This window comes from Mangifera indica, chromosome 20, assembly GCF_011075055.1.
Source record: "Mangifera indica cultivar Alphonso chromosome 20, CATAS_Mindica_2.1, whole genome shotgun sequence".
Classification (NCBI taxonomy): Eukaryota; Viridiplantae; Streptophyta; class Magnoliopsida; order Sapindales; family Anacardiaceae; genus Mangifera; species Mangifera indica.
The window spans coordinates 9,405,031-9,528,140 of record NC_058156.1 but is presented as its reverse complement, the minus strand read 5'-3'; the positions used below and the strand labels follow the sequence as shown (position 1 = coordinate 9,528,140).

The 123,110-nt window shown below is 32.1% G+C and overlaps 11 protein-coding genes, 2 non-coding genes and 1 pseudogene across 16 annotated transcripts; 9 read left to right on the top strand and 5 right to left on the bottom strand.

Annotated features, from left to right (window-relative positions):
* The first annotated feature begins 5,660 nt into the window (after window positions 1-5,660).
* LOC123203848 (squamosa promoter-binding-like protein 16) lies at window positions 5,661-8,955 on the top strand. The gene is made up of 3 exons (XM_044620298.1): window positions 5,661-7,034; window positions 7,263-7,399; window positions 7,876-8,955. Exons 1-3 carry the CDS (start codon window positions 6,421-6,423, stop codon window positions 8,850-8,852), a joined length of 1,728 nt encoding a protein of 575 aa, XP_044476233.1. The 5' UTR covers window positions 5,661-6,420; the 3' UTR covers window positions 8,853-8,955.
* A 472-nt stretch (window positions 8,956-9,427) lies between these two features.
* TRNAD-GUC lies at window positions 9,428-9,499 on the top strand. The gene has a single exon. It is a non-coding gene; the product is annotated as a tRNA-Asp (tRNA).
* A 6,039-nt stretch (window positions 9,500-15,538) lies between these two features.
* Window positions 15,539-17,689, bottom strand: LOC123203851 (probable UDP-arabinopyranose mutase 2). The gene is made up of 4 exons (XM_044620302.1): window positions 17,290-17,689; window positions 16,466-16,716; window positions 16,216-16,384; window positions 15,539-16,121 (listed from the first exon to the last, which is right to left on the bottom strand). Exons 1-4 carry the CDS (start codon window positions 17,608-17,610, stop codon window positions 15,816-15,818), a joined length of 1,047 nt encoding a protein of 348 aa, XP_044476237.1. The 5' UTR covers window positions 17,611-17,689; the 3' UTR covers window positions 15,539-15,815.
* Window positions 17,690-25,527: 7,838 nt separating this feature from the next.
* Window positions 25,528-28,134, top strand: LOC123203850 (COBRA-like protein 4). Its single transcript, XM_044620301.1, has 5 exons — window positions 25,528-26,065; window positions 26,143-26,599; window positions 27,082-27,229; window positions 27,305-27,576; window positions 27,674-28,134. Exons 1-5 carry the CDS (start codon window positions 25,907-25,909, stop codon window positions 27,958-27,960), a joined length of 1,323 nt encoding a protein of 440 aa, XP_044476236.1. The 5' UTR covers window positions 25,528-25,906; the 3' UTR covers window positions 27,961-28,134.
* A 1,034-nt stretch (window positions 28,135-29,168) lies between these two features.
* LOC123203849 (protein COBRA-like) lies at window positions 29,169-32,837 on the bottom strand. The gene is made up of 6 exons (XM_044620300.1): window positions 32,580-32,837; window positions 31,706-31,785; window positions 30,830-31,286; window positions 30,312-30,471; window positions 29,912-30,189; window positions 29,169-29,804 (listed from the first exon to the last, which is right to left on the bottom strand). Exons 1-6 carry the CDS (start codon window positions 32,680-32,682, stop codon window positions 29,512-29,514), a joined length of 1,371 nt encoding a protein of 456 aa, XP_044476235.1. The 5' UTR covers window positions 32,683-32,837; the 3' UTR covers window positions 29,169-29,511.
* Window positions 32,838-37,387: 4,550 nt separating this feature from the next.
* LOC123204847 (pentatricopeptide repeat-containing protein PNM1, mitochondrial-like) lies at window positions 37,388-39,299 on the bottom strand. The gene has a single exon (XM_044621651.1). It carries the CDS (start codon window positions 39,245-39,247, stop codon window positions 37,709-37,711), a length of 1,539 nt encoding a protein of 512 aa, XP_044477586.1. The 5' UTR covers window positions 39,248-39,299; the 3' UTR covers window positions 37,388-37,708.
* A 6,044-nt stretch (window positions 39,300-45,343) lies between these two features.
* On the top strand, window positions 45,344-50,438 carry LOC123204523 (ABC transporter B family member 25-like). Its single transcript, XM_044621232.1, has 17 exons — window positions 45,344-45,593; window positions 46,054-46,125; window positions 46,194-46,229; window positions 46,318-46,392; window positions 46,509-46,633; window positions 47,232-47,331; window positions 47,485-47,656; window positions 47,756-47,874; window positions 48,131-48,241; window positions 48,312-48,456; window positions 48,595-48,727; window positions 48,893-48,968; window positions 49,067-49,132; window positions 49,230-49,337; window positions 49,467-49,574; window positions 49,649-49,846; window positions 49,948-50,438. The coding sequence occupies exons 1-17, from the start codon at window positions 45,537-45,539 to the stop codon at window positions 50,149-50,151; spliced, it is 1,905 nt and encodes a 634-aa protein (XP_044477167.1). The 5' UTR covers window positions 45,344-45,536; the 3' UTR covers window positions 50,152-50,438.
* On the bottom strand, window positions 49,866-53,034 carry LOC123204310 (transcription termination factor MTERF15, mitochondrial). Its single transcript, XM_044620919.1, has 2 exons — window positions 51,471-53,034; window positions 49,866-50,124 (listed from the first exon to the last, which is right to left on the bottom strand). The coding sequence occupies exon 1, from the start codon at window positions 53,032-53,034 to the stop codon at window positions 51,661-51,663; it is 1,374 nt and encodes a 457-aa protein (XP_044476854.1). The 3' UTR covers window positions 49,866-50,124; window positions 51,471-51,660.
* A 2,613-nt stretch (window positions 53,035-55,647) lies between these two features.
* On the top strand, window positions 55,648-62,527 carry LOC123203970 (RHOMBOID-like protein 12, mitochondrial). Its single transcript, XM_044620470.1, has 8 exons — window positions 55,648-56,075; window positions 57,016-57,136; window positions 57,483-57,602; window positions 58,242-58,352; window positions 58,693-58,737; window positions 61,361-61,465; window positions 61,552-61,593; window positions 62,224-62,527. Exons 1-8 carry the CDS (start codon window positions 55,720-55,722, stop codon window positions 62,311-62,313), a joined length of 990 nt encoding a protein of 329 aa, XP_044476405.1. The 5' UTR covers window positions 55,648-55,719; the 3' UTR covers window positions 62,314-62,527.
* Window positions 62,528-68,107: 5,580 nt separating this feature from the next.
* Window positions 68,108-75,447, top strand: LOC123203836 (kelch domain-containing protein 3-like). Of its 4 annotated transcripts, XM_044620281.1 has the most exons (12): window positions 68,108-68,228; window positions 68,370-68,639; window positions 69,269-69,418; window positions 69,763-69,930; window positions 70,204-70,356; window positions 70,473-70,625; window positions 70,998-71,162; window positions 71,362-71,526; window positions 73,367-73,553; window positions 73,650-73,863; window positions 74,223-74,376; window positions 74,797-75,447. In XM_044620281.1, exons 2-12 carry the CDS (start codon window positions 68,447-68,449, stop codon window positions 74,847-74,849), a joined length of 1,755 nt encoding a protein of 584 aa, XP_044476216.1. In that variant the 5' UTR covers window positions 68,108-68,228; window positions 68,370-68,446; the 3' UTR covers window positions 74,850-75,447. The 4 variants fall into 4 exon arrangements, with proteins under 4 accessions (XP_044476216.1, XP_044476217.1, XP_044476218.1 ...); XM_044620282.1 differs by having other exon boundaries at window positions 68,135-68,639; window positions 73,653-73,863; XM_044620283.1 differs by having other exon boundaries at window positions 68,136-68,639; window positions 74,223-74,367.
* Window positions 75,448-77,818: 2,371 nt separating this feature from the next.
* Window positions 77,819-80,188, bottom strand: LOC123203835 (protein SPIRAL1-like 3). The gene is made up of 3 exons (XM_044620279.1): window positions 80,067-80,188; window positions 78,884-79,173; window positions 77,819-78,163 (listed from the first exon to the last, which is right to left on the bottom strand). Exons 2-3 carry the CDS (start codon window positions 79,139-79,141, stop codon window positions 78,083-78,085), a joined length of 339 nt encoding a protein of 112 aa, XP_044476214.1. The 5' UTR covers window positions 79,142-79,173; window positions 80,067-80,188; the 3' UTR covers window positions 77,819-78,082.
* A 7,282-nt stretch (window positions 80,189-87,470) lies between these two features.
* Window positions 87,471-92,190, top strand: LOC123203834. Its single transcript, XM_044620278.1, has 8 exons — window positions 87,471-87,720; window positions 88,041-88,419; window positions 88,574-89,700; window positions 89,814-89,895; window positions 90,050-90,116; window positions 90,850-91,035; window positions 91,146-91,206; window positions 91,532-92,190. The coding sequence occupies exons 2-8, from the start codon at window positions 88,127-88,129 to the stop codon at window positions 91,783-91,785; spliced, it is 2,070 nt and encodes a 689-aa protein (XP_044476213.1). The 5' UTR covers window positions 87,471-87,720; window positions 88,041-88,126; the 3' UTR covers window positions 91,786-92,190.
* A 12,565-nt stretch (window positions 92,191-104,755) lies between these two features.
* Window positions 104,756-109,903, top strand: LOC123203876 (annotated as a pseudogene).
* Window positions 109,904-110,490: 587 nt separating this feature from the next.
* On the top strand, window positions 110,491-110,562 carry TRNAT-CGU. Its single transcript has one exon. It is a non-coding gene; the product is annotated as a tRNA-Thr (tRNA).
* Window positions 110,563-123,110: the final 12,548 nt, after the last annotated feature.

The following is a 123,110-nucleotide window of genomic DNA, read 5'->3' as shown; positions in this document are numbered from 1 at the left end:
TAACGTGAACAAATATAAAACCATATAACCATAATTTCATAGGATTTATGTATATAACATAAAATACTGAATGAAAAACTTTAGGGTTAGAGCTCACAAAATTATATGTACAGGAGTGATTAGTCTTCTATTCTTGAAATCTCTCTGAATAACAGTTTTTAATGGATAAAATTATATTAAAGAGAGATCTAACCAATATAAAATAATTTAATAGAAAGGTTGAATAACCCTTAAAACTTATGCGAATATTATTTATCTATATTATAATATTTAAGTGTATTAAACTTATTTTTATTAATCATTTAAATTTATCTGTAAACTATCATTCGATTATTTAATTAGATGGGTTTATTAAACCAAAATCATAATGAATATTATGTCAGATCTGAAAATTTTTCAACATATATTTCCATCCATTTTAGTTGGCAATGGTCCCTCCTCCAAACCCATTTAACCCTATATAAATTTTTGTGGTTATAATGGACAATTTTTTTCTGCCTTATATCCTACTTCTACAGTCATTTCATTTCTATGAACATAGCAGCAAAAGTCAAATTAAAATTAGCAGCTAGTAGCTTGATTATGCATGCTAACTTAATTCCAATAAGTCAAACATAACCAAGGATGAGAGTATAGTCAATTCAGACGGATTCGAATGCAAGAATACAAAAAGACACAGTAGATTAAGTAGATAGTCAATTTTTAACATGATTCAATCAGAAGATTTAAAAGTTTATATCTACGGTGTTGTTATTATTTGGGTAATGATAAATTGTTAAGTTTTTATAATGTGAGAAGCTTAGGCATGACTGTCTATTAGAAGAGATTGTATCCATCCATTTCCCACCCACAAGGATTTATAGTAGTTTAATAGGTACCATCATGATTTCAATATGGTATGATAATAAATATATTCAATTTTTATTATCGAAACAGAGAGAAATGATTAATTGACAATAAGAAATAGTTATTTAATGTTTGATGGGTTTGTTCGTATTTTCTATTTCATGGCTTCTAAAAAAAATTATATCTTATTCGCAACTTCCTAATATACTAAGAGTTAGAACAATGCTTATCTGCTAATTCTTGATAACTAATAAGATTAGTATTTGTGAGTTTACTCGAGAGTTAGAATTGAATAAATAAATAAATAAAAAAAAAATATATATATATATATATATATAACTCCATTCAAAGAAAAGAAATAAGAAAGAAAAAGAGAGAAAAGTTCAAATTTTGAAATAGTATCACAAGTTATACTATATTTCTTTCCCATGATCGCAAAAAATAATATAATATTATGTGAATTTATTTTTAAAAATATAAATAAATACATATATAATATCTCATCATATGATTAAATATTATTATATTTTTAATTTAAAAATAGTTAATATCATATATAAAATAAATATTTATATATATATTTAAAATAAGTAGGTGCAATTTTATTAAAAAATAAAAAGGTTTTTGAAAAATACATTACGAAAACACAAAACTGAGAAAAGAACTTATTAGTTTAGTACTTTATTTTCCTTTTGCTTGATATATCATTCTCACAACTTTCCCGGAAAGGCCAAACGCAAAAATAATAATGGAATCGAATTGCAAAAAATTTAGAAACATAGAGTTGGGACCCTGGGTGGGTTGAGACAAGTAATTTGTGAATGGGGCAGCTTTTAATTACTTGGTGTCCACATGAATTTATTATAATGTTTCCTTCTTTACGAAGAAATTAAAACTTGCCAAGTTAATGCTGATAGGTTGCTCGACTCTCTACTCGCTTTCGAAAACCTAGTCATGCACCAAAGTAACTATGAGTTGATACATATTTGAGAGAGAGTCCAAGACAACGGTTAGGGGCGTATTGTTTATAAGAATGAAATATTATTCTAGTAATTTATTTTATTTGATTTATTAAATAAATAAAATATTTTAATAATTTTTTATTATTAACGGTGATGTGAAAAGTTACAAAAAGTAATAAGAGATTATTCTAGTCTAATGCGTAGTTAGAATTTTCAAGCATCTCATAAAGGAATATAATTATTTGAATAGATATAGAATGAAATAAGAGTTTGTTTCGTAGTTTTCATATGAGGGAAGAAACTTATATCATTCGAAACTTGACTTTTCACAAGAAGATATTTTCATTTCATCACTCAAGCTAACCCTTAGGTCTCTTGAAGTTTTTGCATTTCTGATTCATCAAAGTCTCCGAAAGGAAATGCGAATATACAGATATATAGTAATGTACTATACTTTATAAATTAAATCAAATGTGTTCGTAAATAATATGTGGGTGACAGCACAGGGCAAGGCAAAGTGCTTACACATTATCAATTTCATTATTTTTTTAATGAAAATTTATTAAAAAAAATATTCAAAACATTTTATTTGATTAAAATATTCAAAACAATTTTATATTTTTCATATTTTTTAATGAAAATTTCATTAAATATTTTCACGTACATAGATTTCATCCATGATATCATTTTCTCTCATGCCTTAACAAACAAATTGATTCACATCAATCAAACATTTAAACTCAATACTAATGTTTTTAAATCGAATCAGATATCGACACTAATATTTTTAAAATCGAATCAAATATCGATATTAATATTTTTAAAACAAGATTAGATGTCGACATCAATACTTTTAAAACCAATTCAGATATTGACCTAATTGGGGTTGGGGGGGCGGGGGACATTCTGGTTTAATCGGTGGTCACATCGATTGACCAATTATTAGATTGGTTAATTATTTGAAAATAATATTTAAAATTTTTTTATACAATTTATTATTAATTATACAATTTGACTTATCTAACATTAAAAAAAATGTGATAAATAAGGTATTGAGTTTAAGTTTTCATAATCTAAGAAAAATTGACTTTTTATATTGATAAAGTCAAACCTGATTTTATACATGGTACAACCAAAGGATTCAAATAGTTTAATTAAGTATAATTCGGTTAAATTGTAAAAAATAATTTTTAAGTGAATTAAAACTAGTTTGATCAGTAATTGATGATTCAACTGATCAAACCGATCAATCTAATCCGGTTTTTAAGCCCATGCTCAACACAACCTTCACTTCCAAACATACCTAAGCTGATTAGATTCAAACAAAAGATTGTTTTTATCATCGAAATCGGAGCATGTAATACACGCGCTGCCGTAGTGAAAAATTGTTGGTGAAGCCTGCCTTCTAGATCCCAACATTATTGTGTGTTGACAGTTCACTGAATTATTGCCCCTTTTACCCATGTTTTTCATGTTTCCAAAGAATATTCTTTCATGTTTACCAAAACCAGTATATACAATTTTATATATAAATAATAAATTATTAATTAATTAATTAATAATATTAAAGATAAAATAATATATAATTATATAATAATAAATTATTATTTATATATAAAATTATAAATATTATTTTTATCTATAATTTTATCGAATAAGAATATGCTTTCTCATGCCTCACGTGAGTTCTTTCTCTTTATTTCTTTTTCCATTATTGTCAAATAATGGAGTGCTTTTTTGACTTATGCATAAAAAAATAATAATAAAAATTTACATAATTTACACTGTTAGTTCTGTTCATTTACTCCAATGATCAATTACTTGGGCTCTCTCAATTTGTTGTTCAAATGTTTTTTCAATCATATAAAAGCAATTTGTGTTAATTTTTGTTTGGCCAAAAGACTTTTTTTCACTTAAAGTTTAGTATATTATCAAACTCTTATCCATAATTTTTTGAAAACTTGAATACCCACAAGTCATTTAATTTATGCACAAATCTTGTCAAAATTGAGCGAAAGATTTGATTTGATTTCAATCGATTTTATGCCATTGTTGACCATCGTTGACCTCTCCTTCGATGGTCAACAATGGCGTGACCATCTCTTTTCTCTAATTTATTGAATTGAAGACGAAGCCAAAACCCTAAGTCATGTATGTTGCATCAATTTAATTAATGACAATTTTGTACTCGACCTTCGTCATCTGTCCATTAATTTTGGAGTGAGAGAGTGTCGACAGAATGAAGAAGGGCATCAGAAAATAAGCAGCAAACCTAAAAAAAGTGTAAATATGAAACCCTAAAAATTGTGGGGAAATATTAGTTTTGTAAACTTGGAAAAAGTAACTTTTTAAAACTAAATTAGGGGAGAAAATATTAGTTTTCAAATTTAAGGTAAGAAAATGAGATATTTTTTTATTTTTTTAAAATAATATCACTAAATGACATTTTTACACACTAAAAACAAAATTTAATATAAATTGGATCATGGGTGTATATTTAGGTTTTTGAAAAATGTAGGTGAAAGTTTGATAATACACTAAACCTTTAGTGGGAATGAGTCTCTTGGCCATTTTAGTTTAAATTTTTTTTTAATACAAGCTAAGAAAATTGATAATAATAATAAGGAAAAATTAGAACATATTATAAATTTTCATTTTTCTAAATTTAATTTATATATAATACTAAAAATTTTCAAGCTTTGATATAATTATAGTTCTATGATGAGTCCACCTCCATATTTGATGAAATTTTTGTTTTTATTTGATAAAAAATATGTTTAAGTGGTCCAATTTGGCCTCCACTTTTTATTTTTCAATACCTTACACACTTTAGTATATACAAATATGATTATGCTTAATTTTTAAAACACATTTTTGTTTTATTTAATAATTTTAATAAAAAAATAATTTATAATTGAATTGTTAAAATATATACTGTTGAATATAAGATAATTTAAAAAAATCACATTCAAATTAATCACGTTTCTCTTATTATTATTATTATTATTATTTTGTATGGTGTGAAATTTTTATTTGAATCGAAATATTCTTTCAGAATTAAATAGATCACATTAAATAGATAAAATATTGATCTACCTATTGATCCGATAGTTATTAGAATAAGTAAGTTAAGAGTTTGATTTTAATACATCACCAATAAATTTCGAACTCATACCCTCTTGTTTGAATACATGTATCTTTGTCAATCAAACATTAAAATAAATAATAAAAAAAAAACTCTTTTTTATTTTTGATACAAAAACATATGTATTGATGGTTCAAATGGAGGTGGGTTCTTGAACATGTCTTAGTTTGAGTTCAGTTCGAATGAAAAATAGTTCGGTTTGAATTTGTTGAGTCGACATTAAGAGTGATTTAAGTTCAATTTGAATTTGGTTCAAATTTATAATTTAAACTATAACTCGAATACATAACTCATATTTATTGTTTAATTTTATGATTCATTAATAAAACGATATTATTTAATAATTACTTAATATAATTTGAATCAATCAACGTACAAACTAAGTTTTAACCAAATCAAATTATCTATCTAATTACGAGTCAATCGAAATAAACTTTTTTTAAAACTCAAATTCTGCTTAGTTTTAAAACGATTAAAATCTCTTAACTCAAATTTAATATAAATAAATTCAAATTAAAATTAAATTAAATCGAATAGGTTTTTAAATACGAACTACATCCGTTTAGGTCTAGCAGCAGCTTCAAATCAAATACAAGAGCAAACAAATGATGAAAGTCAAGCTACAATTTCCAATGCAGCACGAGATGGTAATTCCCAAGTTTCTTAAATAAGTAAAAACTGAAAAATCAAGCTCAACAATCTAAAACACTTTCTTCAATGGCTTTATTATGTCTGTCTTGTTGATTTTTTTCTATTCTCTCTGAAGTCTGAACTCTAAAAATAGCAACCACTGCAGGCTTGCCTTTTTTCTCTTTCATGGAGGTTTTGTGTTTTGTGACACAGATAATTTTAAACCCCATTAGTTTTTTCTCTGTTTCACCATTGGTTTGTACCATTTAACTTTATACTAGTAATGGTATTTCTTTTCTTTTTCTCTTTCAGGCTTTCACTCACTCACTCACACTTGAACACATAATCACTTGGGCTACAGTTTCTTCATTTGGGTACAGAAAAGCCTTATCCTTTCTCTTTTATAGTGCTTTGTGCTATTTTTGGTTACTCTTTGTACGAATAAGATCTTTCCCTTCACTTGTTTCGGTGGCTTTTTTCATTATTGAGTCCAACATTCAAGGGCGTGTGCTGTCAAAGTTTGAAGCTCTTTATTTAGTGTCTCTCTGGGGCTGCTGCTTCTTTTTAATGGGATTCTCTTGTTTTGGTGTATTTGACATCTCAGGGTCTGAGTTTCTTGACGATTTGAGCTTTCAAAGAAGGATTTTTTTTGGCTTATTTCTTTTCTGATTTCTGTACTCTTCAAGTGTTTGTAAAGTTCTTCAATGGATACTGTTGAACGAGGTGAAACTTGTTTGAGGGTTTTAATTTGATTAAGCTTGGTGTTTGTGGAAAGTATTGAAAGAAAGAGTTTAATTTTTCGCTTAAACTGAAGTGGGTTGGTTTTTATTCAATTTAATGGAGCCTTGGAGCCATGTTCCTGTGGGGAAAGTGCCAATAGCAAATGAAACAATTTCACCTTCTGATTCTTCTGCAAGAAGTAAAAATATATTGATGGGCTGGGAATTGAAAAGTTTTGGTGAATTTGGTATTCAAGAATTGGTAGGAAAAGGAGTACCTAGCAATTCAACTAGAGATGTTTTGAGTAGAAAAGAAAGTAGTGGGAGATTGAAGAGTCCATTTATGCCTACATCAAGCTCATTTGTTGTTGAAGATGAGTCCACTTCAAAGCTTTCAAGCTCTGTGGCGGACTCCGACTGTAGTAGGGACTCATCAGTTTTTGATCTGAAGCTTGGCAGGTTTGTTGATCAAAGATATGCTAAAGCTCATAACTCTAAGCCTTATAGAGGAGCCCCTCTCTTGTCTTCTTCAGAATCTTCTATGCCTCCAAAGAGAGCAAGAGTACCAGGAATTATTTTTCATACTGCCTTTTGCCAAGTTTATGGTTGTAATAAGGATCTCAGCTCCTCAAAGGACTACCACAAGAGGCATAAAGTTTGTGAGGTTCACTCAAAGACAGCTAAAGTTATTGTGAATGGCCTTGAGCAGAGATTTTGTCAACAATGTAGCAGGTTGGTTGTGTTTTATCAAGTCCTTTCTTTAGTATGCAGACCTTGTTCTCTGTTTTGGAAATCGGGGTTTCCTTACTTGAAGAACTTTATATCTTTGAAGCATTGCCTAATTTGTGTTCCTAATTAGATGTTGGTTAAAATTTAACCTTGTTTAGTTAGGAATTTGTCTCACCACTGATACATGGATCTTAGTGCTGCTATAATATGTTCTATTGTTTGATTATCCAGGTTTCATTTGCTGGCTGAATTTGATGATGGTAAGCGCAGCTGTCGTAAACGCCTTGCTGACCACAATGAGCGTCGGAGAAAGCCTCACGTTAGCATTCACTCCGGCCGGACTGGGAAGCTACTTCAATCATATAATGGTAATGAGAATTCTTTAACTGGTTTCACATATTTTGTGTGTGTGTGTGTTATTATTTGCATAAGTGTATGGAAACAGTTGATGATCGGCCTCCATTTGAACTTTAAATTGGGTATTACTTTATTCTTAATTTAAAATTACTCTATCACATAATGACATAATTGTTTATTTAAAAGTGTATATATATAGTTTTATTGGATGAGAAAATCTCCTTACTGGAGGTTAATATTCTGTCAGTAACCTTCATTTTCAGTTGTATTCTTCACAATGGTTTACGTGTAAACTTTTTTGAGAACACCAAACTCGCTTAAGTTCATGAAGTTGTGCTCAAATCTATGACTATGCCAAATCGCATTCCCTGTAGAATTTGAATAATTATCTTAACATAGCTCATGTCCATCAGTTCTTGAAATTATTTCCCTATGTAGTTTGATGTCAGATTATTGATGGTTATGAATGATTCTCAACTCTGTGCAGCCTTTGCAGATAGCAGATTTCAGGGGTCTACACTAACAACATCATCCTTTATTTGCCAAGAAATACTTCCCAGAGGAATTTTTCATCATGAAAAATATGAAACAAACGACTGGTGCAAGCGTATAAAACATGAAGATGCGACTCATTATAATCCTCTGTCATCCATGCCGATCACAAGCGCAAGTCTGTCATCTAAATCACTTTTCCCTCAGAATTTTGAGAAAGGGGTTCCCTTTTCTCATGGCAATGGAACTAATACAACAACAGAAAGATTTTTCTGTTTGAACAGTGCTCAATTTCCACATGATGTAGAAGGGCCAAATCTGTCATGCATGCCGATCACAAGGGCAACAACAGAAAGCATTTTCTGTTTGAATGGTACTCAATATCCACATGATCTAGGAGGGCTAACTTCTTACTCAGGTAATCTGTTCCAGGATACCTCATTAGGCATTGAAGATTTCAATGTTTTTGATTCAGCCTCAACCATACAAGGATTATCAGAAATTTCTGAATCCGGTTGTGCTCTCTCTCTTCTGTCAACGAAATGTCAACACTCCTCTAGCCATTTCTCAGGAATTCCCTTCACTCACCCTTGCCCTCGCCCTCTAGCCATGCCAGCGGGCAGCAATAGCCATTTCAATATGACTCAAGTCTCTGAAAAGCTCACAGGCTTCACCTCACAGGCATCAACAAGAAGTGGGGTCTCAAATAAGTTCTCTTTATCTGGAATTAGCTCTGTTGAAGGAAGTAACTTGGGTCTCATACTGAAATTTGATAATAGTGAAGCAGTCAACTTTGACACCAATGATGGGATCTACCAGGAGCCTGATTGCATGAACGCAAAGGATCGCCTTTCAGGTGAAGACGGGGCTACAATTGACTTGCTTCAGTTGTCATCACAGCTTCAAAGAGTAGGGCATCAAAGGCAATCCATGCAAGTAAAGCCTGGAAATGATGCTTTCTTCTGCCTTTAGAGCAAGATACAGACACTTTGGGTTTTTACTTCCTTTTCCCCTAACCAAAACTCATTTTGTCCAGAAATATTGAAATATAAAATTATCCATAATTTTTAAGTAATTACCCAACTTTTCTTTAAACTTCCTCGTCATTGGAGTTGAATAGTATGTCGCATCGTATATCGAAAATTAAATTCTTCATATCACATATTATGTATTATATAATATATTTTTTAAAAAATAAAATAATAAAAATTTTTAATTAACATATTATCATTTTGAAAAATATTATAAACACTGTTAAAAATTTAAAATATCTCATATGTATGTTCACAATATTTTCATTTTTTCTAAAAAGATATATCGATATTGGTAATATATATCGTATTATACAATTTGTTCACTATATAATATTAATTTAATATATCTTAAAATATATATAATTTTTTCTTGTATTGTATTGTATTATGTATTATATGATACCAATCCCTATGCACGCTCTTGGGTAAATGATAAATTCGGGTAGAGAAGAGGGTTCATTTTAAAGGACATAATAAAAAGAATCCTAGTAAAAAAAAAAACCAACACACAAAGTCGTTGTAGTATAGTGGTAAGTATTCCCGCCTGTCACGCGGGTGACCCGGGTTCGATCCCCGGCAACGGCGATATTTTCAAAATTGGTTTTGGAAAAACGACGCCGTTATTCTTCAGATCCTCCGGCTTTTAAAAACGGGTCCGGGTTTGATCACAAGGAACGACAACGTTTTGAGGGTGATCACCTCACGTGCGGCCAGATTGGGCTGGACTTTATTTTATAAAATTAAAAAAAAAAGAACTCATAAATAAATATTTTTTACCACGTGAAAAATACACAAAATATAATTCCTTATGAGCTGTACGATGTTAGGAAAATATTTTTTTACCACGTGAAAAATACACAAAATATAATTCCTTATAAGCTGTACGATGTTAGGAAAATTTGCATTTTTATGGTTCATAAAATATTAATCAAGACTTAGAAGAAAAAAACAAGAATCATATTTTAATTTTATCTAACATTAAAGGCATAGTTAAAAATTTCAAGTGGCAATCATAATTTTGAATATTTGTTATACACATTAATTTCATGTTAGTATATAAAAGCATAGTTATCAATATCCTACGATATATGATACGATATAATACATGTGAAAAATGAGACATATCATGAGGTGTATTTAATTAATATGATATAGTGAACGTATTATATGATACGATACATATCTTATGAAATGATACATAATATAAATACGGATTAATATTTTTTTTAAAGAAAATGATGAGGTAATAAGAGTGTATATGAGAAATTTTAAATTTTCAAGAGTGTTTGAATATTTTTTTAAATAATGACATATATATAAAAAATGAAATTTTCGATATATAATACGATACACAATTCAACTACTGTGTATAAAACATTAAGCTTTAAAAAAAAAGTAAAATTGACTAGTATGAATAAATTTCGCTAAAATAGGAGAATAATTATCAAAACTAATAAATAAAGTGTGAAAAAATGAGTATTTCCCAACTGTTTTGTGTCAAAACGATAAGTTGTCATCTTTAAAGTTGAGAAATAAAAAATTTTCATCGTTTATAATATTTTATTAATAAAATTTGTTACATTTAACGGCAAAAACAAGGAAAAGATGAAAATGCATTAAATTGTCTTTTTACTAAAAAAATTATCAAACGAACACTAAATTTATAGGACAACTTCTCTGATGATGATACTTAAACTCATATAAGTTGAAGTTTCTAGACAACCTCACCCCATGCTTCCATCGATAACACTACCAATACCCTTTGCCATTATTGATAACGCCATTATCACTCTTATTTTCATTGACAACACTATTACCACTCCTTACTACCATCGACATCACCACCACCATCCATTACCACCATCAATAACACTAAATTCAACCACTAAAATCTAAATAAATCACAATCTAGCTTTCAATTATATCTTGCTTTTGATTTTTAATGTCATCTTTTGTCATTCTACTCTTAATTGTTTTGAGATTATACGATTCAATAAAACTTGTACCAAAATAGTATTAATATGGTGGAGGGCAAAGAGAATTAGATCGTTTTTCAGATAGTGGGATGCAAAGAAAATTGAAGCAATTTTGAGATGGTGGGGTGCAAAAAAATATCAAATCGACTTTGGAACAATGGGGAAGATGATAGGGGTGCGAAGAAGAAATAAAAACTATTAATATGATTCTTTATTTTTATTTTTTTAAGTATAATTTAGATTAAAATTAAATAAAAAATTTAATTAATACCCTTTTGTAGTTAAAATTGATTTTAAAAAAAAAAGGATAAGAGATGAAAATTTTAATTTTCTATTTACTTTAAAGTCAATGATTTAATGTCTTCAAATACAAACCACAATCCAACTTTCAATTCTATCAACCCTTTTATTTTTTTAATTTTACTAAACTCCAGTTGAAAATTTATCCCATCTAATTCAACATTAATATTCCATGAATCTATAGAGTTAAAAAAACATTTCATAAATCTAAACAAAGAGAACATTAGGAGTTTGTGAAACTGTCATAGTATTAAAACTTTTACGAAAAAATTTGGGTTTGAGGCCTCTAACAAAGAGAACATTAGCAGTTAACAAAATTAGTGGAGCAGGGTTCGAGTCTCTAACAAAAACAACATCAGGAGTGTCTAAAATTAGTGGAGTCGTAATAGTCAAATTATGTATTAAAAATCTAATTTTATGTATTGTGTATAGAATATCGAGTATCATATCGTATAATATAATTTTTAAAAAATAAAATAATAAAATACTAATAAAATAATAAAAAATATAATAGATACGTCATCATTTTAGAAAATATCTGAAACACCTAAAAAAATTTAAAATTTCTCATATATGCCCTTACTACATAATCATTTTCTCTAAAAAGTATATCGATCTATATTGATAATACAAATGATATCATATTATACGATTAATCTATTGTATCATATTAATTACGATATATCTCATAATACATATCATTTTTCATCTGTATCGTATCATAGGATATATACAGTATATCATATGATACTGACAACTATGAGTGGAGCATTAAAACTTTCATGTTACTTGCCAACAAAAAAAAATCTAAACAAAAAAATGATATTAATAATTTGTGCTGCTGGTCCTAAAGTTTTGTTTCCATGAAAATATTGTTATATGCCTGTGTATGTTGAGTTGTTGAAGAGCCAAATGGCTGCTGCAGAGCCTTCATTTTTTTATGGAACATGATTTGAACAAGACAACTTAACTCCTCTTAAGATATTTTTATCATTTATTAAAAAATTCATAATCTAATCTGCAAACACAATTTTGGACATTTGTTCCAATGTTCTATCATGGCCTCACATGCGTTTTAATTTTAATACATGAAATATACAACAATATCCTTTTTTTTAATTAGAAAACTTATTCGAATGAGGCCATTTTATCGGGATGAATCACTACATCAGGTAAGGATAAGAGTTTAATATTGATATAACTACCCTGAAAGTGAAACCTCAAGAAGTATTTAATTTTAATATATCCTGTACTTTCAAACTTGACATCTTCCTCATTTGCCACTCGAGTTTTCGTTAGGGTAAAAATAATAATGTATTAACATGATTGCTCTCCCCATCTTCCAAATTGATTTTTCAATTAAAGAAACGCCAAAAGACTTTTGTTCCCACCCAAGGTCTAATCCATTGACGAAGTTCTATCCGTTAATTTTTAAAAATTCAAATATTCATCCATCATTCAAATCATTCAGTGAAATTTATAGTTGAATTAAAAATTACATATTTACCCTTTTTAACATATATGTATACATGAAAAACCAAGATTTGATGAAAGAGTGCATTATTTAGAAAACTAACTTTTCCCCCCTTACCCTAGGGTTTCATATTATTCATATTTTTTTCTCTTACTAACGCCACACAAAGTTTTGAAACCTTCACCCCTGTCTTCCAAGATTTTCACAACGAATTATGGCGAACTTCTTCCTTCATCTTCGAGCAACAAAGAAAACCAAGGAACATTGGCTTGATCTTGTTAACCAATGTTGGTAATGAGAAACCAAGGAATAGAGTAGACGAAAAACCGAGGAATCGAATCGACATTCCTGTGCATGAATAAGAAAAAGGATGGCTGGAATGATATACGACCAAGGGAGGGAATCAAGCAGTGTGATGAACATTGACTCTCACTAGAAAAATGAGTGAAAATATCATTTGAAAAATGACATTAATCACAAATCTTGCTAATTCACAACCACAACTTCAACAAAGGGGTCAAAAATATCATTGAGGGGGAGAGTGTCAACAAAATGGAGATTATACCATCGGACTAGGAAAAATAATCATTAAAAACAAAGAATACAATTATTGGGTGTAACTACAATTTTCTAATAATCAAGAGGGGTAGTTATACTAAGTTAACTAAGCTAAAAAATATATAAAATTTTAAAACTAATTAAAAAAAGGGATAAAATTTTATTTTTTTAAAATTATTAAATATAATATCAATTATATTTTTATTATTAACAAATTTTTTTAATAAATTTAAATAATGATAGATATTTAAATTTTAAAAAAATTAACTGATGGGTTGACTTTGTCAGGCTTGTCGGCCTGATCTTAAAACTAACTTTTTGAGGGGCAAAGTTAGCAGGCTATCTTCCAGCTTGTACGAACCGGAACCACCCATAACCCATGAGTTTTTTTTATCACATAGCTGTGCATAACGTAAAGTTTCAAACATTGTCTCCTGTGTTAATTTTTGTCTTCATCACTTTCCAACCCAAAATCTTGCTTGCTTCGTTTGACAGTTTTCTGATGAAAAATAACAAGGCCAAAGGACTTATTTCCACCCACGGTATGTTGCATTTTTTTTTTTATTTCTTAATTTTAAAAATTTTATTTACCTATTTATGAACAATTAAAGTTAATAAAACTTTAATCTCTTAAAATTTTATCTCATTTTTCTCTTCTAAATTTTAAAAATTAATATTTTTTCTTCTAAGCCAAGTTTTAAAAAATCGTATTTCTTTCCTAGAGTTTAGTTTTAATATGCAGTTGTTCTTTCCGGTGTTATCGTCAATCATCTCTCCCTTTTGATAGTTCCTCTTCCTCTAATAGTTTGCCCACCTTAAATCTCAACCCCTCTGACGTTGTATGACATCATCTAGGAAGACAAATCGTCTCGTCTTCTCAGATGATGTCACACGACATCAGAGAGATTGGAGTTTAGAATAGGTAAACCATGGAAAGAAAGAGAACCGTTGAGAGAGAGAGATGGTTGACGATAGTGTCAAAAAGAGATCAAATATTGAAACTAAACCCAAGAGGAAAAAATGTGATTTTTTTTTAAACTTAGTTTAGGAAAGAAAATATTAGTTTTTTAAAATAAGATAAAATTTTAAGTTATTTTTAATATTATATATTAAATATCAATTTTATTTTTAAAATTAATAGACTTTAACAGTTTATAAATGAGCAAATGAAATTTTTAAAACTAAGAGATAAAAACTAACATATACACCATACTTTGGGTGGGGATAAGTTCTTTGGCCAAATAACAATGGAAAAATGTTTCCCTTAGCTGGAATTGGTTTGTCCATATACGGGATTGAAGGTAAAATGGGGCATCCACATGAAAACAGCGAAACCAGCTGGTGTTTGCCGACAATGGTCGCCACTGTTTCCTTTTGTCACTATCAAAACACAACCAGAAGTTGCGGAGGCAACAGCACATGTAATTTTCTTTCACAACTCTTTCCAGTTTTCCAACAGGAAGATTTCTGCGAACCTTTTTTTTTATGCGAAAAACCCTATTTAATGTAAACCGTTCCTTCGGAGTCGAATCAACCATAAGAAGGGTTTGATGTTATATGGTTAAGGAATTGCATTATTATTCTCCATCCTCACTGCATGCTTATTCACTGTGAGACTCTTGGATCCTTGCATGTCAGTGTCACCAACAGCCTCATGACGGTGTTCAACTCTAGTTTTATATAGGGTTAGATTTGAACTGAATTATCTCTAATTTGAAAGCTAACTAGTTTAATTTGATGCGGTTTAGATTCTTTCAATTAGAATTCGAACTAAGTTTATGTAAAAAAGTTTAACTTATTTTCACAAACAAATCAAACTTTAATTAAAAAGAATCCGATTCAGTTTGACTTGTGAGTTGGATAGAAGACTTAACTGGGTTTAAAACTTGACTCATAACTCGATTCAAATTATATTAAATAATTGTTAAAATAATATCATTTTACCAATTATTAAATAAAACGATATCATTTGATCAATAAATTACAAATTCAAACCATAAATTTGAACTATAAATCTAAATAATAGATTTAAACCATAAATTAAAATCAAAATTGGGTTAAATCATTTTTTATTTGAATCAAACTCAAATCACCCTTAATTTTGGTTTGACAAATTCAAATCAAACTATTTTTCATTCAAACTAAACTTAAACCAAAGGGTATTCAGGTTCCATTAGTTTCGTATTCACCCCGTAATTGTACAGGCTATCCTTTATACATTTTCAATGTTTGTCTTTTTTTTAATTTTTTAATGTTAAAAGCCAAGATAGATGAGTAGCCAGAGAAAGGAAGACACCTAATGTATCAGTAACTAGATTCGAAGCCAAGATTTCGAAATTATATATCTCAATCGTCGTCAAAACAACCAATAATCAAATCTATCTCAGAGAGAATACATAATTTTCTTATTGTTCTAAACTCAACAGTACTATGATAAATAAATCCCCCTCTTACCCGCAAAATAAATAGTTCCAAGCCTTAGAGAAAAAGCTTGGACAAAATGCTGCCGAAAACAAGTCCAGGACAATCAAATCAGAGTACACATTAATGAAGCAATCTACTTAGATGAGCTCTTAGATAACTCGGCAGCTTTTCACCCAGATGGGTTCAGCTCATCCCAGGCTTCAATCCAAGTGACCATGGCGTCGGCCAACTTGATGAAGTACTCATCAAGCTTACCAAGTTTTTCTTTAACTTGTTTGGAGAGCTCAATGTAGCAGTTCTGCACAGAGGTGCATTCCTTTGGAAGGGTGGTGGTTTGGAAAAATGGGATGAGCTCTTCTTGCCAGAAGATGCCTTTGTATTCCTTCCTAAGATTCACAAACGGATTGCTAGCTTTGCTGTGCCAGATGTATGGCAAACCAGTCTTCACTCCAAGCCCTAAGTGGTCACAAATGACCTACACAACAATGACAAACAAGGCCCCTTATCATCACTGCTATGGCAGCAATAAAGATCTGCAAATTTAGCAATAAGAATAATGCGATGGATACCTTGGTGCACCAGCCAGCCCACATATCATCGTAGCGTCCAATTGGCTGACCATCGCCCATGAGACCAAAGTACATTGCAGGGCCAATCAATTCACGGTTGAATGCCAAGTTCATACCACACATGGGGAAAAGGGTTCCCTTTGGAATGGTCATTACAGCATCAACATACCTAAAAGATATTCAAATAGGATTAAACAAATTAAGCAGATGCAGAAACCTGGAAAATGGAAGCATTGAATAAATTTTCTACCTAGTATTTCTCTCATGAGGCTTGACAAGTTGGGTGGGAGCATCATAATCTGGGATGTTAAGCCAGAGACCATGAGAAACGGCTGTGGAGACACCCTCACGGAGACTGAATGGATAGCCACGTACAAAATCAGCCCCTGCTCTGTATGGATCATACAGGGTATTGAAGAAAAATGGGGTGGATGGAGTCAGAAGGCTCTTTATATGCTGCTCCAGGGCATTGATGTCCTTGCCCGAAGGGTCTTTTGCAACCTGCAACACAGCAAGACTCAAAAAACTTCAATCCACAAACCATGTCATTGCAAAACCTAAACAAAGCATTTGCACCTAAACATTGAGGCAATCAAATTACAATAAACAACATACTACTACTGGATCTCAATAAGAGTTCAAATTAAGCCGAAAGGCCAATGAACATGTGAAGTTAAACGAATGCCAGCACTCTAAAACAATCATGCTTGAACTAGTTTACATATGCATCTAGGGATCAAATTTCAAAGATTACAATTCATAGTACAGCATACGAAAACTCTTTCTAAAATATTTAGATAACCAATAAGAATCAAAAAAGTTCAATTATGAGGAGAACGGCATCATAACTGCAAAGACTTGAAGTCAGATCTATTCAACACTAGATTACAAAACAGCAGTTTGTACAGTAACTGACACTAGCAAAACCACATAGATGCCAAGATCCAAACTTCCACCAAAATCAAAACAACCCAGATCCAAAAAGTAAAACAATTCGACTCAAATCTAGCAAAGATCCAAACTTTCTCCACAAAAACTCCAACGGAGAAGATAAAGAAAAAGTGTTATACTTACAAAGCAATCATCATCAATGGTGTAAATATACTTCTTCTTGGAGACCATGAAACCGAAGCACCTGCAAGCAGAGTCCTTGAAGGATATGCAGGAAGCCTTGGGACCCAAAATCCTGTTGATGTCGTTTCTGTTGTAGAGTTCGTAATCAAAGCCTTCGGGGACCTTAATGATCTTGGAAGGATCACCATCTTGAACGATGATCAAATGGTAAGGCTGAAAGAACGGCCTCCACTGCTCCAAGAAGTCAAGGTTCCGAATGGTGGGGATGACGATGTCGAGCTCGTCCTTCAGCATCGGAATTGGGGAGACGGGTGTCGCCATGACGAAGCTCGAAAGGGTTCAACGGTTGAAAGAGGTCGAAAGAAGAAGGGGGACTTTTTGGGTGAAGAGAGGGACGGAGCTGCTCGGGGTTTTATAGTCGAATTTGAAGTTAACGCAGTCCCGGGTCGGGTCTATTCGGGTCGGTTGAACGCGTGGGAGTTCAGAGAGTGGTTTGGGGTCGGGCATGACACGTGTCTTCTTGAAAAAATTATTTTTTAGAAATTTAATAAAATTTAGCTAAAAAATTCTTTATTTTATGAGTAAATTTATTACCATTTTTGAAAATAACGAGATTTCTCTATAATTAGTTCAAAAAAATATAAAAATTAATGTTTACCTATATATGGTAAAGGAAATTAATTAATTTATTTATTATTAAAATTTAATAAAGGATTTAATAATTAATTTTTTAAAAAGAATCGTGCGAGTCTTTTAAGTAGAAAAGTTGAACACTTTAGGGACCCAATTTCATCATTTTTTTTGTTTTAAATTTTTTTACATTTGTGGCCTTTTTTTCCTATTCGCCACGTCATATTTTTAAACTGCGTCTCAAATTTCTATGGTTGTAGTGAGAACCCTGCGGTTATCCTTCAATTTCCAAAAATCTAAATATTTATTTATAAAATAATTTTATTAAATATTTTAATTAGAATTAAAGATAAAATTATTATTTATTAAAAAAATTTAAAAAATTAAAATTTTATTATATTTTTCTCTCTAAGTTTAGAAATCTCATAATTCTCATCTACCTATTAAAGTTTGAAAAATGACAATTTTTTTTATAAAACTTTTTTTCTCTTCTCTTATCTCCCCCTCAGATTTCTCTTTTTTTGTTTTTCGACAATAAATTGAGGAAAATCGTCTAAATACGTCGTCTAAACAAAAATTGTTTAAATTTTTAAATAATTTTCATTAATCTATCATCGAAGAGCAAAATGAGAGAGAACAAGAGGGGAAATAAGGTCGAAGAGAGGACAACCGATAACTAAAATTAACGGATTATTGCCAGAGAAAAAATAAAAAAAATCTTATAAGGGAAATTATTATTTTTTAAACTTCAAATAGAGAAAATTATAAAATTTTTAAACTTTGAGAGAAAAATATGATAATACTTTAATTTTTTTAATAAATGATAGTTTAACTTTTAATTTTAATTAAAATTTTTAATAAAAATTATTTTATAAATTGGTATTTAAACTTTAAAAAATTCGAACATTAGACGTTAGGTTTTCACGATCCCTTTGGTGGAATAAGTCTTTTGGCCAATTTCTATTTATAAAAATATTATCTGATTTTTTATGGTTATAAATTTGAGTAATAATATTCAAAGCAGCTGATGGTGGCGGCGGCGGCGGCTTTTCTATTTGCGGTTGTGACTTTGTGTAGTGTAGATTTTTAGGAATTAAAATATCAAGAAATTAAAAAATGAAAGTGACCTCATTTATAATACTCGAATTATATATTATATGTATTAAATATTATATAGTATAATTTTTTTAAAAATAAAATAATAAAAATAATTAATTGATATATCATTATTTTAAAAAATATAATAAATATTCATAAAAATTTAAAATTTTTTATATATTTTTTTATTAAATTATCTTGTTTTTAATATATTAATTTATATTAATAATATATATTGTATCTTATGATACGTTTATTGTATCATATTAATTTGACATATCTTATAATATATATTATTTATATATATATATTATAATTTATCATTTTTTATATGAATTATATCATATTATATAATATTAATAACTCACTTTATAAGTAATGGGAAATTTTTTCTAGTAGCATGCCCGTACACGTTTTGTGGGATCTACACGGTGATTGCACACGTGTCTTTAGATGATAAGAAAGACAACGTACTGCGTGGAACACACCCAAATGTTGTTGACTTTTGATTGATGACTGGGTTGGGTTAGACGACTTGTCGGTCTTGTTTGAAGAGAAAAGTTAGACCACTTCTCTCTTTTAGAAAGTTCAAATTCAAACGTCTTCGACGGTGATTGCGGTCAAAAAACAAATTTCAGGAATCTTTTGAAATTTAATTTTTAAAATTTATTAATAAAAAATCTGAATTTTCGTACCAACATAAGACATGATATATTATGTGTATTTATTTTAAGTATATAAATAAATATATATTTATAATTATTAATATATAAATTAATACAATATAATATACATATCATAAGATACAATATCTATCTTTTGATATGATACATATTACCAATATAAATCGATACATTTTTTTAGTGAAAATAATTATATAATAGAAGTGTATATAAAAAATTTTTAATTTTTGATAATATTTGTTGTATTTTTCAAATTGATTACATGTCAATTAAAATTTTTTATTATTTTGTTAATATTTTATTTTTTAAAAATGGTATCATATATTACGATAAGATATTTAATACATGACAAATAGGGTTGAATTCGAGTTGAGTCTGTTTGAGCTCAATTTGAATGAGTTTGAAATGAGATATCTCTATATAGGCTCGATCGAGCTCGAGCTACTTGTCAAATTTTTCAATTAAAAATTTTGATACAAAACGACGTCATTTTGACCAATATGTATTAAAACGGCGTCATTTTGATAATAAAATAGTTAAAAACTTGAACTTGAAACGAGCTGAACCGAATTCGAATCGAATTTGAGTTGGACTTCCACGAGCTCTGCTATATACAAACCGAACTGAGCTCGAGTTCAGCTCGACTCAAATCCAGTCCTAATGATAAAAAATTAGGTTTTAATATATGATATGATACATAATTTGACTATCATGTATATATTTATGTATATCATTATACGATTAATCGTTACTTTATCTTTAATTTAAAAATATTTAATTATATAATAATATATATCTAATATATATTTATTTGTACATTTAAAATATATATATATATATATATATATATATATATATATATAATTTTATCGGTTTTTTTTTTAATGATGGAGATATGTGTCAAATTTGTGCTTGTTACAAAGTTTATGTCGCAGTAGTCTGATGTTGAAATTTGGAAATTTTTTATTTCAAAGGAAATAATAATAATATGAATAAAAAAACATTTGATTAAATAAATTGTTGTATCAAATGGGTATTAATATGATAATTTTTAAAAGGTAGAAAGATTATTCCTCACTCAAGGTGTAGTGAAATGAGAAATTTTCGTCTATTAGTTTTTAAAAAACTAAATATTCATCATTTTATTAAAATTTATTATTAAAAAAATAAAAATATTATTTAATTAAAAATATTAAAAAAACTAAAAATTTATTATATTCTCTCTTAAGTTTAAAAATTTAATAATTTATTCTACCTAAAGTTTAAAAAGTAGTCATTTTCTTCTTAAGGTTTTTTTCTACTTCTCCGATGACCACCTTCGACTATCAAACTTCCCAGGCCCCTCTTCTCTAGCCGAATAATGTTAATCTTTAAGTGAAATCATCCGACAAAGATGATTTTGTTTTCATCCGATAAAAATGCATATTGTTCTCTGAGCTCCATCAAAGAAAGAAATTTTTCAAAATTTTGGTGAGAAAAATTATCAGGTTTTTAAAGCTAAAGAGAGAGAAATATGATAAATTTTTAATTTTTTAATTAAATAATATTTTTATTTTTAATCCTAATAGTGAATAAAAGTTTGTCTTTTTACTAGGCCGTGAGTGGAAAATACTCCTTTGGCCTTTATTTATTTGTTTTAAAAAAAATATTATTATTATTATTATAGCTGAGTCAGGAATAGATGATATTATAAAATTTTAAGTTTGAAGGCCAAAATAACAAATATATTTTTACTGTTATAATTAATAATTGAGTTTAAAATATAAGTAAGAAAATAACTTTTTCAAATTAAAAAAAATAAAAATCTGTCTATTATCAAAAGATAGTCATTTGGCCGATGTTATATCAATAAAATTACATATATTTATTTTGAGTTATAAATATATATACATTTAATATGTGTTATTAAATTATAAATAATTTTAAATTAAAAATAAAATAACAGTTAATCACATAATAATACATATCAAATATATTTTAAGCACGTATAACATTACTCAAGTTTTAATTCAAAATGGCCAAAAGACTTATCCTCACCCCAGGTTTAATCCATTCTTATATATATCAAATAATTGGTGAATTTTTTAAAACTTACCCCTTGGGGGAAGATGTTAGTTTTTCAAACTAATGGAAGAAAATAATATATGTTTTTAGAGTTTAGTAATAAAATAACAGTTTTACCTTTTATAGCTAACAATTTTGGTTAGGTTTAACAACATATAAATAAATGTTTGAATTTTTCAAACTTCACATATGTGTTTTGAGAATACGCTAAACCTTGGGTGGAAATAAGTCTTTTGGCCATTCAAAATTAGGGATAACAATAGGGAGAGGCAGGGAGGAGATTTCAATCTCTGTCCCTATCGCTATAGAGGATATCAATCTTCGTCCTTGACCCATCCCTGTTATGGAGATGAAAATGATTTTTCGTGTTCTCCTCATGAAGAAAAATCCTTTTTTCGTCTGTACAGGGAAAACTCTCCTCCTCGTACTCATAAGAAAAAATCTTCTCCTCATACCCTCTAAATATAATATAAATATATTAAATAATAAAATTAAAACCAACTCACTATTTTAAATATCACAAATATAATATATTAATAATTTTAATATGCATAACAAAAACTGAAATAAATTTGAAAAATATAAATACTCTAAAACTATAAAAATATACTAGTATTTTAAATAAATATATTAATGTAAAAGGACATGGACGGGGATGGGGACGGGGGCAAGGGCAAGGGCGAGACGATGAGAAGATTTATGTATTCCTATCTTAAATTGCAAAGATTTTTTTTTATCTTCGTTTTCATCTTTTTCTCTATTTCCATCAAAAAAATTTCTTTTTATTAGAGTTGAAAAGAATTAAAAACTCTAAAATCAGATTAAAATTGTTATCCCTATTCAAAATTAACAGTCACTTGTCATGTAACCAAATGTCCTTGTGTTTATACCAGTCGAGATTTTGTTTTCTGTAACCTGGATCAGAATAGCCGACACAAACACACCTTACACTTTACATTAAGACCATTTTCAGCCGAAAGATTATTTATAATTTTATAGTAATTTCCCGGCAAGTCTTACTGATTTTATAATATGATCGACTGTATGGAACCGTTTCTCCTCTTGACTAACTCTCAAGACGTCAAGAGATTGGATTTTGAGTTGGGCTGCCTTGGAGGACGAGATTGGACCACGTGCACTTTATGAGATCTTGGACGTAAAATAACTATCACCGACAAGTTGTCTTCTGCCGTGGTCAACTGGAGAATTCTGATTTTAAAGAAAAAGAATATTCTTATTCTCTTTTTATGGTGGAAACGACACCTAATTACTTTTTTATTTTAATTTTCAATAATAATTATAATAACAGGAATAATAATAACTTATTACCAAGATTAGTAACGCTAATAAAATATTAAAACTTTTAAATAAAATATTTGAGTTCGAATTTCTATTTTAATTTTTAATCTCTTACGGATGAATTATATGAATTTATAGATTGATTGAAACGGAGTGGTTCACAACTATCCATTAGATATGTTTATAAATGAGGAAATCATGCATAAGAGGAAGGTATGCACGTTTGTTGGATCGAGATGTATGGTTGTGCATTAAAGTAGAAAATGAATAGATGTTCATTCGTTCATAGTAATGTTCAAATAGTTGATAAAGGCACATAAGACAAGTTGTAGTACCAAGTCATGTTAAAAGAGTGCACATATGAATTAGGACATGAAAGAAAGTTATAGGTAGATCCCAAATGTTAGCAAAATTAATGAAACATTAGAACTTTCAAAGTGAAAATCTGAGTTCGAATTTTTATCATGCTTGTGAAACTTTAACTTATCCGATGTAATGATTGTGGGTCCAGTTATTGTATTTCAAGTTTATCTATCCAACAAACATGAATAAAGTCTTTGGTTATTAAAAGAAAAAAATTATAGGTGAAAGCTAAATAAGAGCCTGAGTTATGATAGTGGCTTGAGTGCATACACATTAATTAATGAAAGCATATCATAGTTCAGTTTACATGAGATGAGTTTTCTATGCATGTGGTCCCAAAGTTAGGGTGTAACAATGTTTGGAATTGATTTCATAGTAAACATGGATAACTAGCAATCCATAGAACTTGTGAGATAAGACACATGATGACCTAATATATTTATTGATATGTGTGTGACAAATTCCATAGTCACAATTTTCAGAGCACTCATGAAAACATGATTTTTATGAGTTTTTTGAATATGTTCATGAAAGTCATTATGAGAGGATACCTGTAGATTTCTCTTTATACACACTCGTATTAAATATAATCCTAACACAACAGTCTAATAGTGTGTAGGAAAAGAGCACTACATAGTGTGCAATTTACATAACTAAGATGTCAAATCTTAGTCTCAACCCAAATTGATTGACACAGAGAAAAATATTTTCTAAAAAATGTTTTAAAAATGCTTTTAGCACCAAAATTTCACGGGTTACATATAAACAATGATCATATTATAGGATTCAAAAGTGTATCATAGATGATCGAGTTAAATTATCAAATTATGAGACCAAATGTGCTTCCTGAAATGGCTGAATGAGACTGAAAGTGTTTCTAAAATAATAAAGTTAAGACATGAATTTCATGTCATCTAACTTCGAAGTTCGAATGTATACTCTTGATGACCAAGTTAAAGTGGAGTAAAATTTAAAAATAAGGGGAATAAGTTATCAAGTATAAGACTGAGTTATCTTACTTGCTGACCAAATTATCACTTACTCCCATCTCTTTATGTGTTATAAGTAATAGGTGAGAATGACAACTGCAATACAAGATCAGCGAGCATGGAGCCAATATGAAAGTAGTTTACTCATATGTTTGTTTATGTTTTTATCTATTGTACTTTTCAGACAATTCATCATGTTCTATATTTAGAGATGCTACACACATGTTATGTTTGACATATTTGTATGCTTTCATTGATACTGAGTAATTTATGTATGGGTATTTCTGTAATTTTATAATTTGAATTTTAAATTTTCTTAATTTTTAAGTTAAATCATTCTAAATAGGTCAAATGTATTAGCATTTCCTTCCCAGAGGGTAATATTTCTGGAGCAGGAGTTACAAGGATGGGATTAATAACAAAAGTGGCAAGTATGGTCCTCTCCAAATACGCTCGAGTGTATACCATGGTTAGAAGTTTATCCGTCTTTTAGTCTAGTTAATAAGCAGGTATGACCTGAAGACTGGGGTGACATGCTGTAGTACGTCTTATTGCGAAAATATGACCAATGTGTATTGGTGTTAAGTATCTGTAAACTCTACAAAAAAAGAGACGACACGGCAACCTTAGTTAAATTGTCTGTTGGGAAATCCATTCAAGTTTCAAGAAAAATTCTTCTGTTGTATTTGCTAAATGAAGCAGGTAATCAGTCATGATCATCCTAACTGGCATGCACTAGTTTTTCCATCTCTAAAAGCCCTAATTGTGCCAAGGTCAATTCCTTGTATCAAATAAAATATACAACAGAGATATTAGTATATGTAAGACAATAGCTAGAATCTGGTAATTTACTTCTGCTTACAAGATTTTGTTTTATGTGTTCTGAAAACTGATAAAAAATTTTTTAATGTAAACTAACATTATAGATAGTTTACATATGAGATCAATATAGACAATCCAATATATTTAAAAGGTATGATCTCGATAAACAATATTAACAGAAAACTTATGATGCATGGGTTTTCAGATATTCTAGGAACCCTAAACAATTTTAATTCAGTATTTTATAATTTATGCGTAGTTATTACAATATTAGGATTGAATGTTTTTATTCGGTTCATGTATAGTAAGTCTTACGTGGGTGATTTTTACTGTTTTCACAACACAATGTGTCGTATGTGTAAATATGATGCAGGGTGGTTGTTGAGAAATTGAGCAAAAGATGCCTGGGGTTCTAGGTCATATAATCACTGATATGGCTTTCTTTGACGGGGCTGAACTGACACAAACATATTGAAAACTAAAATAAAAAATGGATGAGAAAATGACAGAATGACATTGATATGAAGTTCCCAACAAACCCAGTAGGTGAGCCTTCTCCATACAAGATCTTTTTCCCCATTCAACTCTTTGACATGAAAAAATATAAACATTCTGCATTCTTTGTCCCTACTGCAGAGAGTTTCCAATACCAGAGAACTTGAATTAATCATGGTTTACAACAGATATGCATCTCCTTTTGTGTCAGTTTTTGTTGCTGTTATAATCTTTTCTCTTGCAGGTAACTTAGCGGCATATGACATTCTGGATCCTAATGGGAACATAACTATTAAATGGGATGTGATGTCTTGGACTCCAGATGGTTATGTGGTGAGTAAAATTTGCAAAAATACTGGACAGAATTGAAGTTTTTGTTTTCAGTATGACATGAAAAGATGAATTTACAGGCGGTGGTGACAATGACCAATTTTCAAATGTACCGGCACATAATGAGCCCTGGATGGACATTGGGATGGACATGGGCTAAAAAGGAAGTGATTTGGTCAATGGTGGGAGCTCAAGCTACAGAACAAGGAGATTGTTCCAAGTTCAAAGGAAACATACCTCACTGCTGTATGAGAAATCCCACAATAGTTGACTTGCTTCCTGGAGTTCCTTACAACCAACAAATTGCCAATTGCTGCAAAGGTGGCGTTGTTGCATCATGGGGACAAGACCCTGCAGCTGCAGTTTCTTCTTTCCAACTGAGTGTTGGACTCGCAGGTACTTCAAATAAAACAGTGAGGCTGCCAAAGAATTTCACCTTGCTTGCTCCAGGGAAAGGCTACACATGCAGCCCAGCAACAACTGTGCAACCATCTCTTTTCTACTCATCAGATGGGCGTCGAACGACTCAAGCTATGAGTAAGTTTATTTAGTTCACTATTTGTAATATCCTTGTTCCAATAACCCGGTCCACTATCAAGATATTATCTACTTCAAACACACTCTATTATGATTTTATTTTTGGGTTTTGCAATCCAAAACATGTCTTGACAACTTAAGAATCTCACAGGCTATTTAAACAAACCCAACATGTCTCTCATGTTTTGCCAATGTGGGACAAATCCCGCATTGGTAAACACGGAAAAGATGTTGGATTTGTGTGTGCATCCAACATCGCTTGAGATACTAAAATCAGATTGGTTAAATAATCTATAAACTCTTTAAGTTGTCAAAACATATTTTGGAAAAACTTATCATCAAAACCATGATGAATTGTATGTCTAAAATAGACAATATCTTGTCAGTGGGTCGGATTATTGGACCGAAGATATTATATTATTATCTTTCAAAGTAACAATCATGTTATCTTTAACTTTAACCGTTCAATTGGCTATTTGTAGTGACATGGAATGTGACATGCACTTACTCACAAGTTCTGGCCTCCCGAAACCCAACCTGTTGTGTCTCGATGTCATCCTTTTACAACTCTACCATCACCCCTTGTCAAAACTGTTCTTGCGGCTGCCAAAACAGAAACAATTGTGTCAAGTAAGCCTTTTTCTGATGGTGAATTCAATTTGGAACTAAATAGAAATGTAATTCATGTTTTATGATTGATTGCAGGAGTGCTTCAGAGATCAGGAGTACTGTGGAAACAAACATACCAAGTAACACACCATTGCTACAATGTACACAACATATGTGTCCTGTCAGGGTCCATTGGCATGTGAAGCTCAATTACCAGGACTACTGGCGGGTCAAGATTTCCATCACTAATTTCAACTATGCAACTAATTACACAGAATGGACACTCGTTATTCAGCATCCGAATCTCAACAATGTCACTGAAGTTTTCAGCTTTGACTACAAGCCACTCATCCCATACAACTCTATAAGTAAGTCACATAGACGGTTCTCAGAAATTTCTGAAAGTGAAACAGATTGAAATAATGAAACTGACACTAAATATTGTACATTATAATGAATATGCAGATGACACAGGAATGTTCTATGGCATAAAGTTCTTCAATGATGTTTTAATGCAAGCTGGACCAGATGGAAATGTACAGTCAGAGTTGATTCTGGAAAAGGATATAAATACTTTCACATTTAAGCAGGGTTGGGCATTTCCTCGGAAAGTCTACTTTAATGGGGATGAATGCATGATGCCGCTTCCTGAAGATTTTCCATATTTACCCAACTCTGCTTACAGAAATCCAACAGCATCATCATCAGCAGTTGCAGGTTTTTTGGTTTTGTTATTGCTAGGATTTTCGTGACTGTAATTGAATAGAGATTGACACAGCCTGGTGTAAGATCAGCTAAATCTTCAGGAATAGGTATGTTTCCACTTTGAAGCCAATCCTGAAAACAAAATGATTCAAATAGTGATGTTGCTTCATTTGAGTATAAGCCTTTGTGCAATAATAATAATAGATAAAACTTTAGTTGAAGTCATCTGATTACAAAATTGTTTATTTTTTATGGTTAATTGATGCCTTTTTTAACTAAAGAAATGCACCCATCATTATAATCATCTTGGAGACTTCAAAATTCATATCAATATTGCTAAAAATGAGACTTTCCAAATCCTAATTGAAAATTGCTACAGTCAAGAAGTCATGAAACTGCGGTTCTTGAAATTATGGAATTTTCTCATATCAGATTATGATTAAAATTTCCAAAGCCTAGTAGATTCAAAGTTTTGAGAATGATACCAGAGACAGCTTCTGCATAACTTTCACTACGGCTGAATAAGAAGTAGATATATTACAATCGGATGGCGAGAGGCCACTGGTGCTGCCACCTTCTTGATTGTAATCTGTAACAAGATCTGCTATCATCAGAACAACACAAAAACCAATAATCAGTCCACTAATACACCTTACTACCATACAAAACAATATGATAATACTTTCTACCAAGCTCAGCAAGAGCAAATCCAGTTACATTTTTGACAATGGCAGCCTCGGTGCTTTTGATGATACTTTCCATTTGCTGATTATACAACTAGGCAAGCAGAATGTTGAGAGACACTAAGTTGAACAAAGCACAGCGTTTTTGACAGATGGCCTTCCTATTACAGCAGGTGCACACCTTCATAACTTCTTTCTAAGCTACAACATATGGCCAATGTGCAGTCCTTCAGTTGCTGAAATCCATAAGTAGACATGTACTTGATTTTGAAATATCCATAAGCTTTTGGGTGTCCATTGTGCATCATTTATTTCTCAATAAAACCATGTACACACACTTTTGAGTACACAATGATGTGTTATCATGTCATCAGGTGATTTCGAATTAGGGATAAAATAACACATAATTACATGATAACAAATAATTTGTATACCCAATTGTATACTCAAAAGTGTATACACATAGCATTGCTCTTTAAGCACCATTTCTTTCTCTGCATTGAACAATCTGATGAGTATTTGGTGTTAAGAACAAAGAAATTATGACAGACATGCTAAAATGCTAACAAGTATGAAGTAAATCATATATCAACTATAATTTCTGCATCAAGTTCATTGTTACAAGCACCTTTTTTTTTTGTGTGTAGATATTCTACAAACAATTAGATCAAGTGTATATATATACACAATATAGCATAACAGATGATTCTAAAAATAAGGCAGAAACCTCTAATTCCAATACATAAATTAAACAAAGGGCAGATTTCTGTAGCGACAGGCTGTAGTGCACCTGAACCCACTCATTTCATGCTAGGAACTGGAGTACACAGCTTCAGAACAAATTAAACCAAGCGGCACATCAAGAAAGTTGTAGAACAACACTTAGCTTTTCCAACAGGCTCTAAATATAATTCATCATGCAGAAGCTACAAAGAGTACCAAAGATGCCAAGATTGTTATGGTCAGTTGAAATAAAGAAATAATTGACCGGGAACTGGCATTTGGTAACCATGGGTAGGCATCTGGAGGTGGCATCACACAATTATCACCATTGAAATAAATCCTTCGAGGGAAAGCCCAACCCTTTTCAAAAGTGAAAGTTGATAAATCCTTGCGGAATAATAGCTCTGACTGCACATTCCCATAAGGGCCAGCTTCATTTAGAAAATCATTGTAGAACTTAACTCCCCATAGCATGGCAGTATCATCTGCAAAAGGAACATTTCATCTTGTCAAATATATATGATAGAAATAAATTAGACTTTAACTCATCTTTGACAGAAAAATAATTAATATTCTGCAAGAGTTAACTTACTTAAGCCTTGGTAAGGAGTTAATGATTTGTAATTAAAGCTGAAAAGTTGGGTGAGATTATCAAAGTTGGGGTGCTGCGCAACAATATTCCACTGTGAGTAATTCATTGCATAGTTAAAATTAGTGATTGTGATCTTTACACGCCAGTACTCTTTGTAATTGAGCTTGACATGCCAATGAACTCTGACAGGACACATATGACTGGTACACTTGATCATAGGTTTAGTAACACCTTTCCCTGGAGCACTAATAACTGAAGCTAAATGTGGAGACTTTGGGCTGCAGGACATCATGAGAGAAAACATATCAGAAGACAAAAACCATGAAGATATGTTCCGAGAAAGATTTAGAAACAAAGGAGAGGGTGAGGCATGCAATAAAAGACACAGGAAAGTACTTACTCAATGCAGCTCCCAGAATCAGTTCCGTTGTTTTGACAGCCACATGCACAAGTTGGACAGCCTACTATCGTGTCATTGTAAAAGGACGAGAGAGAAACACAACAGGTGGGAGTTTTTTGAGCCAGAAATTGTGAATACGTGCAAGTAACATTCCAGGTCACTGCCATGAGATAAAGACAAGGTAAGTCAATGAAAATATCGTTCCCTAATACTGAGAGTTTTGCTATTTAGATTAAGTAGAGAATTCAATGATAATCATTACATCTAAATTTGACTTTGAGACCAATTCACAGAGAATAAGTTTCCTTATATGTCACAACATAACAGTAGCTCAATCAGTAGGCACACATAAGATGTTACACTTTTAAACCATCTAGATAAATTACTATCACATGTTATCAGGCAGACAGAACATCTAGATCAAAGGCTGAAACAGGATTATCAAGGTGCCTAATTGATTAACACATGAAGTTATCAATCTCTATGCTACTCTAAAGTATTTTTTTCAAGAAACTTACTCATAGCCTGAGTGATTCTCCTTTTATCTGCCGAAACAAATTTAGTTGGTTTCACAATTTTAGCAGGTCCACAAGTATATCCAGGCCCTGGGGCTCTTATTGTGAAATTTTTGGGCACTCTGACAGTTTTGTTAGTTGTTCCTGCAGCACCCACACTGACTTGAAATGAAGCTGCTGCATTGGCCGGATCCTGGACCCAGGACGTTAATACTCCACCCTTGCAACAATTTGCAATCTGCTGGTTGTAGGGAGTTCCTGGTAATAAATCCACTACAGTTGGATCCTTCTTACAACAATGTGGGATGTTCCCTTTATATTTTGAACAATCCCCTTGCTCTGTGGTTTGGCCTCCCACCATGCTCCAAATGACTTCCTTTTTTGCCCATGTCCACCCCAATGTCCAACCAGGTGATTGAATATGGCGATATTGTTGGAAGTTGTACATTGTAACAACAGCCTGCCAACCCAAAATAAGAATGATCATTCAAATTGCAATAAAACTATGTATACCTACTTTGAGTACACAAATGGATACACAATTTATATGTGTCATCATGCAATTGGATGTTATTTTATTCTTAATTTAAAATTATCAAATTATACGATAACACACATAAATGTGTACCCATTTATATACTCAAAGTGGGTATGCATAGTATTGCTCTTTAAATTATATGTTCAGGAAAGCCTTTGTGGAAAAAAAAAAACAGGGAAATGGAAACTGTGATTTGGAGTGCTAGATTGAGTTCTCCAATTTTGCCAAAGTTACGAGCAATTTCTTCTTTATAAGAAATTGAAATATAACATAAGGCTATCTTCATGGTGATTATAATTTTATCTTTCGAAACAAAATTCATATCATTAATTGACACTTACAACATATCCATCTGGAGTCCAGCTCATCAAATCCCATTTGATTGTGATATTCCCAGTTGGATCAAGTGGATCATAAGCTTCTGCAAAAACATTCAGTAAAGATAACTGAAAACTGCAGTTCTAAAACATTCTAAAAACATAGCAAACGTCTGAAAGTGAAAAGGAAACATATAAGGCAAAGAGCAATATATACAAAGCACAACACATGCATAACTTGGTTTTTCACTATACAAAAGTCAATTAATCTTCCACTCTCTCTTTTAAATGAGCCCCTTCAATTCTTAAATTGACTCTAACATATTGGCTCCAAAACAACAAAGTAATCACATAATGCAAAGAAAGGGTCCAAATCACGGATATAACTCACTACACGATCAACACTTCCACTAACGAACGCCATACATGGCAACAAGTTACTAAAGACAAAGTAAAATAAATTATAATAATAATAAACAAAAAATCACATTACATTAGAAACATCACTCCTCGTATCTACCATTTGATATTTTATTTTTAGATTCTAGATAATTTCGGACCCTTCAAAGATGAAAAAAAAAAATTTCTCATTGAACGAGTTGTCTCTAAAAATCTTTGCACATACTAAACATGTCTTAGACTTAATCTCAACGGCAACATCAAATCTTTGAAAAACAAAAAAGTAACTTCAGAAGAAAAAAAAATCTCTTCATTTGACAAAATTCAGCCTGAAAAAGCTACAGAAGGGCTTAAATCCGGAGTGAACACAGTAAAATTCAAACAAAATGTCACAGTTCTCTACTAACTAAGCACAAGTCAGCTGCAGAATAAAAGAAAAAACAACTAAAAACCACAAAACGAAGTGCTCAAAAACACGAAAAGGAAAGGAACCACTAACCTGTGGAAGTAAAAGTGTAGCAAGAAAACAGAAACACAAAGAGAATGGCAAAGCGACTGAGCTTTGAAATGAATCTAGAGAGAGAGGATAGTAAAGATTCCATAACTTGAGGCAGAGGTTTTGAATTGAACGAGTGAGTTGGGTGAGTTAACCCAAGATCTGCAAATCAGAGTGAAAGAGAGAGTGTTCTTCCATCTTTCACATGGCGAAGGAGCTTTCGTTTGTTGTTAGTTGATCGTGGACTTCGCAAACTCACTCTGTTATCACTTTAAGTGGTGTGCAATTACTGTTACGTCCTTTTCGCTGCTTTAAGAATTGTCTTAATTACAATAATACCCTCTTATTTGATGAAAACTTATTGGCCAAAAGATTTATTCCCACCAAGGTTTATTGCGAACAATCCGTTAAGTATGAAAAACTTAAACTTTCATTAATATGTTGTTAATATTAACTGATTTAGTTAATTTTAAAAATAAAATTATTATTTAATTATAATATATTAAAAATAATAAAAATTTTTATCATTTCTTTCATTAGTTTAGAAAACTAATAATTACTCTCTTAAATTAAACTTTGAAAAGTTATATTTTCTTCCTTAGAGTTTTATTTTTACCTAAACTTTTTTGGCATTGGAATCTGATGGTCATCTCTCTTTCTCCATTGTCGATGGCCAATCTCCCGATAAAATCTCTTTCTCTACAACAAAGATGATGTTCTCGTCTCTGATTTAGTTGTACAAAGAGAGAGATTTCGTTGGGAAGTTGGTTGTCGATAGCAAAGAAAGAGAGATGGTCATGGGATTCTAGTATTAGAAAAGTTTGGATAAAAATGAAACCTTAGGGGAAGAATATAATTTTTCAAAGTTTAATTTATGAAAGAAATTATTAATTTTTTAAAACAAAAGAAATAAAAGAAAATATTTTATTATTTTTAATATATTATAATTAAATAAGAATTTCATCTTTAAAATTAATTGAATTTAATAATTTTAGTATTTTATAGATAAAAATTTAAATTTTTTATATTTAATAGGTACCGGGTAGGCGGTTTACAATAAAGCCTTGGGCGGGAACAATCTTTTGGCTAAATTTATAACTGAATAAATAAAATCAGTTAAAAAGTCCAAAGAAAATGACCAAAAGTATCAGCATAAATAAAAATCAGACAATGTGGAAAGAGTGAGCAAAGTGGGGCAGCCGGGCCCACAATTGTAGCAACAGTCCAAAAGCCAGCGTCGGTGGAGAAATGTTGAAGGCTACGTTACGGTCTCATCCGAATCGAGTTTATTTAAATTCGATTTAAACAATTTTAAAATCAGTATAATTATGAAAATTACAAATTTTTGAATTTAAATTCACGTTTTAGAAATAATTGACTCATTAAACTCATAAATATAAAAATTTCGATACAATTATATCAAAACGATGTTACATTGATTAATACAATTTTAATCATTTTTTAAATATCAAGTTAAACTCAAAATTTAGTTTAAACTCAAATTCGAATTTGGCCCTTCTTAAATAACGTTAAGACAAACTTAAGCGCTGTTTAATTTGAATCAAACAATAGACTAAATCTTGTATTAATATGGAAAGCCAAACTAAACACAATTATCCAATAATTATTTATTTTTTCTTACCAAAAATAATGCGCGGACCGACCTTCTCCTCTGATTGAAAAGCACAAAAATAAATATAATTGATTATGATTTTTTTCTCATTAACCATGCGTCACCAATTTGGGTTGTGCCGACAAGGAACTATGAAATGGACTTGTGTCATGGAAATTGATTTGAATAATGAAAGGGTAAAAACAAATGTCAAGTATACATATGAGTATTTAAATTCAAAAAATTATATATTATATATAATCTATAATAAGATATAATATAAATAAAAATAATATATAATTAAAATATATTAAATTAATATAATATAATGAACGTATTATATGATACGATATATATTATTAATATATTTTTTAAGAAAAAATATAATATAATAAAAAAATATTAATTAAAATAGTTTCTTTTAATCTTTTATATATATATATATATAATAACTTTTTTTCTTATTTAAATATAAAAAAATTTTAATTTGATTTTATCTTTACAAAAATAGAATTTTAGATTTAGAGATGTCCGGCTGGACTCTTGTACTTATACAAATAATTTGATTTTATCTTTAAAAAATAAGATTTTCTTATACAAATATTAGATTTACCTAATAATCTTGTAATTACCACGCCAAGATTTCTTCCCTTATTTTTTTGCCTCTCAGCAATCCTCCTCGGGGTGGTTGGAATATATCTTTCATAGACACCTCGAGGCCCAAATAGCTAAATTCATCTTTTGTAACCATTTTTACGGCAATTAGATCATGTATCTAGTACAAAAAAATTAAGGCCAAATGACTATTTCCCACCCAAGGTTTGATGTTTTGTCAAGTTTTCATCCTTTAACTATAGAAACACCAAACACCCATCCATGACCGGTTAGATTTAACAAAACTCTAATGATGGTAAAGGTAAAATCGTCATTTTCTCTATAATATTAAAAATAAACTAAAATAGAATCTATTTTGCCCCCTAAACTTTAAAAACTAAAATTTTCCCCCAGCTTAAGTTTTAAATAATCGTAGTTTCACCCTAGGGTTTGGTTTTGAAATCTCCGACAACATCTCCAGCTCCATTGCCGATGGCCTCTCCCTCCCGAAGCATCCTCTCCTTTTGACAATCTCTTTCCTCCCATTTGGATACCCCATCAAAGTCGGAGAAGCCATGGAAGACGAAAAACTTCAATGGGGAAGACGTTCGTCTTCCTAGTCGTCGTCGTCTTCATCTTCCAACTGCGATCAGGCTTAATCTTCGTCTTAATCTTCCAACTACGATGAAGACAACTGCGATCGTCGTCGTCGTCTTTGTCTTCATCTTCATCTTCATCTGGGAAGACGATAGTCTTCTCAGACGACGAAGACGAGATCGATCGATCTCGTCTTCATCGTCTGGGAAGATGATTTCTCTTCCCAGATGACTTCTCTCTGCGTCGGATACGTAGTGCAAGAGTTGAGGGGGGCTGTCGGGAGGGAAAGACGACCGGTGATAGCACCGGAGAAAGTGAAAGGGTTTGGAAATGAACCCTAAGGGGGGAAATGTGATATTTTCAAACTTAGCTTAGGAAAAAAATGTTAGTTTTTAAACTTTTAGGGGGGAAAATGAGATTAAATTTACCACCATTAGGGTTTTGTTAAATCTAACCAGTCATGGGTGGGTATTTGGTGTTTTCATAATTAAAGTGCGAAAACTTGAGAAAACATCAAACCTTGGGTGGGAAATAGTCGTTTGGCCAAAATTTAATCTTTGCATTATATATGATGTGTTATATTATAAATATTAATAAAATAATAAAAAAATTTAATTATTATTTTATTATTTTAAAAAGTATCACAAATATTAAAATTCTTTTATATACTCTTCTTATAGGGATATTAATTAAAATACTTTATTTTTTTTCATAGATATATAAAACTTTTTTTTTCTTATTATTTATATATAGTCTAAAATATAAGATATCTAAAATACTTTTAAATTTTATATTCATCCAGTCAAATATAAACTCACATAGTCAAAATATAAAACTCACTCACTCATTTAACAAAGATTAAGTTATAATGTGAAATGAGATAAAAATGTAAAATTCTCTGGCAACTTTAAAGGTGGAAATGTTGGCCGGTTAGCTGACTAAGAAACCAGTCAATCAATTTATTTTTAAAAAATTGGTTGGTTGGGTGGCTGGGTCATGCGATAAAGAGACTCAAATCTCGGTCTCTTTGTACGTTTGTTGATGAGGGGAGAGAACAGTCGACGGTGGGTGGAAATGGACTACCGCTAAGAGAGAAGTCGAGAGAGAGAGAAAATGTTGTTGTCTCCAGCCATCAACAGCTACTACAAAAATTCTAAAAGGAGAATGTAAGTTTTTTAAACTTTGGGTGGGGATAGATAGGATAAATTATTAGTTTTTAAGTCTAGAAAAAGGAGAAAAATATGATAAATTTATAATACTTTTAAATATTTTTCCTATATAACAATTTTAACTCTGACAATAACAATAAAATTTAACAAAAGAATGAGTTGAGTTTACTCCAACCCTTACATGTCAAATAGTCGTTTGGCCATTTTCAATTTTAAAATCTGGTTCAAAACCGGATACCCAGAAATTTGATTCAATTATCTAATTTTATTGATTCAGGAAAACTGGATCAGACTGAACTCGGTTCAAGATTTTGTCGGAAGTAAACATTCATTGTTGTTCATAAAAATACAGATCCGGTTCCGTTGCGCAGATTTGAACATCTTTATTTGTGATTAATCTATGTTTTTTATTGCCTAATTCAGTTGGTCAAATCATGATTCAAGTTGGTTGGGTTTGGTCTGCAGCTTGCTTTGCATTCACATGTATTTCTGCCAAGGATTTTGGCAAGTTTATATGCCCTTCTCAGCAAAATTTGCGTCTGATCCTACTAAATCAAAAGTTTCATCTTAACATATTATCAGTAAATCTTAAACCTATAACTCTCCAGTATAGAGATTCTCATCCTTTACCATTCAAGTTACTGAGACCGCTTTGATTTCTTTTTCTCCTTTGACAAAATTAAAGGTACAATATGAATTCCCATTCTTCCCACAAATTAATAACTGCTTTCTTTCCACATTTTACCATAACTTATACAAAGCAGACTCCAGATTCATGTGAAGCTTTACCAGCGCAAACTGCAATCATGCGAAGTAAACTATTGGCTTTCAGAATAACATTGAAAATCAAAATTAGATTTTGTTGGCAAGATTGCATTTAACAGTCACTGTTGCCATCTATCTATGCCATCGAACAATGATAAAAACAACTAACAAGCAGCAACAAGCTTTGTTACCTTGCAGACACAGAAAATATTGAAACTCAACCAAATGGTGAGTCACAAAAGAACAAAGCTGATGCTCAAGTTGCAAAAGGCAAAATATACTTTCATAGAATCCAAATTCAACAAGAAAATTATTTCTAATGTCAAAAAGAAATGAAAATCACAGAGTTCAAAATAAGAGCTTGAATTCAATTGTCAAACCCTTAATCAGAAGTCTCATCGCATCATCGTACGCCTTGGCTTCTTCACAAAACTCAATCTGATTTGCTTGAGCCGTCTCCTCTTCCTTGCCATTTTTTCAGGCAAAGTTTCCCTCTTCTTCTCCTTCTTCACAGGTTTTGGTTTCTTCAAAAACCTTGGTTCAACCCTATACTCTTTGGGTGTCACTGGCAGCCCATTCTTCAATGCCTCCTTAAACAACACATTTGCCTTATCAACACGGTTATGTGCACACCATTTTCCCATCAATAAATCGTAAGTTTTGATCCCAGGTTTGCACCCATCTTTCTTCATCTTCGCAAACACGGTCATTGCATGCTCAACCCTTTCAATCCCAAACAAAATCTTCAAGAAGGCATAATATGCCTTCTTGTCAATCACATAACCAGCACTTTTCATTCTATCAATCATTTCATCGCCTTCTCCGACCCTTGCAGCCTGATACAAACTCTTAATCAAAACAAGATATGTGGTTTCGTTCGGATGACAGCCCCATTCTCCCATCCTATTAAACAATTTCATTGCATCCTCAGTTCTCCTAATCTTACACAAGTTAGTAATCATCACATTGAATGTCTCCACATCCCTTGGAACCCCATAATAGTCCATATCAACCAACACTTTCTCAGCCTCAGAATCAAGCCTAAATGCATCTTTTTTTCTACAAAGCTTACAAACACAATCAAGAATAGCATTAAAAGCCATTGTGCCAAGCTCAAAGCCTCCTCTATACATCTCACCGGCCAATCTTTTTGCCTCCTCAAGTTTCCCATCAACACACCAACCTTTGATCAACAAATCACATATCTTATCATCTGGGAATATTTCATTTGCAGTATTTTTCACCAATTTTTCCGCATAACTCGCATACCCATTTTCACATAATTTCTCCACAATCACTCTCAGTGAATCTTTATCACGCTTAAACCCATAATCCCTCTCCATTCTCTCAAAAAACCCTAAAACCTGCGTTGGCCGACCCGCCCGGACTAGTCTATCAATGCAAGATTCTAGAGTTTTAGGCCCCAAAACCTCTTTATTTTCAACCAGAAAATCATGGGTCGCCTTAAAATCCTTTCTACGACCGAAATAATCTGTGAAAAATGACAACGTTTCATCAGAGTGGGAAAAGTTTGCGTTTTGGGTAAGCCACTGGTTAAACCCTAGAACTGTACGGCCAGCTTCAGGGCTAAGATTGAGCGTGGAGAGAACCAAGGAAGGTGTCGGCCTGATGTGAGAGAAATTGAGGTGAAGTCTCTGAGAAACGGGTAATGGGTCTGCGTCAGAACTCGCGAGGAGTTCTCTAGAGAGAGATTGAGCGAGTTCTTGATCTGCGTCATCCAGGGTATTTTTAGGGTTTGTAGCGGATGCAGATGCAGTCTCAGATTCAGAAGAGAAGTGTTTAGAGAGGAAATTAACTAAATGGGCCGGGGCAAAACGGGAACAGAAAGCAGGTTGTGGAGAAAGGAGACGGTGCGGGAGCATCTGAGGAGAGAGATGGTGAAGGAAGAGCCTTCGGAGTTGCAAAGGCGCCATTTTTACGGCTAAAGTGTAGAGTGGAGTCGGGGGCAACAAAACCCTGGAATGACAGGGTTTGACAAGCTTGAAGGAAGAGGTTTGGGCTGTGAATTGGGCTAAAGCCCATAGAGCTTGAGGCCCAAATGGATTAGTTGGGTCTCAATGCCCATTGTAGACTAGAAACATTACAAGCAATCGATATGAGAAAAACTTTTTGGCCAAATTACTATGTCCCACCCAATGTTGGATGAAATGATGGTTCTTTTCAAGTTTAAAAAAACTAATTTTTTATTTACCTATCAAAATTAACAGTTAGTTTTAAACCATATTTATGTTATTTTATTTAAATATTATAATAAGAGTAAATAAACATAATATTTGTTGGTATATTATATATGCTTATTATAGAATTTCGAAATGGGTAAAAAGCTTATTCCCACCTAGAGGTGTTAGTGGGTCGTGTAAACTCTAACACAATCAATTGAACTTAGAGGTTTAATAGGGTTGAGTCAGATCGAGTTTTTAACAAATCAGGTCATCAATTAAAAAATATTTTTTCTATTATAATTATTATTTTATTAATTTATTGTATAATATTGTATAATACTGAGATTTGTCAAGTTAACCTATTATAGTAGATGGTCGGCCCAACCCATTTGATATATTTATTCCCACCTAAAGTTTACTTTTTTCTCAAGTTTTTACACTTTATTTTTCAAAAATCCAAATATTCACTCATGGACTGATAAAATTAACTAAATCTATTAGTTTTAAATTTTGGTATCATTTTCCCTCCTTAACCTTAAAAATTAACAATTTTCCTTAAACCAAGTTTTAAAAAGTAATATTTTCCCTCTTAGGGTTTATCTTTTAATCTCTAAATGCTCCTTTCGATGCCATTTTAAGCAATCTCTCCCTCCTAACGCTTCATTTTTCTTTGATGGTTTCTCTCATGCGTCTCTTCTCTCTCATGCTAATCATGCGATGTTCATATAAGAAGACGATCGTTTTAAGTGTATGTTCATTACTTAATCATATAATAATGCATCATCTAGGTACTTAAATATATACTCAAAAGTATATATACATAATTTTATTATTCATATAATTAATTATATTATTCTCAATAATGTTTAAATTATGCATCAGAACAAAAATGAAAATGTTAGAATTATATACAAGGATGAACAAGGATAATATTTTCAACAGCTTGGATTCTTGACTAACCCATCAAGATAATATTTAAATAAAAAAAATCATATATTATGAAGAAGAAAAAAAAAAGTGAGTTTATTATTTGGGTAGGTAATAGACACATACAACACTCAACAATGACTTGTAAATAAGAGGAAATTAACTTTAAGAGTTAACAAAATTAGTGAAATATTAGAATTTTCAAGAAAAATATTTGAGTTTGAGTCTCTATTACGTTTATAAAATTTTGATTTACCTAATACAGTAATTATAGGTCTAGTCATTTTATCCTAGATTTATTTGTCCAATCGACACAGACAAAATCCCCAATTAAAAGAAAAAAGGAGAAATTCATGATAAAAGTTGGAAATTAGTGATTAATATACCATAAAAAATTAATAAAATAATGAATTTTGAGTAATATTATGTATACCAATTTTTAAGTACACAATCAAGTGTATAAATAATATGTCATTATATGATTGAGTATTATTTTATTTTTAATTTAAAATAACATAATCACATAATAGCATATAATTTGTAATATAATTTTATACTAAAAAATATGTCTCTATAGTTTTATCGATAATTTTCAAACCTATGAAATAGCATTTAAGGTGATAATTTTCCTTTTTTGAATAAATAATTCAAATTAAAATTTCATAAACATGATATAAAAGAGCGAGTCATATGATTTGGATTTATAATGCTCACACGCCAACCTTAACAAGATTTCTGTCTTTTCTCTCAACTTTTAACTAATTTGTCATTTATTTATTGAAGTTACCTAAAGTTTTATAGAGGATTCATGTTGTTTTATCTAAATATTATAATAAAAATAAACATAGTATTTGTTCATATGTTATATATGTTAGCTAGGGGTGATAATGAGTCAAGTTGGATCTAAGACCCTCACATAATGGGGTCTTATGGGTTGAGTCGACTATGAAAAACATGAGACCCACGGCTTAGTCCTATATATGGGGTCGAATTGAGTCAGGCCCAACAGTAATAGACCACAATTAATTTTAATAAAAAATAATTTTGATATTATAATTATTATTAATTTTTATTTTGGCCAAACGACTATTTCCCACCCAAGGTATGCTGTAATGACGAGTTTCCACCCTTTAACTATGGAAACACCAAACACCCACCCATGGCCGGTTAGATTTAACCAAACCCTAACGGTGACAAGGGTAAAATTGTCATTTTCTCTAGAATATTAAAAATAAACTAAAATAGAATATATTTTGCCCCCCTAAACTTTAAAAACTAAAATTCCCCCCCCCAGCCTAAGTTTTCAAAAATCGCAGTTTCACCCTCCCGAAGCATTGCCGACGGTCTCCGGCTCCACTGCCGACGGTCTCTCCCTCCCGAAGCATCCTCACCTTCCAGAGAACTCTTTCCTCCCATTTGGACTTCCAATCGGAGTCGGAGAAGCTGTGGAAGACGAAGAACTTCGTCGGGGAAGACGAAGTTCTTCGTCTTCCCAGTCGTCGTCGTCGTCTGGGAAGACGACGTCTTCCCAGACGAAGACGAGACGACGAGACGACTCGTCGTCCTCTGGGAAGACGAGTCGTCTTCATCTGGGAAGACAATCGTCTTCCCAGACGACGAAGACGAGATCGATCGATCTCGTCTTCGTCGTCTGGGAAGACGATTTCTCTTCCCAGACGGCTTATCTCTGCGTCGGATACGTTGAGGTCGAGTTGAGAGGCGCCGTCGGTGGAAGAGAAACCGTCGGGAGGGGAAGACGGCCGGTGATGGCGCCGGAGAAAGCGACGGAAAAGGGTTTGGAAATTGGAAGGGTTTGGAAATAAACCCTAGGGGGGGAAATGCAATATTTTCAAACTTAGCTTAGGGAAAAAATGTTAGTTTTTAAACTTTTAGGGGGGGAAATGCAATTAAATTTACCACCGTTAGGGTTTGGTTAAATCTAACCGGCCATGGGTGGGTGTTTGGTGTTTCCATAGTTAAAGGGTGGAAACTCGTCATTACAGCATACCTTGGGTGGGAAATAGTCGTTTGGCCTTTTATTTTTTTAATAATTATGAAAAAAGTAGTGCCCCAAGTCGGTCCATAACCCTTATGTATAGGCTCAAAGTCTTGCCTAGAAAGCTCATAGGTCTAACCAACTTGTTACCATAGTGAGTTGAGTCTTTCTATGTTAGACTATTTTCCTGTGCTTTAGGTCAAATCACAGGTCAATTTGACTCATTTGATACCTCTAATACTAGTTATAGAATTTTGAAAATAAGAAAACATATTACGAAACATTTGTAGGGCATGATGGAGCTTATTAAATTGTAATTTTACCAATTAATAAGCTCTTCATTTTTTTTTTTTTGGTTAATTTTTGGGGTTATAATCAAATTATGAACACATTCTTAATCATGGTTTGGGGTTTGAGCTTACATTGATTGTTGATAAGTTGTCTATCTCCAATAAATTATTTTGACAGAAAAATATTATATACTTTTAAATATACAATTGAATACATAAATAATATGTTATCATATGAATAGATGTTAATTTATTATTAATTTAAAAAATTATATAATCACATAATAATACATTATTAGATACTTCAGTATATAGGTCTGGATATGATCAAAACTGACTCAGTCTCGAGAGTCAGTTTTGCTCAATTTAATTTGATTTAAATTTGTTTGATTTTAATTCAAATTGAATCTTTGTTAGAAGATTTGGTTTATTTTTTAAACCAAGTTAAACTTGCGCTAAAAGGTGTTTAGCTCAAATTTAGATTAAATTCATAATTTAAATCAATAGCTCAAAATCGTGGTTTGATTCGACTCAAATTCGTAATTCAAATTGATGGTTTGAATTTATGACTCAATTCAATTCGAATTTATCATTAAATCAGTAATTTTGATTAGTATTTGACTAAAATGACGTTGTTTTCGTCAATGAACCATAAACTCAAATCACGACTCCGAGTTATAAATTCAAATAAGCAATTCTAATCGAATTGAGTTACAAATCTAAACTATTGACTTAAGCTATAAAATTGAGTTAAACTCAAACTGAACTGAATTATTTTTCATTCAAGTCAAACTCAAATCGAACTTAATTTTGGCACGACAAGCTTAAGTCAAACTTGAACTAAACCATTTTTTATTCAAACTAAATTCGAATTAAGAAATATTTATATCTGACCCAATTTATATCTACCCTTATAAATATGTATATATAATCTTATTGTTTATATAATTAATTATATTATTCTCATATCAATGTTTAAATCACACATAAAAACAAAAATGAATTAAATGTTAGAATTATATATAAGGATGAACAAGGATAACATTTTCAAAAGTTTGGATTCCTGACTAACCCATAAAGATAATATTTAAATTTAAAAAAATTATTATAATATAAAGAAGTAAAAAAAAAAAAGTGAGCTTATATTTTGGGTAGGTAGTAAACATATACAACACTGAACAATGACTTGTAAATAAAAAAAAATTATTTTTAGACATTAATAAAATATTAAAATTAAAAAAAATTAGATTTAAATCTTTATTACACTTATGAAACTTTAACTTATTTAATGTAATAGTTATGAGTTCGATTATTATATCTTAGGTTTATCCATTTAGTTAATACGAATAAAATTCTTGATTACAAAAAAAATATATATGATAAATATTGGAAATTTATGATTAATATATCATAAAAAATAATAAAATAATAATTTTTTAGTTATATTATGTATATATATTTTTTAATACACGATCAAATATATAAATAATGTGTTATTATATAATTAAATATTATTTTATTTTTAATTTAAAATAATATAATTACATCATAATATATAATTTATATATTTAATTTTATATTAAAAATATATATATCTATAATTTTATCGATAATTTTCAAACCTTTGATCTAGCATTTAAGGTGATAATTTTTTTTTTTATTAATAATTCAAATTAAAATTTCGGAAATAAGATTAAGTCAAACTCAAATGGGGTGGTTGAAGATGATGTAAGAGAGAGAGTCACATAATTTGGACTTATAATGCTCGCATGCCGACCTCAACGGGATTTCTGTCTTTTGTTCCAATTTCGATTTGGAGGGATCAAAGAAAACAGAGGACAGTACCATTCCTAGTCGGAGATCAACTATCTATGCACTACCATGTGGAATTCCTTGCTTATTACAATGTAATACAACCTCCCTCAGCTTCAGTTGACTCTAATAAGCCTCCTTGAGGTTTAGCTAAACAACTCCTACCCACTCAACAATGGAAAATTATCAATTTGAGAAGCCTCATCCACTTCTCCAGCAGTATCTCAGTAGTTTGGAGTTTGATTCATTAAAAATTGTTTGGTTTCATTCTTTTTTAGATCTATTTTGAATTTGTTATTGTAACTTTAAAAACTATGCAAAAACACGTTTACAATCCTTTACAGGTTTGCAAACTTGAGAAATACATCAATGTCTATAATGAATTTTCAAACCCTATTAGGGTTTCGATTTGAATAATATTCGATCATGTACGAGCTCGATAACTTAAGAATAATAGTATATATACAAACAAATTATATAAACTTATTTATATAACTTGATATGGTAGTCTCTGATTGAGTAAATTTGAAATGGGAGAATAAATAAATAATTACATTACCTAATCGTAAACTGCTATTTTAGTTTATATAAATAAGTTAATAAATTTTGTTTGTGTTTATAGTTTTATTTATAACTTAATAGATAATTTTTTTGTCTAAATCCGCTCGAGACCCAAATTTAGTTCAACTTAAAACTAAATTTTCAAAGCTAATAATCAGACATCAGACCTGCTCGACCCAATTGACAAACCTTAAGCTAGTGTGAAAACATGGCATCATCTGATAACCTTTGGACTTTTAGGTTATTGTTCTAAAACTCTACCGCAGTGGTGTTATCGTACCTCAGGACTTCAACAACATTAAAAAACAACTCATATTCACGTCATAACATTTTCCTCCACACTTTCTTCGAACTTGAAACCGAAGACTTAATCTAGTTCAAATTACACTCCAGTCTTCATTCTTTGTGTTTTTCTTTTCTTGATTACTAAGAAAGACAGGCAGGTTTTTTGAGGATGAGTGGACATGGACATGTTCTTGGGGGTGACAGAGCTCCTCTGTTGGATCGTGGTGTAAGTTTCCTAATTGCCCTTTTGTTTTAACGTGTTACTTCTTAGTTTGATGTTGTTTTAGAGAGCTGTCCATGTTGCATTTGCTGATTTCTGGTTCATAATTTTGTTTTTCTTGGATTTTGGTTGGTGGGTCGCTTTGGTTTTGACTCTCTGTGTAATTTGTATATCCTTGTTTCATGCACATGCTCACACTTTATGCCATAACAAGTTTTTGATGGATTGCAGTAACATTTCTGTGGAATTTTTGGAAAGATGATTTCTAAGCTCCGCTAAGGGTTGCAAAGTGTTGATTTTCTGTCAATTACTATGATAGGGCTTTCACTGTGCTTGTTTGTTTGATTTTATGCTAATTTTTACTTGGAATAAGAAACTTTCAGGGAAATGATTATGGACTTCAATTCTCTCTAGTCTCAATTATGTTTCTCAGATTTTCTTACTTTCGACTTTCATTCTTCCACAGGGAAGGAGAAAGAGAAATGATGCTTCAGCAAATGATGAATCAACAGACCTTGAGCACGGGGATGCAGTACCGGTAAATGTGATTTTTGTTTAATCAGGTCAACTTTGATATGTATTGATAACTCATTCTTGAACTTTCAGGCCGCAAACGTGGGGTTCTGTAGAGTACTTGCACTTGTAAGTGGCTGATTCCTGGTGTTCATTGTTGTGATTAGAATTTAGTCATTGAGAATGTTGAAGTTGTTGACATAGTATCACATTTCAGGCAAAGCCTGACGCGGGGAAACTGATTATTGCTACGGTAGCTCTATTGATTGCATCCTTATCTAATATCTTGATTGTATGTATTCTTTGTATTGGTACTCTCTCTTCTCTCAAGTCAAATTTTGAACGATTAACTTAGTTCTGGAATAAGTTATGGTTAGATTATCTCTGAACATCAAATCAATCATGCAGCCAAAGTTTGGTGGGAAGATTATAGACATTGTCTCTGGAGATATTAGAACTCCTGAACAGCAAGCCACAGCTTTAAATGCAGTCAAGGACACCATCCTTGAGATGTTTCTGATTGTTGTAGTTGGGTAATGATAATATCTTGCTTCTTCTCAATATATTTGCTTCATATTGGTAAAAGATGTACTTGTCTATGTGCTTCCTGATATGTTATTCGTATATAGGGCTTTCCTCTTATTTAGAGATTTGCATAATCAGACACTTGATGAAAGAACACTCACTGATCACCTGTGTCCAACGCTTGTTTGGGCAGTCATAGGAGACATTACCTTTGTTTGCATGATTGTGTGTAAGATTTTGAGATTTTGAATTGTGAAACTTACACTGGCAAACAAACACAAGATCCATGCCCAACCTGAACATCTAACATTGTAATTTGCAAACATATGCTTGCATGATGTGTGTCTAGATTTTTGAGAGCTACTGTGTCTGGCACCTTATAGCTGGAAGTAATCTAACTACTTCATGGCTACAGTTACTTTAAATTTTCTATGAGATGTGCTCCAAATATTCAAGTTCTTATAACAAAAATTTCAGATTATATGGAAGAAACAGATTAGCAATAGTGCATAGATCTCTTGAAACTCTAAATATGTAATCAAGTAACCATTTTTTATCCTATTCATATTTATGGCATCTTATAAGTATTGCTTTTTTGTTTTCCAGGTCAGTTTGCTCTGCACTTCGAGCATGGCTGTTTTCTTCTGCAAGTGAAAGGGTTGTTGCTAGGCTGAGGAAGAGATTATTTAACCACCTTGTTAGCCAGGTAAAAAGAAATCTACCTTTGTCAGCTTTGTGACAATTTCTCTAACCACTTATGTTCCATACTGATGCTGAGATAGCATATATATTTCTCTTCCGCTTCCTCTAGATAATACAATCAGTCATTAATGTTTAGAAGGGTTGACTTTTTATGCAGGAAATAGCCTTCTATGATGTTACTAGGACAGGGGAACTTCTAAGCAGGCTGTCCGAAGACACACAGATCATAAAAAATGCTGCAACCAACAATCTGTCTGAGGCACTTAGAAATCTATCAACTGCATTTGTTGGCCTTGCCTTCATGTTTGCAACATCATGGAAGTTAACATGTAAGAATATGATCAGTAATATCTATAAGCTTATTGAATTTCATTAATAGTCCAGGTTGATTGTTGTGGCATGTATGATGCACTAATCTTTGTTCACAGTGTTGGCTCTGGCTGTTGTGCCTGCTATCTCCATTGCTGTTCGTAAGTTGGGTCGGTTCCTTCGTGATCTTTCTCACAAAACTCAAGCTGCAGCTGCAGCAGCTGCTTCAATTGCTGAGGTTTGTATGTGCCACTAAAAACCGTGATTTTTAACTTATAGACCGTACAACACATACCTGGGGAAATTGTATGTCCCTGATTTTAAACCATCTCACTGATATCATGGAATTGTTGGTTGGGAGTTGTCCGAAGAGGAATTCAATGCTCATAATATCTTTTAATTTAGGAGTTGTGGAAGACCATAATTCGTGACTATTTTCTAGTATCATCGCATATGACTGACAGTCACACCCATGACATGCTATTGTTCTTTAGGAATCTTTTGGTGCTATTCGCACAGTAAGATCTTTCGCGCAAGAGGCTCATGAGATATCACGCTACTCAGAGAAAGTTGATGAGACGCTGAAGCTTGGAATTAAACAAGCTGTGAGTTTCCTTTTTTTTTTTCTACCTCTTTCTTGTTACCTTGTATAATCATAGTTGTTTATTGCTACAGAGAGTGGTTGGACTATTCTTTGGAGGTCTGAATGCTGCATCTACAATATCAGTGATCATAGTAGTGATCTATGGAGCTACTTTGACAATCACAGGTTCCATGACCCCGGGTGCTCTTACATCCTTCATTCTTTACAGCCTCACAGGTAATTCTATCGTTGTTTCATGCAAACAAATTGTGGATTAGTATAATTTAGAAGCTGTAAGTTCATATGATTCAGCTAAATTTTCATCTCCTCATTATTGAGTGTCCAGAATGGTAACCACATTGTTTTCACTTGCAGTTGGGTCCTCTGTATCTGGACTGTCAGGATTATATACAGTTGCAATGAAAGCCGCAGGAGCCAGTAGGCGGGTTTTCCAGCTTTTGGATCGAGAATCAACCATGCCCAAGTCAGGAAACCTGTGTCCATTGGGGTTAGTTCATTAGATTCTCCTTTTCTCAAATTCTGAAATGTACAAGTGTTAATGAGAGAAACCATGGTGAAGTGCAAGGAAACCTACATATACCATTGTTTACAAGACAAACCATGGTGAAGTGTAAGGAAGCTCTAAATTTTGCAGCTTTTCTTTTAATTGTAGTGATCAAGATGGGGAAGTGGAGCTGAATGATGTCTGGTTTGCATATCCATCCCGCCCAAACCATATGGTGCTCAAGGTGATTTTCATGATCAATACTTAGATGTAATGGTGAACAGTGTGTGCCAGTTTTAACTTAAATTCTAATGGAACGTCTAATGGATTCTGTTATTTCAGGGTATAACACTAAAACTGCAGCCTGCCACCAAAGTTGCTCTTGTTGGTCCTAGTGGTGGAGGAAAAGTAATTTCTCCTTATTATAGTTCTCATCTGGTTTAAGTTTAACCATTTTCCATGTATAATAATTAGTTTTATCATTCCTCATATGTTTCTGCTGCAGACCACAATAGCCAACTTGATAGAGAGGTTTTATGATCCAATCAAGGGAAAAATTCTGATAAATGGGGTTCCTCTGGTAGAAATTTCACATGAACATCTGCATAAAAAGGTAATATTGGCCTTCATTGCATTTATAGCAAAACTATAAAACGTAACATGATCGCTCAAATTAATCAGAGTTCTTCTGCTCAAAATGGTAACTTGTTTAATATATGTTACAAATCTGTTGACACTACAGATCAGTATAGTGAGCCAGGAGCCTGTTCTTTTCAACTGTTCCATAGAGGAGAACATAGCCTATGGATGTAATGGTAAAGCAAGCATTGCTGACGTAGAAAATGCAGCAGTAAGACAGTATCTACTCTACTGTGATTCCTTCCTTCAAATGATATCTGATTATTTTGATGACGGGAATTGCAGAAAATGGCAAATGCACATGAATTTATATCAAAATTCCCAGATCAGTATCAAACTCACGTAGGAGAACGTGGAGTAAGGCTTTCCGGAGGACAAAAGCAAAGAGTAGCCATAGCCAGAGCCCTCTTAATGAACCCCAAAATTCTCCTCCTAGATGAAGCCACAAGCGCTCTAGATGCTGAAAGCGAGTACCTCGTGCAGGTCCAAATCACTTTCATTGTTTCACACACTACCAGTTAGAAACAACCTCTTTAAATTTTTCAGTCATTTAAGTTCTGAATGTGCTTTTCTGCACTATTTAGGATGCAATGGATTCTCTGATGAAGGGAAGGACTGTTCTTGTTATCGCACATAGGCTATCGACAGTGAAAAGTGCAGATACTGTAGCTGTTGTTTCTGGTGGTCAGATTGTTGAAAGTGGCACTCATGATGAGCTCCTTAGCAAAGATGGTGTATACACAGCATTAGTGAGGAGACAACTACAAGGACCCAAAACTGAAATTTAGTTTCAAAGATGTATGAGGTAGCAATAGTGTTGAATTCAACAAATATTATCAATGCTTATGCTATATGCATGCTCATATCCATCCCATTCTGTGTGGCACACAAATGTACTTTATTACTTGGCCAGAATATGTTGATAACAAAACAATCATCCACTTATGATGGCATGTCTGGATGCAGAATAATATCTGGCAGGTTGTGTATTATTATTCAAGCTTGAGCTTTATTGTTGAACCGTTGGCTTTGTTAATATGATTCCATGCTCTGTTGTGCTTGGAATGTTTACTTCTGTGCCCAATTTGCAAAACTTAAATTGCCTCTGACATTTGGTGCAACGCCTGTATTGCAATTTTCTATATTGACTGCAAGGAATAAAATTGAAATACAGATTATGAACAGCCCTGTTTCATGACTGAACTCAAACTGGCTAAGAGCCCTTAAACCAATTCGAGCTTGGCTTGGTTTGAGGGAAGTTGAGCTCAAGTTCAACTTAAGTTTGGCTATAACATCAAGTTGAGCTCGAACAAAACTCAGTTTGGTACCGTAGCTAAGCTAAAATTAACCAAAACGACATCGTTTTGATGTGTATTAGTCAAAACAATGTCGTTTTAACAAATTTGAATTGTGTTTTTCAAGGTTTCAAGCTTGGCAAGTTGAAAACTTCTCAATTTGAGCTTGAGTTCGACAACATAAAACACTTAGGCTCGAACTTGCCTAGGTTGAACTTGTTTCGGACTCGTTTAAGCTAAATTAGCAAAAGAGATCGAGTCAGCTCCATTTAAATCCACCCCTACATGGAACTAACATATGCTATATGAACTCAGTTAAATGACATCTATGAATCATGCACATACACTTTTCAAAGCCAATTGTTAAACAATTTATGTGATAAACTGGCATTAGTTTGAGATGTTAAGAAATGTATGAAAACACAAAACTTAGGCAAGCATAGGCTGGAAGGCCCCAGGCATTTTGCAATACAAACTTGGCATAACTTAGCACATCAGAGAACAAACAAAACATTGTAGACAAAATTACAAATTAATGAAGTTAAAAATCTCAGTGGGAAAAAGATGAAATCTTAGTTCCTCCAGACTCGTGAGAAGGGGTAAAGTACATAGTAGCAAGTTTCAGTAACTCCCTTACCACATCAAAACACTAATTTCAGTATATGACACTATCAAATAAACATTATACACACCTAACTAACAAGAAGTGGTCATGCACTGCCTCCAAGAAATTAAGGAATCAAGAGTAATCCACTCAAGCAACAATCACGAACTGCATTATAAAAAACATTCAGATGGCTTTACAATTTTACCTTGAATGACAGATCTACCTATGGACGTGATTTGTGTATTGAACTTGCAATATCCAGTCAGGATGCAGAAGTAGTCCATGAGAACTAAGAAAAGAATTATTCAAAACGGATCTCACACAAAAAGGATCCAATTTGTTGAACCCAAGTTGAAATAAGAGAAACTGTTGGATGATGAAGAACCACTGTTTAATCAGGAAGCTCCTTTTCTATAAGCCAGCGATTCCATAAAAGATTTTATGTTTTTAACATCTTCTTCTAACTGTGGATAACTTGGTGGTTTAAAAAGCTTCCATAGTCCAACTGGATGTCTGCACTTATCTTCACCTTCCGAAAATCTTCCATACAATTTTTCACACTCTGGATAAGGCTTTACATATAGATTATAGAATCTAAGCCTACTTGGTCTTATCAAACCTCTCAATCCCACTTCAGAAGCAAGCCCACCGTTTCCCCTCAAATACTCGATCACATTGTATCGGGGAATGATTTGTTTGTCAAAATTTACACCTAAAAAGTCTGGTACATCAGCCAGACATCCAACATTATATTTCATCCTATGCACCAAGAACTCAATCTTTTTCTCTATGTCTTGTATCCCATATAAAATCACTCTGGGCTCTTCCCACAAAACCTTAAAGGCCTCTCTGTGGATCAGCCCGTGTTTGCATAAGCAATCAACTTTAAGTTTCACTTCAAAGGCAGCTCTAAAAGCTCCATCACTGAAAATTTTCTCTTTTATTGGCTCCCGGCAGTTCAAAGACCTTAACAACTCTAGACACCGCGAAAATTCCCCCAACTCCATGCTTAAAATTTTTGGCTCTCTAACAACCTCTTTCCTAATAATATCTACACTAAAACCCCAGTCCAGAAATTCATCAAGCAATGGTTTTAGCCTCTGTTCAACTCCAAATCCCAAAACCCCTGGAAACAAATAAAAAATTCGTTCAATCCCTTCAGTAGCAATTCCAATCCCTCCCAAAAATTCAATTCTCTTAAAAATTTGACCTTGATTCATCAAAACCACTCCAGGAAAACCCTCTAAAATCCTACTCACAGCACCTTCACTAAACCCCAAACCCTTCAAAACCTTCAAAGCTTCAAAAAACACATCTAGGTCTATCTGGAACCTTCTCGAAAGTTCCAAAAAATTCCTAACCACCAATGCAGAAACACCCAAATCTCCAAACCTTGACACACCCTTTTCCCATTTATTCAAGAACTCAACATCCAGAACGCCAGGACAGTCATTTATCAATGAAACAATAGACTTCTGAGGAGCCTTTATTGAGAAAAGAACACTTAAAGACTTTTCAATGTCATTTAAATTAGAATTCAATAAAAACTGATTCTTGGAAATGAAGCTGTGGAGCTGAGAGGGAGAAAAGCCGTACCTTTGGAGGAGATTTGCTAGAAAAACTTGCTTTCTGTACTGTGATTCGTGATTAGAAAATGAAAGTTTTGGAGTAAATGCAATGGAAGACCTACAGGGTTTGGTGGAAAAGAATAAGCGGGCATTCCCAAAGATGTTTTTACAATGTTTGGGGAAACCATGGAGAGTTGACATCAGAGTTTTCAACTTCTCGGTTACTTCTCTCGCGTCCAATATGCTTGCGAGAGATTTCTCAGTCTCACAACTGAGCCTCTTTTTCTTCTTTGTGAAATCAAAGCGAAGCTGAGGGAAGATGTGCACGCAGTGCAATTTGAGAGGGCTTTTAAGGCCAAAGGACTATGTCTCACCTAAAGTATGTGCTAATCAAGTTTCTATTTGAAAATCTTAAACACTCACTTATGAAAGTTAATCTATTAGTTTCAAAAATAAAATTATTATTTTATCAATAATATTAAAAATAAATTAAAATTTAATTTTTTTTTCTCTAAAACCTTAAAAACTAACTATTTCTCTCGTAGGTAAAATTTTAAAAAATAATATTTCTCCTCTTAGGGTTTAGTTTTCAAACTCCAACACTATTGTTGGTGGCCTTTCTCTCTTAAAGTTTCCTCACCCTCTGACGATTTTTTTTTCTCAACTGGATGTCAAATCAAGCCAAAGAGACGAAGACGTCTAGAAAGACGAGATCTTCGTCTTCGTCTTCGTCTCTCTATCTTGATTCAACAACGATCTAATGTCCAACTAAGATGAGAGAGATCGTTGAAGAGAGAGGAAACTTTGGGAGGGAGAGACTATCAGCAGTAACATTAGAGATGATATCGATATTTGAAAACTAAATCCTAGGGTGAAAATGTCATTTTTTAAAACTTTGTTTATAAGGGAAATAGTTAGTTTTTAGAGTTTATGAAGCCTAAGAAATAAAATTCTTAAGGGTTAAAGAGTGGAAATTTGCTATTAGAGCATACTTTAGGTGGGAAGTAGTCCTTTGGCCGTTTTTTTTCAAAAAGAGGTTCAATTTGAATTAGACCTGATAAAAAGGGGAGTTCTTTGTTCGACATGTGGGTAATCCGCTTAAAACGGATCTATATTTTAGATTTTTGGATTTGTATCTATGCATAAAGAATTTTTACAGACAGGTTAGGTATGCCTGTTGGTTATCCGTTATTTTTTTTAATAATCTTCCTCTCACCCTTTAATAAAAAATTTACAACACAGCAAATACAAATTTTACATATATTTTCTTTTTTTGACATGAAATAAATTTAAATTTATCCTATGGCCAATGGACTATTTCCCACCCAAAGTATATTGCTTTCCCAATTTTTCTCCTTTTAACTTCAAAAATTTCAAATACCCATTCATAAGCAGTTAAAATTAATAGAACTTTAACCCCTTAAAATTTTATCTCTTTTCCCCCCCTAAACTTTAAAAACTAAAAGTTTTTCCTTAACCTAAGTTTTAAAAAATGACAGATTCCCCCTAAGTTTTAGTTTCCAGATTTTCGGTGCTATCTCCGATGTCATTGCTGGTGACCTTTTCCTCTTAAAGGTTCCTCTCCCTCTGTCTTCATCTTCCACGCCTCCTTCGACTCTTATCGGGAGTCCAAATGGGTGGAGAAAGACTATCAGAGGGGGATGAAACTTTGAGAGGGAGAGGTCACTGACAATGGTATCGAAAATGATGTTGGAGATTTGGAAACTAAACTCTAAAACTTAGGTTGGGGGAAACTTTTAGTTTTTAAAGTTTAAAAGGGGAAAAATATTATTTTTTAGTTTATTTTTAATATGATAGATAAAATAATGATTTTATCTATACTATCGTTAATTTTAACTAGTCATAGGTAGATATTTATGATTTTCAAAGTTAAAAAAAGAAGATTTGAGAAAACAATATACTTTGTGGTGGGGGTGGGGAATAAGTCCTTTGGCCTTATCCTAATATTAAACAATTTATTGTGTTGAAAAAAATTTTCAAGAATACGAGCAATAAAACACTTTGTTAAAAATATTTATTTAATGTTCAATGTTAAAATTCTTCAAATTTATAGAAAATATTTTTATAATTTAAGTTAAATTTTTATTCCTTTACAGAATACTTATGTATTTAAAAAAAAATTAAAAATTACAAAATGAATACAATATATATAATTAAAAAAATATAGTGAGAAATTAATATTAGCAAATGACTCGTACATCGGATACGAGTTTTAGAAATCATTTTTTGTATAACTTGACCTGTTTTCTATTTGCACCCATTTTGATCTGCCCTACCTCGCCCATTTGTCAAGTTTAGTTTGAATTACGATTTGAATTTAATAAAATTAATTGAATTATACTATTCTAAACTTAAATATAAAATATATATACAATATTCATATAAAAGATAACAAAATAAATATGAATGAACAAGTTATACATCTAATAGTTTATTGAATATTGTCAAATATAGTTTTACACATATATATATATATATATATATATTTAAAAAAATATGATTTATGGTTTAATTCAATTTAAAAATTATTTAAATTGTAACCTAAACTAAAAACTATTTTTAAAAAATTTATCAATCAATACCAAACAATATTATAAACCAAAACAAATCAAACTCTAAATTTTGAGCAGTCCAGTCTAATTTTACAGTTTAAACTAAATTATGCACACTCCTAAACCAAACTAAGTTTAATGAGGGTGTGAAGTGGATTTTTCAAACCTAAATGAAGAGACGAATTTCATCGAAGTTTGGGTGGAAAAATAATTCTGGCCCTGTCTTGATTTTATTGTTTTGATTTCATGTATCAAGCTCATTTGCCATCATTCACAGGCGGCTACCTCTGAAAACAAAGATCAAAAACAAAAAATGCAGAGGCTTCAAAAACTAAGGCAACTTGCCTCCAATTTCCTCAAAACACCCACAAACACCACCTTCTCCAACACTTTTACCGCTTTTCACGCAAAACCCACCATCCAAAACCCTCTTTTCACCTCTTTCTCAAGACACCCGTTTCACACTAATCTTTTAGGGACCTCGTGCAACACTCTGCCAATGAAAGCTCGCACCTTTCTCTTTAACCCATTACTTGTGCAGCGCTCTTTTCTGTGTTTATCAAGTGCCCAGTTGAGGAAATGTTTGCTTGATTGTAAAGTTTTGTTCTTGAAGGCTCAGTTACCAAAACGAAGTTTTCACTTCACTCCGAGTTTTCGTTCTTCTGGCCGGTAATATTTATGTGTTTCTTTTGTTCTTGTTTTTTCCAGTTTGTAGGTCTGTTTGATCACTGAGAATATTTACTGGAAACTGAAAAAGAAAAAAATCTTGGGATTTGACTAACTGGAGATGGCGTTTCTTCGTTTTCTTGCATTTCTTTTGATTTATTATCTTCCGAACAGAGCTAAGGGAATTGTATATTTTAAGTGAAAAATGGAATTCAGTTGATTTATTTGTGTTTTGAGGAATTCTTTTACTTTATGTTTGCCGGAACTGTATCCTAAATTGTTCTTATGTCATGATCAAATGTGGATAACATTGGATGTTCTTTTGAACTTTGAAGTAAGGTATCACTTGGTACAACATTACTTTTTCTCACAATTCATAACATACCTTGCGTGCACAATGTAGTGACTTTATTTTTTTCTATTCGAAATTTCTTAATTGGTTTATTCTCTTATGATTTTGGGGAATTTTTTATGTGGGACCATACTCACCTGTTATCTCTAAGATCACATGTTAAAAGAGATTAATTGAGTAATACAGGCTACTAATCCTGTTTTGGTTGGAAGCACAAATTTGAGCAAATAAAATTTCTCTGTCTTGGGGTTTCTAATGGCTTGGGGGTGTATTTTTCTTGTCAAGGGAATTAATTAAGTGATTTGTGCACCATGTAGAAATGTTACTCAAGTTGAGGTTTTGATGATTTAAACATCCGCCCTTTGTTTTCTTTGACAAATCATGTTTCATTTGATTGAACCACTTTATTTGTCCTATATGAATCTTCCACGGAATATATATGTTATTTTTGTAGTGAATATGTAAGTGTGGTATGGACTTCATGGTGATAATCGTTTTTGAGAATTGTGTATCTCTTTCTAAACAACTTGTAGCTTTAGACTGTATATACAACTTCTTATCTGTCAGTAATTTATCTTCTCATATTTGCAGGAGGTCATGGTTCCACCAACTAACTACTAATGACATTGTTTTGGGGTTGATTATAGCTAATGTTGCTGTTTTTTTATTATGGCGAATTGCAGATCCAAGTTTTATGAGGAAAAACTTTACTGTAAGGCCTCAGCTTTTGAACAACATTTGACCAAATATTGAAATAGAGATTTTCTTTTTCCTGTTAGGGGTCTGGGTGAGGAATCGAGCCTGGGAACTCCTACTAGCATTTTTATTATATAGCAGTTAAAGCAGTACATATCTTTGACAAATAAATACTCCTGTATGAAATACAATGTAAAGATTTATATGTAAATGTGTTTCTAGCTCTCTATAACCCGAGCCTAGAATTAAGAAGGCACACAGTTGAAAGTCAGGCTGCCTATAATTGCTTGGCATTTTATTCCAATTGGAAGCCTTAATTTTTATTACCATGTTATCCTAATTCATTGATGTTCTATTTGCAGATTTCTTTAGACAATGTTCTACATGGGCGTGTGCACACAATGATAACTTCTGCATTCAGTCATGTTGATACGGAGCACATTGTATCGAACATGATTGGACTTTACTTCTTTGGGATGAGTGTATGATGACGTTCCTTGTCAATCTCTTGTTTGGTTTAAAATTTTTATTTCTTTCTGCTGTTAGATTCACACAAAGTTTCTGTAAAATTCATTACTCAGTGATTGAAACCTCATTCTTCGTTGTAAAAGGTGACCTTGATTATGAAACTATGCATGAAATGAGCATAATAAGTTTGTTGTATGGCTTTTGCTACTAAGATTCATGGAGATCATGTATTCTAGTCATCAGAAATAATAGATAGAAAAATTAGATATCTTTTTTCCTCCGAATCATTTAAATTGGTATATTTTGTCCATCTTGTTAGTAGTTTCTGCCAATGAACTGTAGTTTTTTAGGCTTTATTCACTTTCTAGAAGACCACAAAACTTTATTAATGAAATATTAAGTTTTAGGTTGACTGATAATAGCACATATAAGAAGATATATGCTGGAATGATTTGAATGCTTTTGTTTTTACACAAATAGTTGGACTTGGAATAGGGCACTTGATTGGCTGCAGCTACTATTCCGTGTTCTTGATGGTATGGAAAATTAAAATAGATTTTTTGCTCTATTTTTTTTGGTCTTTTAATTTGGTTTGTTCAATTATGTATATGTTGAGTTTTCACTTTCTCAGATAAACTTTCTGCACTGATCAGATTGGAAACACTTTTGGACCAGAATATTTGCTGAAGCTGTATTTAGCTGGGGCTATTGGTGGCTCAATGTTCTTTTTAGTGTACCATGCGTTTTTGGCTTTGTCATCAAAGGTACAATAAAGCTCTAAAAGTATTTGAATCTCAACTCTACCGTGAGATGTCTAATTATTGGATTATTAATTGCCTTAAGTCAATAGTAGACAAAAAGTGGAGTCGATTTTTAAATTTTGATTAAAAGTTCTTGGAGAATTTCCAATTAAAAGTAATGCATGGTTGCTTATGATGACATTAATTTTTCTTTCAACAAGTTACAGAGAATAAACTTTGTATTTTGTTCATTGGAATATGGATGTAGATATTCATATTGAGTTCTGCTCATAATGATATGACAATATTACTTAATCTGTTTGTGAGCTGATTGTTTAATCGCCTGCCCTTTTGCTATCTGCAGAAGCAAGATATGTGGCAGAAGGACCAATCCAGGACTGCTGCGTTGGTAAGTATTCTTACATTTTAGCATGTCATTTAGAATAACTATTCTAGTTTGATATTATAAGGTTCCATTAATGTTCTGATAAAGTTTGAAAAATTAGTATCTTTTATGCCCCTTCAAATTTCATGAGCAGAATTCATTGTTTTCAATACATCTTGTATTTATTTTCTTAATAAGTTTATCTAATTGCCCAATTAACATCAGAATGTGATGAATACCTTCTCTGACATATTCGGCTATTGCTTCCCTTCAGCAATATTTCCTGCAATCTGTAATGCCTCTGAATCACAATAACTCCCTCCAGCCACAATCACTTCCAAACAACACAGAAATAGAAACCAACAGAGACAATCAATAAATCCAACGGAACACTGTATTATTAATTTCCAGAAAAGTATAAAAGCAGTCCAAAATCTTTTATTAATAGAAGCAGCAAAGTTCACAGCGAATACGAATAAAAATATTCTGGCAACAGAGGTGCCAGATCCTCCCAGGCCGGAGCCCCCAAAGTTCCTGAATTATCTTCCAAAGTCTGCCTTCAATTTCTCTCTCCTTTTATATTTCATATGCTGATTTGCCCATTATCTCATCTTTCCATTTCCAGCTGCCGTGTATGCCAATCAGTCATTCCCGTTTATAACTGATTCCACACACCTTCCTAACAAGTGGTTTGACAGAATGCTTGTTTTATAAATATCATTTTTGCCTTCTCTAAGATAAATTATAATAAACCCAACTAGAAGTATGTATGTTTTAGGATGATGTTTTCCTACATTATATGGATGTAATCATAAAATAGAACAGGGAGAAAAGCATTGTGATAGGAACTCAACTCAAATATTATTAATATTAATAAAATAGTGTTGACAACAGAGGTGTCAACTCCTCCCAAAGACAATTAGAAGTATTTTTCCCCTCCCAAATTAGCCAAAGGCTACCCAAATACTAAATTAACAATGTTTTTCTTTTTTCCCCCTTTCTCTCCTCCAATCACTCATATTTATATTCCCTATATTTTAAATTTTAAATTCAAATATTATCTAGATCAAATCAAATATTTATCCTAATCAATTCAAATATTATCTAAATCAAATCAAATATTTACCTAATCAAATTAAATATCCTATTATAAATATCTCATAATTAAATCAAATGTATTATCTTAATCCAAATAGATTTTATTTATTATTATTATTTATTAAGTCCTAACATTACCTGCCCCTCAAAAACCACCTTGAGGTGGGGATTTTTTTTTTCACAGCTCTTCCAACCCAATTTGAAGAAATTCCTATCATTTTATTATTAGTCTAATTGTTGTTTAAGGTCGAGAACGTCAAATTCATGTTGTTCGCCATTGCTAAACACATTATACTAACATCATTTGTCCTAGGCACCGGTGCATATGCCTCATCAAGGTCAACATCATTCACCATCAAGAATGTGTCAAACACTCCAAATTCAATCTTGATCACATCATCTTGCTCCTCAATCATCTCTCTTTTTATGACTTCTTTAGATAATGACGATAGTGGTTGAGCCTCAATCTCTTCGTACTCTTCCTCAAACAATGGCGATGGTGGTTGGACTTTGATCTTGTTGTCTTCTTCCAACCCTTCTCCCATATTTTTTTCATTTTCTCCTCCATTCATTTCTTCAAATCTTCTCCATTTATTTTCATGTTCTTTCTCTTGCAGTTTTTTCTCTTCAGTCTCCATTTGAATCAAACATTCAAGTGAAGAGAGGTTTTCTGATGGCGGGATCTTGCTAGATTCTGCGATTCCTTCATCTAAGTGTCCATTTTCCTTTTTGTCTTTAGATAATGCGGGATTTTGCTCTAGGACGCTAAAATCAACCAACATAGATTCTTTCCTTTTTATGTTGTCTTCGAATACGATTAGAATCCCATCATCATCCAAATCGTCTTCTTCCACCATGAAAATGGCCCATGACTTACGTTTACAATCATGGTTTGAGTCCTCTTTGTCTTCACAATGAGGATAAATTTCATTCGTCATCATTTCTCGGATTTTCCACTGTGTTAATTGTCGAACAATCCACCATCGTCCATCATCGTCCTTGATGAGATCGACTTTTTTCATTCTCAGAATCGGTGCTATGATACCACTTTGATAGGAACCCAACTCAAATATTATTAATATTAATAAAATAGTGTTAACAACAGAGGTGTCAACTCCTCCCAAAGACAATTAGAAGTGTCTTTCCCCTCCCAAATTAGCCAAAGGCTATCCAAGTACCAAATTAACAATGTTTTTCATTTTTCCCCATTTCTCTCCTCCAATCACTCATATTTATACTCTCGATATTTTAAATTTTAAATTCAAATATTATCTAGATCAAATCAAATATTTATCCTAATCAACTCAAATATTATCTAAATCAAATTAAATATTTATTTAATCAAATCAAATTTCCTATTATAAATATCTTATAATTAAATTAAATATATTTAATTTTTTATTATTATTTATTAAGTCCTAACACATTGGAAAGTTTTTTTTTTTCCTACTTCGATGTTCTCTTTCTTCTGTTTTTCTGCTAGATAGATAAAACATAGGTTGATTTGCAGGATTCATTTAACCTGGGGGTATTTTTTTTATCCGTTTAGGGGGCAAGTGGAGCTGTAAATGCTATCATGCTGCTTGAGATATTCCTGAATCCAAAGGCTACTATCTTTCTTGATTTTATCATACCTGTGCCTGCCATGTTAGTGGTAAGCTCCTTCAAGTTTTTGTAGGACATGTTTGTTTGAGGTTTATTGGTATGATGCTTAAAGGGTTTTTTGCTTTGTTCTTTTAGGGAGTCTTTCTAATCGGGAAGGATATGTTGAGGATAATAGAGGTAAGTTTTTTATTTCTACCCACGTTTTTTTCACCCCCTGCTTGTGAAGCATAATTGCATTAACAATGCAACCTTATGTAATCTAATTGGTCAATAATAAGGTTGAGTATACAATTACATATATAGATGATATGTCATCATGTGATTGAATACTACTTTATTCTTAATTCAAAATTACTTAATCATATGATGACACATCATTTATGTACCTATTTATATATTCAAATATGTGTGTATATAGTTTTATTGCAATAGCTTCTATTTTATCTTCACTTGATTTGCGAGCAATATTGGTTGTACGCACTTTTAAGTATACATATAATGTGTTATTAGATAATTGAATGTCATTTTATCTTTAATTTAAAATCATTCAATCACTTGATGATATACATCAAATATGTACCCATTTGTGTTCTCAAAATGGGCATGTATATTTTTATTGCTTGATTTAGATTAGCAACACTGTTTTTGTAGCGTTCTTTTGTGCCAATAGAAAATCTTACACCCATTCTGTTTTTCACCCCACATCGGATTTAAAACCCTGAGATTTGAATCCAGATGCTCTAACTTGAGGATTATTTGCCATTTAACCTATGTTTGATGTTGAATTGTATTATATTGATGTTGCAGGGAAATAGTAATATCTCAGGATCGGCTCATCTAGGAGGTGCCGTAGTTGCAGCTTTGGCATGGGCTCGAATTCGAAGGAGACTATTCTAATTTGTTGATTGATCAGCTAACTCTTGACATCACATTTTACACAATCACATCCATTAGCAAAAGATATATCCTAGTTTACTTTCTCAATTGCTCCTTGTAATTGCTTTAATACTACTTTCCCTTTTCTACTTTTAGTTCCTTCATCATCTATGGCCATGTGAGTCATTCTAACAGAAGAATATGATAAAAAAAATGCATGAATATGTTCTGTTCTTGCTCCTGTTGAAAGAAAGGGATAAAAAGGGACCCAGATCCCTATTCTTAAAATCTAGCATAACAGAAAAGAAAATGCTGCATGCACAATGTGAGTAATGAGAGCACGCGGATATCTGAAACTTTTTCATATGAGTAATACTATATATATAAATAAATTATTCAAATTTCTAAACAAATTAGAATGATAACATCTGATTAAGTGGTTTTGAAATGAGAGAAAAATTAAATAATCAAATTACTCTATCAGAAGTTATTACCTCATCTTGTACAGATAATGTTGAACCATTTCTTTGGGGTTGAATCGGTTTGAATTAATTATACAAAACAAGTAAAATTTTAGAAATAATGATTGGTTTTACAACCGTTAGATCAGGTCAATGAAGAATATAATTTTGGTATGTTGTCAAGCGTATTTGAACCCAAACTCTTCCACCTTGGACATGCATGAATATGTTTTGTTCTTGCTGGTGAAAGAAGGGGAAAAATGACTGAGATCCCATTTCTTCAAGCCTAGCACAACGGAAAAGAGAATGCTGCATACACAATGTGAGTAATTAAAGCATGCAGAAATCTGAAACATTTTCAGACGAGCAGTCAATGTGATCATTGAATCAAGTTAAATGAAGAATTTAATTTTGAAATACTTTTTGTAAAAAGATTTGAACCCATGTTGGAAGTAATCTGTATTTAGTTTTATAGCTAAAAGTCTATTTCCCACCCAAGTGTAGGTGCGATCTCAAAGTCACATATATGGAATTTAAAAAACTCGAAGTCTCATCTATTGACCAACTGGAGTTAAAATTTTCTGATAGAAGTAGAGATAAAATCGTTATTTCATTAATAATATTAAAAAAATATAAAATTTATTATATTTTTTTCTCCTAGGTTTTAAAAACTAATATTTCACCCCTCATAAAATTTTTTAAATTTGAAAAGTTATGTTCCCCCACCTCCCTCAAAATCTTAGAATTTTTCTTTTCTCTTTTAGCCACTTTCTCCGATGATCTAAAAAGGACGACGACGAAACCTATTCGTCGACAAAGAGATTTGGATCTCTTCCTCGATGAAGAGATCTCAGCTCTAGATCTTTTTGTCTTTAGTGAATAGATTCTAGATCTCTTCGTCGACGAAGAGATATTGAATCTCTTAGTCTAGATCTCACTGCATCTCTTCGTCTCTGACCAAGAGATCTGTTCCAAATTTATTTGCGTGCACTGACCAACTATTTAAGATAGAGAGAAAAGGTCGTCAACGTCAGAGATGGTGGTCGGAGAGATGAAAAAAATTTGGAAGAAAAATGTGCTTTTAAAATTAGAAAACTTTAAATAGTGATAAAATTATTAGTTTTTAAAAATTTAAGAGATAAAATTTAATAAATTTTATATTTTTTTATATTATTAGAAAAATAATAATTTTATTCTTGTCTATAATAGAAAATTTTAATAATAATTATATCATAAATAAGATTTTAAATTTTATAAATTTTATAAATGTGATTTTAAAATAACCGCTAAACTTAAGTGAGAAATAACCCTTTGGCCTAGTTGTATTCTTTTGGTATAATAATAAAAATAAATAAATAAAGGGGTTGATTTATCCTTCCAATATAAATGGCTTAAAGAGCAGGTCTACTGTTCAGCTGCCTGACATTGACAAAACTTGTTTACAATGACAAGGAATCTTCTGGGTACCCATGGGAGGAAATCTCATAGGGTAATGAAGGCAGCTTGCTTAAGAAACAGTGTCAGCATAAATGCTTGGGAAAGTCCAACCATTCACTGCAGCATTTACATCCAAACTCTGTTCAAAAATTAAAAATTTATTGGTGGGTGTTGCTTCTGAAACAAACAACTGTCAAACTAGGTCAGCTGTTTTTATTAATAGTTTCTTTTCTCTGCATTCAATTCAAATAATTTCAACCATTTTTCTTTAGTCAAAGCTCAGAGGGCCAATGCTGAAGGTGATGGATATACAAATTTTATTTTATTGTTATTTTTTTGTTTTGAAAAATAATGAATGCATGTTTGTATATATATATATATATTTTAATAATAAGTGGAATTTTGATAACTTATTTAATCAAATTTAAGGTTTACAGGATATAATTATAATAATCCTTAATAAAAATATTTAAAAAATCCTTCAAATTATTAAAATAATATGATAAACTTTTTAAAATAAGGTCAAAGCACTAGTTCCCACCTAAACTTTCGTAAAATGACAATTTTTATATCATAATTTGAAAAGTTTAGTTTCTCACACATCATCTATTTTTATTAATGAATACTGTTTGATTTTTTAAAAAATGATTGTTTTTACCTTTTTGTTAAAATTATGCAACTACCTTTAACACATATATAAATGACATCATTAATATATTTTTATAAATTTAAAAATTTATCACTTTGACCTTTACAAAATTAAAACTTTACCCAACTTAAAAATTTATCACTTAAACGTTTGAAAAAAAAAAACCTTCAATCGTCAACCAAAGCAAAAACAATCCAATCATCGATGGGCACAATAGAGTAAGAGCTCAAGGTCACAATAAGAAAAAGACGACAAGACATGGTCACCAATCAATTAAACAATGGATTGCTAGACTTACAACAAGGAGATGTACAACTTCCTTCATGAATGAGAGATACATTTTGTAAGAAGAATCACAAATGTTTGATTTATACACGTTATATATCAGAATATTGAGAACAAATTGCTAGGAGAATTATACCAATCATAAAGATTGTTAAGGGATTTATCATTTACAGACAACAACATTCAACATGTCCAAATAAAGAAGGCATTAGCTATAGCTTTTTTAAAGGAAAAGAGCCAAAAAACAAACTTTCTTGTCCACTATAACGCATATTCTATATTAAAGGTAGGTTTCTCGATTTAGATCAGATTTTAACATATTTTGATGAAGAAGATCGTTTTGGTGTTACCTATTAAGTTGTGATCCACATTTGTTCAATGGGATGGATAAAATACCGATCTTTTAGTATTTATTATTGTTTGGATGGAGAATTTTGGTGCGTGTACAACAAATGTGATGTTCTAGCACAAGTAAACCAACAAAAAATGAGACCCCATGAAACTAATTTTAATTTAGTGATTTTGTAAAGGCCAAAGGACTTATTCTCACCCAAAATATGTTGTTTTCTCAGGTTTCTCTCCATTAACTTTGAAAATTCTATTTACCTACCCATGACCATTTAAATTTGTTAGTTTTAAGGGTAAAATCATCATTTTATATTTAATATTAAAAATAAACTTAAATTTGATTTCATTTTCCCCTCATAAACTCTAAAAACTGATAATTTTCTCCCAATCAAAATGTTCAAAAACAACATTTTTCCCTTTAAGGTTTCCAAATTTTCAGATGCAATTTTTCAACAACGAAGAGAGTTCTTTGGTGATTTCTAGACAATGTTTCTTCTTCTCTGGCATGTCATCCTTCCAGCTGTCTTCCTTAGCGTCGTCATCGACGATGATAATGTTGAGGAGAATAACCGAAAGGATGATGTGTCAGAAAGGAAGAGATGTTGCTTGGAGATTATCGAAAAACTCTCTTCATCGTCGAAAAATTGGAAACCCTAGGGGGGGAAATACTATTTTTGAAAACTTTGGTTAGGGAGAAATTGGTAGTTTTTAGAGTTTATGAGAGAAAAATGATATAACTAAAAGACTCAGTCAATTTTAACCGTCTATAAGTGGGTAAATATGATTTTCAAAGTTAACAGGGAAAAATTTAAAAAAACAATATACTTTGAGGGGGGCGGGCGGCGAATAAGTCCTTTGGCCTTTTGTAAACTTGCTCCTTAGGTCTTTCAATGTACAAAGAGGAAGATAGAAAACGTAAGGTGACAAACACCCAATGCCTCTGAGAATTGAAATGGTTATAAACTAATATCATCCTTTCTAGGAAAGTTATCATGTGCTTGATGCAAATAGAGAACAATAAAACTCTCTCTCTCTCTCTCTCTCTCTCTCTCTCTCTCTCTCTATATATATATATATATATATATATATATATATATATATATATATATACAACTTTATATACAAAATAATGATATGTTATTATGTGATTGAGTATTGTTTTATGTTTAATTTTTAACTATCCAATCATATAATGACATATCGTTGTTTATGCATAAAGTTATGCTTAAAATTGTTCACATAACAATACTCAACAAAGAAAGAATGAAATAGATATCAAGAGTATTATCACATATACAAACTTATACATACAATTTGATTGGATGATTTTAAAGTGGGAGAAAAAGTAAATAATCATATTATTCAATCACAAGTTGTCACTTTATTTTGTATAATTTATTTATACGTATAATTTTATTCTAAATACCAATTAGTTGACGATGAAAAAGTATATCATTGATACAAATAAAGAGCAAATACCAAACAAATAATAAAGAAAAGGATTGGACATTGTCACTGTAGCAAGAGAAAGAAGTGGGAGTTAAGTTTTGAATCAGAGAAAAATAGTTCGGTTATTCCAACAGAAAAAAGTAAAAGGCAAAAAGGAAAATATAAAAAATAAATGAGAAAATAAAAAATAGAAAGAATATAAAAGAAAATGATTTTTATTAACAAAAGTGGATAATAAATGAAAATTAGATACTTTAAATTTAAAAAATAAATATTTGTTATTTTATCAAATATCAGGTAGGAAACAATCATTTAGCCTTAAATTAATAAACTTTTTTGTGTAGTAATTCAAATGACAAGTGTGTTTTTGGATATAATATGATAAAGATAAACCTAGCAAACAGACAAGTTATTCTAAGCACTCGTCAAAAAATGGGTATAAGTTTTAAGTTTTTAAATTAATACTTATTTAGACTCGTATTCTTAGGTGACAATTTTTTTCGGAGAGATCAGGTGTACTTGCGAGTATACCCACAATCTTTATATCTCCAAAAAGTTTTACACTAAATTTTATCGCCATAGCACATTTTAAGAAGAAATTTTTTGAACTTTTAGGTGAATATTTTTATGTATAATGGAAATTTAATTATTTAGTAAGAAACTAAGGAACAAGTATGAATATTCCCACATCACATAAATCTTCTAAATGGGTTCCTCAAATGTGTTTTATTTTTTTAGTTGTTTATATAAAAAATAATTTAAAATAAAAACCTTAAATTTTACGAGTAATTCATAGATTTATTTGTAAGTCTTTATAATATGTATCTATATAACATAATTTATTTTAGTTTATACCCGTATTTAATTTATATATTAATATAATTATTGATACATTTATCTTAACGAAAACTTTTACTTTCTTTCCTATTATAAAGATTTACTATTATTAAATTAATTAAAAAAATTAATCAATTTAAGTTTTTTACTTACATTCATAAGGACAATCACATGAACAATTGGGCTGTGGCCCATAAACCAATAGCAAAATGACACCTGTCATCTAGTTCCTCAATGACTTCCACGTAAGCCCAAAACTATAACCCCTTTATGGGCCCCATCAATCTAAGCCCTAGTCATCTGCCACTTGTCCTGACTCCATTCAACCAGTCAGATTTAAGCCTTTCTCTCCTTAGGTTTTATTTTCCTTCGTAAAAAGAAAAAGAAAAAGAAAATTTCTTAAGAACTTCAAAAAAGAATAAAAAAAAGGGAAAATCAAGTCTAATCACTATTGCCTGCAGAGGCCTGCGGTGCCCTCCTCTCTTTCTATGACACGTTTAATCTCATTAATTTCTGATTATTTCATTTATTATCATTAGTATTTTTTATTTCATTTAATTTAATTTATTTTTTGCATTGCATGAACTCGAAATCTGTTACATCCCAAAAAGAGCGCATTTTTTAACACTTTCTCGAGGAAATTTCAAGTTTCTAACCTACTGGAGTTTTACCCGGAAAAAAAAAAAAAATGAGGTGGGAAAAGGTCCAGCTTCGTACCCAACAAGCTCAAGAACATGCTTTCACTGGAGTATCAAGTTCAGGGCCGGGCAAGAGATGGGGCCACACTTGTAACGCCATTAAAAGCGGCAGATTTCTTTATGTTTTCGGCGGTTATGGCAAAGACAACTGCCAGACTAACCAAGTTCATGTTTTTGATACTGGTAATTCCTTTTGTTTTCACATTTTTTTCTTTTTCTAGGTTTTAATCCATTCTTTTATGACATATGACTCATATGTTTAAGTTTTTCAAGTTTGCATTTTTAGTTGTGTTTTGCTTTATTTTGTGTTAAAGATAGGATTTTTATTTTTTGAAGAATATGTAATCGGTTTATTTTTATTGATTGGTTGATATGGTTGTTGGGTGTTAGGGTTTTTGCTGGGTTTATTTTGTTGAAAGTTTTGGGTTTTGTTGTTGGGTAATAATTGAATATTTGGTTCTTGTTTTACAGTAGTTATTAGCATTAATGTTTTTGTGGGTCTGCGGTCTGCCTTGTTAGTTTTATATTCTGACTATATTTGTGGAGTGCTGTAGATTAGCTTTACCTTTTGTTTTCACATTTTTTGTCTTTTAATCAAAGTATGGGTCTGGTATCAGTTCCATATTTGGAACTCCATGATTATTTACAACTTGTGGACATCACTACAAATGTATGTTAATGCATAGCAGTTGTTCAGCTTTAGTTTCTTTATGGTTCTTCATCTTATTTCTTCCTTTTAAAATATTTAACTTTTTATCTTTTTAGCTTTTTTGTTTTCGCATGTTCTCACATTCTAAGTAGCTGCATTGCAGTTAATCAGACTTGGAGTCAGCCAATGATACAGGGCATGCCACCTACTCCCCGGGACAGCCATAGTTGTACTACTGTTGGTGACAATCTCTATGTTTTCGGTGGTACTGATGGAATGAACCCTCTTAGAGATTTGCATATATTGGACACTTGTGAGTTTTGTATTTGTTTTAAAATTTTTATCTTTGATTTTGCCTTTTATTTCATACAATAATCCTATACCTACATTTCTGCTGGTCTATAAGTTGGCCATTTGCTAGTAAACAAGTTTCCTTAATTAGACAGATTGTATAAACTGTTTAATGCTGAAGTAGCAATAGTTTTGCTCTTATTTGTGTTTTGTGTCAGTCAAATATGGAGATAAACTTGGAACTTCTTGTTTATGTAATGTTGTATATGATGTAACCCTGTTGATTATGTTAAATCATATTTAACTAGTCTATTGTTTTGTAGATTTGTAGTCTGAGACTGTAATTTGTTTTAATCAATATTGTAGCTTCACATACATGGATATCGCCTAGTGTGAGAGGTGAAGGACCAGAGGCACGGGAGGGTCATAGTGCAGCCCTTGTTGGTAAACGGCTCTTCATATTTGGTGGTTGTGGGAAATCTTCTGATACTAATGACGAAGTATACTACAATGATCTTTACATATTGAATACAGGTGAAAATTTCTCAATTATTACTAAATGCTTCAGTGTTAGTTTTGATCTCTCTGGTCTGTACTTTGCTATCCAATATATGATTTTCTTTGGCAAATTTCTCATTTCTATGAGTATTATCTGGGAGAACATCTGGAAGTACTGAAAGTGTCCATAATTTTGTATCCTCTTAGGTGCACATTTACAGTGGTTTTGACATTCAAGGTCACTTAGTGTTTCATTGCTGCATGTAGCAAAGTAAATGTTCCATTTCACCGTAAACCGTTCTCTTGCAGAGACCTTTGTGTGGAAACATGCTACAACATCAGGCAACCCGCCGTCTGCACGTGATAGCCACACTTGCTCATCTTGGAAAAATAAAATTATTGTGGTTGGTGGTGAAGATGGACATGATTATTATTTGTCTGATGTCCATATCCTTGATTCAGGTTTCAGATTTTCTTATATATGGTTTATCAACAATTTATAGTAATTTTTTTTATTAAAAGAATTTCAGATATAGTTTGCATGATTGTAATTTTGGCATTCCTTTATGTTTTATCAGAAACTCTTACTTGGAAGGAACTGAAAACTTCAGGCCAGATGTTGTCACCTCGAGCTGGTCATGCCACAGTTGCGTTTGGGAAGAACTTATTTGTCTATGGGGGATTTACTGATTCCCAAAACCTATACGATGATCTCTATATGCTTGATGTTGGTATGTATCATGTAGTTGTTATGTGATTTACATTTTTGAACTTTCCCTTTGCATAAGTATCAATGTTGTAGAAGGCAGATATTTGCTGGCACTGAGACACATATGAAACTTTTGGGTTAATGCTCCTTTTCATTGGCTTAAAGTCCACCAATTTTTTATGCTCTCCTCAACATTTATTCTTATGTCTCTTGTCGGATAATGTTGAGAGTTGTTTGATGCTAGCTTGTAATTGTGTACAGTGTTTTATTATTCATAATTTCACTGCTTGATTTTTTTTCCAGTGGATCTTTTAGAATATGAGTTAATTGTAGGATGCAGCTTTTCTTTTGTATTTTTCATTCTGTCACTCATATCTTCCATCTTGCTATGCAGATACTGGTGTATGGACGAAGGTGATGACTACAGGTGAAGGGCCTTCTTCTAGATTTTCTGTGGCCAGTGACTGTTTGGATCCCTTGAAGGGTGGTGTTCTTGTGTTCATTGGTGGTTGCAATAGGAGTCTTGAGGCATTAGATGACATGTATTACCTATACACTGGTAATTCTTGATCTTTCCATTTTTAATTGAATCACAATCTTAGACGTTTAAGAAATTATCTGGTATGAAAAGAAATTCTCCAAGTTTTTATGTAAGATATCATGCATAATAATAGCCCATTAGATCTCTTACAGTGCTAAGATATATCATGGATTAACTGTGTAGTGTGTTGCTAATTATGTATAATGTCTAATTCTAGGACTTGCAAATGAGCGGAAGTTAGAGAAGTTATCACTGAGAAAGCAATTGAAGCTAAAATGCCAAGAACAAAATCTTAATCCTGTAAATGACAGGGCTCTGGTTAGAATTGAAGCATTCACTGATGTGCAGCAACCTGTGCCTCTGTCAAGTTATGGCCAACCAAGTAAGAACCTTTATGCTATATTATCCTGCTTAAAAGAGTAAAATTTGTGGTTCATATTCATCTATCATAATGGTCAGTGTAAGAGGTGGCATCAGACAACTTTTAGTGAAAATTTGCTCAAGTGCCCTGGTTATTGATTTATTCTGCTACTTGTTCTGTTCATTTATCGATTGTATGAACTGTGATACTCCCAAGATCATTGAAGGTAAACAAGTGTAGTCATTATCTCAAAGTGATGGGATAAAGGCTTGGCTTCAAATTTTGCATTTACTTTTGTTTCTTGAATGGCATATCATCATGCAGATAAAGTTCAAACAATTAGGTTAGTGATGATATTTCTCCACTCTGCATACAGATTATGAACTTTTTCAGTCAGTGAATAACCAATTTGTTCCAAGCCATTGATTTCTTATGAGAAATGAAAGTTGTCTTTAATAAGCTTCAAATGTGAACTTTATTGGAAATAATTTAATCAATAGGCACTAAAGATGCCACAAATATGTTACTTGACTGAAATTTGTGGTAAAACTAATAGATGATCTATTTCTCTTGTATTTTCCTTAGTATTTAGGTAATGTTTCGTTTAGGCTAACAATGGTCACTTCTCTCCTTTCTGAATCTCTATGATCATTCTTATACTGCTACTTAAATGTTGTTGATAATATGTTACGCAGACATTTCTTCTGAAATGTCTTTAGATATCAAGGGTGCATCATGCAACAGGAACAAGTTTGTTTCAAGTATGAGGATATATATTTTAGAAATTTATATATGCAATATTTTCTACTATGAGAAATGTGGGGGTTGGTAGCAGCCACATGACATTTTGGATGCTCTTAACGGGTTAAGTAATCTGAGGACACATCATGCCTATAGGATGATTTGTGAATTTGCCCTATGTTTCCATATGATCTTGTAGTTCATTGTGGCAACCAATGATTTTGGTTTACAATTTGTTATAGCCTTCCATTGTCTAACAAGTCTTGCAAGATAGTAGATTTGGGCTGTGCAGCCAAGTGAGAAAGGATATCTTCTTTTGGTTTAGTTTTCAAGCAAAGTTTGTGGAAAAAGGTGCAACTTTCCTGTGATGCATTTTGCCATAAAATATGTAGATTGAGATCCCAAGAAAACATTTTTTTTAGTCAGTTATAGAAACTGTTGGCGATTTCTTGGCTTACATTTTCCTTTTATTTTTCTATTAGATGGAGCTTAATTGAAACTTTTTAGGAGCTGTAGGGTCCATAATCTTTTTATGATTGGTATAGTGGGGTTCATTATCTTCCAATAGAAAAACTAAATTTGGTGTGTTAGACAAAATAAGAAACATTATTAATTTCTCAGTGTAGATGATTAAAAAAAAAAAAAAAAAACTACATCTAGATGTTTAGATTAAATTCAGTCAAGTGTTGGAGATAATCAAACATCAAATATTTAATTTTTATGCTAAGAAACTGTATATTTGATTTGAACTGGGAACATCAGATGGTAAAAGGTCCATCAGAGAGAACTTCCAAAAGATTTTGGTGGTTTTGGTGATGCTCATTTTCCATTCTGCAGTCGTTCATCTGTCAGGCTTCTTAACAGCCAAAGGAATTCCGGAACATCTTATAACTTGATAGCTAATCTAGTTATATGTGTTCTCCTTGATGTTTGTGTGTATTGTGATGTTCTAAGTGACTTCAGCAATCATGTGATTTGGTGGGTATCCTTTCTAGGCATGGATTTCTTGATCAATCTTTTTCTCGTATCTGAAAGATCAACTTGGTATTGACGATGCTCCCAAGTTAGAGCACAGTAGCGAGTTTAGCTTTCTTCTTGACTTATTTTTGTTTAATTGCAGGAGGAGAGAGTTACCCAATATATGAAGCTGTGGCCATACATGGAAAGAAAACATTTCAGGCTAAGGTTACTGAAAACCTCCCGCATGGATATACAATTGAAACTATTGTAGATGGAAAACCTCTTCGTGGAATATTATTCTCAAACAAGCCAATCCCTGCCCTCACAACTAATCATAATCCCAGCAGGTGAAAATATGGTTATTAGATACACCATTCGTTCATTCATTTGATTTTTTTTTTTTGGGACAGATTTGGCTTATGTCTTTTTTATGGTATTATCAGCAGGAAAAGAGGTTATGGGGAGGAGGCTGCTATGTTGAATGGTGATTGCAACGGCAATTTAAAAGCTTCCAAAGTTGTAAAGCAGGATGCAATGGATCACAGACAAGCTGATGGTGTTCATGGGAAGGAATCCATGTCAACAGAGACAGCTTTTGCTGCTGCTGCTCCTGACGTGAAGAATCCACCACCTTTTGATGCCTCTCAGCCTTTTAAGGTGTGCATTCTTTTCTTTGCCTCTGAATAAAGGATACAAATATGGTTAGTTACTAAGTTTATATCACAAATCAAAACATAGTTACATTGTGTCAGATACAGTGAGTGCTGTATATAAGGTTTGCTAAATCTCCTTTCAAAGGAAAAAAAAAAACAGCAGCATTTAAAATTTCTGTTATAAGTGATGGGACACAGATATCAATGCAGTTTGCTATAAGACACATTGCTGTTGTCATTGTTCATCTTGGCTTTACGAGAGTACCTTGTTGACTTGATGGTTCCTTCAATTGTTGTAAATGGCTGACCATGACAAGTCTCTAACTGATCCACTTGTATTGACTTTTGCATAACATTCTGCAGGAGCCATTATGTTCCAAACCATCAGTTTCACTGTTGAATTTAAACAACGACACGGCTAATGATATACCAAACTGTACAACTGAAGTTCCTAAAGAGACAACGTACTCCTTAGAAAAGGAGTCTGCTGCTTTGTCCCCAAAACAAGGTATAAGAGGCAAGTGCATTTTTTATTCAATGACTAGTGTGTTTTCTTTGAAATTTGCCTGCTAGTTTTCTGTTTCAAGGTTTTGTGCACGTAAATTGTGGAGGCATTTTTTGACCTTAGGTTGGAAACAATAAACTATATGCACCCAATTTTGAGTATCCAATTAAATACTTAGATGATGTCATCATATGATTCAATGATTTTGATTTAAGGATAAAACAACACCCAATCACATGATAACACATCATATGAATATCTAATTGGATAGTCAAAATTGGGTGCATTAGCATTGCTTGGTTGGAAAATACTAGTTTTAAAGACAATTGAAGCTAAACAAAATCTTATGTTTAGGCTTCATGTGGTTATAGATTTGGTCATCTATGTTCTAGATTTATTTTAACCGAATCTTTTATTGTTTTGTGTTTGCAGAGGACCCGATGCCCACCTCTGAAGGACACAATGATCCAGCAAAATCAATTTGAAAAGGAAAAACAACCTTTTAACTGTTTGTGATGACAACTGAACAAGACTACAATACAAAACCACAAGCCATTTGTACATTCTAAGTTTCAAAGGTGGCTAGATGCATACTTCCTGCTAACTGGTGTGATCTTCCACCTGCCAACACTACCAACTAATGCTCACTTTATTTTACTAACTATTCTGAAGCCATGATTGACTAGTTGTATGCAGTAGGATTTTTTTTTTTTTTTAAATTATGACTAGTGATCATCTTGTTTAGATATACCTTCGGACAAAACTGTGTCGTATGCAGACCGAAAAGAAATCTCATGTCGGAAATTAGTTTTCAGTAACACTTCTTGCTGAGGGAATTGAGAATTCTGTTGCTATTGAGCAAAATACAGGGATCTGCAAATTATTGGATTCTGTTAAACTTTTTCATACTCTTCAGACATGTTGCTACAAGTATTCCTGTTTACAGAATTTTCTGTATAAGATTTTTTGTTACCTGAAGGCACAAAAGTTCATGCAAAAACTTGTCAGGTTTTTCTCTCCACAGCTGTGACTTTTGGCTAAGGTATTTTTCCAAGACATTAGTGGGAAATTCTTTAACTAAAATTGTTTTTCATTTGCTTTTGAGGATGTTTTAAATTTTGCCTACTATTAGGATATGCTTTCAATAACTTTGTGTATAAACAATGATGTGTCATCTTATGATTGGGTATTGATTTATTTTTAATTTTCAATTATCTAAATATATGGTGATATATCGTTGTTTGTATATAAAATTATGTGAGCACTACTCATTTACTTTTATAAATAAAGTGTAGTATGCATGACCATGGTCATATCCTAATTTAGTAAGAGTCGTACTGGATCCTGGGAACAGCACTCCTAGTGACTGTCTTAGACCATACAATGATTTCTTTAGTTTGAAGACAACACTTCCAATATTGTTTTTTTCTTCAAACCTAGGTAGCATCATCATAGATATTTCCTCCTTAAATTTAGACTTGACAATTTGTGCTATCAAATCGTGTTATTATCGTGTTAATTTAGATTTTATGTTAGAGATCTTCAACTCTAATATGATTTGAATTAAAATCGTGTTAAAATTTTTTAATTTTAACTTTAATCTTTTAATATTTAAAGCAAATTGATATGAAATTATCTATTATTTTTATTCTCAAAATCTAATTTTTTTTATATCGTCTATTGAGTATCATATGATAAAATTTTTTAAAAAATAAAATAATAATTAAAAATCTAATTGATATATCATTTTAGAAAATATCATATTTTTTAAAATTTAAGATTTTTTATATAAACTCTTATTATATACCATCATTTTATATAAAAATATATCGATCTGTATTGATAATATATATCATATTGTAAGATATATATTTTATCATATGATACATCTATTATTTTGTATTAATTTGATATACTTCATGATATATATCAGTTTTTACTTGTATTGTATCATATCATAAAATATGTATTATGTATTATAAGATACCGATAACTATGTTATCAAGACTCGCATTTTTTCATGAACTGCAACACCCACTTTTGATCTTTCAAGGCTTCTTGAATATCCCTCGATATAGTTACTTCATCAACTGCTCTGATAAATGTTTTGAATCAGACAGACAATCAAGAATATGTCATAAAATTAGAAAATGAATGTTTAGTGCATTATCTCACCTCCAATTTGAGAGCAATGGGAAGATCCAAATTAATTGTTGTAAATGGTTTCTTCTATGGACTTTTCTGTGGTCCAATCGTCTTACAATGCTTAGAAACTAACTTAAATTCTTCTGGAGTAAATTATAAATGATTTTTCACGGTCCTATCTTGACTTTTTTGATCAAGTTTGGTTCGACTTCGTGTATGGTTTCTGGTCGCTCAAGTAGTAGTTCATTCCTAACATGTATGGTTTTTGGTGGCTCGAGTGAAAGTTCAATTCCTTTGGTTTGTTGTGTGACAGAATTCTTGGATGAAGAGAAATCAATAATGATATTGTAAGGTCCCAATATGGCTATTCAGTTGTTTTCTCCCCCTAAGGAGTAGCATTGGTAGATCTGGATACGATTGGAATTAACTCAGTTTAAATTTATTTGATTCAGATTTAAATCAAATCCAAGCGAAAAGATTTAGCTCATTTTTTAAACAAAGCCAAACTTCAACTAGGAGATGTTTAACTCAAGTCCATAACTCAAATCAATAATTTGAATTCGTGACTCAATTTAGTTTAAATTTAAGGTTCAATTTGACACAAATTTGTGGCTCGAATAAATAATTTTGAATTTTTTTGAATAAAACATTATCATTTTGCCTATGAACCACGAAATTCGAACTAAACTGAGTTGTGAATTCAAACAATTGATTTGATGTACAAAATTAAGCTAAATTTGAACCGAACTACGCTCAATCATTTTTTATTCGAACCGGACTTAATTTAGGCTAGATGAACTTAAGCCAAACTCGAATTAGAGTATTTTCTATTCGAGTCAAACTTTAGCCAAAAGGTATTTAGACTCAATTCGATTTATATTCACCCCTAAGTATTGGGATAATAGGGTTTCGATTAGATAAACCTTAATCCACTAACTCAATTAGGACTTTCAAAACATAAAATGAATCATGTCTACTTCCTAAATTTGAAATGTCCCGAATCTTCCAATAGATGATGACTCACTAAACTTTAGCCAAAGGTGTTTAGATTCAATACGGTTTATATTCACCCCTAAGTATTGAGATAATAGGTTTCGATTAGATAAACCTTAATCCACTAACTCAATTAGGACTTTCAAACCATAAAATGAATCACATCTACTTCCTATATTTGAAATGACCCAAATCTTCCAACAGGTGATGACTCACTAAATGATTGGGGTTTCAGATTCACTATCAAGGTCGACAGTTAGTTTCAACTCCCAGCCTTAGCCATTGCTAGCTCTCAGTAACACTTGGTGATGAGAAATGAAAACGAAAGCAACTGCTGAATTGAATACAGAAGATGTCACAATAGTACATTACACGGTTAAAGTTCCGAAATTTAAGCATTTGAGCGGAACCCAACATTCCCCTTCCAAGACAAGAGTACCACATATATTACATAACACAAATAAAATAGAATCATCTCCACTATCTAACATAATTAGATATTGTTTGCCTCAATTTCGAAGCCCCCCTAAAATATCGATTACCATAGATTCGAAATCCAACCTGAAAAATCTGAGGCCTTTCATTTACCGTCACCACCGAAAAGGTAATTCAAGGAAGATCCACCACCTGGGGCTGCATGCACCTTAGTGGTAGGCCGGTCCTGTCAAAAAGAGAGTTTCCAAACATTAATTGAAACTAAATTGAAACTATTCAACAAAACAGTAATTCTCAGATTAGTGGTGAACATCGGAAAAACAATGCATGCATGAATCACAGAATCAGTTAGAAATGCAGTGTATGTCAATCACTCACCCTGATTAAGAGTTCAGAAAAGTTGACAGCACAAGAAATAGAAAACAAAAATACAGTCCAGAAAGTTAAATTCTTCATATGAACGTGATTCGTTAGTGAGAATGAATAATAAAATATTAGGCTAATACAAAAAATCCAGCTTTAAGACATATCCAGAAGCTAAGTTGTGCCCAGTAAAAACAAGCCCGCAATAGCAGATAGCCACGCAGTTGGTGCCAACAATTTTTATGAAAATCAAGTCACATGGAAATGTAAGAGAATCTCTCACTATACCATGGTTACCAAGGTGTAGGACGAGTTTGATTAGCTATAATAACAAAATCTACGAACCTGATTCTTGCTAAAGTGCCTCTGTATACCTGTAATCTTTTATGACCACTTGTACAACTCTCATTTGTCAAAAATATCTACTCCATTCCACCTAAATTGATTATAGACATCTTTGCATAAAGTGAAAGCGTAAAAACTAATTCAACCTATTACTGAATACTAATGATTTTAACTATCAAAATTTAGTGCAAGGCAATTTTTACTAGCAGAAAAAGGAAAGTCACAATTAACATCATACGGTGAGGAAGTTGCCACAGTTCTGGCCTTCAGCACGGAAGTAGTTGTTAGTGTTGTTACAAGGAACCCCAGCTGGAATCTGCTTACTAGCATCTCCTGATGCCGGAGAGGCTGATGGTGCAGCAGCTGTAGGCTTTGCAACCTCTGCCGGGACCTTAGGGGCTTCACTAGTGTTTGCAGTAGGTTTTGGAGCCTCTCCACTGCCAAAAAGGTACCCCAAAGAACTCTGCCCCCCACCACTGCTGACTCCACGACCCATAATCCCTATTTTATATGAGAAAACCTATATTCCTGCACAAATAGCAAACCTATATCCTTAACTCCAAACTGAACACTTCAACCAACATTCAAAGGTCGATGCACAAATACCATCAAGTAGAAACATAAACAAATTATCTCAAAGGAAACCTGAATAGATTTTAAATGCAATCCCTAGACATTATGATATTTTATGAGAATTTCACTATAAGAGAAACAACAACCTTATAGCAACTACAATGCATGCAAAATACAAATAGGTATCTGCAAACTACTTATGCAAATGGCCATAGATATCACAACCACAGATCATTATAAACTGAATTTCTAGGGTTTCAGCATAACAACCAAACAACAATTATGAAAAAAATTTCAGAAAAAAAAAAAAACATTTTCTCATGTTGAAAAGTAACATGATCCTCAAATCTAAGCACAAAATTAAGACAAAAAAATCACAAACGTCATCATAAGGAAATCCAAATATGCGCCATGAAAAATTAACATATGCGAATGTATGTGCAACTACAATGCATGCAGAATCCAAATTTGTATCCGCAACTACCTATGCTAATGTACATAAATATCACAACCACAGATCATTATAAACTGAATAACAACTAAACAACAATTATTTAAAATTTTCAAAAAAAAAAACATTTTCTCATGTCAAAAAATAACGTAATCCTCAAATCCAAGCACACAATTAAGCCAAAAAAAATCACAAACGTCATTATAAGAAAATCCAAACATACACCATGAAAAATTAACATAAAAAAATATATCTCAAAACAAAGACATCTAAACTTGACGCCAAATGTAGTTCACAAAAACAACAGATCAGATCAGGCAAATAGCAATAAAACGCTGTTTGACAGTGAGAAAGGACGGGAAAACGAGAAGGAAAGTTTAAAGATTGTTTTGCTCACCTGTTGATGCTTTGCCGACGGAGCGTTTGGATTAGATCTGAAGGAAGGAAGACAAAAAAGGTGTTTTATTTATTCAATTTAAAATTGCATGGGACCCGATGCTTTTCATTGATTGGTTCTCCGTATATGGGCATCACGGCATGGGCGGGCCTTTATATATTTAAAAAAAAAAAATATCTTGACATTAAATTTTCATAATTTTTGAGCCGTTGATCTGTTTTTCTAATTTAATTTTGAAACCGTTTAATTTGGAAAGTGTGTCCCACTGTCCACAATCATGTGTCTTTTCAAAAATTAATAATAGCCGTTAGAAGTTTTAATTGCCTTATTTTTTAAAAAATTATATACATTTCAATTTTTGCATTAATCAATTTAAATAAAAATTAAAATTTGTTATAAGGCCAAAAGACTTATTCCCATCAAAGGTTTGTTATATTTCTAAATTGATATTTATTAATTATTAAAATTTTAAATATTATCTATTAGATATTAAAATTAATAGAATTAATTAATATTATCTATCTTTTTTTCAGATTTAAAAAAACTAATAATTTTTTTAAAATTAAATTTTAAAATATTACATTTTCCTTTCTAGAGTCAAATGATTATTTTCCATACAAGATTTGACATAAACTCTAGTTTCCATTTATTAACTATAAAAAATCTAAATATCTATTCGTCTATTAAATTTTATTGTAGTTGTCAGTGATAAAATTATCATTTATAAAAATATTTAAAAAAAACTAAAAATTTATCATTTTTTTCTTAAGTTTAAAAACTAACAAAATTTTCTCACCAAAAGTTTACGAAATCAACATTTTTCCTTACGGCCTTTCCAACCACCACTGTTAGCGGTAGAAGACGACCACGACAATGTTCTCTCTCTCTTTTGGCTTCTCTCTCAGTCTTGTTTTATTTTTGGCTGTCATTGACCAACGAAAACCTTTCTTCATCTCTAGACAAAGACATTTTGTTTTTGCCAAAAATCATGTCTTCATCTAAAGATAAAGAAAGGTCTTCGTCGATCGATTTTCTTGGTCAATGACGACTGAAAATGGGACAAAACTGAGAGAGAAGTCAAGAGAGAGGGAGAACCCTGTTGTTGCCATTAGGGATGGCAACAAGGAGGGTCGGGGAGGGGATCTCAATCCCCATCCCCATCCTCATAAGGGATATCAATCTCTGTCCCTGACTCGTCCTCGCTACGGGGATGAAAATAATTCTCCGTCCCTTCCCTGCAAAGAAAAATCCTCTCTCAATTCTTGCGGGAAAAAATTCCCACTCCGTACTCATAAAAAAAAATTTTTTTTTTTATATATTATAGACACAATATAAATATATTAAATAACAAAATTAAATAAAATTAAAATTAACCAACTATTTCAAATATCATAAATATAATATATTAACTACTTTAATATGCACAATAAAAATATAAATAACTTAAAACTATACAAATATATTAATATTTTAAATAAAATATTAATATAAAGGGACGGGGATGAAGGTGGGGAGGGGACACATGTATCTCTATCCCTGGCCTATCCTCAATTACGGAGATTTTTTTCATCCCCGTTCCCTTCCCCTTGGAATCCTCTCCCTGTTAGGGTCGAAGTCTCTAAAGTTTTACCCAAATTGCTATCCCTAGTCGCCATTGTCGTCCCTGTCTTTGGTTATAAGCAGTGGTGGTCGGAAAAAATTTTGAGAAAATATTGATTTTTCAAATATTAAATGAAAAAATTTTGTTAGATTTTTTAACTTAAAAGTAGAAATATGATAAATTTTTAATTTTTTTAAATATTTTTGTAAATGACAAATTTATCCCTGATCATATTAGTGTAATTTAATAGATGAATGTGTAATTAAATTTTTGATAATTAATATATGAGAAATTAGATTTACATAAAAGCTTGTGTTTATTTGGAAAAATGCTTCATCACTTCCGTAATGAAAGATTGCAAATTTAAACTATGGTGAAGAAGAAGATAAGATATGGCAGGCCCCATCTCCACCATCTCTGATTCTCTTTTTCTGGATGTACAACTCTCCATCATCAATCCCATTTCTTCTTTTGATTTAAACCCGCTTCTTCTTCTTCTTGATTTTCTTTCCTAAATCTCAGATAAATCTAAGTACGTATATATGTTTTCATCGTCATCATCATCGGCGCCGGCGTTGCCTAGCCGTCTGTCCCTCGTCACTGATTTGCCATTTCCGTCACTGTCTCAATTTTTTCTAGTGAAGTCCGGTTTACATTTGCAATTGGGTCTGTGATATTGTTTTAATTTGGCCGAATTTGTTTGGAAGTTGTGTTATTTGATTGATTTGAGGAAGTTTGGTTTGTTGAATTGTTGTTTGTAATTGGGAGTAATTCTGTGATCGAGTGTGGTATATGTGCAAGACGCTTGGTTTGTGCACAACAAGTGTTTGTCGAATTTCCTCCGTGAACTGCACACTAGGTGCTTGATTATTTGCCATCAGAAAAATTAAAAGGAAGCTTTTAAGTTTACCAATTTTCAGAGGCCAATGACTATTTTCCATCCATGTTTTAATCAAATCTAAAAAATATACTTTTGTAATTTAAAAATTTAAACAACTACCTATAAATTAAATTTATTAATAGGAAATAATTAAATTATTTTTTCACTAATAATATTAAAAAATATATAATTTTATCTTATTTGTTCTTTCAAATTTTGAAAACTCATATTTTATTTAAATTTCTAACTTTGAAAAGATTTTCACCCCAAATCTTGAAGGTTTTCATTGTCCATATCACCACGGTCCACCTTCAAAGCTTTGGCTTTGGCAAGGGTTGTCTTTCATTAATGTGTCTACACGATATTATATGATGGTGGCTACTATAGTTGAAAAGGAAATAAAGCTTTAAGGATTGGGGGGAGGGGCCTCCGGCCGAGGGTGGGGTGGAGGAAGTTACTTTCAAAGTTGAAGTTGGGGATGAAATGTAAAACTTTGAAATAAAAATACGATAAAATTATATATTTTTTAATATTATTAAGTAAATGATAATTTTATTTTTACCTATAACTAAAAAAAGTTAATTTATAAATAAGTATTTAGGTTTTTAAACTGTTGTTAATATGTTTTTAAGATTATTCTAAAACTTGGCAGGAATAAGTCCTTTGACAAATAATTAATTTTGGTCCCACAAATTTATAACAGTATATTAGATTTAAATATAGATGCTAAATTAGATTTTAGTAGTAATTAGAAATAAGTTTTTAATATAAATATTAAAGAAAGGATAAATCAATAATTTATCATTAAATTAATAAAAAATATTAACATAATTAGATGTCGGATGAGCACTTAGAGTTTTTAAAGATAATAGATGAGATTTTATTAAAAAACTAAATATTGGATGAGGACAAATCTTTTAATTTTTTAAAAATTAAATCAGATCGATTAATCCAATTAGTCAAACCATCATATATTAAGTAAAATAAAAGCACTTTATAGAAAAATTATTAAAACTAACTCGACTTTTTTTGTATTCATCAATTCAAAATATGTGTGTGATTAGGCTAAATTTATTTTTATAGTAAAATAATCATATGATATATTTAATGATTAATTATATAAAATTATTTTAAATATAATTATAAATATTCATTTAAATAATTACTAATTTTTATCTTAATTTTAATTAAATGATAATTTTTTATTCTTTAAATTTAAAAATTTTATTTTTTCACCTGTATGTTAAATTTGTTAATAAATTTATTAAAGTTTTAAATAATAGTTAGTGAAAAGACAAAAACATCCTTTTATACTTACTCTAGCTAAATAACATTTTGCTTGCCAAAAAATTTATAAAATTTTTATCAACCCTTAAGATAGCATCGGCTCTTGGTTATCATTACCAGTGTTTGCTAAGAATAAAATTATATGTATTTATTTTTTATATATAATTTATGTACGTAGATGATGTGTTGTCATGTAATTGAATAATTTTAAAATAAAGATAAAATAACACTCAATCATACGATGCCACATCATCTACGTATATGAATTGTGTATTAAAAGTGGACATAAATATCATTATTCCTTTGCTAACAATAAAATTATGTATACTCATTTCTGATACACGATGTGTATACACAGATGATGTATCGTTATGTAACTGAATAATTTTAAATTAAAGATAAAATAATATTTAATCACATGTGATACATTATTTATATACAAAAATTATATATAAAAAATAAGTATACATAACATGTTTCCTTTGTTAAAATACCAATATAGTTCTTATAAATGGTATCCATTAGAAGAATCAAAAGAATCCAAATGCGCATATTAGCTCCATTGTTAAAGCGTAGCAAACTTGGTAAATTCAAGCCCCCTAAATGTAGTTTGAGTGACAAATAAGTAAGATTTCAAATATAAAAATAAAAGTTTAAATCTCTTTTAACAGTGTTTTAAAATTAAATTTTTAATTTACCAAAAAATAATTTTTGTAATTTAATATTCACGGCTTCTAGAATCTTTATGACCACCATAAGATATCTCCATCACCTTGGTTTTTTGAATCACAATTATTTTTTGCATGCAATGCAACAGAAGGCTCCAATGCATTCACAGTACGTGTTTGAGGTAGCAGTGGATCATATTGGGTCACACTAGCTTCGATGTAACCTATTGTGTCTGCAGTCTATATCAGGACACGAGCTACTACAGTGTGGGTGTTGTGGGTTGGGTTGGGTCAGCTTGCAAAAATTATAAGGCCCGCGACATGGTCCAAAGCTCCTTGGGTCATGCCTTCGCAGGCCAGGCTACTTGCTTTTACAAGTGTATATATATATAATTTTCAAGGGGTTAATTTTTTTATTATTAAAATAATATATACATATATATATATATATATATATAATATTTTAATAATTTTTTTTATTTTTAGTTAATATTTAACTTTTTAATAATTTTTTACGAGACTTATCTCAAAGTCTCTTTCACGACCCATAACCTGGACACAACTTATTACAGTAGTAAATCATATCTTTATGAGTTATGTCAAAATAAAAAGGTTTAGATTGTGTCGCAGGTTGACCCGACCCCTTGATATGTTTAGTATGAGTTCTTGGGACTGATCTACGGCAAGATCTCATGGATGCATGATCTTCTCATCTTTCTGGTCCAGGCAAATCCACTAGACCAGCGAAGGGAGCTTCTGGATCTGTTGGCTCCCGTTGGGCGTTTCCAACGAAAAGAAATGAGAGGTGAGAAACAAAGAAAAAGAATGGAAGATTGTGAGGAAAAAATAAAAATTTCAAATAATTATACTAAAAATATAATTTGTTAGATCAATTAAGGGTGTGAGAAGATTGGATTTGAGCGAATCAGCTCGTGCTTGTTTTCCAGCTCGGCTTGATTGAGTCTAATTTGGTAAACAAAAAAGGGAGCTTCCAATCTGCGGGAAATGGATAGAGTAACCAATTTATTGACCGAAAATCAAAATCACCTCTCCCACTTTTACCCTTGGACATTCCATCCAGTAACCAGAAGTATGAATCTGAATGCATATGTTCTGCTTCCGGGAGTGATGGCTGGCTGGTTGGCTGTCTGTCTTCCTTGGTTGTGCTGGAAATTTTAAGTTTTGTCAATAGCTTAAAATTTACATTACACACATTATTTGCTTATTGCTGATTGTGACAATTAGGTAACTTTCATGTTAATCTTCTTCTTAATTCTCCCCTGAGCATAATACTCGAATAGCGTATCATATTATATATAAAAAGCTTAATCATTTGTATTCTATATTATATATTATATAATATGATATATATTTTTAAAAATAAAATAATAAAAAAATTTAATTGATACATTATCGTTTTAGAAAATATTATATACACTTCTTAAAATTAAAAATATTTTATATACGCTTTTATTACATTATCATTTTCTTTAAAAAAAATGTATCGATCTATATTACTAATATATATTGTATAATAAAATACGTATTGTATTAACGGATATGTCAATTATATTATATTAATTTAATAATCCTTACGATATGTATTATTTTTTTTTATATTACAAGATACATATCATATATTGTAAGATACTGATAACATATTTTTAAGAGACTGACATGAGTAAACCTGCAATTAATGAGATCAATAGCAATGCCCATGAATACATGTTATTTGCATGTATATATTTCGAGTGTATAAAATAAATACGTAAATAACGTATCATTATGTAATTAAATATTTATTTTTAATATAAAATTATTTAATTATATAATAATATACTACTTGTGTATTTATTTTATATACTTAAAATATATATACATAATTATTGTTTCCGCTGGCTGAATTAAATGTCTGCAACCATTTTATTACGCTGCGTAAAGAAATTTATACGTATGTTTGCTTTTGCAGCTTTGCTTGTCATGTATTGTATTTTGGCCAGTATGATGTCACTATCAGATCATAAGTAGATGGGGCAGAAATTAGGAATATTCATTTTAAACCACTTTAGTGACAATCCAGTGCCTCTTTAAATCCAATGAGCTCAAATTTGTTTGAGATTGGTCAAACTCAAACCCAGTTCAGGCTTGATGCTTCAGTGACAATTCAACGCAAATCAAACTTGATCCTCTTAAAATCCAACAAGCTCAAACTTCGTTCGAGATCAATCAAACTCAAACCCAGTTCAAAACTTTGTTTAAGTGACACTCCTATACGAATTGAATTTGAATGTTTTTAAATTTGGTGAGTTCAAACATCAAGTGGATCAAATTCTATCAGACAATCATGTTGCAACTTAAATTGAACTCAAACCCAGTTTGGGTTCGCTGCTTTAATGACAATCTAACGTGAACCGAACTTGAACCTCTTTAAATCCAACGAGCTCAAATTTCGTTTGAGATCGATCCAAGTCAAGCCCATTTCGTGCTTATTGCTTCAATGACAATCCAACACGACCTAACCTTGAATGTCTTAAAATCCAACTAACTCAAATTTCGTTTAAGGTCAATCAAATTTAGCCTTAGTTCCACTATTTGTTTTAGTGACAATCTTACATGAATCGAACTTGAAAGTTTTTACATCTAACGAGCTCAAACATTAAGTAAATTGAGTTCTATTAGACAATCATACTGCAATACAACTCTATCAGTTTGAGAAGAGATTCTCTTGTTTACAATAATATACTCTTCTTTTTATTCTCTCTTTTACAGTTTCATACTAAGAGTTTCATTATTTCACTAGTTAGAGATAATTTGTATTTTATATGTTTATTTTATATTTAAAAAGTTATAATTTAATTATTATTAATTAAATATGATTAATTTTAATAAATCAAATTAAACCATAAATTTTCAGTTGGATTGAAATTTTTTTAAAATTTGTTAGTTTTGTTTGGTTTGATTTGGTTCGAAAAAACTTGTTGAGCCGTACTAAAGTGTACCGTGTTAAATGATGGAAAACTTGTTCGGGCGCTTGATCAAACGCAAGACGACTTCAGAAAGTACGACGACTCACAAGAACTCCCTTCTTCCATAGGGTTTATTTCTAAAAGCTTCATCTCTTCGCTGATTTCTCCATTAAGCAAAAATCATTAATATATTAAAACACTCCTTCAAGTTTCTTCCTCTCTGGCTCGTTTTTCGAATCTTCTCTGTTGATTTGTAAGTACTGAATTTATTCATCCATCTCATCTGATTTCTTTGTTTCTGATTGGTCTGCAAATTTGAATCGTTTGTGTGTTTCTGATTGGTCTGCAAATTTGAATCGTTTGTGTGTTGTTTGCTTAAGCTTAGTTTTACGATAATGAATACACTTTACTCATCTAGGGCTTTGAAATTTTGAATTGAGCTTTATTCAGGATTCTAAAGCGATGTGGAGTTTAGTATTATGCGTTGGTGGATTAATAAATTTTGAATTGCTGTTAGTTTCTTTCATTTCTTGGTAAGGTCGTTTGTTTTGTTTTCTGTGCAATATGTTACAGGCTTGGGTTGAAGATTATATGTATGTGCAAAAAGATGTTGTATTGGCTCTGAATTTGGCGGTTGGAGCGCCGTTTAAGTTTTAACCATGGGGATGTATGGTCAAGGGAGTTACAATTCTCAGTCTGGGCAGGGTCCTAATTGGCCTGTGCCACCACCATACCAGCAGCAGCAGCTGCTTCGTCCTCCTCTTGATTTCCAACAAGGCAATGCTGCCGCACCTCCTTCGGTAATTCAACCCAGCTGTGACAGAGACACTGATGATCTACACTATAATGGGAAACAAAAGAAACAAGGCAGAAGTCGAAGTCGATCACCTGTTGATCAGTGGAGGAGGACAAGTCCATGGACGAGAAGGGAGAAACAAAGCCAATATTGGAGGTATTGACATAATGATGTTAATTTTTTGGTTCATATTTGGCAAATTTTCCATCATTGGAAAGGTCTTAGGTTATTGTCCATTCTAGAGAGCTTTAGTTTGTTGCAAATTATAATTTGAGTTCATAATTCAATGTTAAATTTTTTGTTTGTTTAGCTGGTCTCTCCAAAATCAAAGGAGGAGCAGGTCTCCCAGAAATTGGAGAAGCAGGAGTAGGTCTCCCAGAAATTGGAGAAGCAGGAGTAGGTCTCCCAGAAATTGGACAAGCAGGGGTTGGTCTCCCAAAAATCGAAGAAGCCGGAGCAGGTCTCCAGGAAGGCAAAGAATCTGGAGCAGGTCTTTTCATTATAGGCATGTTGGACGTTTCAGTAATGACAGCATGAGACGGGAAAGGGGCCAGATTCCAGACTGTATTGACTTCAGTCGAGGCAGGTGCTACCGTGGAGCATCTTGTCGGTATCTGCACCATGATTCTGACAGGGGTGAGGGATCAAAGTACTGGAGGAGCAAACAATTGTACTTGGAAGTTCCACGTATTCCAAATAACTCTAATATTCATGAAGACTACAAGCATAACTTATCAAAAGCATCTGATAAAGAGCGTAATGAAGTCAAGATTACAGAAATGAAACGTTGTGAAAATGTACCTGGTAACAGCTCTGGTCAATTAATTGATTTTCACGCAATTAAATCAGGAAGTTCCAGAGAGGCTGCTGCTGAAGTGTCAGAAACACAGATACTTGAAGGGCAGAAAGAAGGGCCTACAGCTCTCATTAATAAGATCTGGCGGGAATCAGTTGAGTCTCAAAATTCAAAGTTGGTGGTTGGTTTTCCTCATGCTTCTCAAAATGAGCTTCCTCTGGAGCAATCTGTAGTTAAGCAATCTCAATCTAATCTGTCATATCCAGTGGAGAATGCATCTAGTAAGGATGGTAGTTCTGTTGAAAGTTCATCTGGTCTCAGAGAAAAAACTTCTGATGATATATCTGACCATGATACTTCCTGCAAGTATCCAAAGCAGCAGAATGCGAAGTTGGAGACCAATACAAAAGAAATATCTCCTCCATCACATTTGGATGTAATGAAAGATGATTGTTCTGTAAATGAAACTTATAAAGAAGAGAATTGTCAAGACTTGTCTTACTGTGTTCCAATAACAGCATGTATTGGTCATTCGAAAAAGAAGCTTCTTGTACTTGATGTGAATGGAATTCTTGCAGCCATTTCTCAACTGCCTGTTCGTGAGGGATGGAAGCCACATTATATAGTATCAAGAAAAGCAGGTGAAATTTGAAATTAAGTAGTCTTATCTAGTTGACATGTTTAAATCAGTTTTAATAACATATCATTCATTAACTGTAACACTATTAATTTTTTTTTTATTTTTTATTTCCAGTGTTTAAGAGGCCACATTGTCACAGTTTTCTGCAATTTTGCTTTGAGAGATTCAATGTGGGAATTTGGACCTCAAGAATAAAGTATTCTTCATTCTATGACTGATTGTAGTTATACCTTCATTCACTTTTTTGTAGTATGGATTTTTCGTTCATAAGTGTTTCCTTATTTCTACAGAAAATAAGAATGGTCTATAATCCACATTATGTCTTCAATATGTTTCTCAATGTCTTGTAGGAAGAATGTTGAGAGAGCAGTTCAATTTCTTCTGGGTGATTTCAAACATCATTTGCTTTTCTGTTGGGTAATCTATTTTATCATCTCTTCTTATGGCCTACTATGATCTAAATGTCACCAAGTATCAGTAGCATAACTTAAGTGTGTGTTATAAAAAACAATAATATAAAAAAGCGTATATGCAATTAGTGAGAACATATTTTTATTTCCTATCAGCTAGTCAGAATATCCCGATAGACCCAAACTAGGAAATCCAACTCTATATGTGGCATTTCTGTAAATTGTGTTTGTCTCCTATGCCATTTCCATAAACTTTTGTTGCTTTCTTCTCTCTTTCTCAATTTATGTGTGCATGCATTTGCTTTGGTGTTGGGATAATAGTTTCATGTGACCCTATCAGCTTGTACTGCTTCACTATTGACAGCATCTGGTAGTTTGTCTGTGGTTCTGTAACATCACTATCTAATAGATTTGTAGTATTTAGGTTTTCCTTCTTAAGATACTATATCTGATGCTATCAGATTTCAAAGAGGAAAATGCTAGTTACTTTTCGATTTAAATTAAAAGATCATTCTCTCAATCAACATAAGACATTTTCAGTTTTACTTGGCCGGTTTCATTCAGTTTCAAATAGTGCCTCAGTATATCTCTGCAGAGTTATGGTGTTTTTAGTACATCTTTTGAATTAGGAGCTGCCTTGATATGTGCGGTTTTCTTTTCTGCTGCTGCAATCACTTAATAATAATTATCTAGTCGACCACATAAGAGTTCTTTTAATGCTGAGAAATCTATGTGTGCAGGATGCATCCCACTGCAGTGAAACAGGACTCACTGCAATTGGGGATCAGGATAAACCCCTTGTTCTGAAGGAGTTAAAAAAGTTGTGGGTGAAAGCTGAGTGTGGTCTTCCATGGAGAGAGGGAGAGTATAATGAAACAAACACCTTGTTGGTGGATGATTCACCATATAAGGCCTTACGCAATCCAGTATGTATCAGACTTCATTTCTGCTATCTCATTTGAGGTATCACTTGTTTAAAACCTTAGATTATATTCTAATTATGATGCTAATCTTCATAATATCACTTCTTGTATAGGCTTACACTGCAATATTTCCCTATTCATACCAGTACTGGGATACTGAAGATAAATCATTAGGTGAGCCATTATCAAATGTTGATGGAGTTTTCTGCTTTTTAAATTATGCAATACACCAACTGGTAGGTCACTTTATTGGATTTAGCCGAATTATGACATGAAAGATATTCAGTTGGGGCTGATATTGCTTATATTTCTTTAAGTTGAAATTTGCCCTTGTGCATATCTTGTCTTATCGTCTTTTGTTATGTTGCATTTTGGTCTATTGGTTTGCTGTCAATTGCATTAATTTCTAATATTGCATTCCTTTTCTGCAGTTTTCTTTTTATCATGTTTTTTTGGCATGTATGCCTACTGATTTGAGAATAAATATTTATGACGACAGGACCTGGTGGTGATCTTCGGGAGTATCTGGAACAGTTATCTCATGCTGAGAATGTTCAAGAATTTGTTAGACAAAATCCATTTGGTCAACCACCTATTAATGAATCAAATCCACATTGGAGTTACTATAGTCAGGTATTCTGCACCAATTCAAGCCAATCTGATAACGTTGGCGATACTTCCCTTGTTAATACCAATGTAGATCACAAAACACCCCAGCAAACACTTTCCCAAATTGTTTCTGATCCCCAGTGACAATAATCAAGCTACTTATAGGATATTCTGTGATATAGCAAGCCAATCCAGGATATTCACCATAGCTGGCAATTTTTAGGAGAAAAATCCAGAGATTCACTGAGAATGATTGGTTGTTAAGTTTTTTATCACATTGGATTTGCACTTAGTCTAATAACCGTAGGTGAAATTGTCCCGGGTGGCATCTACTATGAGATGAATATGTCATTTTTGTTGACATGAGCCCTTGATTCTCGTCTTTTGTCTCATGTTATTTATTGTTGAAAGTAACTGATTAATCTTCACAAATATTGTGAGCAAAGGGCTTGGATAAAGTTGTATCATTTTGTTTGATTTTGCATCAGTTGTTGTAGTAACAAGATAAGTTTTTTGGTTGTGGGTTAATCTTCTCTACATTAACTTCAAGTGCACACAGGGTTTTGATGTGGCAAGAGAAATTTCATGCTTGATCTTCAATTTATAATTGAATATATTGTTTTGTTTGTCAGCTTCTTTCATAGTAATTGCCTCTGTTTCTATATGAATTGTTTCTTAGAGTCAGTCATGAAAAATGCTAGAAGTTTTTAACAATCTCAGTGATTAGTCGACTCGATTTTGCATTTGTCAAGTCATTGATCTTTGGTTTGCACAGTAGAAATTTTAAGGTGACTATACCGGAGATTTATTAAGTAATTGAGATTGTTAGGTTGTAATTGGTGACAATTGGCTTGCATGTTGAAAGATATCTGCAAAAAATCCTGGTTTTTCAAAGTTTTTTTTGAATGACACAAGTTTATTGTTGGAGATATTTGTACAGAAAATCTCTACTTATCTAAGTTTTGATCTAATGTTACAAGTTCAAGTGAGAAGTGAGATAAAAAAATTAACAATCATGTCACTCCACTACAAGCTGTTACTTTAGTTTATACAGATAAGTTTGTATAATTTATTTGTGCGTATAGTTTTATTCAATTGGAAAGTTGCAATTTCCTTTCTCCCTTTTTATGATTGTTTTGGTAGAAAGTGGATGACATTAATGGTGAATTTAGACCACCTACTATCAAACAGTTGCATGTAGTATTCAATAGTCATTGTTACATTGATTCTTCCCCTCTTCTCTACTTTCTGTTTTCTCAAAAATGTAGGCCTGCATGGCACCATATCACTGGCAAAAATAATGAAAGACTATGGCAAACCACCCTTTGGTCCATGAAATTCACTTATTTCTTTGCAGACTTTCTTCACTGTTATCATCATCTTCTTCATTGAAGTGGTTGGTATATGTTGGGTGTTCGAAAGAAACTTCTCTGACCCCAGCACTCTCTTCACTAGTCCAAAAAGAATTAATATTGGCACTGTTCATTTAACAATGCCAGTATATATATGCACACACACACTCTCTTTATATGGCCTTGTATTACACAAACTGGTTTTGTTACGGTTCAATAGCTTGATGAAGTGAGACAAAATTCAATATTAGTATTCTATGATACACAATACATATCCTATGATATGATACGATACGAATGGAAAATGATATGTGTTTTATGGTGTATTAAATTAAAATGATATGGTAGATTACAATACAATATATATGGATCAATGTAATTTTTTAAAGAAATGATTATGTGATAGGGGTGTTAATTTAAAAAAAAAAAAAATATTTTATGATACAATATGATATACAGTTCGATTATATACGATGATAATGTAAAAAATTTAACCATGTTAGACTTAGTACAAATAAGTATATATATTTTTAGTAAATCCTTATAATTTGAGCTAGATCTTATAATATACAATAAAACCATATGTATATATTTTTGCGTAAACAATTGAGTACATAGATTACATATCATTCTGTAAGTGAGTGAGTTTATATTAGAAATAAAATAACACCTAATTATATGATAATATATTATTTATATATTTAATTATATATTAAAATATATATATATATATATATATATATATATATTATAATATTACTGATATAATATGTTTTAGGAAGGAATCGATGGCAATTATACGAAGTTTCCATGTGTTGTCTTTACCTATTTTAGAGGGTAGTTAAGATCATGCACACCAGGATGACTAACAAAATAGTAATGCTGGAGCCCGTTATGCAGCAAAGACAAAGGCCTATCAAACTCATCAAATTGTAGACAAGTAATTAAGGTAATTAAGCTATGGTTGTTAGGCACTCAATTCCTTCATTAATTCATGAAATGGCTTGTTAATTAGCAATCACTTGGGGGGTCAGATGCCCCTAGATGCTTTTTGATTTTGATAACCTGGCAATTTGATTGCATGCTTTGTTTGGCTTTACCCAATTCTTCATTCCATTCCTTCCACTTTTAGCACTTGTCCCCTTCCAAGAAACCCTAATTACCTTCATTTTTCATTTTCCTAACCCATTGATTCATGTGTTAAACCCATTTGATAATAGCTTTACATTGTATTGACCTAAGTTCTGAGAATTATCCCATGTCCCAACTTTCTTCAATTTGGTTGGTGAAAGATGGTTAAACTAATTTTCCATGCATTACTTAATCAACAATAATTAACTCTTTTAGGATACATCATTAGTCTTATTAATTGGATAGCTTACAATTCATCACGTACAAGGATACACAAAAATATATTTATATATATTTGTATTTGTACGAGATTATTATTAATATATCAAAAGTTTTGCCTCTATAAGATAACTTAAGTGACAATGATAAGAGTACCTACGAATGAGAACATGAGTTTGAAATTTATCGATAATATATTAAAATTAAACTTTTGACTTATTTATTATAGTGATTATGAGTTTGATAATTGGATGCAGGGTTTTATGTGTTTGGTGTAGTTGATTCAATCTTGAAGAAGTAGTCAAACTCAAGTAAAGTTTTGTTGGTTGTGAGTTTAATAACTAGATTTAGGGTTTCACGTATTTGGTGTAATTGATTCAATGTCAAAGAAATAGTAAAACTGGAGTAAAGTTTTATTGTTAATAAATAAATAAATAAATACACACACACGTGTATATATATATATATATATATATATATATATATATATATATATATATATATATATATATTTATATTTATATATTTATATTTATATATATATATATATTATTGTAACCTAAAAAAAAGTTATTGATTGGATAAACTTTAAAAAGGATTTGAGCCCACAAAGTTAGATTATAATTCTCCTCCAACTCACTGATATGTCAATGCACAAATAATGATTTGGGTGGCATGAACTTGTGTTACAATGAAAGACATAAAGTGGCAATCAAGGAAGGTGAAACTTAATGAAAGAATGGACATCAATTGGTTTCTTGGAATATGGGTATGGTTGAAATATGTTAGTTGGTTTTGCCCAATGGAGTTGAAGCATAGCACATGTGCATCTGGTTTCTTCACTTCAATATTTTTGCATGTGGGGATGCATTGCATGTATCTTCTTCAATCCCTCTCTCCTTTTGTCTCTCAATGCACATCCCCATCACCTTTTCAATCACTTCAAGTTATAGGTATATTATCGTCTCTTGCCTTTACCTCTAATCTTCATATTTTATAGAGAATTGCCGTAGTTAAGTTATCATTATACAAAGATAGACTCATAAGTAAATTTAAAGAGTTAAAGTTGAATAAAAATAAAATATATAAAAGTTAACAAAGAAATAAGAAAATATAAAAGAGTCAATACAAGTTTTAAGAGTTATATTCATATTTTATATATGTAAAACTAAAAATTTTTTAAAATCAAAGAGGGTTAACTAACCTTCCTTAACTTTATCTGAGTCTGCCTTTATTATTATGATATAAACTTAGTATTCAACAGAACCTTCGAATAATATTAATGAATTTTAACAAGAGTTTGAATTTTAACATAAACAATTATCTAAACAATTTTAAAAATAACTTTGCACATAGATACTACTAATTAGTTTGCCATTAATTGGGAAATTTTAGAAAATGGCCAAAATACTCTCCCATTAAGCAAAAATGCCCAAAATCACTATTTTCAAGCAAAAATGCCCAAATTCACTATTCCTAAGCAAAAAATACCAAAATTACCCTTCCCCTCATTTATTTAACTCTCTCACTCAATAGGGGGTTAAATGTAATTTTAGATAAATATGGGGGGTTTTTAGATATTTGATATTGTAACAAGTCTGCTATTACATGACAAATTTCCGAAAAACCCGCTGTGTTCTAAGAAATCTCCATTGGCTCTTCAATATTTTAAAAAATCTATTTTACCCCCCTAACCCACGGTCAATGTCTACTGACCGTGGGAGAAATCGTTTGACCGTAGGAAACACTGTTCCCACGGTTGAACTGCTGATCCTTTGCAGCCATTTTCGACCAAAATTTGGTTGTTTCGGCCTCTGATTTTCACATAAATCACATCTACACGTTGTATAACACAAAACCCCTCAATCAATTTAACAAAAACAACAAAGAATTAAAATATTTGAAGCATTGTTCAAATCGAAACCCTAAAATTTCAAACCGCAAAATCTCAATTAAATCTTAATAATATGAGTAATAACTTGATTTGAATAAAATTACGAGAGATATACTAGCCTTATTTGTCATTTGCCATTGCCGAAAAGCAAGAAAATCGACGAAAATCTAATTGGGAAGTTTCGAACCGTGGGAGAGTGGAAAACCCACGGTCACGCAGTAAATTTCAGAAAAACACTGTTCCCACGGTCGGACTACAGATCCTTTGACAGCCATTTTCGGCCAAAATTTGGTTGTTTCGACCTCCGATTTCCACATAAATCAAATCTACATGTTGTATAACACAAAACCCCTCAATCAATTCAACGAAAACAACCAAGAATCAAAACATTTTAAGCATTGTTCAAATCGAAACCCTAAAATTTCAAACCTCAAAATCTCAATCAAATCTCAATAATATGAGCAATAACTTGATTCAAATAAGATTACGGGAGATATACTAACCTTCTTTGCCATTTGCGGTTGTCAGAAAGCAAGAAAATCGACAAAAATTTGGTCGACCGTGGGAAAGTGGAAAATTTTGAATTTTCTTTGAATTTGCACAGTGAAATGACCGTGAGAAGTAAGGAAATTTGCTGTGTTTATATATGGGGGTAGTTTTGTCATTTCACAAAACCTGGGCATTTTTGCTTAAACCTGAATATTTTGGGCAATTTTCTTAGACCCCCTAAATTTTGACTATTTTTTATAATTTTCCCATGAAGAAAGTTAAGGATAGAAATATGTGAGGAAAGGAGTTGTCATGTCATACTCTTGAGCATATAAATAAGACAAGATTGCACAAATGAGAGGGTACCACCTTTTATGTTAAGCATCTATTACCTTTAAGAAATCATGTGTTACACCACGCACCCCACATGAAGATACTCACCATGCCATATGTCACTTATTGGCTTTCATTTTCTTGTTTATATCTAACACGTGTCAAGTGCTAAATCATTATTCAACCTTTCCTTTCACCCCTTAATTCACTATCAATATTATACATAATTATTTTAAATACATAAATATATGTATATATATATATATATATATATATATATATATATATATATATATATATAAAATATTATTATATAATTAATTAAATATTATTTTATCTTTAATTTAAAAGTATCGATCATTTGATATTATATATTAAATATATATTTATTTATATATTCGAAATATGTATACTTAATTTTATTATTAATTCTCATCCGATCATCTTCAACCTTCCTCACATATGGCATGGTGAGCATCTTCATGAGATAGTGGCAATCATGTGGCTAAGGAATCTCACAAAGAATTCCCACTTTCTTTCTACATTATTATTATTATTATTATTATTAGTCTTGGGTACCCTGAAAATACAATCAAATATTGCAAGGACGATAGTCATGAGTAAACTATAAAACTATGCATACTTAGATTTAAATATTTAATTAGGTATTAAGATAATTTATTATCATATAATTGAATATTATTTTATTAAACATACAAGAATATATCATTTAGATACTCTATTGAGTACTCAAAATTGAGTAAACAAACAAAAACCTAACATAAATATAAACTTGTTATAAACCTATAAATTTACCTAAATACCCTCTTATGAGACTTGAAATCAGTATTCATGAATAATTAAATAATTAATTGATTTTGGACAGAATGGTCTCCAATTATGGTTGGTTGGTTTTGTTTTTATTATTCATTTTATTGATTCTATTATTCTCCAACTACTTTCTCAAGCTAAAGTTTGAGAATTGACAGTTTGCACCCATTTTAGTTTCATTTCATGGCCGTCATAATATTTATTGATCAATAAAATTATATATACATATTTTTAAATATATAATTAAATATACACATAATATGTTATTATTTAATTAAATAATTTTAAATAAAAAATAAAATAACATAAAATTATATGATAACATATTAACTACATACACAATTATATATTAAAAAATATGTACATATAATATTATTCTTTATTGATTAATGGAAAAATACTTTATACCCATTTCACTATTAATTCTATGCTAGCTTAAGGGACTGCTATATAATAAAAATAATTTCTGAAACAGAAAATATTTGGTGTATAATTATAATCAATATATCTTTAATTTATGCTTTTGAAACACTTAAAGTAATTAATCCCAACTTTTCTAATCTTTGATTCTCCTCTTTGTTTCTTTGTCTTTTTGTTGATAGACTTTGGTCAGTTACATTATGTTATTCTTGTTGCATGTAAATCCCTACGGAGGGCTAGCTTCAATTCAATGCACACAATTACAAAATCAATAAAACTATATATACATTCTTTTGAGTATATAATTAGGTATACGAATAATATATTATCATGTGATTGAGTGATTGTGAATTAAAAATAAAATAACACTCAATCACATGATAACACACATCATCTGTATACCCAATTGTGTACTCGAAACTATATGTATATAGCATTGTTTTTTCAAAATACAATAAAATAATATGTACATACTTTTAAGTGCATAATAGGGTACATAGATGATAATAAAATAACACCCAATCATATAATGACACATTATTTATATACTTAATTATGTATTTAAAAATGCGTACAAATGACATTACTCTTCAAAATATTGTGAAAGAGTTAGACTCAATTTGCACCTAATCACCTTAAAATTTTATGGAGTATGAACTTCTCTACCTAATACCAATTTGTAGTCATATTCTTTTTGGTCTTTTGAGTCATGCTCTAGCTCATCCCTGCATGCTCACCAGTCAATTCTCTTAAAGATTTTCCCAGATTGATTGGAAGATATGGAGTGTTCCTGTTGCAGGCTGAACTTTTTTTAAGAAAGGCTTACATGGGAATAATTTCATTATGTATTCCTCAAAGTCCAGGCTGGTATTCTTCTGAGAAAATCATGGCAGAGATGGTCAAACATATGGAACAATGTAAGTCATGCATGTTTCCCAGTTAACAAACTTAATAATTTACTCACTTTCCCTTGTGCAAGCCGACATCCAAAACAAAGAGATCCTTTGCAACCAAAACTTAAACCACTCATTTGAAAACATTTCCTCATTGGTTTTTTTTTTTTTGTGTTAACGAGGGAAAACCTTCTTAAATCAAATCATTCTTTCAGAATTGAATCAATCAATTCAAATAAGTGAAATCTAAGATCCAACAAAAGGTTTGATCTTAATATAGTATTTTCGAGTCTCAAATCCAACCTCACTATTTAGAGATTCACCTTATCTTCTTGACTTTGTTTAGACTGTAGGCTTTCTAGTAGATGAATTAATATTTCTCTCTTTTCCTCTTATACTGACAAAACCACATGTACATGCAGAAAATTTAGACCCACTCGTATACTCATCCTACATGCTTGTTTGAGATACAGTAAAGGTGTCGATGGGTTGGGCCGGGCTGGCTCAGGCTGGCCCATCGGGCTAATGGGCCGGGCTCAAATCCCAAACAGTAATGGGCTTTGGGCCCGACACGACCCATTAATATATAAAGGCCCAAGGCCCGACCCATATAAAAATGGGCCTTAAATGGGCCGGGCTTTAAATATTTAAAAAAATTATTTAAAATTTTTAAATACAAATTATTTTTTAAATTATAAAACATAAATAAATATATACTATGATAATATTCAAATGAATTGAATTCATTTGATACTTGATTCATTTGTAATATTTTATAATTATAAAATAAAAATAAAAATAAAATTATAAACACAAAGAATTATTATTTATGAACTTAGATATTTTCTAAAAAATAATTGATGAGAGAAAATGAGATTAAAAATATAATAAAATAATTGAGATTGAGAGATTTGTAAATAAAAGTGAAAATGAAGAAAAATTGAATAGATTTATATAAAAAAAATTAATTAATTAAAAAATTAAAAAAAAAAATTGAAGGCCAAGGCTTATGCTGCTTCTTCCCTCTTTGCCTAGCAAGGCTTTTGCCTTGCGGCAGAAGGCAAGCCTTCAACACAGAAGAAAACACAATGCTTCTGCCAGCAAAAATTAAAAATTTTTTTTTAAACAGTAACAGACCAGATCGGGCTACCTATGGGCTTAATATTAAAGCCCAAGGTCCGGCCCAATAGGCCTAGCCCGACATGCTACAGTACCGGATTGGACTTTCTCGTGTCGTATTTTTTTTTCGTGCTTCGCATCGAACCTCTATTCGACCACGCCTAATTGACGTGTCTAAGATACAGCTTAGAAATCATGTGACCCACATAAACACAATGCAAAAACACTTGCTTCCTTCAAATAATATGAAACAAAAAAGTTTGTTTTTGGTTTTGTTTTGCCAAATCTTTTACATTTTTCACAAGATTGGTGTTGTTTTCTCCCCATCATTGATACATGTAATTTGGAGTTTGTGTGTGATAAATTATACACAGCACCTATATAGGAGCGTTAAGAATTTTATAATGGACTTCCGGCAAATTCTTGAACTCTATTATTCTCAAACATAATGGACTTCCAGCAAATTCTTGAACTCTATTATTCTCAAACTACTTTTTCCAACTAGTATCATAATTGTGGATTTAGGCCAAGCTCACAAGTCTGTTTGAAGTATAGTGTAAATCGTAGCCATGACATATTTCGGAGCTTTGGAGTCTCTTTTATCTTAGTACATTCTTGTATTTGTAGAAAAAAGAGAAAGCGATTACTTCATTGAAAATATATATATCTAGATTCATCATTTTTATTATTTCTAGATAGATAAATTTTTTCTTTTTGAATGTTGAATTAATTACATCGAACAGATCAAATTTTGATTATAAGAATCGTCCTATAACCATTGGACTAAATAAATTATAAATTTAATTTTAACATATTATCGAAAAAAATTTGAATTCATACATTTATATATATAAAATATCTTTTATTACTACTCAAACTAGTCGGGGGCTTAGGTTGAGTTTTACTCAGTGTTGTGAATGAACCTCTGCATGGCTAACATGTTTAGTACTGTATATTGTTCCATGCCTATGGGTAGACACGTCAATTGGGCCGGGTCGAATGGAGGCCCGGCCCGAAGCACGAAGAAAAGCCCGGGCACGATAAAGCCCGGCCCGGTACTGTAGCATGCCGGGCCGGGCCCATGGGCTTATCGGGCCGGGCCTTGGGCCTTAATATTAAACCCATGGGCTGGCCCGGCCCGGCCCGGCACTGTTCACATATATATATAATTTTTTTTAATTTTTTCTTCTGCCAAATGGCAGAAGCAAATTCTGCCAAATGGCAGAAGCTGCTTCTGCCTGGTGGCAGAAGCTGCTTCTGCCTGGTGGCAGAAGGTAATTCTGCCTGGTGGCAGAAGCTGCTTCTGCCAAATGGCAGAAGCTAATTCTGCCTGGCAGAAGCAAGCTTCTCCCAGGCAGAAGCCCAGGCAGAACGCTTCTGCCTGGCAGAACCGCTTCTGCCTTGGCAGAAGCCGTTGGCTAGCTTCTGCCTTGTGGCAGAAGCCGTTGGCTAGCTTCTGCCACAAGGCAGAGGCAGAAGCCGTTGGCAACGGCTACTGGCGCCAGTAGCCGTTGCCAAACTTTGTTTTAATTTTTTTTTAATTAATTGATTTTTTCCTATAAAAACCTATTCAATTTTTCATTTTCATTTTCAATTACAATTACAAATTTCTCAAACTCTCAATCTCTCAAACTCCCAATCTCTCAAACTCTCAATCTCAACTATTTATTATATTTTTAATTTCATTTTATTTTAATTTTATCATTACAAAATATTACAAATGGATCCAATGTCAAATGAATTCAATCCATTTGAATATTATCATGCTGGCGTTGATGATATTATTGATGATGCACAAGGTGAGATAGGTAGAGCACCAACAGGTGAAAGTGGTACGGGTACAGGTTCGCATTGTTCGACAGAGAGAAAAAGAAAACAAACGTCAATGGTATGGGAACACTTTGATAGAATAGAGGAAACAATAGAGGGGAAATTAATTCGTCGAGCAGTATGCAAACATTGCGGTTCTTGTTTAACATGTGCAAGTACAAGTGGGACGGGACATCTTCGCCGACATGTTACTGATTACTGTAAAAAAATTCCACATGAACTTAGAGGACAAAAACAAATTGCATTCACCAGATCGCGATCTGTTGGTCCAGGTGCCACTTCAGCAGGAGGTCCGAGCGGTTCTGGACATATGGGAGAAATGTCAACTTTTACGTACGATCAAATGAAGGTTCGAGATTACATGGCCAGGTATGTCGTTGCTTCTGATCAACCTTTTAGTTATGCAGAAGATGAAATTTTAGAATGGATGATGCAAAATAGTATTCAACCAGCATTTAGAAGAATTCCTAGGTCAACTCTTAGGTCAGATATATTGAGAAATTATGAACTAATGAAAATAAAAATTATTGGAGAATTAAGTAATTTTAATGGTGTTATTTCAATAACTTCTGATTTATGGACTGCTACAAATCAACGTATAGGGTATCTTTGTGCAACTGCTCATTATATTAATTCTGATTGGCAATTATGCAAAAAAGTTATTGCATTTAGAAATTTAGAATATCCACATAATGGTCTTGCAATTTATCGTTCATTAGCAAATATTTTTGATGAATATAAAATTAATAATTCTATTTTTTCAATTACTTTAGATAATGCTAAAAATAATAATAAAGTTATTGAATATATGCATAATCATTTATCTCCTCCATTTAATGGAAAATTATTTCATGTTAGGTGTGCATGTCATATTATTAATTTAATCGCTCAAGATGGCTTGAGTTTGGCAAAAAAACATTTAGAAGTAATTAGACATGCCATTGCATATATTTCATCATCCCCATCACGGGTACAAGCATATCATCAATTATGTAAATCAATGGGGTTAAGAAGGAAAAAATTAAAAATAGATATTAGCACTAGGTGGAATTCAACATATCTCATGTTGAAAGCATGCGAAGGGTATGAAGTTCCTATAACACGATACTTCAATACCCAACCAATGGATTCGCAAGATCCTATTTTTTTGACAGATCAAGATTGGGAAATAGCTATGGCTTTAATGAACTTGTTAGAGCCATTGAAAACAGCCACAGATCATTGCTCAGGTGTGTATTATCCGACAACTTGTTCTATAATATATAATATGGTAGAAATAAGTGATATATTTAAAGAACATAGGTATCGTCACTCTCATAATGCTTTTCAAAATATATGTATGCAAATGGAACAAAAATTTAAAAAATATTGGAGTGAAATTCCTTTACTTTATTCTGCAGCTACTATTTTAGATCCTAGGGCAAAAACTAATGGATTACAAAATTTATTTGATGTTATTAATGAAAATTTGTCAATTAATAGCAATGTAAATTCTGTTGAATATGTTCAAGAATTTTTATTTGATATGTATAGTATTTATGAACAAAAATATGGAAAAACTGGACAAAGTTCTGCACCAGAGGTAAGCTCTGGTAGTTCAGGTAAAAAAAAGTCACGCATATGGTCTTTATTGCGCAAAGGTAAACAAACTGTTAGTCAAAGTACAAATTATAGTCAATTTTACAATTATATAAATATTGACCATTATCCTGAAATTATTCAAAGATATAATGCTGAAAAACTAGATGTTTTGGCATGGTGGAAAGACAAGGCAGAAACCTTTCCTGTGCTTGCAGCCATGGCTCGAGATCTACTAACACCTCCGGTGTCAACTGTAGCATCGGAATCCGCTTTTAGTGCAGGGGGATGTGTGCTGGATGATAGACGATCCAATTTACATCCAAATATGGTCGAAGCGATAATGTGCATGAAAGATTGGATCAAAGCTGATTTTAAATTACAGAATCGTGTGACAGAAGATGTCTTTGAAGAATTCAAAGATTTGGATGTAGAAGATGAATAGATAAATATTATATAGTAGATAAATTTTATTTATGTTTTGTAATTTATACAATATGTAAATTAATTTATTTGTATTTTATTAACAATTTATAATATTTTTTATCATGTAACCACGGTATTCCTCCGCCATAAGTGAGGGATTATAAATAAAATATTCGGGGTACTGTCCTCGATTTTAATAATTGAAAAATAATTTGTGTTTAAAAATTTTAATTAAAACTTTTTTTAAAAATATTTAATAAGGCCCGGCCCGGCCCGTTTACTGAGGCCCGGCCCGGCCCATTTACTGAGGCCCGGCCCGGCCCGTTTACTAAGGCCCGACCCGGCCCGTTTAAAGCCCGTTAGTATATGGGCCGGGCTTTGGGCCTTTATATTTCAAAGGGCCGGCCCGGCCCGAAGGCCCATTACTGTTTGGGCCTCGGGCCCGGCCCGGCCCATTAGCCCAACGGGCCTTGCTGAAGTCGGCCCGGCCCGGCCCGGCACGGCCCATTGACGTCTCTACCTATGGGTGATTATAGTATATTCCTCGAAGGAGGAGTATGACTGGACTAACAACTGATATTTTTTTTGTTCTTTTGGAAGACAGATTTATGATTATATAACGAACCTTCCTCCCTTTCTCTTCTAGCTGTCTCATTAAAGCAACAAAAACATGGACATTTATCATCTATTTACCTCTTTCTTGGATCTGCATACAAACACGGATTCCTTTGTACAGTTTTTTGTATTGGTTTTATTTACTAATAGGTAATCAATCTGTGAGGTAATGTAATGTTGCTGCTGATAACCGTGGCCTTTTTTAGTGTATTGTAAATGGGTTGTATTCTGTTGGGGCCACTCTCTTTTCCTTTTGACTCTATTATGATTCCTACATCACACAACGCATTCTCTGGTTTGTCCTGTGAAACTCATTAAGGCATCTTCTAGCTTACACTGATTAAATTTTGGTTTGGTTTTGTGGGGATAAGGAGGAAAGATCTTGGGCGAGTGATTTTGATTGCAGAGGAACAATTTTTATCTGTTGGCTGTTGACAGTGGCTAAAGTTTTGTTCTTTGTTTGAGCTGTAATTAACTGGAATTAAGATAAGGGAAAGTTTTTTAGGGCCTTGTGGATATGCAGAAGGAAATGAATCAACTGTTGATTTTCTGTTTATGGAAATCCATGGTTTGGAGTTACATGAATGTGGAAAGTGCCTTCATTCTTGCATTTAATAAGGCTGCTGGAAGCTTATTTTGTGCATCGAATTTTGATCACCATTGGAGGAGAACAATTAACTGTTATCATGAAGAAGATGAAGTGTTGAGGAATTTTTGGACTCTGTTGTTAAGAGTGATGAAATAAGTACTGCTGAGGTATAAAAAAAACCCAGTTTCTCATTTGGGTCTACAAGAAATTGCTTAGAAATTTTATCTTTCTGCTCTGCAGAGAACTGGTTAAAACCCTGTTGGGGAGCAACCTTAGATTCAGATTCGTAAAGATAGAAACTGAAATTTTGTGGTTTTATTTGTTGGAGAAAGAAAAATATAGAGGCAGGAGTGTTTGGATATTGTTTAGTTGAGTGAAGTTGGTGGAGATGGCCGCAAAGCTTCTTCATTCTTTAGCAGATGACAACCCATATTTGCAGAAGCAAATGGGATGCATGACTGAGATTTTCCAAATCTTCGATCGCCACCAAGTCTTAACCGGTCAGCGCCTGACCCACAAGAGGCTTCCTCCAGGTAATCTAACTATGTTGCATAGCTTATTCAGTTGAATCAATATCTTTTATCAATGATTTGCAGTGAGCAATGTTTTCACAATATGTGTTTCTCTTTGGAAAATGGTAATGGATTTCTCTTTGGAAAATTCCATCTTCTTCTTTTGCTTCCACAATATGTGTTTCACAAATGTCATCTTCTTCAAATGTTCCATTTATCAAATGTTTTTTGTGCCTTCAGTAAAATGATAACTAGAATTCTTACTACAATTTTGTCATTTGGGTGTGTCTGAACTGGAGTTTGTATCTGGAAGCCTTCTTGTATGTAGAGTAGTATGAATGACGATTTCTTTTCTACGCTAAAACATTGAAGAAGTTTTAGCATCACTGAAGAATGCAACATCTGATTCCCCCGAAATTTTTCAGGTACTTCCCACTTCCAGAATGGCAGCTCGGATGGAGATTTTAACAATGTATATCAGCGACAGACGGGAAATGTAATGAAATTGATTGAAAAGAAAACTTTTCAATTAATTTCATTACATTTTTTGTGTTAATTTTGTGGCCTTGATTATCACTGAGCTTTTCATTTTATCAGTAAGCTCATTGCTTTAATATTTAGATGCAAGATATGTGCAAGTCTAAGCCTGTATACTTTTGATTGCAGGAAACGAATCTAAACCGAAATGTGAAGGAAAGACTTTCCACAGAATTGTCAAGAGCCTCGTTCTCATCATCTTGTTCATCCTCCTTATCCTCTCTGGACTGCGGCAAGTCACCTCAGCAAGAAGCCTCTTCATCTGACAGAATGCTTTTTCCTGAAGCCCCCTCCAAGGACCCGATTATGCAGCGAGGAAGTACATCTCCACGTTTAGGGCGGTACTCACTTGATCTTCGGGACGTCGTCAAGGACTCCATGTATAGAGAGGCCAGAGGACTATCAGTTTCGAAGTATAAGGACTCCCCGAGGCCATTACAACTATCCAAATCAGATGAATCTTATGATGCTGGGATCAGTGGGAAGCAAAAGGTACCTGCTGATATCAAGGAGTCTCTTAGAATACTTGCCCAAATTCGAGAAGCGCCTTGGTTTTACAATAATGAAGGTAGAGACCTTTCAAGATCACAGTATGAAGTGAAAGAAGGATCTTGGCTTCCGATCGTGAAAGATCCTCCTAAGTTTTCATATGATGGGAAAGTGATTAATCGCTTATCTTTGGACTCGCGAGACACCTTTAAATCTACACCAAAGCTAAAAGAGAGGCCCAGACTTTCACTGGACGGTAGAGATGGCTCAGCACAGTGTTCCAACTCCGATTCCAAACCAAACTACCTTTTCAAAAGTTTTCAGGATGATGAAATCTCAAGCAACAAAGACAATAATCTACCCCAGGTTCTGGCAAGTCAGAAACGGCCTCCCAGTATTGTAGCAAAATTAATGGGCTTGGAAGCTCTACCAGATTCTGCTGCACCTAGTGATGGTCTATCTGGTTTGATTAAAACCCCTCTAGTGGAAGAGAGAGATCCTTTTTCAAGATCATTAACATCAAATGGTCACAACAAGCCAATCCGTGTTTCCAATTCCCCAAGAAGCTGGATGAAAGAGCCAGCATCACCAAGATGGAAAAATCCTGATTTTATAACGAAACCAGTTTCAAGCTCGAAGTTTCCAATTGAACTAGCACCATGGCGGCAACCGGATGGAAGTCAGGATTCTCAGAAGACAGCTTTTAGGCCTGTGAAAGTTTCAGCAAGGACAGCTAATTCCTTTCCATCAGTTTATTCTGAGATTGAGAAAAGACTGAAAGATCTTGAATTTAAACAATCTGGAAAGGATCTTATAGCTCTCAAACAGATTCTGGAAGCTATGCAAGCAAAGGGGCTTATAGAGACCAGTAAAGAACAAGCTTCAAATTTTGGAACTCAAAAAGACTATGAACTGAAATCTTCCAGTCCTAATCTTAAAGCAAGAAACCAACAGAATCTGCTGAGCAATCATGTCATTACTTCCCCAACCAGGGGTTCCAATTCCTCAAGGACATTTGAATCCCCAATTGTCATCATGAAACCTGCTAAACTAATTCAGAAATCTAATATTCCTTCTTCTTCAATAATTCCAATGGACAGACTTTCTAGTCTCCAGAAGCTTCGGAGCAAGGGATCTGAAGACTACAAAAAGGCTTCGATGAGTAGCCGAGCAGCTAAAGATCAGTCTCCTAGAAGCAGTCATATCGACTCCACTGTCAGTACCTCTGATAAGAAAATCAGTGGTAAGAATATAAGATTCACAATGCAATCTTCACCAAAGCCTCTGCAATTGCCAAAAGAAAGCATTGCAAATTCAGCAACGAGCTCAGATGCTGTAAGCCCTAAATTGCAGCAGAAGAAATATGAGCCCGACAAGCAGTCTGGCCCGCCAGCCCCTCCAGCTGATTTGAGTAAACCTAGAAGACAATCAAACAGGAAGTTGATAGAATCAGGTTCTCCTGGTGGCAGACTTAAAGAAAAACCTCACCACTTACAGCAAGCTGATGACCAAATGAGTCAGATAAGTAATGAATCAAGAACTGCAAGTCACCATGGAGATGATTCATCTTTGCAATTAGACAGCAATCTTGTCTTGGACTCAAGGATAGATATGGAAGTTACCAGTACTGCATGGTTGTATTTTTGAATAAACAAGAATTGATTATATTTTTTAATCAAACATATCATCTTGATAAGGCAAAGAGTTCTTAACCATACAAAAGCTGATTAAGAATATGAAATTTGTTTATTTGTATTACCCACTGATGTGCTTGAGTGGAAACAACCGTTTGTTGTATCTACAAATCATGTACTTAAACGACCTTAAGAGTATTCCTTAGTTGAGATCCTTAACTCACCTCACAAATAATCCAATAGGCTTTGTTCCATTGTTCTAATTCATATAATATATGAAAGCATCTCTGGCCTACCAAATTTAGCTTAAATATTCTTGTGTTACAGGTGATATAGCTCAAATTTCCGGTGATCATCTCAATGACGATCAGTGGGATGCAGCAGATAATATCTTATCTTGTAGCACGGGTTCTGGTCTTACCATGGAAATCAGTTGGAAGAAATTACAAAATATTGAGCATTTAGTTCAGAAGCTTAGAAGACTCTACTCCAGTCATGATGAAGCTAGCACTGATTACATCGCTTCGCTTTGCGAGAACACCAATCCTGACCACAGATACATCTCTGAGATACTGTTAGCTTCTGGCCTCCTGCTAAGAGACATTGGCTCCAACTTGACAACATTTCAGCTTCATCCATCAGGCCACCAAATCAACCCCAAGTTATTGTTTGTTTTGGAACAAACTAATGCAAGCACATCCTATTCAAAAGAAGAATGCAGGCCTTTCAAAGTCTCCCATTCAAAGACCAAGCCAGAGAAAGCTCACCGCAAACTCATTTTTGACACTGTCAATGAGATCCTTGTCAGAAAGTTACCTCCAGCAGGGACCTCACCAGACCCATGGTTAAAGACCAACAAGCTAGCAAGCAAGACATTGAGTGCACAAAAGCTTCCAAAAGAATTATGCTTAGAGATTGAACAGCTTCGAGCTAAGAAACCAGAATGCATCCTGGAGGATGAGGAGGAGAATGACTTAAAAAGAATATTGTGGGAGGATGTGAGGCTTCGATCAGGCAGTTGGATGAATTTTCACTGCAAGATTTCTGGGGTAGTACTAGATGTCTGTTTAAGGATTTAGTCAACGAGATCGTGATTGGTGAAGCAGCTAGTCGGCGAGGCAAGGCAGGCAGGCGGAGGAAGCTGTTTGTGAAGTAAATGCAGGCATGCAAAATAGAATCCTTTAGTTTCACTTCACAAGAAAGCACAATAGTTAATGAGTAAGAACAATTAAAAAGTTCTGTGCTTGATTGTAAAGAAATTAACTTCTCAGATTATGATACCATGATACATATTCATAAGAAACTCTGTGTGTATGCATATATATGATTCCATTTCTATCAGCAACTTCTGTAATGTCTTGCTTTGGATTTCTTGAAAGATGTTTATATTTTCCAAGCTTCCAACCATTTTTCTTTAAAACTCATAATCATTGATAATCACTACATGCATTGACATGAAAACAAGCAAAAACTACTAGAGCTTAACAAAACAAATCTAGAGGAGAAATAATAATAATACATCTCTGAAAGTCATCAAACCAAAGCCATCAAAACTTCCTCAAACAATCTATTAATTTATGCTATCTGATAATCATTTGCAATTTCTAAATCTAATGTGTGTGTGTATATATGTATATATATATATACACACATCGTGATTGAACCCACAATCGCTATACTAGATAAGTCAAGATTTCACAAACATGACAGAAACTTAAACCCAAACCTTTATCTTGAGAGTTTTAATACTTTACCAATTTTGTTATCCCATGGGTCAATAAAATCTAATATTTGATAAACCTGGAATTATATTTTTAATTTTTCAGAAGTCATTAAAATTTCCTTGCATAACATATCAGGCTAAGCTGTTTGCCTTGCCAAGAAATTTGGCAGCGATCCTAAATTTATAATCTGAAATCAGAGAACTATTAAAATTGATTCAAAAAGTTTAATCAAGTGCCTCCGTAGCATAGTGGTAGTGCGTTCGCTTCGTAAGCGAAAGGTCGCGAGTTCGATCCTCGCCGGGGGCTTTATTATTTAAATCATTTTACAAAATTACCATAAAAACAAGAGAAAAATATTAAATTTGTTGCAGATGGTGGATTTTTCCACCCAACATTTTTGACTTTGGCTAAAAGAGATGGGAATGCATTTATGGCTTTAGAAACTTAACTTGGAAGAAAGTTATTTTTATTGGCTGGAGGGGAGGCAAATTGCCTATAAATACCCCCCCCCCTCTCTTCATGTAATGAGCACAATTTTCTCTTCTCTTCATCCGGAAATAATAATTGCTTTGCTCTCTTCCTCTCTTTTTCTTCTTACTTTTGCTTCTTGTTATAATTCCAGAAGCTTTTCTTCTATTAATTCTATAAATTACATTAGTTTATAACACGTTATCAGCACGATCAGCTCAGGTATATTATATCTTTATATTATGCCGTTATATTACTTAAATATTATAAATACAGATATCCCAGTTGTGATGTCCCAGTTAACTTTTAATTTTTGTTATATTTCTGCTTAATGTTTATTTATAATCATACAATATTTGCAACCCGAAGTTTGCAAAATTGTAAATCTGGACCTGAAGTTCTGAAACTCTTGAATCTAAACCTGAAGTCTGGAATATCATAAATTTGGACCCGAAGTCCTGAATATTATTTGTAACCTGAAGTTTACAATATTATGAATCTAGACCTGAAGTCTGGACTATTATAAATCTGGATCTAAAATTCTAAATATCATTCGTAACCCGAAGTTTACGAAATTATAAATTTGTGACCTGAAGTCATAAATATTATTTGTAACCTGAAGCTTACAAAACCAAGAATCTGGACCGGAAGTCCTGATATTATTTAAATGTTTATTTTTATTGTATTTCATTTATTTGAATATTTATTTATTCGCATATTTATTTATTCGAATCTTTATCTTTATTTATATCCGATTTACAACCTGAAGTTTGTAAAATCGTGAGAAAATCATATATATGGGCCCGAAGTCCTGAGTTTTACGATTTACAACTTGAAGTTTGTAAAATCATGAGAATACATGTTTATAGGCCAGAAGTCCCCAGTTTCATAAATATGGGCCGGAAGTCCCCAGTTTCATCAAAGTCTTTATTTTAATAATGATATCACCTTTGCACCCTGAAGTTTGCATAAAGTGTGAAAATTATGGACTTGAAGTCCAAAACATAATCAGAATATATATTATAATATTGTAAATATTAATTACAAAACCAGAAGTTTTGTATATATGAGATAATATATGGACCTGAAGCTTCCAAAATTAATCCCAATATTTCTCCTATAAAATCAGCTATTTTGTACATATGAGATAATATTTGAACCTGAAGTTTCAAAGATTAACTCATATATATTATACAAAACCAGAAGTTTTGTAAATATGACAATAATTGAACCTGAAGTTCCTAAAATTAGATGGATAATATTAAATGGACTTTTTACATGAGTCTCCACCTAGAATTTGTGAGCCTTGAAAAACTAACTAAATAAAATATCCCAGAAGGATAAATACAAGACTATTATCTTTTGGCATCATATCCCTGAAGGATTACAAGCTGAAATATGAATACAATGACTCTATATTTAGTATAACTCTGTAATATTCAGAATCTTTTCTTGAATATAGAAGATAAAATATTCTCCACATTTTATTTTTGCTCCTGTAGTAGCAATATCAGAAAAGAAATTCTGAATTAATATTTTCTCATTATACATCGTTCCCTGAAGTGAACGCAACTACCAGAAGTAGTTATTATGAGTATAAAATGCCCAAAATTTTTAATCCATCATATATATTTATTTTGGAGTCATGCATATTATTTTGTATTTTATTGTCATGTTCTCTTCCTTTCAATATTTTGTACGTTATAACTAACGTAATTTTTAAATGAAAGGAAATGGACTCCAAAATTGAAGCGTTGACTTCAAAAGCTGATGTGGGAGACATATGTTTGGTGGACAGTGCAACAACGCACACAATCCTTAAGGAAAATAAATTTTTCTTATCTTTAGCATTAATTGAAGCTAAAGTAACTACCATATCAGGATCAATTGATCTGATAGAAGGCTCCGGAAGAGCCACAATTATGTTAAACAATGAGACCAAATTAAGCATCAATGATGCATTATATTCAAGTAGATCCAGAAGAAATTTACTAAGTTTTAAAGATATAAGAAAAAATGGTTATCATCTTGAAACCATGAGTGAAAATGGTACAGAATTCATCTATATAACTAGTAATACCTCCGGAAGAAGGCTTATACTAGAAAAATTGCCTGCTTTATCATCTGGATTGTATTATACAACCATAAAGGCAATTGAGACCTACGCAGTATCGAACCAGAAGTTCGTTGATCCAAAAGCATTTATGCTTTGGCATGATCGTTTAGGCCACCCAGGATCTACAATGATGCGTAGGATTGTTGAAAATTCACATGGACATACATTACATAATCATAAAATTTTATTGTCTAGTGAACAATTCTGCACCGCCTGTACTCAAGGCAAATTAGTAATAAGATCATCTTCCTCCAAAATTGGAGGTGAATCCCCATCATTCCTGCAAAGGATTCAAAGGGATATATGTGGACCCATTCATCCACCAAGTGGGCCATTCCGTTATTTTATGGTCTTAATTGATGCATCTGCACGATGGTCTCATGTTTGTTTATTGCCTACTCGAAATGTTGCATTTGCTAAACTGTTAGCACAAATTATCAAATTAAAGGCGCATTTCGCAGATCATTCGATCAAGTCAATACGGCTAGATAATGCTGGTGAATTTACATCCAAAACATTTGATGATTATTGCATGTCTATGGGGATTGAGGTTGAACATCCAGTCCCACATGTCCACACACAGAATGGATTAGCTGAGTCTCTTATCAAACGACTCCAGGTAATTGCACGTACTTTATTATTAAAAAGTGAATTACCTACTTCTATGTGGGGACATGCTATATTACATGCTGCAGCGTTAATTCGCTTGCGACCTTCTTCTTATCATCAATATTCTCCCCTACAATTGGTTCTTGGTCACCAACCTGATGTATCTCATTTGAGAATTTTTGGTTGTGCTGTATATGTCCCTATTGCGTCCCCTCAACGCACAAAAATGGGACCCCAACGTCGTTTGAGAATATATGTTGGATATAATTCACCATCCATTATCAGGTACCTGGAACCATTAACAGGTGATCTTTTTACTGCACGGTTTGCAAATTGTCACTTTGATGAGACAACTTTCCCATCTTTAGGGGAAAAGAAAATGCCTCCTGAAGTTAGGCATGAACTTAATTGGTATGTACCTACCATGTTTCATTTAGATCCTCGCACATCCCAAAGTGAAACTGAAGTGCAAAGGATAGTGCGATTACAAATTATTGCCAACCAAATGCCTGATGCATTTGTTGATACAGCAAAAGTGATAAGATCACATGTTCCAGCTGCTAATACACCAGCAAGAATCAATGTGACTGCTGAACAGTCCATTCGAGCCGTAACTGATCCATCTACCTCACGCCAGAAGCGTGGTAGACTTGTTGGATCGAAGGACACTGTTCCTCGAAAAAGAAAGGCAAATAATCAAACAAATATTCCTCCAGAAGAGGTTATAGTCCCTGAAGAGACACAAGCCCCTGAAGTGGCACAAACCCCTGAAGTGGCACAAACCCCTGAAGTGGTACAAAATCCTGAAGAACAGGAAAATGAGAATATTGAAATATCTTTAAATTATGTTCATACACAAGAAATGTGGAATCGTGAAACAATTATAGTTGATGATATATTCTCATTTGCAGTAGCTACTGAAATTCTGAATGATGATGATTTTGAACCACGTACTGTGGCTGAATGTAAACAAAGACATGATTGACCTAAATGGGAAGAAGCAATTCAAACAGAATTAGATTCCCTAGCAAAACGTTAAGTGTTTGGGCCTGTAGTTCCAACACCTCAAGACGTACAACCCGTTGGATATAAATGGGTATTTGTGAGAAAAAGAAATGAGAAAAATGAAATTGCTAGATATAAAGCCAGGCTTGTAGCCCAAGGCTTTTCCCAAAGGCCCGGTATAGACTTTGATGAAACATATGCACCTGTGATGGATATAATTACATTCAGATATTTAATCAGTTTAACAGTCTCTGAAAGACTGGATATGCGTCTAATGGACGTAGTTACTGCTTATTTGTATGGAAATTTAGACGCTGAAATTTACATGAAACTCCCTGAAGGATACAAATTGCCTGAAGCAAAAAGTGTCAATTCAAGAGGCTTGTACTCAATTAAATTACAACGATCATTGTACGGATTAAAACAATCCGGACGTATGTGGTACAATCGCCTCAGTGAATATTTGAAAAATGAGGGTTATGTGAATGACCCTATATGCCCATGTGTCTTTATAAGAAGGTCAGAATCGGGATTTGCTATTGTGGCAGTTTATGTTGATGATATGAATTTAATTGGGACTCCTGAAGAGCTCTCAAAAACTGCTGAATATCTGAAAAAAGAATTTGAAATGAAGGATTTGGGGAAAACAAAATATTGTCTCGGCCTGTAGATCGAGCACAATTCAAATGGAATACTTATCCATCAAGCAGCGTATATTGAAAAATTATTAAAACGCTTTAATATGGATAACGCTTATCCTTTGAGCACCCCAATGGTTGTTCGGTCTCTTGATCCAAAAAAGGACCCATTTCGTCCTAAAGAAGAAGATGAAAAGATACTTGGTCCTGAAGTACCATATCTTAATGCCATTGGAGCCTTATTATATTTGGCCCAATGCACGAGACCGGATATATCCTTCGCAGTTAATTTATTGGCTCGATTTAGCTCTGCACCAACCCGTCGCCATTGGAACGGAATCAAACATATACTCCGTTATCTTTGTGGAACTAGAGATTTGGGATTATTATATTCTGTCAAATCCCCTAAAAATCCTAGTTTGGTTGGATATGCAGATGCTGGTTATCTTTCTGACCCCCATAAGGCCCGTTCACAAACAGGATATGTTTTCACTTATAATGACATAGATATATCATGACGTTCCACCAAGCAGACCTTGGTTGCAACTTCTTCAAATCATTCAGAAATTTTAGCTCTCCATGAAGCCAGCCGAGAATGTATATGGTTACGGTCTGTCATCCATCATATTCAGAATGCATGCAGTCTTCCTTCTACAATAGACACTCCTTCCATATTATATGAAGACAATGCAGCATGTATAGCCCAAATTAGAGGTGGGTACATCAAAGGAGACAGAACCAAACATATCTCACCGAAGTTCTTTTACACTCATGAGCTCCAGCAGAGTAAAAAGATTGATGTCAAGCAAATCAGATCCAGTGAGAATCTTGCAGATTTGTTCACTAAGACACTACCGACATCAACATTTGAGAAGTTAGTGTATAACATCGGTATGTGGCGGCTCAACAAGCAACCAAGTTAATCCTACTACAAAGAGGGGGAGCGTTCATCAGGGGGAGCGCTCATCAGGCAAAATTTTGAAGTTTATCCAATATTGGACAAAAGGTGCACTGTACTCTTTTTTCCTTCACTAGGTTTTGTCCCACTGGGTTTTCCTAGTAAGGTTTTTAATGAGGCAGTTTAAGCACGTCCAACGCCAACTTACAGGACATTTTATAATTATGTTCCTTTGCTTTGGTTTTTATCCCATTGGGTTTTTTCTTAGCAAAGTTAATATAATTATCTGTAAGTGGTGGAAATCCAAGGGGGAGTGTTGCAGATGGTGGATTTTTCCACCCAACATTTTTGACTTTGGCTAAAAGAGATGGGAATGCATTTATGGCTTTAGAAACTTAACTTGGAAGAAAGTTATTTTTATTGGCTGGAGGGGAGGCAAATTGCCTATAAATACCCCCCCCCCTCTCTTCATGTAATGAGCACAATTTTCTCTTCTCTTCATCCGGAAATAATAATTGCTTTGCTCTCTTCCTCTCTTTTTCTTCTTACTTTTGCTTCTTGTTATAATTCCAGAAGCTTTTCTTCTATTAATTCTATAAATTACATTAGTTTATAACAAAATTAATTTTTTTTTTCTTATTCAAATCCAAATTTCTTTAAAAGGAAGAAGTTTAAGTCCTGAAATAATATTTTATTAGAAGTAAGATTTGTCTTTAAAATATAAAAAAAAAAATTAGAGAGAAACTTGTGATCCCACCACTCTTCAATTAATTCTAAAAACTTTTAAGCCTTTTTTTTTCCTCATAGTTTTGATTATAAAATGAGTCAAACCAAGTGATGTTATAAGACTCAGAGGTTAGAAAAATTTGTAAAATATAAAATTTTTAGGAAAAAGATTTAGATTCGAATTTCTATCATATTTATGAAATCTTAACTTATTTAATATAGTGATTATAAGTTTAATCATTATATCTGAAATTTATTCGTATAATCAGTTCAAACAAATTGATTCGAACTCAATTAAAAAAAAATAACTCACTGATGTTGTTGACCTCCCCATCTTTTTGTCTTAGTTGACTCTAATTAATTTTTTCTCAATTACAATTTATCTTTTATGAAAAGATATTAGATAAGACTTCTTTTGCCATTAATTTAAAATTTTTAATTCTTCTCTACATCATAAGCCCTAAATTTATTTTTGAAAAAGTTAAGATGAAATGAGTTTGATCAACAACACATATACATTAAATTCTTTGAATTATTATATTATTATTGTTATTCTTTTTTCTTTTAATAAAACTATGCGTATTTATTTTGAATACACAAATATATACATGTTTGATAAATATCATTATGTGATTAAATGATTTTAAATTAAAGATAAAAGAATATTCAATCACGTGTTGACATATATAAATGTGTATCTATTTATGTATTCAAACTCGATACACATAATATTGCTCTAATATTAAAAGAAAAAGTATGATTGTTTTGTCAATTAATGAGGTTTATTTTGACATTTAAATATGTTTAAAATTTTAATAAGATATATATAAAAATATGGTTTATTAAGATATATAATGGGTCAATAGTATCATTATATAATATTAATTAAACATTTTTCAGTCCATAATCATAAAAAAGAATAAAATTATATAAATTATTTTAATTACCAATTTTTACATTTAAAATATATGTTCTAAGGGATTAGGTTTCGTAATTGAATTGCAATAAATTATGTGGACACATGCTAAATTAAAGGGAAAAGGACTATGTCCCATCCAGAATTTAGCCTAATCTCAAAATCATATCTGCGGCAGATGAAAAACCTAAACACTCACTCATAAACTAACTGTCATCCAAATTTTCAGTTAGGGACAAAAGTAAAATCGTTATTTTTTTTATAAACCCTAAAATCTTGAAATTTATATCATTTACCCCCAGGTTTTAAAAACTAAACTTCAACCCATTCTCGAAGTTTGAAAAATTTAGATTTTACCTTTAAGGTTTGTTTTCTTCTTCAGCCACCATTATTCCAGCCAATGACCAATGCTTTCCACCCATTTTCCAAATCCAGCTACGAAGGACTACGAAAGACAGCTGTCCAAATGCAATGACGAAGTGTTGTCCTTTGCCAAGTCTTTCTAATTTGGAAGATGTTTGATCGTCCAGATTTAGACAACGAAAGGTCATCCTTTATTGGAGAAGACTTTTGCTTTTTCTCGATCATCGGTCGGTTCCCTAAACTACTACAGATGAAACTTGAAAAGGGAGAAAAAGTCAATTTTTCAAAGCTTAATCGTGGGGGGGTAAATGTGAGTTTTCTAAACTAAGCGGGAGAATGATATAAATTTTTTAAGTTTTAAGGTTTATGGGTAAAATGATAATTTTACCACTGCTTTTAATTGAAAATTTGAACGACAGTTAGCCCATGGATGAGTGTTTGATTTTTTTATCTGCTGTGGGTGTGATTTTGAATTTGGACTAAAACTTGGGTGAAAAATTGTTCTTTTCCAAAATTTAAAATTTAACTGATATAAATTAAGCATTTCAACTTTATCTTAAACTATCTAATATGAGTTATGTTATTTGCATCAATAAAACTATATGCACATATTTTAGTACATAATTTAAATACATAGATGATATATCGTAATATGATTGGGTGATTCTGAATTAAAGATAAAGTAACACTCAATAACATGATGATACATCATTTGTATACTTAAATTATATTTTAAATATATATATACATAGTATTACTCTATGTATATGCATTTTTAATACACAATTGGTTACACGGTATATATTGAATATTATTTTATTTTTAATTTAAAATTATCAAATCATATAATATCAAATTATTGATTTAACACATAGTTTAATTAATTTAACATATGTACATATTTCTCTTTTTATTAAAAAAATATTATTATTATTTAATAATATTTATTAAACTATTATATTTCATACAAAACTATAATTCAAACTTCACCATATTATTCTAGTCAGTATAGTTGGATATTAATTTTGTGGCAATTGTATCATGTATGATTAGACTTAAAATATCACTGAAAATCTAATGAAATAATTAATCAAATAATAATTTTGTTTTGGTAACAAAGAATCTCACTTGAATCGGATCATTAATTTCAGGACTGAACTAATCATATTGATTAGGATAAACTTTAGGTCTATTGATCGATCATATAACCACTGAGTTAGATTAATCAAAAGTTTACTCTTAATATATTGTCAGAGAAGATTTGAATTCATACTCTCTTATATGTGAAATATCTTCTTTTGTCACTCAAACTACTTTTAGAGTTAATCAAATAATGTTTGAACATAAACTGAATTAATTTTAAATTAAACACTCTAATTATAAAATTATAATGTTAATATACAAAACCATAAATACAAGAAAGAAAATAACAGTGAAAGGGATTGAAAATTATAACTAGAAGAAAAGTATTTGTATTTTTTATAATATTATTAGGCATGCGTTGCTTTGCTACACTTATAATTCTTCATTCCTCTCACTATTACCACGCCTATGGCTCTTTACCACCTGGAAGTCGCGGGATATATTTGCTCTTTTTTCTTTGGCTAATGGACTATTTCCCACCCAAGTTTTATCCCAATCTCGAAAACACATCTATAACAGTTCAAAAATCTAAGCACCAATCTGTGAATTAACTTTTATTAAATTTTGTTATTAAGGACAAATATAAGATTGATATATTACTATTAAATCCTAAAAATTTATATCATTTTCTTCTTTTAGTTTGAAAAATTAATAATTTTCTCATAAGATTAAGTTTTAATAAGTTACTATTTTCCCCCAGGGTTTGAAAATCGTTTTTGACCAACTAATCTGATGAACGAACGGTGGCCAGACAATGAAAGGATGACATTTGGATGATGAAACATCGTTGATTTGGATGACGTTTCTCAATGATGAAGCATCGTGTAGATTGATGACGTTTCTTAAATATCGTTGCCGCTTCTTTTCTATGGCAATTAGATTCTGTTGAGCCACCTCAAAAATTGAAACCCTAGGAGAGAAAATACAACTTTTCAAAATTTAATGATGGAGGAAAATTATTAGTTTTCTAAATTAAAAAATAAAAATGATATAAATTTTTGGAGTTTTAGAGTTTAGTGGTAAAATTACGATTTTTCCTTTATTGCTAATAAAAGTTAGCTTATGAATGAGTATTTGAGTTTGTGAACTGTTATGGGTATATTTTTGAGATTGAACTAAAACTTAAGTGGAAAATAATCCTTTAGCCTTTCTCTTTCCAAAATTATAATCGAGATTAAGAATTTTAACATTTTAACATAAATGGGTACACACAAGATGTGTTATCATGTGATTGAGTGATATTTTATCCTTAATTTAAAATCATCTAATTACATAATGACACATAATATATATACTCAAAAGTATGTACACATAATTTTATTATATATATTAATATAATAATCAATTACACATAGTATGTAACACATCATACAGTTTTATCATACACATAGTATAAATCTTTGATAATCTTATTGATCTCAATGTAATGTTCATCTATTTATATGATAACACATAATTATTAGTATACAAATTAATTTTTATTAATTTAATTTTATTGCTTTTAATTAAGGCCAAAAGACTATTTCCCACCTAAGGTTTGCTTAAATGACAAATTTCCACTTTCAAGTTTCAAAAGTCAAATTCTCACCTATCTTCTACTTCTCTTAGTGAATTTTGTTAAACGAAAGAGTATAAAAGTCATTTCACATAGATTTTTCTACTTTTTCTATTTTCTCTTATACTTTTATTTTCTAAAAATATTAGGGTGTTAATAAAATTTTTAGAGGAGCTTTCATAAATTTGAAAAATTTTGTGGATTTTTTGAATTTTTTAAAAATGACACTTATATTTTTAAAAAACTCTCTAAAATACAATATTAAAAAATTGATTAAAGTTTTAATATTTTTTTTATGTGATAAAATTTTAAAATAATAAGAATAAATTGTTAAACTGATAACGATAATGACATAACAAAATCGTTATTTTTAAGAAAATTAAATATATTCATGAGAATATTGCTTACTTTCGACTATGGAAATTTGCCATTCTAGCAAACTTCGAAGGAATAGTCATTTGGCCTTTAATTAACCACAAAGTAAACCAATGTGATCGTTAATGTGCAGAAAGTAGAGGACCACCGACAATCCTTCCTTTGTTTTTTATGCCGCAAAGGGTGCTTTAAATGTACCCCAACTTGCAAATTTGTCCTTTAATGTTCCTTGGATCTTGTGGTCACATGGTGATTTTCAATCAGCTAAGTCTGCGCCAGCCTGCTCCTCTCTGTCATCTTCCATCCTTTTCTTCTCAGAAGAATTGCAGATTCTCCAGCTCTGACTCCCTCAACTTGGATTCTTCCATCCCAGCCTCCCCTCTAATAAAAAATTCAAAGCTATAGACTGACTTCAGTTTTCTCCAAGTCTAGTTTGCCTCTCTATTTGTCAAACTGCCTCGTTATAACCATTTTCATAAAACTCTACAGTCCCTTGTGGGCAGTTTTTGACGTGCATTTTTCTTTGTGTGGGCAGGTCGGCGTGTGCATGTGCATGCAAATGAGAGAGTGATTAATTTCTATTTTTGGTTAATGCTAATGCTAATCAATGAAAATACGATTATAAAAATGTCGAAACATATTCTATTATAAAAATTTCAGAAAGTTTCAAAATCAGAAACATCTTGGAAACTTCCGAGTAAATATCTGAAGATCATCATGAGTGTTGTGAAGCCGCTGCATGCCTCTTTTATCGTACATAAACTTCAATTATAGGAGAATTTAGCAACTGAAGCTATAGCTATCTAGGCTTTTTAGTTCCCTTATTGCAACCAGTTTTTAAGGCGCTGCTTCGCATCATGTCATGTACAAGTAAGCAAATAGGCTGGCAAACCTAGGTACCTAAGTTTTAATTGGTGGAAAACGTATATATTTTGCAACCAAGAATTTATTGGGTTCATTATTTTGAAGCTTCTGTAGCCTGTAGACTGATTTCTGAAGATTGCAGGCACCATAGCTAATTGAAATCGCAAATACAAGTAAATTAATTACATGATATATTTTTGGGTGTATAATTAGATACACGAATAATGTATTATCATATAATTAAATATTATTTTAACCTTAATCCAAAATTATTCATTCACATGATGACATATCTTCTGTTATCTAATTTTATATTTAAAAGTGTGTGTATATAAATTATTATTAAGTTAAATAGGTTAGTTTCCCATATTAGATAGAGTAGTTGTACCATTCAAACTAATTCAAAATATAGAAATAGATAGTATTATGAAAACCCTAATGAAAGTGTAAGAGTTATATTCAAGTCTTTATTAGATCACCAAGAATAAATATTGATCATACTCAATCTGTATTTTCAAAATTAAGAATGAGAGAAACCTATAAACTTCAAAGATTCTCATGCCCTTCAATTCAAGATCTACTTCAATCAGAACAAATATTCAAGGGATAGATAATTCTTCAAATATTTCAAATTCATACTATTCAGTTCAAACACTTCACAAAGGGAAGATGAAGAGACCTCAAAAAAGATATCTCCCGCTCTCATACATACATATATAAATACATATGTATGAATGTATGTATGCATATATTGTTTTTATTTCTTTATTTTTCACTTCATTATTTATTTATTTTTTCGTTTTTGGGAGGGGGCTTGGAGTTGTGTTAGGGATCAAAAAAATATACTAAAAAAAAAAAAAGTAATAATGAGGAGATATATATTTGATCATTATTAATACTATTTTTATAATTTTAATAATCAATTATTTATACTCTCATTAAAACTAAATAAACTTATGAATTTAATAAAAAATGATTGTTAAAAATTTATTTCTCGTCTTTAAAAAAGTTTAACAACAGGAAAACTTCTATCGTCTTTTATTATTATAGCTTCCCTCATTAAAAATAACGACTAGCGACAATGAAATTTTTCTCGTTATTAAAATTTTTTTATGACAGAAAATAAATTTTTAACAATTATTTTTCTTTTGTTAAAGTTATAAATTTACTTATTTTTA

What these genes read in the sequence shown, in the direction of transcription:
- LOC123204847 (XM_044621651.1), bottom strand. Translation starts at nt 39,247, where the DNA reads ATGGCGCCTTTGCAACTCCGAAGGCTCTTCCTTCACCATCTCTCTCCT.
- LOC123203835 (XM_044620279.1), bottom strand. Translation starts at nt 79,141, where the DNA reads ATGGGTCGTGGAGTCAGCAGTGGTGGGGGGCAGAGTTCTTTGGGGTAC. An exon ending in ACTGTGGCAACTTCCTCACC is followed by an intron (nt 78,164 to 78,883) that starts GTATGATGTTAA and finishes TCTTTTTGACAG; the next exon opens with GACCGGCCTACCACTAAGGT.
- LOC123203834 (XM_044620278.1), top strand. Translation starts at nt 88,127, where the DNA reads ATGGGGATGTATGGTCAAGGGAGTTACAATTCTCAGTCTGGGCAGGGT. An exon ending in AAACAAAGCCAATATTGGAG is followed by an intron (nt 88,420 to 88,573) that starts GTATTGACATAA and finishes TTGTTTGTTTAG; the next exon opens with CTGGTCTCTCCAAAATCAAA. An exon ending in ATAAGGCCTTACGCAATCCA is followed by an intron (nt 91,036 to 91,145) that starts GTATGTATCAGA and finishes CTTCTTGTATAG; the next exon opens with GCTTACACTGCAATATTTCC.
- LOC123203849 (XM_044620300.1), bottom strand. Translation starts at nt 32,682, where the DNA reads ATGGAATCTTTACTATCCTCTCTCTCTAGATTCATTTCAAAGCTCAGT. An exon ending in GGACTCCAGATGGATATGTT is followed by an intron (nt 31,287 to 31,705) that starts GTAAGTGTCAAT and finishes TTGGGTTGGCAG; the next exon opens with GCTGTTGTTACAATGTACAA. An exon ending in GATTCTGGGAGCTGCATTGA is followed by an intron (nt 30,190 to 30,311) that starts GTAAGTACTTTC and finishes GATGTCCTGCAG; the next exon opens with CCCAAAGTCTCCACATTTAG.
- LOC123203836 (XM_044620281.1), top strand. Translation starts at nt 68,447, where the DNA reads ATGAGGTGGGAAAAGGTCCAGCTTCGTACCCAACAAGCTCAAGAACAT. An exon ending in TCTTTACATATTGAATACAG is followed by an intron (nt 69,931 to 70,203) that starts GTGAAAATTTCT and finishes GTTCTCTTGCAG; the next exon opens with AGACCTTTGTGTGGAAACAT. An exon ending in ATGCCTCTCAGCCTTTTAAG is followed by an intron (nt 73,864 to 74,222) that starts GTGTGCATTCTT and finishes AACATTCTGCAG; the next exon opens with GAGCCATTATGTTCCAAACC.
- LOC123203848 (XM_044620298.1), top strand. Translation starts at nt 6,421, where the DNA reads ATGGAGCCTTGGAGCCATGTTCCTGTGGGGAAAGTGCCAATAGCAAAT. An exon ending in TTTTGTCAACAATGTAGCAG is followed by an intron (nt 7,035 to 7,262) that starts GTTGGTTGTGTT and finishes TTGATTATCCAG; the next exon opens with GTTTCATTTGCTGGCTGAAT. An exon ending in GCTACTTCAATCATATAATG is followed by an intron (nt 7,400 to 7,875) that starts GTAATGAGAATT and finishes AACTCTGTGCAG; the next exon opens with CCTTTGCAGATAGCAGATTT.
- LOC123203970 (XM_044620470.1), top strand. Translation starts at nt 55,720, where the DNA reads ATGCAGAGGCTTCAAAAACTAAGGCAACTTGCCTCCAATTTCCTCAAA. An exon ending in TTATGAGGAAAAACTTTACT is followed by an intron (nt 57,137 to 57,482) that starts GTAAGGCCTCAG and finishes TTCTATTTGCAG; the next exon opens with ATTTCTTTAGACAATGTTCT. An exon ending in TTTACTTCTTTGGGATGAGT is followed by an intron (nt 57,603 to 58,241) that starts GTATGATGACGT and finishes TGCACTGATCAG; the next exon opens with ATTGGAAACACTTTTGGACC.
- LOC123203851 (XM_044620302.1), bottom strand. Translation starts at nt 17,610, where the DNA reads ATGGCGACACCCGTCTCCCCAATTCCGATGCTGAAGGACGAGCTCGAC. An exon ending in CCTCATGAGAGAAATACTAG is followed by an intron (nt 16,385 to 16,465) that starts GTAGAAAATTTA and finishes AATATCTTTTAG; the next exon opens with GTATGTTGATGCTGTAATGA. An exon ending in GGGCTGGCTGGTGCACCAAG is followed by an intron (nt 16,122 to 16,215) that starts GTATCCATCGCA and finishes ATTGTTGTGTAG; the next exon opens with GTCATTTGTGACCACTTAGG.
- LOC123204523 (XM_044621232.1), top strand. Translation starts at nt 45,537, where the DNA reads ATGAGTGGACATGGACATGTTCTTGGGGGTGACAGAGCTCCTCTGTTG. An exon ending in CAAACCATATGGTGCTCAAG is followed by an intron (nt 48,969 to 49,066) that starts GTGATTTTCATG and finishes CTGTTATTTCAG; the next exon opens with GGTATAACACTAAAACTGCA. An exon ending in ATGAACATCTGCATAAAAAG is followed by an intron (nt 49,338 to 49,466) that starts GTAATATTGGCC and finishes TTGACACTACAG; the next exon opens with ATCAGTATAGTGAGCCAGGA.
- LOC123203850 (XM_044620301.1), top strand. Translation starts at nt 25,907, where the DNA reads ATGGTTTACAACAGATATGCATCTCCTTTTGTGTCAGTTTTTGTTGCT. An exon ending in TCGAACGACTCAAGCTATGA is followed by an intron (nt 26,600 to 27,081) that starts GTAAGTTTATTT and finishes GGCTATTTGTAG; the next exon opens with TGACATGGAATGTGACATGC. An exon ending in AACAGAAACAATTGTGTCAA is followed by an intron (nt 27,230 to 27,304) that starts GTAAGCCTTTTT and finishes GATTGATTGCAG; the next exon opens with GAGTGCTTCAGAGATCAGGA.
- LOC123204310 (XM_044620919.1), bottom strand. Translation starts at nt 53,034, where the DNA reads ATGTCAACTCTCCATGGTTTCCCCAAACATTGTAAAAACATCTTTGGG.